At 37.8% G+C, this 144179-nt stretch overlaps 8 protein-coding genes across 10 annotated transcripts in view; 5 read left to right on the forward strand and 3 right to left on the reverse strand.

Annotated features, from left to right (window-relative positions):
- EMB2799 (NAD(P)-binding Rossmann-fold superfamily protein) overlaps positions 1-10173 on the reverse strand; it is a 12306-nt gene extending 2133 nt beyond the window's left edge. The window contains exons 1-6 of the mRNA XM_089161564.1: positions 9966-10173; positions 9748-9860; positions 6916-7088; positions 5833-5926; positions 5009-5120; positions 4821-4909 (exon numbers count right to left, since the gene is read on the reverse strand). Coding sequence (XP_089017690.1) covers positions 4821-4909; positions 5009-5120; positions 5833-5926; positions 6916-7088; positions 9748-9860; positions 9966-10161 — 777 coding nt within the window. The 5' untranslated portion in view covers positions 10162-10173. The remainder of the gene's footprint in view (positions 1-4820; positions 4910-5008; positions 5121-5832; positions 5927-6915; positions 7089-9747; positions 9861-9965) is intronic.
- Positions 10174-21298: 11125 nt separating this feature from the next.
- Positions 21299-21976, forward strand: LOC149010435 (agamous-like MADS-box protein AGL61). Its single transcript, XM_089162433.1, has one exon. The coding sequence runs from the start codon at positions 21299-21301 to the stop codon at positions 21974-21976; it is 678 nt and encodes a 225-aa protein (XP_089018559.1).
- Positions 21977-48886: 26910 nt separating this feature from the next.
- Positions 48887-72656, forward strand: LOC149010436 (putative serine/threonine-protein kinase At1g54610). Of its 2 annotated transcripts, none has more exons than XM_089162119.1 (8): positions 48887-49080; positions 49174-49818; positions 49920-50204; positions 50325-50642; positions 51761-51988; positions 56957-57057; positions 57912-58029; positions 72112-72656. In XM_089162119.1, exons 2-8 carry the CDS (start codon positions 49438-49440, stop codon positions 72427-72429), a joined length of 1749 nt encoding a protein of 582 aa, XP_089018245.1. In that variant the 5' UTR covers positions 48887-49080; positions 49174-49437; the 3' UTR covers positions 72430-72656. The 2 variants fall into 2 exon arrangements, with proteins under 2 accessions (XP_089018245.1, XP_089018246.1); XM_089162120.1 differs by having other exon boundaries at positions 49220-49818.
- Positions 72657-73981: 1325 nt separating this feature from the next.
- Positions 73982-78019, reverse strand: LOC149010437 (E3 ubiquitin-protein ligase MIEL1-like). The gene is made up of 12 exons (XM_089162121.1): positions 77725-78019; positions 77542-77629; positions 77397-77453; positions 77160-77192; positions 76983-77060; positions 76809-76852; positions 76656-76696; positions 75533-75615; positions 75358-75449; positions 75204-75273; positions 74913-74954; positions 73982-74550 (listed from the first exon to the last, which is right to left on the reverse strand). Exons 1-12 carry the CDS (start codon positions 77769-77771, stop codon positions 74425-74427), a joined length of 801 nt encoding a protein of 266 aa, XP_089018247.1. The 5' UTR covers positions 77772-78019; the 3' UTR covers positions 73982-74424.
- A 2827-nt stretch (positions 78020-80846) lies between these two features.
- LOC149010438 (lipase-like) lies at positions 80847-91531 on the reverse strand. 2 transcript variants are annotated; one of them, XM_089161883.1, is made up of 11 exons: positions 91305-91382; positions 90953-91037; positions 90239-90318; positions 89933-89998; positions 89770-89817; positions 89572-89639; positions 86971-87043; positions 86716-86877; positions 82820-83014; positions 81905-81993; positions 80847-81828 (listed from the first exon to the last, which is right to left on the reverse strand). In XM_089161883.1, exons 2-11 carry the CDS (start codon positions 91017-91019, stop codon positions 81627-81629), a joined length of 1050 nt encoding a protein of 349 aa, XP_089018009.1. In that variant the 5' UTR covers positions 91020-91037; positions 91305-91382; the 3' UTR covers positions 80847-81626. The 2 variants fall into 2 exon arrangements, with proteins under 2 accessions (XP_089018009.1, XP_089018008.1); XM_089161882.1 differs by having other exon boundaries at positions 80849-81828; positions 91378-91531.
- A 9988-nt stretch (positions 91532-101519) lies between these two features.
- Positions 101520-115683, forward strand: LOC149010439 (putative chromatin-remodeling complex ATPase chain). The gene is made up of 25 exons (XM_089161050.1): positions 101520-101948; positions 102561-102689; positions 102792-102895; positions 103691-103803; positions 108265-108362; positions 108658-108837; positions 108918-109139; positions 110994-111128; positions 111223-111505; positions 111591-111664; positions 111832-112052; positions 112133-112220; positions 112343-112436; positions 112545-112733; positions 112904-112935; positions 113076-113152; positions 113291-113380; positions 113546-113615; positions 113717-113774; positions 113861-113919; positions 114021-114186; positions 114377-114555; positions 114637-114852; positions 114950-115054; positions 115159-115683. The coding sequence occupies exons 1-25, from the start codon at positions 101715-101717 to the stop codon at positions 115174-115176; spliced, it is 3234 nt and encodes a 1077-aa protein (XP_089017176.1). The 5' UTR covers positions 101520-101714; the 3' UTR covers positions 115177-115683.
- Positions 115684-118994: 3311 nt separating this feature from the next.
- LOC149010440 (uncharacterized) lies at positions 118995-119875 on the forward strand. Its single transcript, XM_089164102.1, has one exon. It carries the CDS (start codon positions 119268-119270, stop codon positions 119652-119654), a length of 387 nt encoding a protein of 128 aa, XP_089020228.1. The 5' UTR covers positions 118995-119267; the 3' UTR covers positions 119655-119875.
- Positions 119876-125528: 5653 nt separating this feature from the next.
- On the forward strand, positions 125529-141096 carry LOC149010441 (polyphosphatidylinositol phosphatase). The gene is made up of 11 exons (XM_089161021.1): positions 125529-125607; positions 128807-128884; positions 128988-129110; positions 129243-129454; positions 131808-131951; positions 133162-133379; positions 133710-133968; positions 135847-136932; positions 137125-137237; positions 137332-137445; positions 139959-141096. Exons 2-8 carry the CDS (start codon positions 128809-128811, stop codon positions 135976-135978), a joined length of 1164 nt encoding a protein of 387 aa, XP_089017147.1. The 5' UTR covers positions 125529-125607; positions 128807-128808; the 3' UTR covers positions 135979-136932; positions 137125-137237; positions 137332-137445; positions 139959-141096.
- Positions 141097-144179: the final 3083 nt, after the last annotated feature.

Below are 144179 nucleotides of genomic sequence, written 5' to 3' on the forward strand. Positions count from 1 at the left end.
ACTCCCTATAAACCTTGGAGTGAGTCCAAGTTGGTGTGGACAAAGCCCTGGTGTAGGACAAAACATGAAGAAAAACAAGCTAAAACAATGTTCCCATGAACAGAGTGACAATTCCTTATTTCGCCTTCTTGTGATTGCTACATGAAGATCCTGTAGGGGCTAAGACCAGATCATGTGAAGACTTTTTGTAAGGGTCAATTTTGTCCATGCTTGGGATTTAGAAGTTCAGCTCAGTTTCTAATTTCAGATATAAAAAGTAGGCCATGTTTCTAATTAGACTTGGTTTTTACTATATGGTTTCTATTTTAGTGTCATCACTCGTAATCCAAGTCTCAGCCTTACAAGGAGTTTTTCTAACTTTTAGTTTCTATCTTTAAGACATAGCAAGCTTAGTTTATATTTTTACCATAACTTGAGGAGCCCAACCCTCCCCTTCTATCTCGCCTTCATCTGGGCCTGTATTCCCCTCCCTCTCTTCCGTCCAACCTGGGCATTTCTAACTTCTTAAAATCTCTTTATCTTATTGAGGGCTCCCACCTCTCTGGTTGTCCCAGTAATTGGTAACCATGAGTATCAATGTTTGGAGGTCACAGGGGGTGGTATCCCCTCAAGCAAGACCGTCAGTAATGCTGGTCCTTCTCCTCCCAATGAGGACTCCATCGATTGCAAGCAGGTTGCGCCTCTTGACACTGAGCTTGAGGGTTCCTTCAACACTAGCTCTCCCTCTCCCTTGCATACTTCAGATCGCGATGGTTGTAGGCGAGCAATCGTTTCACCAAAGGGCACTACTGCATTGACGGAGGCTTTATCATCGATTTTAAATCCACTAGAAAGAAAAAGAAGAAAATTAAAGGGAAAAAAAAATAGTGCTAGTCCAGTTTCTTGTTTTGGGCCTCCGTTTTTAGGCTCTTTTTGTGTTTAGCTCTTCCCTGCTTTGTTGATTTAGTTTGTGTCTTGCTGGCTTTGTAGGCACTGCATCTTTGTCTTTCTCTTGTATTCTCTCACCTCCCCCTTCTCTCCTTTGGTAATGAATTTTATTATTCATCATCCAAAAAAAGCATGGCTTTCTATTCACGTGTTAAAGCCATCAGAGGCCCACCATGATTTATTGAGTTGAATGAAATGGCATTGAGCAGTGTTATTTTATTTGCTAAGTGACAATGACAGGTTGAAAGGCCTGGCTGGTGCAAACCAAACCCCCCAGGGCTGAAGTAACCTGGCTGAGAGGCCCTAATCCATCTTATCTTTGTTTCTTTGTCTTATTCTTCTCCCAATCGACCCACACTTGTGCTGAGGATCTAAGGCTGCTGCATCTGTTGAAAGGACCACCAAAGGTTGCTGTTGGTGACTCCCTTCCATCAAGACTGCTGCAGCTACTCTGCATTCAAGTAAGTTTGCTGCTACCCTAGATCTTGGCAGCTTGCTGCAACGTATCTCCATTCTCCATCATCAAAACCTGATGGGGTTTGGAAAACACGATCAGGGGTTGATAGCCAAACCTCTTCTACACTAAGCACCCTTTTTCATAGGCTATTCCCTCTCTGTCCACCCAGCTGTTCAGCCCTTATTCCTTTCTCTTTGGGCCAATAGGACTACTTGGTGGTTTGATGTGGATTCGAAACTGGTTTCACCATCTTTTTACTGAAAAACTCAAGGAAATTTAGCATTCCCCTCTAACCTAAACTTGATTTATGCCAACTTTCATACCGCTCCCAGTTTTCCCCACTTTGGACTTAAAACTGTAGCCCCACAGACCGTTAGGATTCATCATTGTTAGCAAGGAGGCACTAAGGACAAAGTCCTTGGAGTTTGGTAGCAACTTAGCAATTGATCATTATCCCTCCAACTTGCAGGCCAACAAAGGAAGGTACTGACCTATTATATATTCTTCAATGGATTGTCATGAACCCTCTGAATTTTCTGCACTTGTATCTTAAAATTTCATCATTGTGGCAGTGCTAGACTTAATTTTCTGCATGTCTGTTGTGAATTTTGTGTTAAGTCAACCTGTCCTACACCAGATTTTGCATCAGAGCAGGTTCTAGTTGCAGCATCATCCTAAAAGCTTTTCAAGTACTGCACGTTGACCCATAATGAAATAAAATACTAACTGCACTCTCAGACAGGAAGAATGAATTCAGATATTCTGGATGAACAGTTAATTTACATAAATACCAGATTGGAGGAGATCCAAAACCAGTTTGAGACCAAAGACAGGCATGTGCAAGCTCTTACGACTGCAAAAGCAGTGCTGGAAGCATGCTTTTATAGATATGGCATTCAGCAGGATGATGTTGAAAAACAGGACAGAACTCGGGAGTGAAATCCTTAATGACCAGCCATGTCAATCTTCGTGTAGAGAGCCCTATAAAGGACATAGGTTTAGCTATCCACCCCTCGTCCTTATGATCAGGATGATGACAAATTAGAGGTGCTGGATAGCACGTTCATTATGCAAGATCAGATAAGCCCTGTGACATAACTAAAATGGATTGAAAGATACATGATGGAAGACTTGATCCAAAAGCCTCTGGGATTAAGTTGCAGACATGGACCATTATTCTAAGTCGTGACTCACATCAAAATGAGATCTACAGGGCAAGCCAAGCAGTATTAGATGAGCACGGGGTGCTGCCAACAAAGAGTAGATGGTTACTCTTAGGCAGCCAGCATGTGCATGTCTACTGCTGAGTATATGAGTAAGTTTGATGAATTAATGGTCCACTATAACACGAATGACAATCCCAAGGTGCCCCATTCTGAATTATGCAATGGCCATAAGCCTGAAACTAGAAAGGAGATGATTCTACACACAAAGATTCAGTCAGCAGGCCTCCCAATTAGCGTTAGAATTAGAAAAATATCTCAGGCAACATTCAAGAGGAAATACTGGTCTCACTAAGGAAAGTTTTTTTCTCAAGAAAATCCGATAACAAAAAGATGCTGTATTTGTCTCTGCTGCCCTGCACCTGAGGAAACAGTCTTTCCCGGTTCACACCTAAAGATCACAAGAAAAGGATCTGGCAATGGAGAGTTCAAAGGGCAGTCAAAAGTTTGAGTAATACCTAAATGGCACTAGGCATTATGCTTATCAATGCCCAACTTGTAACCTTTACATCAGAGCTAAGAAAAGTGAAATAGAATTTGAAAATGTCAAGGAAGTGAGTGATCCCTGGAAAGAGGCTAGTAATGAAGAAGTTCAAGAACCAGTAAAGTGACACCCAATTGAATATTGTGAGGTAAATATTGATAAACCAAAGTTTGAAAAGAATCAAGATTTTCAATACACAAGCGTGGGAATTAGAATTTTCTTTAAATACAACAAAAATTGTAGGAATGAGGTTCCTTCACTGTAGAACCAAGGTAGGCCTCAGCAATTTCACGCAGGTGACCTGATGCTGAAAATTATTGAAGTAGGCAGGGACTGTTACGGTGGCATTCTGTACAAATGTGGTTCCTAAAGCACCATTTCATGATTGGGCTTTAAGATAGACCTTCATCCGTATCTGTACAAAGTTGCTTTGGTAGATCAGACCACACTCTATTTAGTCAGCATTGTTTAGTAACCTTACAGTTTGTTGAGTATAGGGACATCTATTGGTGTGATGTACTACCCATGGATGATTAGGAAGGCTTGGTTATTTAACCCTGATGTGACAGATTTTGGAGGACCATAGACTTATACATATTTCCTACAGAGAGAAGAAATTCAAAATAAATCCATTCCAACCTCGAGCTTTGGACTGGAAGGCAGAAAATATGTTTGAACTTTGTGACATTTCTTTTCCCATTCTCTGCAGCATGATTGAACTGAAATCTTGGAATGAATCCAAGTTGGTTTGAAGCCTCTCTTTCCTACTTCTACTCTCATATGCCACTGCTGCCAGAATAGCACTGGTTCGTGGGTTGATGTGGATTGCAGACCTGTTCTGCCCAGGGTTGCCAAGCAGTCACATAGGCAGACTCCTTGATCACCTCAGCAGGCTCGTTGATCTCCATGGTAACCTAGGTGATTTTACCCAGCATCTGGGCTGCCTCCAGTGCCATGGGACCCCTACAAACTGTGATAACTGGTTTCACCATCTCTTATCTAGAAAAATCAGGAAATTTTAACTTTCCCAGCTAACCTAAATTTGATTTTACCCAATTGCCAGTCCCAGTTCTTCCCACTTTGGGCTTAATTACAGCCCCAAACACTATCAGGAATCATCATAACAGCAAGGAGACAATAAGGATGCATTCTTTGGACTTCAAAAATGATTTAGCATTTGATCACAGCACTCTAACCTGTGGGACAGAAAAGCAAGGTACTGTGACATGACATATCATGTATTATTTATTAAAATTTCCATCAATCCTCAAAATGAATTTTCTGCATCTTGTATTTGGAGATTTTTGACATTTATGGCTTCCAATGAACCTGATTTTTTGCACGTCTGTTGTTAATACTGTGTTAGCAGATGTTCCCAAACCCACATTTCTAAATATTAAGAGTTCCCAACCCTACCCTGCAGTTATAATATTATCAAATATAGTGACTAAATCTTCCAAATAGATTAGCCCTATTATATTTCCTACATGTCAAAGTAATTTGGTTGAGAAGTGAAGTAACCTTTTGATTACAAACTTCAAGTACACAAGAATTTCCGGAAAGGATTAAAAAATTCCTATTTTATTTTTCCTTTATTTTAATTCCATTTCCTTCTCTACTATATATTTCCAATCAGACAGAAGTGCACACTTGAAAAACAAGACGCTAAAAGTAACCAAAATCAACCACAACTGCAAGAACGAAAATGAATAACAGCAAAGAGAAATACCTCATAGTGTATAAGATTGAGGATATGATCTGGATGAGATTCAACAGTCCCTTTCCTCAACCAATAAACATGTGGACCTCTATCTGACTTGTATATATGGTTAAGGCAACACTATATAGTTAATGCTGTGACAGTTCTCATTAATATATTAATATAATAAAATATGTACACTACCACCAATAAGGATATATAAAGCCCTGCCAATCTAAGAACGCAACCATCAATGTCCAGCACTACTTTCTCTGCTTTTAAAAGGACATCCGACCTTGGGCTTCGTCCAATAGGCACCACTGGTGAATCCTGAGCGGTAACACCCAAAAGTAACCATTAGAACTACCTTGCAACTATCATGATTCATGATATAATTATAAAACAATATAACAAAGAACCTAACATTAAACTTCTAAAGGTCACTCTAGACATTAAAAAAAAAACACCTTATTAGGGTTTCAAGTTACAATTCCTTAATCCTTGGTAAGGTTTGAAAATATGACAAAGATTCTGTTGCATTATGAGGCATTATACAGCACATTAAGGATTAATTTATAATTTTCTGGCAAAACACCCCATTTTGAGCAATGTTACATATTTTCAGTGAAGAAACAAATTCCTTTGGTTTTTGTCATCATAAGCAAACAAAGATGCATTAACCTCTCCATTTTACTTTTTGTTTTTTAACACTTTCTGAAAATCAGCAACACACAATGGCTATTAAAACTTTAGATTCCCCCACCCAAAGAAGTGCATGGCCAAATAACTGCAGATCCTCTGAATCTGAGCATGCATGTAAAAGTATCTTATTTCCTACATGGCTTTGGTGGCCTTACATTTCTGAGAATCATAAGAATTGATGACCACAAGTATTGGTCTGTTCTCAGCTATTTGCAAAGAATGACAAAGTTTTCTTGCCATCAACATGCTTTGACCTTGACCATAACAAGAAACTACCTCTTTAAGAATAAGAAAATGTAATTTTTTGGCATCCAGTAGAAGAACGTAATAAATTAAATACCTCATCACATGGCCCATTATCATTGCAATCATATGGAGCAGAGCTTGATGTAAACAAGAAGGAGCCTTCACCATTCCAGTTTGATGAAGCCATCCTGTACATAATTCAACCATCAAATGCCAGCAAAGGTGCATTAAAGACAAATTGACCCTGTACATATTTATCTGCTGTCCATCTGTTTGGGGAGGGGTGTCATGGACCAATCATGCATTCACACCATTAAACAACCATGGAGTATTAAGAATGCCTAAATTTTTGTAAAGGTTTTATGAGTTGAGAATATAATTATACCACGTTTTAGGAGACAGAAAATTAGGCTGAGTACTGCAAAGTTCTGGTGTTAATCAAGGATGTCTTCAACATTCTTCATACCAAGTAATCAAATAACAGCAACAAGGATCAGCTTAAGCTCTCTAATCAAAGCTTTCATTAGAACTAGTGCTTCAAATTTAAGTTTCATAAGTTTGTTTGTGAAAGATAGCTAAGTAGAAAGAAGCAAGTGTTCCCCTGCCCACTTTCTCCTTCAAATGAGAACAATAGAAGTGCCATCTAACCTCTTACAAAAGTAATCAAACAAGCTTCAAATCTCTGAGAAGTGTATAGTGAGGCAAAAGCTTGAGAAAGCAAGACCATTTTAAGAGGCCAAATGGTAGATCCCTCTTACAAGCATTACTGTTCTGTGATTTGAAATTCAGTTATATAGCTTTAACGAGGAAGACAGACTGTTGGTGGAGGACCCTGTTTCTTCCTCTTATAGTGTATTTCTATTATGCCAGTGCCCTAAGTTACATAAGTTCAACCTGGAAAAGGGAGGAGGGAGTTCTTGCTACCTTGTTTCAGAAAATTCACTAATCAATCGAGAAAGAAGTAGTTAACTTTGGTTCATGTGACACAAAGAGAGACGCTACAACAATTCAAGCACATCTATTACCAAATTGAAGGTATCCCTCAATGGTGAACATATCTTTGTAAGTTGTAATATATGGGCACAAATTTGTCATAAGCGCATTAAAAAGAATCAGAATCGACGTACAATTCAATAAGCAAAGAGGTAGACATCGGTCAATCAAACCCTGTCCATACCTGACATCACCAGCATAATCTGCAGTCCGGGAAGGCGGAGCACAGAAAATAACATAAGGAAACTGGTGACTTGGTTTCACCTCCCTCAAGATTGGGTTGATCCCAATTTTAATCAATTTGTCATGATGATCTTTTGTCATTGTCTGTCCAAAAATTTGGCATCCTGGGTGTTCCTGTCCAAACAGTAGCATAGACTTCATGAGATTCACAAGTTTAGATTGGAGAAAATCACTATATAACCAAGATCAAGTCCAGAAAAAAACATTTAATCTGAGTTTCAAATCCTACCTCAGGCTTGGAATAACAAGAATGACACCACACATGTAATTCTAATTACAAGGGGTATAGAGGGACAAGGCATACATCTAGGATAGAGAGAGAATGCGTCAATTAGTTGTTAGATAATATTTCAATGGAGGAGGAATCTACACGATGACCATGTGTAGTGGCATCTCCTAAAATGAGCAAATGGGCCCATGGGAGGGAGTGCCTCATGAGAAGTATAAAGCCCAGATGGTAAGAGAGGAGATTGCAAGAGAGTGGTAAGGAAGAGAGAGACTTTAAGAAGGCCAGTACCAGTGGGTGTTTGTAATGTGATTCTGATATATACAGACCAGTACCAATAAAACAGGATCAATTACAGGGTAGGTAACTCCAGAATCAAGAGAAATTAGTTATATCAAATTAACAAGCTAGATCAACAGACCGTCCCATATGAGCACTCTATGCCTAGAATCGTCTAAAAATATCAGCCAGATCCAAGGGCTGGATCTGATGATATAGAAGTCCTTCTAGAACTAGGAAAATTTTTAAATCAGTCAAACAACAATTCATTTGGATGATCAGCTTACAGATCTAATTACAGACTATAGTAAATCATTCTATGTAGATTAAATAGATCAGTAAAATCTCAGTTCTTGAATAGCTTTCCATATCAGCAAGTATTTTATTTCATCACTAAATTGGGCCTGAATAAGTCTAAGGTTGGGTTATCTATATGTTGGGCTTTTGATCCCATGGGTTCTCTATTTAACATGCCATTTTATGGACCAAAAATAGGGTAATCAGGTTGTATACTGGAATTTTATTCTGAGTCTATTTCAGTTTCCTAGTAAGTAACCTCATAGGTTATTTGGTCCAAAGGCCAAGTCCCCCATTGCACTTTCATTGCTTGGACAACCTTAAACCTTTGCCTCCCCACCCAATCTCTTCTCCTACATCAAGATATCCCCATCTCACCCCCACTGCATTTTTTGTTGGACTGATATTGAGGATGTTGTAGCATGTGTTTTTGTCTTCCACTCGGACCATGGTCTTCAAGGAAACCATGGAGTTGCAGAGGGTCTTAAAAGTAAGGTGACACCAACAATATGGGAAGGCACCCACCTAGGCATCGAAGGTGGCCAAGATACTTGGACACCTAGGTGATGCTTTGCTAATTATGCAGTTGCCTCTTCTATTCGGAAGAAAGCTATTGCATCCATTTGGACCCACCAATAGATGTATCCTACCTTGTGCTCCAGAGTGGTTATGGCTATAGACAAATCCTTCTTAGATGATAGTCTCTATGACATTGCTACAGTTGGTTTCTGAAGCAGCAGTCTCTCCCATTTGGATTGGATGGATTCTTAGGAGATGGACCTCCAATCCTTCAACTATTGACCCAATTTGGAAGGCCCACCTACTATGATGTTAGCTCTAGACTTCATATGCTCCCTCATGGATCCATGTTAGACTCCCCAAGGAACATATACATTGTTGTTACCTAGGCTTTAATGTTTCTCTTCTTCAAATACCCAGCCGATTATAGACTTGTGCCAGAATCTATCTTTTGAGTCTTTTATATACTGTTGTCAAAGGGGCAAGTATTGAACGTAGAATTATTTTTTATTAAAAAAAGGTTTTTTTTTCCTGCTCATTTCTCATTCTCTAGCCAAGATATTTGTCTTGCATTCTGTCAAGGCTGGAGGGATTGGTGTCAATCCAATCAATTTCATGACAATGTGAACCCCATGGGTTTGAATAAGTTTTCTTTGAAGTTATTGAAGATCTCATGTAGGGGATGATGTTTGACAAAGAATTAAAATAGGATAGATAAAGGGGAGAGGTGCTTCCAAAGGCTGCGTGATTGATTTATTCCTTTAAATTTAAGATGCAACAGTATAGAATAATCATATAATCATTTGTGATGAATGGTGCAAGAATGCTAGGTAGTGAATTAAAACCATATGTATAAACTTGGTTGGGATGAGAATTGAGACCGAAATCAAAACTAGAAGGGATTAAGTAAGAAACAATTGAATAATGCTTGACTCATATGTATCATAAGCTACAGAAAAGTCAATGTGGCCATGCTCAATGGAAACTTTGAGATGCTATAACCCACAGTACAAACGAGTGATTTGGTTCAAATTAAAGCAGCCAGAAGCAGTCTAAAATGACTATCGAAGAAATGATGAAGAAAGGCATGCATAACTTAGGCATTTTATCAAATATGACCTCCAACTGAGCTGATTTGAGAGTCGGGATCCATTTAGATAGGATATACCGATGAACGACGAATTGAGTTGCAGTAAAAACATTCTAAAATACAAAATCCATCAAAGTTCCAACTATCAATTCAACTTCTTCTTTTTTTTCCTCTCTTGAAGTTTATCCCGGAGCGTCGCCCCAACATGCTCACACAGGCACACGGGATGGGGCGAAATGCAGGAACTTCCCCCTGTCGATGGTTCAGATGTGTTCCAATTGGCTCCGTACTAATGCAGGGGCACGGACAGAGTGCATTTCCGAACAAATCGGCATTTAAATACGATAAGAATTAAGAAATACCTTCTGCCATTGTTCTGCTACTAGACATCCAAGAACACCAGGGCCAACAATGAGTAAGTCATTCTCTCCCACCAAACCACCAGAAGAAACTTTCGATCCTTCATTTACGAGTCCTGAATTAATGAATTAACCAGTGTCTTGATTCATCACATTTACAGAAACTAAAAGTATCATACGCGACAAAACAATCAGAGCATCAAGAATTAAGAAATACCGACCAGAAGTAGATGTCGATGATGCAGAAACCGGCAGAGACGTCGCCATTGAGGAATTACTTCTCTTTATACTAGAAGAAGGGTTTCTGAAGAGCGGAATTGAGAGAATTGGGCGTACCCAGTAAACAGAAACTGATAGGCGAGCCTGCTTTGTGAAGTTACCTAAGTGAGGTTGGGAAAGCGTGATTGCGGTTCCCATTACTTCCAAAAAGATTTGGGCTCCCATAAAATAGAGTTATTCTCGGGGTTCGGTCTTTAAAGTTGATTTGGCTCCCAATGCGCTCAACTACTCACTGAAGTTTAAGCCGTCAATGGCGCATCTCAGTCGAGGTTTCGATCCCAGTCATTCGTTTTTCAAAGGTCGAGATCTCAAACCACTGCTCATTTATACCATAGTAGTCAAGGGTGTCAATCGGTACAGTTTCGGTAATTCGGTACAGTTTCAGTATGATTGGTTTGAATATTGAAAACCAGTACCTGTCTGTACCGAATTTACACGATACGGTATGATTTCGGTATTTACAAGAAACGATTTTGGTATAGTTTCGGTATTAAATCAGTATGAAAAAACGATTTAAACATAGTATCTAGTGTGATACACTTTTGGTACAAACAAACCCATGCCCTCATGCCACTTTTGTTATTAGTTTATTAAGATCCTAATGAAATTCCGACCAAACAATTGATAGAATTTGATATTAAGAGTGACAAAGCAAATAAATCTAAGAAGAGGAATGAAGAACGAAATGTAAAATTGAAATATGGAATTATAAATAGGGTAAATGTGAAGTGTTTTCATTATAAAATTACATTTATGTCCCTTAATTTGGTACGGTACCAATTCGGGTACATACCGACGGTATGAGTACCTAAAACTGAGAACCGTATCAAATAAATTCAGTTTCGGTATATACAGTACCAAATTTTGAATAGTACGGTACGGTGAGATTTTAGACGGCGCGATTCGGTACGAGCTAAAAGGTTTCGGTACGCAATTGACACCCTTAATATGTACTGAACCCAAGCAAAATCAATATTATGAGGGGTTTTACTTCTGAATTTTGACAAGAAAAATCCAAAGTATCACCAACGGATCTCTCTCTTAATATGTAATGAAGAAATGTGAAAGGAGCACTGATCTCTACTCATCACGATTAAAAATCTTGACTCATCAGTGGAAGCCCTTTGACACAGCCCAATTTATCATAGGCCCAATGGTATAATATTCATGCCCACATCTCCCACTTTAATAACACTAATGGCTCCTTCCCCATTCTAGAGGGGGAGATTCAAGGATCTCTCTTAAAGTATCTTGTCTCTAAAATATCCCTGAATATCTGACCCCTGATTTCCTACCATTGTTCTGCCTTGTCAATCCCCTTCTTGTATCCTCCTCCCTTATAGGGGGGGACTCTTTGTCGCTCACAGTGGCACCGTTCTCTCGGGTTCTCTTTGGCTCTGCTTTCTTCTCTCTCTCTGTTGGGTTTTGGCTGCTTGTGCGTGCTGTCCCCGGTTGGCTTGTCTCTGGCCGTGCTTTGTGGTATCGGCTTCGTTGGGTTGTCGCGTGTGGGCCGTGCGGCGGTCCGGCGTTCTGGTGCCGGGGCTCCGTGGGGGCCCCCCCCGGTGGCGCGGGCGGGTCTCTTGGTTGTGCCTTGGGCCCGTCTCGCGGGTGGGTTGGCGTGGCCGGGCGGGCCCTTGCGTTGGGGGCGGCCGTGGCTCGTGGCCGGTGGCGGCTCGGGTTCCTTTGGGTGCTCTCCCCTGGGCCCCCCGCTTGTGCTCTTCCCCGTGGTGGGGTCGCCGCGGTGGAGCTCGTGTGCTGGTTGAGTGGGTGCCGTGCGGGCCCGTTGGTGGGGTGTGTGGCGTGGCCCGGGTGGGGTGCCGCCTGGCTTCGGGGCGAGTGCTCGGGGGTTGACACTTCCTTGGCACATGGAGCGTATTTCGAGGCTATGTCGATGGAGGACGAGTCTACCAAGATCAAGACCGTGCAACTCTACCTCACCGAGACCGCAGCTCTATGGTGGAGACGAGGTACAACGACATGCAAGAGGTCGTGCACCATAGACACTGGGAAGACTTCAAGAAAGAGCTTAAAAACAATTTTATCCAGAGAATCGCATTCTTGGCCCGAAAGAACATCAAGAGGCTAAAGCACACGGGGTCGATTCGAGACTACGTGAAGGAGTTCTCAACACTCATGTTGGAGGTCCCAGTATGACCGAAGAGGAACTTCTCTTCGACTTCATGGATGGGCTCCATTGGGCCTCGCAAGAGCTACAACGTCGAGGTGTACAAGATCTTGCTACGGCTATAGCGGCGGCGAGTCCTTAATAGAGTTTAGAGGGACGAGTCTAAGGCCAAGAAGAGCAATAATGGCAAGGTGGGGGAGAGAAGGGGTCAAAGCCGACCACACAGGGAAGGCACAAACAAGTTATCTTCGAACAAGGAGGGTGGCAAGCAAGAAAAGAAGAAGAAATTCCAGCCCAAAGACAAGTGCTTCCTTTGTGATGGACCACATTGGGCTAGGGATTGCCCAAACGGAAGGCCCTAGTGCACTCCTCGAAGACACGGATGAAGAGGAGGTGCACATGGGATCTTGCCGCTTGGTGCTATCAAGGCCAAGGAAGACAAAGCCCCTACATCAACAAAGGGGTTGATGTCGTAGAGGTGCGTATCAACGGCAAAATGGCAAGGGCCATGTTGATACGGGGCAACCACAACTTTGTCTCACGGAGGAGGCAAAGCGTTTGGGGCTCAACGACAGGAAAGAGGGCCTTAGCGTCACTCGAGGCACGCCCTATCGGGGAGTTGCCGGGAGTCGGATGACATTGGGGCTTGGGCCCGTGGACTTGTCGGTCGTGACAATGGACGACTTCGACTTGGTGCTTGGCATGGAATTCTTGCACGGTCAGGTCGTACCCATGCCATTCTTAAACAAGGTGTGCATTATGGAGGAAGGAGCACCTTGTATGGTCCCAACGATACAAGGGACTAAGGAGGGCCGCTTCTTTCCCATGCCGAGAAGGGAGCCGGGGGCGTCCCTTTGCGCACTCTTGGAAGACAAGGAGGATGTCCCCAGGCCCGCCAAGGAGGTCGAGAACTCTAGAGGAGTTCGGCGTGATGCCCCCGGTTGCCCAAAATCCTACAACCAAGCCGAAGGTTGGCGTGGCTAGTCATCTTAGACAAAGCCACAAAGAAGATGAAGAAGTGGGCCGCAAGGATGCGCCCACAAACTTCCGGGGATATGGTCTGGTGAGTTCTCCCCAACAATTCAGTCCTTGCGAAGGTGCCAGGCGGTTTGGGCCCGTTCACGTGAGGTAGGTAGGTTTCCTCCAACTAGCCTCCCACCAAAGCTCAAGATCCATCCTGCTTCCATGCAGTTGTTGAGCCTTCCAGGAGATGCGAGGATCCTTCGTGGGACTTCTCAGGGCACCTACAAGCATAACAACATCCTATGACAAGGAGGCGGAACATATAATGGCGGATCGGTAATGCGCACGTGGGTGCCTCCGGTCGGTTTTGGTGAGTGGAGGGATTGCCGAGGCGGCGTTGGGACCGCGCATTGTGGCGGTTCCAGAACATATAGGAGGTTCCCGTGAAACCCGGGCGTCGCTGGTGGGGGAGAATGACCCCCAATTTATCATGGCCCAATGGTATAATATTCATGGGCCACCTGCTAGCCCAACTTTGTACACTTGGGCTACACTTGCCCACATTCTAGAGGGAGGAGATTCGGGATCACATCTATAAAGTATCTTGTCTCAGAAATATCCCTAGAAATATCTGACCCACTAGAATATTCCTACCATTAGATTCTGACACTTGTACAAATCACACCATTCTTGTTCCTACCTCACCTATAATGGGAGGGACTCTTTGTCAAAGCATCAACGTGGCACCGTTCTCTCGGGTTCTCTTTGGCTCTGCTTTCTTCTCTCTCTCGCGGGTTTGGGACTTAGTGCGAGTGCTGTGCCGCCGGTTGGCTGTCTCTGGCCGTGACCCTTGCTACCCTGTTCAAGAGATCCAAATTAGGCACTAGAATTGATACATTAACTCCTTCAATTTTTTTAGGCAAAATGAACCAGGTGTGCTTATTTCACTTCCCTCTCCTGAATCCCCCTTAAGTCATATTTTTGCATAGCTTTGTTCAAATTTTTTTTTGTAGTTCAATTTTCTCTATAGCGATGAAATCTTTTGTGGAAAGTTGACAGGCTTTTTACTGATTTTGTGTTTTCTTCTAATTTATGCATATGATTTTTAATCCATTCAATTGAATTCCATCTCTTTCATATAAAATTTAGCATTTAAGTGACCTTCTATAGATATTTGGTTTTGAACTTATAAATAAGCTTCCTCTTATTCGAGCTAGTGTTGAATGGTAATCACTAGCTTTCAAAGCTTTTGCTAATCTTGAAAGTGCAGGAGATTACTTGTAATGCTTTCTTATCTTTTGCATAATCAATGGCGGTCTTCTTTTGCACTTAGGAGAAAATTTAACATATTCTTCACCGTCTATTTCTTTCATGGATTCCCATCCATTTAAAAAATATTACAAAACTATTCACAGCTATTCACTTACAAATCCTAATCATTTCACGGCTTATTTTGGATAATAGTTACCAAAGTATCTCTTTTTTTTTTTTTTTTTTTTTTTTTTTTTTATTTTTTTTTTTTGTGGGGTTTTTTTTTTTTTTTTTTTTTTTTTCCTTTTTTTTTTTTTTTTTTTTTTTTTCGTATTGATTTATGTTAATAGAGGAAAAATGAGAATGAAAATTTGTATCCAACAAAGCATTATGTGCCCCAAAAAATATAATAGGCTTAAATACCATTGACTTTGATCTTGAACCTTCACAACTTGGAAGCAAAATTCGAAAAAAAAAAAAAAAAAAATTTGATCATGGCATCGACTAATCACACTAAGCATTGCAAAACAACCAAATCATTGTCTACACTAACGAGATTTGCTTAACCTCATCCTAAAAAAAATTCAAGAAAAAGGGAGCAAAACTAAAACTAAAAAATATAGTTCATAGGTATTTTTTTTTTTTTTTTTTTTTTATCTTTTACTTTTTAAAATCTATGGAGTACCTCAAAACAAGGCTACTACTTCTTGTTTGCAAAATCCGTTAAGAGCCTGTTTAGTTACATGAATCCAGAGATTTGAAATATCTAAATTCATGAAATCTAGAGATTCACTTTTTACACTAAAAATGTGAATCTGAGATGAATCTGTAGATTTATGGGTATAGGATGAAATCCAAAGATTTCAAAAAAACTATACATTTGGACATTCACAAAAATCACGTCGATCAATTAGCTTTTTAGGATGAATCTACAGATTTCATTCCACAACCAAACATTTAATTTTATAAATTATGACTCCATAGATTTGAAATCTCTAGATATATGAAATCTCAAAACTCATATAACCAAATATATGAAACGCTTGTAAAGTTATTTAATTGAAAATGCATAATTTGACAATTTGAATCTGGCAAACTCGAGATATGAGAAAATAGAAGACTTATGACTTGAATGTGAATGTCCATCACAAAGAATAGTGCATCCCACAAATTCTTGTATGGAACTTGCTAAGTTGGCATGTCAACATTGACTTACAAAAAATGTTACATTATAAATTATTATCAATGTTGGTGGAAGGTATGCATCCCCTGTACACTATCCTATAGTTTTTTTCAATAAGTTTATGAAATTTTTTTAATTAGTTAACCAAATAGTAAAATATGCTTCAAATGATACACATACCTAATAAATGAAAAAGAAAACATAAGAATAGTCCACCCACATAGCATATTACCAAATATATAATAAGATGTTGAAAAACAGAATATAATATCATGGGCAATCATATGAAAACATACAATCATAAGAATCGAAAACTTATCTTATTTTGAATAACATGAATGATCTCCTTGTTGAAAGCATCATAGTATACATCCAGGATTTTTATTTGTGGCAGCAGCAGCTGCCTGCTCGCCAATGGTGAGGATTAGGCCACGTCAGCATGTGTGAGTCCAACGATTGTGAACTAAAGGGGCATGGGTATGTATGTGAATACAAATTTTGCTTTTACATTTGAAGGTTTGAAAATTTTGAAATTTACAAAATTACACCCTACCTTTACCTTCGAGTTCTCAAGTGTGTGAATCACCGATGAATCCCAACTCTCCCTTCGAGTTCTCGAGTGTCTGAATCCCCAACTCTTCCTTCGAGTTCTCGAGAATCCCCAACTCTTCCTTCCAGTTCTCGAGTGTCTGAATCGCCCGATGAATCCCCAACTCTTCCGTCTATTTCTAGAGTGTTTGAATCGCAGGTGATTGAGAAAAAGAAGGAAAGCAAACGAAATCACTCGCGACCTGCGTGAGTTTCTACAAAACCCTAAGTAGATGTGTAATGTTATAATTGTTGGAAGAATCATCTCTGTAGAGGGCTGCAACTACTCCGTTTATTTCTCTCATTCTCGTGAGAAGATCACTTACCCATTTTATAGTTTTAGGGTTCATAAGGAGTGGAAGAATGGCAAATGGGTTTGTTCTTGTTCCCACCGGTGATAGCTTGGTTGGTATCTTTTTTTCTTCTTCAGTTTATTCTATAACTCTCAGGATGTAAGCCTGTGGAGTAAGCACTGTGATAAGGAGAATATTTAGTAGAGATTTCAGTGTTGCAAATCCTCTGCAACTATTTAGTGTTGTTTCCCTTTTTTCTTGACCTTTTGTCTCTTTTCTATTCGGGTTTTTTTCCTGCTCTCATGGTCTTGTCAGTGTCTTTAGTTACAAACTTGTAATGCAACAAATCTACAACTTTCTATATTACATCTTGTTCGTGTGTTAGCTTTATTATTTATTCTTAACTCAAATCTTGTAATCACAATGGGATTTAGTTTTCCTTGACGGAGGGAAGTGAAATGAGCAACCAACAAATGATGAAGAAACAAAATCTCTGATGGCTAAATTCATAAATATTCATCAATATTTTCTGTAATGTTTGTGTTAACGGGGTGTAGGCATTACAGATCGACTTAGGGTTGTGTTAACGATTCAGATACTTGAGAACTCGAAGGAAGAGTTGGGATTCATCGGTGAAGGTAGGGATGTAATTTGTAAATTTCAGAATTTTCAAACCTTCAAATGTAAAAGCAAAATCTGTATTTACATACATACCCATGCCCCTTTAGTTTACAATCATTGGATTCAAACATGTTGACTGTGGCCTAATATTCACCTCCTTCCGCGCAAATAAAAATCCTACATCCATCTAATGATGTACAAACAAAATTAGCGGAATAGTGCAAGGTATTTAAACGCACCGAATAGTGCACACGGGTTCTAAGTGCGTTTTCACCCCTAAGATCAAACAAGAAAATTCCAAGGCCGATCAGAGCAAGCCTGCTCTAGAAGCCGGAGCGCGTCAGTAGAATTATCCCCCACCCCACGATACATGGAGGAGTACTCTTTCCAGTTTCTCATTTCACCACCACCGATGACAAGACGCACCCCGGCTTCAAGATTACTCCTGCTAGTGGCGAGCAGGCGCACCCTTTCGGGTGCTAAGGGCATAATCACTCTGACGCGAGGGCTCAACAATTTGTCGCTTCCGACCCCTTCCGCGAGCTCCACCTTCTTGCTGATCCCTCTCTCCACCTTCACCCCGACCTGCCGCCGCACCAGAAGTGCCGCCACCTCCGGCAGGCTGATCATTGGAAGATCCGATGGCGTCTCCCCCGGAAGAGGAGGCGTCCCGACTGAGATCTGCTCCAACATCAGTCGCCGTTGGGGCAATGGGTATTTCAGCAGCTTCTCTTTCACCAATGGAAACCAGGTAGTTCCGAAAGGAATCAGCTTGCTTCATCTCCAACCTCCGCCCAAAGTACTGAACCTTACCCTGAGCAAACTGAACGACGGCAAGTCGTTCCTTCTCTCCAGCAACCAACTCAAGCAACATCTTCTCACGAACAATCCGACCAAACTGCTTCTTGGCAATCTCGAAACCCTCGGCACCTCTGCCAACATAATTCCGATTGTTCCGAATTGCCTCAGCAACATACAACTTATAAGCTTCAGAAGAGACAGTGAAATCTTCAGGTTCCTTCCACTGACTCAAAGGATAAAACATCTCAGAGATACGAGCCAACTCGCGATCCCTCTCAACCTCCAAGTTGCGAATCTGTGCACGGAGCGCATCCAACCTACCCTCAAAGTCAGAACGCGTCCGTTTGATAGTGCTGGACATGTCCTGACTCATCTGGGTAAGAATGGCAAGCATCGCAGACTCTTCCGGCAAGGAATGCGCCTGACCAGCCCTCTTCTGCAACTTCATCTGCTTCTGCGAAGCCTGCAACAAACGATTCCATTCCGAAGAAGAGAGCCACGAACACAGCTTCACGAACTCACCTGGACCCATCTTGTAGGAAAGGATGCCACCACCATGAGCCACGAAACCCTTTAGGGCTTGGTCCTTCAACTCATCAGTGGCAAGGCTCAAGAAAGCTTTAGCCTTCTTAGCGAAAGCCTTGGCAGTGAAGCCGAGTTCAAGGACCTCGTCCAGAGAGAAGCGGTTGACGGGGAAGCCAAAGTGCTGCAGGGGCGCAACAGTCTCAGCCAACAAAGCCTCCTCCTCCGCACGGCTCATCACACCGTACGGAACAGGATTCTGAACACCACTCGAACCAAGGCCACCATCAACACCATCAATGCGCTGAACGTTAGAGGTACCTGTAACCTGTGGATCCATGATGGTAAAAGACAGAAGAGATATCAGTAGCACAAGGTAATATTCATGGAACGAAATCTTTTCGGACGAGATCGCCTGGTTCGCCCAGGTAGTGTGAAATAAAAAAAGTGTAATTAAGAAACCTGCAACATGGGTAAGTGTGAAGTGAAAAAAACAAAATTTAAAAACATTTACTGATTTACGCATGATACTGACACCCATCATCTGAAATGCATTTAATGGACTTGAATAACAAATCAAATATAATAAATTAAATTACAAAACAAAGCTAGCTATTGACGTGTGTGAGTCGGTCTGACATTAACACAGTAACACATATTTAATGGACTTGAAATGGAATTCAAAAGTAACAAATTTACAAAACAAAAGCATTACGAAGAGTTGGTGGTTTCCGATTTCATCAGCAGAAGTGCAGAACACAATTGCAGACCGGGGGGCGAAGAGGGCTTCTTCTTCTTCAGTTTTTCTTCCCTTTTTCTTCCCTCGGTTGGTGTCTTGGTGGTTTCCGGTTTTATCAATCTGCAGAACACAATTGCAGACCGAGGGCGATCTTCTTCAAATTTTGCAGACTTGGTAATATGATAGAATGGTAAAAGCAACACGAGCCAGGAACGAGTGAAATAAAATCATACGCCCTGAATAGTTCACACGGGTTTCACCCCCAAGATCAAACAATCCATTCATCGCAGATGATGCACTCTATTACGATGAACTAATCCGTTGTTGACACGGTTTTAAAACAACTTAAAACAAAACCTCATCCAAATAAACAATTCCTTGCACCTTTATATAAGAAAGTAAAGGACACCATTAAAGGTTGTCTCCAAGAAACACATTTCTTGGCTTAAGGCTTGTTTGTTAGCTACCAAACTATTCTCTCAAGAGAAACACCTGGCAATTTAGGTGACAATTTAGGTGACCATTAAGAAAAGATACAATTGATTAATCAAAACAAAATTTTTGAATTTTTAAATAAATAAAATTACAACATAATACGGTAAGATGAGAGAATTCCAAACTGATGAAGTTTGCTTCCTTGAAAGTAATTAGCCTTAGCCCTCCAATATGTATAAAAGGTAATTCTAAAAACTTACCACCACTAAGATAAGTGCAGTGGATAATATTATTAAGAATATGAAGTGTTCTAGTGTCAAAATAGACACCAAACCATAAAATAACAAAAGAAGCTCTAGTGAGAGAGAAAGGGGATAGTACTTATAGTCTTTTTTTTGGTAATAGGGAATCACTTCTTTGAAGCTTTCATTTTCCTACTTCTGTTTTTCTTTCTATGAAAAATTTCTTTCTCGATTTGAAATTTCTATGATTTGAGTTTTGATTTTATACATTTAAAGAAAAAGTTATAACAAAAAAAGACTTCTATTAGTGGTTTATAATCCCCCTCCCCCTATAATATCAACTCGCGAGCTCCAAAAAAAAAAAAGAAAGTCATTTGAGATTTAAAATAATAGTATCTTTTACTTTGTTCTTAAGGAAAATTTTCTTTCTTATTTGGCTAAAAGCTTTAAGTCATGGTTTATATTTACCAAAAAAAAAAAAGTCATTGTTTATAGGGAATGTTGTTTGATATTGAAAAAATAAAAATAAAAAATAATTTTTTTATTTTTTTTATTTGATTTTAGATATATATCATCTTATCATACTATTATATAAAAGGATGTCTTCCTCATTTTGTACTAATCTTGTATTTGATTACTGTAGCCTTTGTTTTATTCATATGCCACATTATGTGTATTTAGTTTTCTTATCATTCATTTTTCTTCTAACAATTTGTTGGTACCTTTTATGTTTTTCTTTTTTCTTAAATTTGTAAAATAAAATTTGGAAAGACAATTTTCCCATGAATTTTACATAAATTACAATAACAAGTAAGACAATATAACAACCTAAAAAAATAGAATAAAATTGTACATTTCATACTTTTTTTTTTTTTTTTTTGCCAACCCGGTTTTATAAACCGGTGGTTCGACCCACGTCGCACACCAGGCTGTGGTGGGTGAGTCTCCCAGTGGGGATTTTTTGCATCCATAAATATTCAATACCAAAACTTTGCTTAAGTGAACCAATGCTTACCACTTGGACCAACCCCCGTTGGGTACATTTCATACTTTACACCGTACTTTCAAGAAGATATTCCTTTAATTTTTTTTTTTAAACATTAAATTCTATTTGTTTTTCCAAGATTTCCTTTCAAATAAGTTTTAAATAATAGAGAAAAAAAAATCCATACTCAACTTCTCTTTTTTCTTTTTGCTGTTAATTTTATCAAATTTATCTCTATACAAAATAGAAAATTTTATGAAATCTATGATACCTGTATTTCCATATTAAGTCTAATCATCATCCTTTAATTACTTCAATTAACTTATTCTAATTTAAACATATCTTCTAATTTAAGAAGTTTCATTAGCAGTTGACTCTTAATTTTTCTCAAATTTAGAAACTTTCATTTCATTCCAACCAAAGAAGATACTAAATCTATATTCATTATTACAAGAAGATCTAGCAACACTACATAAACCGTCTCAACCATTAAAACTTGGACAATCTTTGTAGTAGTTTTCATTATGATGGGGAAGAGCAGTAAGGGAAGACAGAAGATTGCTATCAAAAGAATTGAACATGAAGATCATAGACAAGTTACATTCTCAAAACGACGGAATGGGTTGTTCAAGAAGGCAGCTGAGCTTAGTATTTTATGTGGAGCAGAAGTTGCATTAATCGTCTTCTCTCCTGCTGGTAAAGTCTATTCTTTTAGTCATCCATCTGCTAATTCCCTATTCAATAGATTTATAGATGGAGAAGATTCTGGTGTTGTTCAGAACAAAGATGCTGCAACTACACTTGTTGATGCTCACCGTGGTAATTTTGTTAGAGAACTTAGTCGACAACTCACCCAAGTTACAGAAGAACTAGCAGTAGAGAAGAAGAAAGCTGAGATATTAAATGGGTTGAAGAAAGAACAAGAACAAGTTCAAGTGCCAGATTTCTGGTGGGAAAAGTGTGTTGATGAACATGATGTGGGTGAGTTAAAGAAGTTGATGGCGGCCATGGAAGAGTTTCAGAAGAATGTGATCAAACGTGTTGATGATTTGATGTCTATGGAAGCTGCTTCTTCATCTTCACCATTCTTGGCAATGAACCCGATTCCTCTTGGAGTTGTTCCTCCCTCAAAAGTGTGTGAGGGGAATACTTCAAGTGCTCCTCATCATGGATTTCAAATGGATTTTGGTCTTAATGACTTCTAAGAGAACCTGTCAGCATCTTAGTTTGGTTACTTTGATTCTTGTTATTGTTCCTCATATGAACGGCAGTTTGAAACTTTGAATGTTGCTAGTTTAATTTTTCTTTTAAATAATTAATCTGACTTGGTACAATTTTTATATATTGAATCTTGTTCCTTAATTAATTACTTCAATTATCTGATAGATACAATTTTCCCCTGCAATTCATCTTGATTACAGGGGCTAGTCTACCCCGGATTTAAAAAAATAATATTAATTCCCTTATTTTCTTTAGTTTTTTCAGTTTTTTTTTCCCACATGTAAAATATCACTATTTGCCCTCTCTCAATATTGCTCTCAATATTGAGAATAGTTTTTAAACGTGGATTAAGAAAATTTTTGAAAAAAATCTTATTAGATATTCAAAATTTCATTATTAATTAGAAAATAACTCCTCAATCCCTATTTATTTTCTCATCTTTTCTCTCTAAACTTTTTTTTTTTAATTTATTCTTTTCTCCTTTTATAACTGAGGGTTAAGGAAATTTTTGAAAAAATATCTTATTAGGTATTCAAAATTTCATTCTTATACTAACTCCTCAATCCTTATTTATTTTCTCCTCTCTCCTTTCTCCTTCCTTTCTTTTTATTTATTCTCTTCCCTTTCTATAATTTGGAAAAAAAATATACTCCATCGGCTGTACCCTTAGGTATTATTATTTTTTTTTTTGGATACATGTATCCTTAATTTTTTTTTTTTTGGGATAATTACTGTTGCCCCCTTGTACTTTGATTTTATTACTACTTTATCCCCTGCACTTTTTAAAATTGCTAATCCAACCTTTAACTTTGTCTACAATTACTAATGCCCCCCTACCGTTAAACTCCGTGAGTTTACTGATGATGTGGCATCTATATATTTATTCAAAATCCCAAAAATAACCCCGCAATTATCTTTTTATTTATTTACTCTTTTGTCAAGTTATAATACTACCCTTAATTAACAATGGGAAAAAATTAGCTTTAAATTAACTTTTCTTTTTTAAAAATAAACCACTGAATAAAGGAAATATGTGATATTTCTTCTCTAAAAAGAAATCACCAAATAAAAGAATGTAATTAAATAGGAAACTAAAATATTAAGAAACATCAAATTTAATTCAAAGTTGGTAATTTAAAATCACCTAATATATGATGACCAAAATATATATTACCAAATTTTCTATCAATTAGCATCTTATATGCTAATTTGTTTGTAAAATTTCTATCATGGTGATAATGAAAAATTTAAGTGGAATGTGAAAGTTTAAACAACCATAAGTATGTAGTCCCACCAAATCCAAAACTAATTCTAAAATATAAGATTTTAAGAATATAATTGACATTCAATATAGTTTCTATAATGAGGGTAATGCAATATTTTTGACTTCTTAATTCTAAGGGCAAAATAGACATTTCATATTTGATGTTAACAGCCACTTAACACCGTTAGAAATGAGGGGGGCAATAGTAATTTCACAAAGAAGACGGTTTGATTAGTAATAAAACCAAAGTATAAGGGGGCAATAGTAATTATCCCTTTTTTTTTTCATATTTGAGGTTCATCTGGGCTAGCTTGTGCGCACCTTGATTACATCCTCAGGGGATGCTTGTCGTCCGCAGGGTCGAACCTATGACCTCTCCATTGGATACATGTATCATTAATTTTATTTCATTCATGAGTGGGTTTTTTTTTTTTTGGGATTTCAAATTTAAATCTCTTTCAATAAATAATCTACCTCCGTCGATTCCATTGAAATCACAAATCAAGAAATTAGAAGAAATTCAATCCGTCAGATTTACTTTTAGAAAAATGAAAGGAGTAAACTATCTTCTTTGATCCTCCATGCATGGAAAGGGGGTAACCTACTTCCATGATTCCACAAATTATCAGGTGCTAAAAAATAAATTAGAAGAAAATCAATCCATCCAGATTTAATTATAAAATGACATGAATAAACTATCTTCTTTGGGTCTTCCATGTATAGAAAGAGTGTCCATCTTTCAGAGATTGAATGTCAAAGTTGATTGCATTTCTAAATCTATGAGGATCATAATATGGAATAAACCTCCTAGCTCGTCGGTATTGGCGTGTTGTGATGGGTCCCATTCATGGCGAATTTGTAGCAACTCTTAGCCAAGACTCTTAGGCTGCATTTGTTTACAAAGGTGGAATAGAAAAAATGAGTGGGAGAAAGAAGAAAAAAAAACATGTGGGCCCCATGTGTAGTGGGAGTCCAGATCAGCGACCCCAATGCTTCCTGACCACAAATATCAGTGGGGCCCACGGTGAAAAACACTTTTTGGAAAAAATAAAAATAAAAAAAAAAACTTTTTCTCTACCAGTGGGACCCACTAGTTTTTGTGGTCAGGAAGCCATGGGGGAGCAGAGAGACGGTGAGAAGATCCGGATTCGTGTAGTGGGGTGAGGGAGAAGGAGAGGAGAGGAAAGGGTTTTGGGAAAAAATGATAGTAGTGTGGTGGGTCTTACTTTTTACTTTTCCACAAAATATGTGGGATTTTTATTATTTTTTTGGTCTAACAGCTTTTTAATTGAAAGGTGGGCAAGAAAAACCCAAGACGTCTTGATTACAAGCTTCAAGAAGCCAAGCAATGGAAATAGGCCAAACAGTCCTACTTGCCATGGACCGGGCCATCCTAGCTAGGGAATCGGCTACAGAGTTAGCCCACCTAGAAATATGTGGGATTTTAAAATGGCTTGGAATGAGAAAGTTGGGCTACCACATCACCAAACAAGTCTCTCACTTTCTCATCCTAAGCAACCAAACATTCTACCATTTTAGGGATTTAAGAGAAAAGTAAGAAATCTACACTTTTTACTTAAAAATACAAAAAAAAAAAAAAAAAAAAACTTTTTTCAAGAATTTTCCCACCCTACCTTTATTCCTGCAAACAAACGCAGCCTTATGCGAAAGTTATGTTTTCCATTGCCGGTGCAAGACATGAAGAGAATATTATGTTTATGGTGCAACTTGCCATTAAGAACGGTCTTACTTGTGCACTTTAGTAGGGATCATTGTTGGTCGTGATGTTCTTAGATTTTTATGCTACGATCTCCATCATGGTTGGTAGGTTAAGAATCCCATGAGAGTAACCAAGATCTGTTGAGGAGTTTATTCAATATTGAGTTAGTGACCAATTTTGCAAACTATCCCATGGAGCATCACATCTAGGATCTCAACTTTTATACAAGTTTGAAGTTTCCCTCGGCAAGTTATTTTCAAATCCCTAATGTTGGAATTATTTGATTATGTGAGATAGTTTGGAGTGCTTAATACTATGTATTTGATGTCAATTCTGTATACAGGCAATGAGATTAATTATGTTGAGAATATAATTTGTTTGTCTTGGGGCCGTAAATAGTTTGTGAATGAATTAGGAGCTAGGTTCTGTGTTTTTTCATTACAAAAAAAATTACTTTTAGTGACGGTTTTTTCCTCCACCATTTGTTTAGTGGCGGTTTTTAGTCCACGGCTAAAATTGAGAAATTGTGAAAATCGGGTAGACTCAACACAAATGTTAATCTAAGAAACTGTATTGGTTTAGTCCCACATCACCTGATGAATGGGATAGCCAACGAAGGTAACTCTATAAATTTTGCTCCAAGAAATTTCAAGATTGTTAGGTTGGTGATAGCAGCGCACCGTGTGAGTAACGAATGTCGTTAAAGCTCGTTACTAGTATGGACGAGCCGTGCGTCTAGTTCCTTCCAAGCCAGATTTAGCTACTAGCAGATACTCCATTTAATAAATAACAACTGCCTAACAAGTTCACCATGAACTAATGAATATTAGAATAGGCTAGAACACAACATGTCTTCCAACATAAATAAGATAGGAGTAAGATTTTATAGCTGATCAAATTATCTATGAATAAGGTACTTACCAGCATTGATTTCATTCATTGTTGTTCAAATGCTCATCGGGCTTTATATCAACAATTAGAGTCTGAACAATCTCAAAGCCTTAGGCAAACATAGCTTGGGAATCACAGAGGAAGCTTGGGAGGAACAACTTCAGCTACACAAAGAAAGTATCACTTGACTCAACCTGTTGTAGAGGTTGTGAGGAAGATGAAGATGCAACTCATATCATGTTGGGCTGTAATTTTGCAAGAGCTGTATGGTTCAGAACCTTTTATTTGGTTACTCATGCAAACAAAGAAAAAGCTAGAAAATTTGTTAGTTTCTCCACTTTCATTCAAGGTTTAAAGTATCCCACGATACCATGCGATACTTAACGATTCGACCATATTTGACCTATGGTTCACGATACATCCGTCTTCTCTCCATTGGATTACACTAAAATACATTAGCAAGGCGACACAAACCGATACAAGCAACGTCTCTTAAAATCACATTCCGTTACGTTTCTGATACTTTAAACCTTGCTTTCATTTGCTGGTTTCTATGGATTGCAAGAAACGGGTGGGCTATTAAAGGAAAATCATGGACACCAATAGAAGTGGCCTTGAGAGCTAAAGCAGCCCATGAAGAATATTGGCAAGCAAACAGGCCCATTTCACCTATGTTTATGGAAAGTGAAAACCAAGTACAAGGCAGAAACGTTGCAACCAGCCCATCAGCTTCACAAAGGCCCACAGAGGAAATTGTTTGGCAAGATCCACCTCCAGGATGGTTTAAAATTTCCACAGATGCCACTTTTACCAACGGTGGGCCTAGGCTTCATTATTAGAGACAATGGGGGACATATTATCACTGCAGCATCTAAGAAAACAAATGGACATTCTGCTTTGGTAGGGGAGGCTCTAGCTGTACGATCAGGCATGCTTCTTGGATTGGGGGAAGATCTTCATAATGTTCATGTGGAACTCGATTGCAAGGAACTAGTCAATATACTTCTTCACCCTGACCGCCCTATACCCATGGCGATCGAGCCCATTATTGTGGATATTATGCGTCTTCAAGCATTCTATTCACAATGTATTTTTTTCTTTTATTCCTAGGAATGCCAACTATGTTGTAGACTTCCTAGCCCGGAAGGCCCAGTCCATTGAGGACATGATTGTTTGGCCTGCATCCACTCCTTGGTTGGTAGACAGTAGACTTATGTTCACCTTCCTCGGCTTCTCCTCTTGAATAATAAAATTTTCTTACCAAAAAAAAAAAAAAAAACTTCAAAACAAAAAGTCAAACTCACTTTTAGAATACAACATTGACTTATGGTGATTACTTCATATAGATGAAACAACATTGATAGATACATTATTGTGCACAATGATTCAGAGGAAGAAATATCAATTCACTAATGAATGCAAATCAAAATGATCTTTTAAGGCAGCTCCAACAGCAATAATATTATGGTAAAATTATGTAGATCTGTTCTGACACTACACACATCGAACTAATTAAAATAAAACAAACAAATCGATGTACCAAACCAAATAACTGGATATCTTCACCGAGTTTTGTATGCGAAAGGAAAAACAAATAATTACCAAGTTTTGTATGAGAGATATACAACGACCAAGCTTGAGAACGGATATATTCTCTTCAATCGCAAATGGAAGAAAATTGGATACAAATAAACTTTGAAAACAAGTCAATGTACCAAACCAAACAATTGGATCTTTGGCTTTTTGTAGAAGACTAAAAACTTGCTCCAGATTGGAAACAAAGAGAAAGGCGAAGAAATCAAATTGATGTTGCTCAGTTACCTCTCGATATCTGTACGAAATCAAATCGATGTTGAACAAAGAGAAAGCTGAAGAAATCTCTTTAATACCCAAATATCCTCCAGCAAACCAGGTCTAAAATCTCTTATACATCATTTAATTGAAATAAGTTTTTCAACAACAAGCAACTTACCAGTTTCTCAAATAAAGAAAGCAATGAGACGAAGAGGCGAGCTGAGAGGACAAGACGAAGACACATAGAAGAGGCAGATGGCAAAGTTTTTCAACTCTTCGTCTTCCGAAAATCGGAAGTGCAAAAAGGCTGGGTTGGGTTGGAGGAGTGAGGGAAGAGCCGGCAAGTAAACGGCGGGTTCACAGAATCGATCCTAGGGTTATTTGCAGCGGTTAATTCTGAAAACGTCACCCAAAATAAGGTTATTCCCAGCGGTTTTATCAAAACCGCTGCAAGTATCAGATATTCAGTGGCGGTTTCATCACAACCGCCACTAAACTCCTAAATTTACTAATTTTCGGGTAAGGGCATGTGTTTTTTTGTTAATTAGTGGTGGTTAAAAAAAATCGCCACTAAATTTATATCAATAGTGGCGATTTATCATAAACGGCCACTAATTAAACGTCACTAATTCTACTTTTTCTTGTAGTGTTTCTAGGCTTCTTTTGGATTTCTAATAGATGACATGTGGTCTAATGTCTTGGTAGATATGCTATATTACCTTTCCTGGTCTTGTTGAGTCCCAACTTTCTTTATTCAAACCTTTAGGATCTGCTACATTCTCCAAGTATTTATGTATTCTTTTGATTTGTTATCATTATGTTGTTTTGTAATTAATTTACATATTAGGTGTTGTGAGATTATTGATTCATTCACTTTCTTTACTTTTAATTTGATTATTGGTATGTGTTGCACATCGAAGTTTCATACTGTGAAGTTTCACTCCTTGTCCATGAGATTGCTGACTGAAATAGAGAGATTATTCACTCTTCTATTTTATCCTTTTGGATTTTATTTTCCTAACTTGAAATGCTCTACTAGAATTTTCTTTTTGATTTTCCACAATCTTTCTAATGATTAACAGAATAAGGATAAACAAAATCTATGGCCAATAATCATATACATCAGTTCTATTTATATTATGTGTAATCTCAACAAATAGAGGGAGGCAGTCAGTGAGATTGGGTAAATATGGCAAGCTTAACACAACACATTTCATCTTATTTTGAGAATTTTATATTATTGTACTAATAGTTATTTATTAGTGATTTTATAATTAAAAGGAAGCATTGATTTTTTTTTTTGAAGTAGAGATAGCTACTTGCAATTATAAGGATAAAAAAACATCTTGCTCGAGTTTTAATTTAAAACCTGTATATTTGTGATGCCTACTCATGGTGATGGTGGCGAAGAGACTGTAAATGATGATTTATTACTATGATGAGACATATCACCCTTAAGTTTGGACAGATGAGAGACTGCGTGACTCCTCTAAGATAGCAAAGTAACAATATCTCGACTTTGAGGATTTGGAAGATTATTTTGAGATCAATAGCTTCTTTATTAATGGCTAGGCCCGAACCACTTTTTTTGCAAGAGGGGGGAGGACAACCAAGGAGCTGAATGTTGCTCAATAGTCATGCACGAAATAGGTCGGGCATTCCTATCTAAGGAATCTATTATGCAATTGGACACCCTTGGTACATGATTATAATTAAACACAAATATCCAAGGGAAGATCACACAAAGTAACCGTTGTATATTTCATCTTCTTGTTCCTTGTGACAATGTCACCGAATAGGATATCATTTTAATTTGGCAATAGTTGTCTCATTACATTTGAACCCACATGCTATGAGATCTTGCACTGGAAATAGAAGAGTTTCTTAAAGTCCAAAACAATTTGTTCTTGTTACAATGTCTAGCTTCGACCATCAGACTCATTCAGGACTTCCATTGAGTAGTCGATGAACGGACTATATGTGTACAAGATTTTGATTTTAAAAGACCAAGCCATAAGAAAGAATGAGTAAAAAAGGTGGTGTCATGATAAAAGCCTAGGAATTAAACATTTATTAGGAAATCACAATTAGATGTTAGAAGGCGAGCGATGAGCTTTTCCACAGTAACAATGTCACTAGGCCATGTCAATGATGGAGGTGATGGCGCCTCCGAAGAGGTGTACCACGTAGTGGAGAATTTCTGATGGCGATGGCAAATAATACTTCTTTTCTTGGTAAACATGACCATGACAAATACTCATTGACCAATGAATCCATGTACGGCGGAAGAAAAAAAAAACGGTTTGACATTTGGGGATTAGTTATAAAAACGAATTCAAGAGTAGGTTCAGGGGCACAAATTCACAACCTTTTTTTTTTCGATTTTTGGATTTCAATAAGAACGTAGATCCTATGATGAAATAGTTAATGCTGTTATTGATCTTTACCCAAAAAAAAATGTTATTATTAATATTTTAAATAATTAATTCATCACAGTAACTAACCAAAATATTTTTTATACATTAAAAAATGATTAAATTTGTAACTATATTAATTGGAAGATGGGCAGTTAGGAAATAGAGGGGGAAATAGTAAATATAATGAGATAGTGAAGAGAATAACATATTTTTTTCAAGGGTTCAAAATTTTTAGGGGATTTTATTACTAATGCCTCGTATTTTGCAAAATTACTATTCCAGCCTTTAACTTTGTATTTTTACTAATGCCCCCTAATTAACCGTTAGTTTACAAATGAGTGACATCTCCTATTTTTTGGAAATTTCAAAATACCCTTGTTTATCTATTTGCTTATTGAAAAATGGTTAAATTTGTAACTATATTAATTAGAAGAATTTTTTTTTTAAAAAAAAAATAAGAATATATGGGATAGATTAAAAAGAAATAAGAGGGAATAGAAGTCTACTCAAATTTGGGAAGCAAAATGTAGCCATGGTTTTTGAGTTCATGCTTTTATAATAGTACTAGTAATCTAGTAATAACGTACGTGCAAATGGGCCTCCACGTGTGATGTGTTCAGAATGTATTGCTTTTTTCTTTAATTCACAATAAATAAGTTTAGTCCAATTTTTTTTAATACAAAATAAATGAAATTATGGTACCTTGCTTTAATGTTTTTGTTGGGGTGTATCTTGTTCTAATTAATGAAGGCAATGGACATAACTTTCAAAGCTTAACGGCTACTTCCCAATGTAATGTGAAGTTTTGACATTAGTAAAAGCCGTATTATATTCATTCAACCAAAATCAAAGTACCCGAACCGCATCCCTTTCCTCAAAAGTTCAAGATTTTTGGGGTTTGAAAATGGTTAAAACCGATCCAGTTTTTTTTTTTTTTTTAACGTTGTTTCAAATGGGTTTGAAAATGGTTAAAACATTGATTTTTTTTTTTTAGAGATAAATACCGTTGAGTTTCAAACTAGAGAATTTTACATTCTAGAAAATATGACCGGCCATTTGCATTGATCGTTTTTGTAACTACGATTAATGTCCTTGGGTAGTTAGGAAATAAAGGGAAGGAAGCTCCATTTTGGGGCCAAATGTAGTCATGGTTTTTGAGTTCAATGCGTTTATAATAAACCTAGTAAGAACGTCAAGCAAATGCATGTGTTACTCTCCCGAATATGCTTTTGTGTAAGTTACAAATTTCAATTTTGGTGCCCCAAAAAATGCAAATTATATACCTTGTTGTTTTTGTAGTTGTATCTCTGCCACAAGATCCCTAGAATACCAAGGACATCTGTGGGCACCTAAAATCATTTGGACCGCTTCTTTCGAGTCGGAGAAGAGACGGACTCTTCTAATCCCATGATGTTAGATATTCACAGAACATTTATTCCTCCTACGCTTAGAAGGGAAAATCATTTTATAATTGAAAACGTGACACAATAGTCACATCTTCCACATCTGACTGCAGCAGCAAGCAACTTGTTTGTTTGAGGCACACTTAACCAATTTTTAGGTGCTGTTAAAATATAAAAATTCAGACCAAAACTCTCATCATCCTCATCTGCACTGCCATCTGAATCAGAACCATCACTAGATTCATCTTTCTTCTCAGAAGCCACTGCATGGCAATTTATAGTCTTAGCAGCCGGCAACTCATTCACCTCTGCCTCAATTCCTAAGAAAATAATAAAATATCAACAGTCACAATGAAATCACTTAGCACGCTACATTCTAAATTGAAACTAAAACCATTGGAATTTAGAAATAAAAAAACAAAATGAATAAAAGATAAGGGAAAAGAACCAGATAGTATTAAATTTTATCTGCATATTTTGACTCATGGTGTCTTCAAAATGAGTTAAGAGAATACGATATGGAACTACGATAGATAAAACAAATAAAGGAAACAAAACAGGAAGAGATATTACAAAATCGAGATTAGAGGAACACTAGAATATACGACATTTTCGGATTTCGAAAAAATATCCTCTGAGCTAGTTGGGTCTTCCTTCTTTTTTGTCTTAACGTTTCTGTTCTTTCTTCAGAAGCACTTGCTCAGCTATTTTCTGTTTCTTGGCAATCACCAGTTTCTCCAAGCTTTCTTTATTTGATGACCATAAACACTTCAGGAACAATGAAACTACTTATTAAGTGTAAAAGCTAATACCTTTCTTTGCTGATTTTTTAGATTGATTAGAAGAGACAATTTTAGCAACTTGCAAGTAATAGTTACTTTAGAAATCAGTATTCACTAATCAACAAACGCAACCTCACGGAAGAGAAAAGAAACTCAAACTTGTTGAACTGCTTTTTTTCCCATTTCGAACAGTTGCAGTGACGTCCAAAAAGTTAGGTAGGCTGGAGCTGCCAAAACCCTAGTTGAATTTTTAGGGTTTTAGAAAGAGAGAAAATATCTAAGCCACTGCTGACACTTTTATATGCGAAGAGACTGATGGTAAATTTTTGCAGTTTCTTCCAAGCGGAGAGAGAGAAAGAGAGAGTCATAAAAAAACTGAGAGAGTCGTAGAATCCTCTTTTTTTCTTCTTTTTTTTCATAAAAGAGAAAGGTTGTATAGGGAATGACTTTGGAGAAGTTAGAGAGGGGAAGAGAGAAGATTAAAAGGATCATGGGTAGAATCTTGTTGTGGAGGTAGATCTTGGAGAGGGAGAAACGGAGAAAGAGGTTTAGGGGTATATGGAAGTCAGAGATTCTGGAATATAAATGGTTTCTTTTGTGAACGAATATTGGGAGAGTTAATGGATTTATCATTTAAGATGGCAGGTAATAGGTAATTAATATTACATTAATTATTAGAATACAAAAGATTAAGTTTAAAAGTTAGCCAAGACCCCAATTGGTAAGCAAGGTTCCGGTATCGAAACCTTGTGGATGCAAAAACTCCCCGTTGGGAGACTCACCCACCACAGCCAGGTGTGCGACCTGGGTCGAACACCGGATTAGTCAGGGCAAAGCCTTAGAACAGGGGTTGGCAACAAAAAAAAAAAAAATTAGCCAAGACCCCAATTCTCTTGGAATACGAACTTTTGAATTTCATTAAAGAATAATAATAATTATTCAGGGCAAAGCCTTGGAACCGGGGTTGGCAACAAAAAAAAAAAAAAAAAAAAAAATTAGCCAAGACCCCAATTCTCTTGGAATAAGAACTGTTGAATTTCATTAAAGAATAATAATAATTATATTATTATATGTCAAATTACAATTTTGGTCGTTCTTAATTAATGATTTTATGGTCAAAAGGATTGAATGAATAAGGACATTTAATAGGAGAGAAATGTAGTCATCTCTCTTTAGTTCATGCTTTTATAATAGTAGTATGATATATGATATATGATATGATAGTATGATATAATAATAATAATAACTTGTCAAATATTATTTATAAATGTTGTTCTCATTTAATATTATCTTGGGATAATTACTATTGCCCCCTCGTACTTCTAACGGTGTTAAGTGGTTGTTAACATCAAATATGTAATGTCTATTTTGCCCTTCATTAAAATTAAGAAATTAAAAAATATAACATTACCCTCATTTTTAGAAACTATATTAAATATCAATTATATCCTTAAAATCTTATATTTTACAATAAATTTTGGTTTTGGTGGGACCACACACTTTGTACAATGGTTAGCATATATTACGAGATTTTCAATTTTCAACTTTGAATTACATTTGATATTTTCTAATATTTTAGTTTATATTTTAAGTTTTATTTAATCACATATTCCTTTATTTGGCGAATTCTTTTTAGAGAAGAAAATTCAAGTCAAATTCAAGTCTTTTCTTTATTCGGTAGTTTCTTTTTAGAAAATAAAAATTAATTTAAAGATAAATTTTCTCCATAGTTAATTAAGGATAGTATTATAATTTGCAAAAGAGTAAATAAGTAAAGAGATAATTGTAGGGTTATTTTTGGGTTTTTAAAAAAATATATAGATGCCACATCATCTATAAACTAACTGAGCTTAACGGAAGGGGGCATTAGTAATTTTAGACAAAGTTAAAGGTTGGATTAACAATTTTAAAAAGTAGAGGGGATAAAGTGATAATAAAATCAAAGTAAAAAGGAGGAAGAGTAATTATCCCTATTATCTTTTCTCTCCAAAATTCTCCCAATTCATTATTTTGTCAATGAAAGAGGAAACATAAATAATTATTGCAATACAACTTTACTCCACAACAATTGCAAAATTATAATTTTAATTTACAATTAATTCTAAAAAAATTAATAAGAAGAATATGTCAAAAATCACTTAATATGTAAATTGAAATACATAAATACTAAAATTAAATTATTTAGGTAATCATTCCTGAAAAATAAACAATATAATTTAGTCCATATTGTTGTGAAATTAGAAGAATAATATTTACCTCAAACTTTCTTTTTAGTATATGTTATTAGCATCTCAATTGCCTTATTTTAGTCGTATTTCAATTGCCTCCAATATCTCAAGCTTGTTCTTTAAAGATAGATAAACAGTGAAATATATGACCATAAAGAATGACAATAGCCACAAATATTCTCCATTATTTATGCGGATTTTATATGGTTATTTATTTTTCTCAATCATGTGTAATGTGCTAATGAACAAAGTAGTTATAATTCACTAGAAAAAATGAAAATGAAATGAAATACTCTAAAAACACACACACAAAAAAACATGTAACCATAAAAAATAACAATAGTCACAAACATTCCCCATTATTTATGCAGATTTCGTACAGTTGTTTGTTATTCTCAATCATGCGTGATATGCTAATAAACAAAGTAGTTATAATTCACTAGAAAAAAATAAAAATGAAATGAAACACACACACACACACACACACACACACACACCCCCCCCCCCCCCCCCCCCCCCCCCCCCCCCCCCCCCCCCCCCCCCCCCCCCCCCCCCCCCCCCCCCCCCCCCCCCCCCCCCCCCCCCCCCCCCATTTATAAAATGTTATAGATATAAATGATAATTTTGTCTATAAATACTAGTTGAAAATAATAAACTAAACATTCTAAATAAACACTCTTTAACCATAGTGCTTTCAGCAATCTTGTGTTTAAACCCTAATCCTGTATTGAAATAGTTGAGAACGGTGCATCAGACATGGAGAATATCATCTCGTTAGATCAAATCATTATGAGTTTGGACTACCAATCCACTAGTAAAAAAGAATAACAACTCCACATAACATGATAATTGAAGATCTCATCTCGAAGGCCATGGATTCAAATCATTGTCTCCTCTGTTGTTGAGTGGTTGGGTTGGTTGGTATAGTTTTTATCTAGAAAGAAAATGTGGGTGGTTGTAGTTAGCTTGGAATTTGTTGGAGCATTGGACATGCTTTCTCATAAAACAAACACATATTGGTGTTGATTGGCTTGGACGTTACGAACAGTCCAAAAAGCCACAGACAAACAATTCCAATTTTTCAAAATAAAACATACTTTTAATAGCATCACCAAAAACTAAATGTATATGAAAAATGAGAAAGGTATTATAATAGTTAAGACCCACATATAATATATTGCACTAAAGGATCTAACATTAATTTGTGGTCCATTAAAATGACAAAAAAAAAAAAAAAAAGACAGTCGTGAGATGCTTTTGGGGGCTTTGCACGTTTTTCGTACAATCTTAGTTAAAAACTTTAAATAATAGCGTTTTTCAATTTGATTGAAGTACGACCCAAATTCTCATTGCAAGTTTTGAAACCCTCGTGAAGAAAAACTCTAGCCAGATACATGAACATAGAATTCATGTTTGATAATTTTTTCGTTCGAGGAGACTATATAGTTATTATGTAAAATAATTTTTACATATATTTATGTGTGAGAGACTATTGTTTCTTTGGGAATAAATGTTTGATAATCTTATTTTGAAAGTATTTAATAATTGTACATAATCTAAAAGATGAAAAAAAAAATTATATTTTCGAGTGAGAGCATGAGATAAAAAGGAAAACCAAAGGAAGTCTACAAACAAGATGGGGCGGGGTAATCTCGAGAAACATTAATTGTCAGAGATGATGAGGTCAAATTATGAAATTTATGTTCTCCCACATAATGCTTTTAGGGCCTGTTTGATTACATGAATCTGGAGATTTCAAATATTTAGAAATTTCAAATCTATGGAGTCATAATTTATAAATTAACTATTTGGTTAACCGGATATGTGGAATGAAATCTATGGATTCATATGTGATTTTTATGAATGTGAAAACGTTTAGTATTTTTATAGTAAAAATGAAATATCTGAATTTCATGAATCCCATGTCACTTTTTTAATTGCGATTGTATTAGCTAGTTCATTAGCTAGTTCGATCTTTAAAAGTAAAGAACAAATTATTTTAAGTAAAGAACAAATTATTTTAATAAACATCTACGATTCCTAATTCTATTATTCCAAAAGAAAAACCCTTAAAATTATTGCCAAAGACCGTTGTCAATGCATCTTTATAATTTATTGGGCTTCTGGAATACTTGTATGATGTATCATATAATTAATTTATAAAATATTTTTTTTTCTTCTACTGAGTAAAGTAGATTATCTTGTGTGTTTTTTTTTCATTATAATTTTATTATTTTCATACAATCAGACCATTAGGTTGACCAAAGAAGAAAATGTCACATGAGAAGAGCAAACCTTAAGCCACAGAGAGGAAAACGGCAAAGAAGTCCTACTCTAAATAGACCTACTTAGAGAATAGAGCAGTCTCCTGAAGGGTTCGGTCAAGTTGTGTCCTTGAAGTAGAATTTGAAGCCATTTGCCAAGATTTGGAGTTGGCGGTCAGTGGTCATCTCCTGCCGCCATGGAACGATGTTTCGCCCCATATCGCTGGTTCGTTGCCCAGCGAACCGGGCGATATGGAGATATCTCGCCGATACTTCGGCGAGATATGACATGCATAATTATATAAATATGTTTCAGCGGGGCCCATAACATTACTTAAATTCAGTAATTTTTGAGGTATCGTTCACGAGAAGAAATCAAGGAATGGGTGTGTCATGTGTGTGTCAAATTGTCAATGTCATTATCACTTCCTCACACACGTGTCTCGTTTTTCTTTATTTAATTTTCACTTCCCCAGTCCCCACCCAACTTTACTTCTTCTTCTACAAACGTCTACAGTTCTACTGTGTTCGCAGAGGGTTTCGACGCAGGGTTTTGAGTTTAGACGCAAGGATTCGATGCAACTGGATCCTGAAGCTAAGATCTCTCAGAGCAGACGAGGAATCGGAACTAACTTCGATTGGCTCCGGCGTGTCTTCTATTTTCAAAGGCGAAGACAACCCTATCACCACCAGCTCTACTGAAATTCCCGGTAGCAGAGATAGCGAGTTCCGGCGAGATTCCAGCTTCCATGGTTGAAATCGTGGAGTAAATAGGAGATTTTGGCTTCCGTGGTTCCTACATCTCTAGTCAAGTGACGTGGGGGTTCACTTCCATTACTGGTCAACCGTCGGAGATGGAGGACGCCGTCGCCATAATCCTTTCTGTCCAGGTCATGTGATCGTGAAAATTCGCTATTCTCGGTGAGATATCGCCGGTTAGGCGAGAAAAGGCGAGATATCGGTTTCGGGCACCATTTCAATTCGCCTATTATCGACATCACCGAAATTCGGCGATATTTCGCCAAATTTCAGCGATAAAAAGTTCCATGCCTGCCGCTACAGCTGGAGTCGGATTCCCGGAATGCAATAGAGCTTGAGCTTTTGGATTCATGTTGTGTGGATCGTGTGAGGTTTGGTCATTTAGTTAAGCGATTGGTGTTATGCTTGCATGAGATGACGAATACGCGATGCGTATATGTTGGACATGCTACTAATAAGGCTAATGTGGATGTCTAAGTTTCCACTTGATTCGGAGTGCTCTTGGATGTTCTTTCAGGATGTTCCCCACGGGTTGGAGGAGATCCTTCTGGTAGATTCTGATGCTGCTTCCTTTTAGTTTCTCTTTGAGTCTTTCACTCCGTTATTTTCTTATCGAAAAAAAAAATAAAAAATAAAAGAGCAAATTGCACTGGCACCCAAGATGGAAGCTTTAAAGCATTGACACCCCATTTTATGTTTGAAAAACACAAACACCCTATTCATTAAACACACTAGTCCATTCTGTTAGTAAAACCATTAATCCACTATTTATTTTTTTTAATTCCAAAAATGCCCTTGCCAATACTTCAACCCTAAGCTCCAATCTATTATGACTCCTCAGACGGCTCTCCTCTTGTTTCCACTCTTCGTCATCATCCTTCGGAGGATCAGCATCAGAGAACTTCGTGGACGAAGGCTCAAGTTCGGCTTCAACTTCTGCTTTCTCTCCCCATTCATCGGTGATGACAATTGCGGGCTCATCTTCATCTACATCATCTTCGGAAGATTTTTCTGACGGAATCTCATTTTGCTTTGGGGTTTTAACAGTGAATGAATCTGGGTCAGTGTCATCGTGGGAATACGAACAGTAGACTCATCTTCGTCTACATCATCTTTGGAAGATTTTTCAATAGATTTTTTGTCGGAATCTTCTTTTCTTTGGGGCTTTAGCAGTGAATGAATTTGGGTCACTATCATTGTGGGAAACGATCAGTATAGATAAACTTTAGATTCTGGTGAGTGGGTAGAAAATGAGAGAGAAGGGTTTACGGATCGAAGTGAGAGGAGATGAATGGGTTTAGACTTTTTGAAGTAGAGGAAATAGTGGATTTAATTTATCGATAGATGAAAATTTAGATTTTGGTGAGTGGGTAGAAAAGGAGAGAAAAGGGTTTATGGATTGAAATGAGAGGAGATGAATGGATTTAGACTTTTTGAAGCAGAGGAAATGGTGGATTAAATTTATCGGAGGCGGTAAATTTAGAAGAATTGGGAGGAAGGAAGACACAAGCAGAAGAGAAGTCGGGGAATAAAACGCAGCTAAGAATTCAGGAGGGTAGGTGCTTTACAGTTGACGGAGAAGAAAATTCAAGAAACCTTACTGCAACTGAGTTGACAATGGATGCAATCAAATAGACAGAGGTAGATTAACATAAATTGATGGGAGTTCCTTGGCATCTAGAAGAGAATGTAAATGGAAGATCAACTTTGTGACAAAATTTGCGCTTGTTTTTTTTCTTGGGTCACCGTTGTGTTGTTGTGGATGCATCAAAACGACGCTGCTGGAGCTGAAGGTGGAGACGGTGAAGCTGAGGAAAGCCGAATGAGGAGAGAGAATGGATTGGGGCTTGGGGTTTAAGTGTTGGTATGGGCATTTTTGGAATTAAAAAAAATTAAACAGTAGGTTAATGGTTTCACTAACAGAATGGACTAGTGTGTTTGATGAATGGGATGCCTGTGTTTTTCAAACATAAAGTGGGATGTCAGTACATTAAAGCCTCCATTTTAGGGTGCCAGTGCAATTTAATAGACCTAGTGAGAGAATCTGTCAAACCATTAGCTTATTTAGGAATAAGTTTTATTATATTTCTATCAATATAAGAGTGTCTCTCTTCTTGGTCACATACATTTTTATAAGGTATTTTTCAACTGGTTGAATAAAGAGGTCATAGGTTCAAGTGTGTTTAATGATACATGTAATAGTCTTCCATCCAACCATCAGGCCCATCCCTAATAAAAACTACTGATTTCAAAAAAAAATAAAATTCCAAAAAAAAAAAAAAAATCAACAAAAACTTTAACAGAAAATAATGATGTTGAGTAATTTCTAAAATTCGGCTAAACTAATAATATATTATATAAAATAATATTTTTAAATGCATAGGATCTAAATGTTGTTTTTCAAATAGGGATAAAAAACTATTATTTTTACCAAATTATGAAATAAAATATTATTTTAACCAAGTTATGGGAGTTAACTCTAATTTTTTTTCCCAAAATTTTGTAAAAATAATAGTTATATTTATATATGCAAATGGCCTCTTTGTCTTTAAGACTCAAATTTTTTATTTTTTTTTTGGGTAAGAAAAAAAAAAAACTTCATTCATTAAACTTGAAAAAAAAAAAAAGTACAAATAGATAGATGCATGGAAACACAAGGTTCGAACAAAAACATAAAAAACAAAGGGAGCATAATTCGACCAAACCTACATGCAATAGACAAGATCATCAAGGCTAAGCTATGAGTTAATCCCAATAAAATCTTAGAAAAAAAGCTATAAATACAACAGCAACTGTTTGTGAAATTTTAAAAGTAATTGCAAGCGCACGGTATCGTGTAGCTAATCGATCTCAAGGAGATATGCCACTTATAATTCAACTTCTTAATAGTAATGCAAGAGTGAAATGATTCAATTTTTGTTAACTAATTAACTAATTAATTAAACTAAACGATCCTAATCTATACGTCTAATGCAATCAAATAGAAACAACAAATAAATTAAACACAATCAATGCATAAATAAAAGACTTGAAAAAAAATGCGAACAATAAAAATAAAAAGGAAAAAAAAAAGTAAAACAAGTTAGTATGTTAAAGCAGTCAATAAAATTTAGTTCATAGCTAAAATGCAGATCCAACACCACCCGTCACCATAAGCAGAGGCACGATTGTAGGCATGCTCCGGTTATGTGGTCCGAGATGATGAATGAATAGGCAGAAAGTAAATAACAAAAAGTAAATAACAAAACAATAAAAGGAAAATGAAGCCTTAACCAAAGAGAGGCACGACTGTAGGCATCTCTGATCAATGATTCAGAAGAAGGGAGAACAATAAATAATGCTGAAAATAAATCCTAAATTAAGAATATGGAGGGGGTAGATAGAAGCGGGAATGGAGGGAGGAGAGAAGATTAATAAAGAAGGTTACTTACTTGCGAATTGAACAAACGATTCGAATCTCAACCAACCCTAACAACTAGATCTAGATATAGAATGATCTAAATCTGCAATTGCTAGATCCAGAGAAAAACTAATCTAAAAAAATTGAAACTTGAACTTGAAGCTTGAACTTGATTGCATTACATACAAAAAATTAAACCTAAACATTGAATCTAGAAATTTAAATCTCACTCATGCAAGCAAAGAAAACCAAAGAAAACCTAAATAAACTGAAGATAGAAGAAAGGATGCTTCTACTAAGCTCTAGAAAATTTTCTCCTTTCATGGAGTATGCTCTCTTTTTATAAAGTTTACATGAGATATGAAGCACGGTTGAATTTGAATAAAACTCAGGGTTTCTATCTGACTCAGCCAATTAGGGTTTTGACATAGTAATCGCGCCAACTTAGAGAGATCAGATGCATAATTCCACCGTTGGATTTGAGGTTTAAGTAGTCGTGAAGCTCTCCTCCAAAAATCAGCAAGATCGGACATCGGATGACCGTTCGATGAAGGGTTTGATCGAAACTGGACAGAGGCATTCAAAAACGGGATTTTTCCTCTTTTTCTTTCTGAATATAATTCTTTTCCCTCTTTTTCTTTCTTTAATTAAATCCAATATAGGAGATAAGATATTGAGGTATGCAAGGACTCTTTTCCATTTGGACTCTCTCAACAATATCTCTGTAGATTTGATTTAAAATTGTAGCCGTAGATCAAATTTCCCTTCTTTATCTCTTCAATATTTCGGAGTTGGCCCATAATCACACATCACTAGCCCATCATGCTCTAGATTAGGCCCATTTTCGCATTTGAGAATTTGAATGGACTTCTTGACATGTAAAATAGCATGATTCAAGCCCAAAATTCCAAATATTTGCTTAAATATTAAAAAGTTCTAAAATATACAAAAACAACATAAAACCCAAGGTAACTCCATTATAAGTGTATAAAATGCATGCTTTATGCCCTAAGATTTCACACATAAATGTGCTCATCAGCAACCAATAAGTTCAAAGATGTGAAATATGCATCCTCCATCACAAATGCCCAAATAAGTTAAAACACACCACAAAAGGAGAACGCTAACACCCCACGTGGGCAAAGAGATAACGTGCCACAAGGGCGGAGCAGCTACAGCTTGAACAACTACTAGATCGAGTGGGAAGTCAGACGTGCAGAGAAGTTTCGCTACTTGACTTCGTATTTTGACAATGATGACTTTTCCTTTGCCAGATTTGAGGCCAAATGATGTTGCGGAAGAGGTTATAGCTGAAGAGGTTACAAGGGTTGCGATGGTGGCAACAAACAGTAGAACAAAGGCTACATCATGAGCATGCAACATCAGAACTTCCAAATCCGAGGGAGTTGCTTCCAAATCTGGCATCTACAAGAAATAGGAAAAAATGAAAAGGAAAACAGTGAAAAAAGGAGAAATAGGAAGAAGGGAAAAAGAGAAAGAAACAAGAAAGATTTATGAGAATTGAAGAGGAGGTAGGAGAAAGGAGGAAGATGAAGAAGTAGAAGAAAAGGCGGAGAGAGGAGGCAAAGGAAGAAGAAGAAGAGGCGGAGAGAAGAGAGACCTCAAAACGTTGCTTGGGCCTTAGGGTTTCTCTGTTGTTCGAGGAAGAGAACCATGAACATGAGTCTTAAACTTGAGTCTCTCTTCTCTTTAAGACTCGAATTCACGTTCACTTCTTCAGGGTTGTTGTTGTTTATTTATTTATTTTCAATGGTTATAAGTTACAACACAAAAACTAAGAATACTAGGGTCATTGTGATGTTTAATTACATTGAATTAAGAGTAAATTACATATAGACCCGTAGATTTGCAATCAATTACATCTAATGGGCCTTTAAATCTTGACTGCCTCACTGAAGTGGATTAAATTGCACGGCACCCACTTTAATAAAGTTGAAAAATTGCAAGTTATCCACCATTGACCGTTAAATTCTTCTACCAAAAAAAAAAACCCGTTAAATTTGTTGGTCAAATGACTCATATATCCCCATACCTATAAAAATACTAAAATGCCCTATCGCCTACTTAGGTGATCCAACCCTTTCACCCATCTTCTTCCCATACCTAGCCAAAAACCCTACATCGCCGGCAATCACCACCCCTCCGCTGCCGGTGACAACCAACCCACCTTCCCCACCTCCATCGGGCCTTCTAATTCACTTCCCTCTCGTCGCTGTCTTCACTCGCAAGCCTCGCCAGAAACCTTGTATTTGAAGGAAAGTTGGTTCTCCATAAATGTAGTGTCTCAAATCGTCATCAACATCGGTTTTCAAATTCACAAAAGAATGCCTGACTGTGACTCATACGTGACTTTAAACTTGGTGCATGATAACATGGTAGGCGTAAGTTAGGCTGTATTACTGAAAGTGTTGAACTGTCGTTTTTTTTTAAAAAAAAAAAAAAAAATAAAAAAAAAAAAAATTTTTTTTTTTTCACAAATGTAGCTTCAAAAAAATCCCACTCCTTTTTTTTTTTGTACAAAGGCGCTTTTTATATATAGGGATAGGGATATTACATATGCTGCCGATAGGAGTTGAACCCATAACCTCTCCACTGAGAAGTCAGGTTCCTCCATCCTACTACTCCTCCATTGGCGAAATCCCAACTCTTTCTTTAGCAATTCGATGAAACATAGTATTTTAAGGTAAATCGCGAGCTTGTAACCCATTCACCCCTAAGTCAATTTAAGATTTCTGCTCTTGCAATTTCACTGTGTCGGGTTATGAAGAACCCACCGAATAGAACAATCAGCAAATAAGAAAAAACACAATAATAACAACTAAAAAAAAAACACAATAATATATGGGCAGACTCCCTATAAATAAAATATCCAAAGTTTTGGTTTGCTTCTTTTATGCCTCTTCCTCTCCTATTCCCCTCGTCGTGTGGGCTTGTTACTCTCCCCTTGGTTGTTGCCATCATCTCCCCCGTCTCTTCTTGCCCCCCTCTTGTCTTGTCTCTTCCCTCGTCTCCCTCTTTCTTTTTGCTTTTGTCTGCTCTGCTGTTCTCTTTCGTGTGGTTTTTCTTCCCCCTTCCGTCTTCCCCCTTCGCTTTTGTCTTCTTGTTTTTGTCCTGGTGGTGTTCCTTGTTGTCGGCCTCCTGTCCTCTCTTCTCTGTTTGTGCGTTCTTCCTGTCTTCTTATCCTTGCTTCTTTGCTTGTTGCTGCCTTCTCGCTTTGTGTTCTCCTTCTGTTTTGTCCCCTCTCCTCTCTTGTCCTCCGTTTTTCCTTTTATCGTCCCTCTCTCCATTCCTCGGTGTTCGTCCTCCATCTCCTCCGGTTCCTTTTGTTCTTGGTCCTCTTCCTTTCCTCTCTTGTCGTTCCTTCCTTCCTCCCCTCTGTCTTCGTCTTGTCTTCTGCTCGGCTTCCCCTTTGTCTCTCTCCTCTCCTCCTCTCTTCTTGCTGCCTCTTGGGTCTTGTTCTTTCTTCTCTTGCTTTGCGCCTTTCCTTGTCTCTTCGGTGCCTCTTCTGTTTTTCGTCTCGTGTTTGCATCCCTGTCTTGTTTGCGGTCCCGTCCTTCTTTCTTCCTGCTGGCCTTTTTCTCGTGTCTTTGTTGGGCTACACCAACATATCATCGACATACCGATAAAATGATAAATCATCATCACCAAACCTCTTGTAATACCCGGTCTAGCAGTCTGTTGTATCAAGGCTCACATCTCTTATACCAACATGTTCCTTTTTTAGCCGTATAGATTTTTCAACCCGCAAACCAAGTTCCCCTTTCGGTTCTTCAAAACCTTCGGTTGGAGCATATGATTTCTTCTTCAAGATCTCCATGAAGAAATGCGTTTTACATCTACGCTCAAGATGTAAATCAAGCGTAGCACAAGTGCCGAACTATCCGACGGTGTAAGTCGAACCGAGAAAAGATTTCGTAAATCAACACCTTCTTCGAGCATATCCTTTGATCACCATTCTTGCCGATACCGCTCTACTTGATCATCCTTTCGTTTGATCTTGTAAACCCATTTGTTACCAATGGGCTTCCTTCCGTGCGGTGTACAAACTCCCCGTCTTATTCTTATGAAGAGCTTCTAGTTCTTCTCTGTGCCATCCAGTGGCGCTTGCTATCAATCCTTCTCTGAATGTTGATGGCTCACCATCTTGTTAGAAGGCGGTATCATGTTGCTCTCCATAATATAATTCGCCGTTGGTGTATGTCTTTCCGGGTGCCGTCGAACTTCTACATTGTGACTCTGGTACTTGTTCCTCATTTTTTCTCGCTCCGGAAAATTTTCGATTGGACTTCTCTTCCTCCGAACTATTGTACTCTCCATTTCTTTTGCTACTCACATCTTCCTTTTGCGGCTTATCTTCCAAAATGCATCTCTGCGATGCGACCTTGTGGCGTGGATCCCCGTCGTGCCCCTTGACTCCATCCATTTCCCGATCGCTTTTCGTTTTGGATCCAACTTAAATTTCTTGGGATGATACATCACGTCCGGACTCCCATGTGTGCCGTGAATAATCCGCTTGCCGGTCCACATCTCCATCGTGTCTTCATCAATCATCTTGTTGGTGATCGATTAATCCTGCCGTGTTTCGCCCCCAAGGACTTACCATCTTGCTTCTCACATGCTCTCGTTCTTTCGGTAGAGTTCTATTCACCCTCTGCTCTCCATTCGTTGAGGGTGTGCCCCGTGTTGTCTCTTGATGCCTTCTTGATTACAAAACTCAGAAGTCATCCCTTATTCACCCCATTGTCGTCCGGGCCTTGTTTTCTTCTCGTTCTCGTTCAACTTCGCTTTGAATGTTTTGCGAAACACATCACTTCTTCTTGATAGGAAACCCCAACATCTTTTGGAATAATCATCAATGGATCTGTACCTTGCTCCTCCCGGAGATGTACCGGTGCTTCCATACATCGAGTGAACTAATTCCATACTTTTACTCCGGAATCGATCTTACTTCATCTATCTGCTTGCTTGTACCGTGCTCCAAAGGGTAATGAACCTTTGGGCCTTTTGGGGGCATTTTCGATGCCACACTTTTGTCATCTCTTCGCAATACCGGTTGATGCCTGTGCTTCGCCTCCGACATGTTTCTCCCATTACTTCTACAAATTTCCCCCCTTTCCTTTCTTACACTCCTCCTTTGCGATCCTCATCATTCCATTTTGGATCGTGTCTTCCCCAATTTCATCTAATTGTCCCAAAGACATGATTCTTCTTTGCCCTTCACATGCCGCACTTTTGTGTCGTATCATCCATCGTACATCTTCCTTGTGGTGCCACTCCAACAATCTCCAAGGCATGATCATTTCCCATGTCCGGCCCTGTGAGATGTTCTGTTTGAAACCAATCTCTGCGGGGTCATGTCCATGTTCTCCATCCAAGATCCAAGCATCACTTGTTCCAATCTATCCTTGGCCCATTCTGATTCTAGATATCTCCTTCCGCACCCTTGGTGTTTCCCTTATCTACATTTGTGGGTGGTGATTTTGCTTCTCACTTTGATGGGTGATCCCAACCTCCTTGGTTTTCTTCCTTCTTGCCCCTAAAATATCATCGATAATGCTGATGCAAATCGGGCTTGCTCTTTTGTTCCACTTTCGTTGTCGACTCCGCCGGAACCGTGGCTTCGGTTATCTTTATCAATAATGCCTTCATCTTCATTTCCATAATGATTTCGTGCCTCACTTCCTGTCTTTTTCGCCATTGCTTCTATCCCTTTGTTTGCGATAACTCCCACTATTTCCGTAACTTGTTTTCTCGGTTATCTCCCGTATTGGTTGACCAATCCGGAAATTTCCAAGCGGCCGCGGTCCGCTACCGCTCCTTGCTTTTCCTGCTGCCTTATCCCCAATCACCTTTCTGGATACCGAACCCGTGTTGCGACCTGCCCTCGTGGATGAAACAATTCTTACTTATTTTCGTGTGAGGATCCACCGTGGCATCCGACATACTATAAATATACTCCCCTAACCCAACAACCCCCCGTTTTCCTTTCGTGTGGGCTCACACCCCGGCTCTTCCTCCTCTCCCCTTCGGTTTGTCCCCATCATCCAATGAGCCTTCACTGAGCCTTTTCGGCTCCACTATAAATGAAATTCCGGTTTTGGATGTTGGAGCATTTTTTGCCTCTTCCTCTCCCTATTCCCCTCCTGTGGGCTGTTCAACCTTGAGAAAATGACGATCGGAGAGGTAGAGTTCAATGACGAGGACTATTTTGCTCATCAATTCCTTCTTTGTTTCTTATTTCTGGCTTTTGCAATTTCATTTTTCAGAGTTTTGGGTTTCCACCAGCAGAAGTAGGAAATGCAAAAAGTCCTCTTTTCATGTTGTCGATGAGCAACCCTCCCTTTTTTTACCTTTTTCCTTCCCCCATTTGCATTGCATTGATCTCTTCTGTATCCTTGAAAACCTAATTCTAAAATCTGTTTCCAATATCTCAGAATCCCGAATCAATCACCTCAGGTTGGGGATGATCTTTTAAATTCATGTGGCTTATCCCCAGAAACTGCTGCTTCTGCGGCCAAGAAAATCCATCACAGCTTCCACACTACACACAAAACCAAATTCTGTGCTCAGATCCTTTGAAAGTTTTGGTTTTCAAAAAATTCATATCAGAATCTCCTGACGAGTCTCGATCTGCGACCCGTCGAAGTGCTCCCCGACGAGCTTTTCCACCCCAAAGCACAGAGGGCCCAGGGGTGGGTGATGAGAGTTTTTTAATTTTTTTTTTTTTAAAATATTTTTCAACTATGGACCGATTTTGTGGTGGTAAAACCATCAGAGTGCTTCCCGACGGGGTGATGATCTGAATTTTCCCTTGACAGAGGTGGGGAAGTTAGGGTTGTTGTCAAGGATAGGGTGTAGAGTTTTTGGTAGGGTATGGAAAGAAATGGTCCCCCTTCACCAACGTAAAGGTTAAGTCATTTAACTCAGTAAAATGACATTTTAGTCTTTTTATGGGTAAAGGGTACTATTTTTTAAAAAAAAATTATTAAATATATTTTATATCTACTAATTATTTTTTTGGGTACAAGAACACCCAAAATTATATCAAATTAACAAAGATAACCAAAATATATATCTTAAATTTACGTAAGAGTATGTTTTGTTAGCAAATTATATTAAGTTATAATTAAATAATTTTATAATTTTTATAGTACGCTTTATCTTTTGTGATTTTATAAAGTCTGGAGAAGAATAATCATAGATTTTACTTTTTTTTTTCGCTTCTTTTCATGAGTTCCTTCTTATTTTATAGTTTATTATTTTATGTTATAAGTTATAAGATATAAAATAATGTGTTGAATAAAAAATATAAAATAATAAAAAAATTGTTATTTTATTTAATTAATAGTACTAATAAAAAAATAATTACCAGTTCAGCATAGTTTTAAAGTGTCTATTCTTTTGTCAATCCTCTTAAATGTTCTTCAAATTTTTTCATAAGAAAGTAAAACTATACATTGAAAAAAAAAAAAAAAAAGAAAGAAAGAAAGAAGAAGAAGAGAAAAGAAAGTGCACCCCTGTTTTGCATGGATAATCCTCACACTTATGTTTTTTCCATGAAAAGAACGCTCACTGTCAATTAAAAAATAAATTTTTACTGCAAATATGGAAAATTTGATAATGACAGCATTTATATCTCCATTTCAACCCAAAAAATAACAAAAACAGCATTTAAGTCTCTGCCATCATCACGCCTTACTCTATCGTCCCGTTTCTGGTGGGTCCCACGTGGTTCATATCTAGGGGTAAGCTAGATAAACCATGCCACCCATGATTTTACATTTTTACGCCAATGGGGCCACGTGGAAAGGCCCATTCGATGACGTGGCAAGGCCAAGTGGACTGTACAGGTTGGAGTAAGCGGAACATACCAGTGGTCAAGGGTTTTGATTTTGACTAAGATCTGGAGTTGAGGACAGAAATCATAATTTATCTTCATTACGTCGTCTTTTTCTCTCCTTGTGTCTGTGAGAGGGTCAAAAGAGCGAAGACCATCCAGAAAGAGATAGGTCCTACAGCTTGGATTTCTATCGAAACTACCTCATCAGCAAGATCCACTGCGACACTGAGATCGAACGAAGCAGCTCTCTCTCTCTCTCATCACTTGGTCTGCAGCTTTAATGGCGGATTGTGAATCACAAAAAAGTTAGTTTTTTTATTTATCGTTATTTCTAAATTACTGTTTCGTCTTTCATTCAGCTTTCGTACCTTTAATCCTTTTCCTTTATTTTGGTTTAGCCGGTTGCGGACTGCCAGTAATCTTGGCGACTTGAAATGATTACAGGTTTTGCTTTGTCGGAGAAAAATTTAGGGTTTATGTTTGGCGCTTTTTTAGCTTTTTAGCTCCAGAGTGATTTGGACGATCGGATTAGATCCATAGGGTTTCGAGTTGGACGAGGAAGTGGTTAGCTTTTAGTTGTTGAATTCTGGATGATTGAGTCGGAATGGAAGTGGGGGGCGAGAGTCGGATCTGTTGAAACATGAAGCTTTGGTATAGGAGACATGGGGTGTGTGTATGGAAAAGTGGCTTCGTCCGGGGCTGGTGCGAAGGCAAGGAGGGTGACGGAGAGGGAAGTTGAGAAGGAGAAAGAAGGTACCTTACCTGTTCCGTCGGGGAAGAAATTGCAAGTTTCGGTAGCAAAGGTCGAGACCACTGAGGTTCCGAATGCCGAGAACCAGAAAGCGGAGAACCAGGAAGGCAGTCAGCGACCACGTGGAGAAAGGAGAAGGTCGAAGCCGAATCCGAAACTTAGTAACCCACCAAACCATGTGCATGGTGAGCAGGTGGCTGCTGGGTGGCCATCTTGGCTCTCCGCCGTAGCTGGCGAGGCGATTAAGGGCTGGACTCCTCGTCGGGCTGACACATTCGAGAAATTGGATAAGGTAAGTCAGTTCCTTTCCCCAACCCTTCCCAAAAATGAAAACGAAACTAAATCATCTGGTCTTGTTTTTAATTGTTATGCCCTGATTCTCCTGTTTCTTAGATTGGGCAAGGAACTTATAGCAACGTGTACAAAGCTAGAGATATTATGACGGGTAAAATTGTAGCACTAAAGAAGGTTCGGTTTGACAATCTGGAGCCCGAAAGTGTGAAGTTTATGGCTAGAGAAATTCTGATCCTTCGGCGACTTGATCACCCTAACGTTGTGAAGTTGGAGGGTTTGGTGACATCACGGATGTCATGTAGTTTGTACCTTGTATTTGAATACATGGACCATGATTTAGCTGGTCTGGCTGCAAGCCAAGGAACCAAGTTCACTGAACCTCAGGTTTGCTTCTCAATTCTTGAAGTAGATACTAACATCCTGCATTCGCATTGATCCTCATTTATGATGTTTTGGTTGACCTTGTACTTTCCGTTTTCCTTACTTGTGTAATCGGAATGGCAGGTGAAATGTTATATGCATCAGCTATTGTCAGGACTTGAGCACTGTCACAACCGGGGTGTGTTACACCGTGATATTAAGGGGTCTAATCTCCTAATTGATGATGGTGGAGTACTTAAAATTGCCGATTTCGGGCTGGCATCTTTCTTTGATCCATACCACAAGCACCCCATGACTAGTCGGGTTGTCACACTGTGGTATCGACCACCTGAACTTCTTCTAGGGGCTACTGATTACGGTGTAGGTGTAGATCTCTGGAGTGCAGGCTGCATTCTAGCTGAGCTATTGGCAGGAAAGCCAATAATGCCAGGCCGTACAGAGGTAATTTGGCTGCTTGCACTACTTGTAATTCTGTATCCTATGTTCTCCGTAGTGTTCCACTCAATTCATGTTGGGCTTTGGGAATTAGCAGTCTATTTGATGTTGCTAACTCCATGTTTTGGAGACTTGTACAGCCAATGTATGAAGTATCGGTATTGAGTATCGTATCGGTCATATGATTTTAAGAGATGTATCTTCCCATATCGAGTATTGTATCATACTGTTTAATGTATTTTAGTGCAATTCAACAGAGTGATGTATCAATATGTATTGTATTGGTTGTGTCCGATATGGATATGTATCGGCTAGTATTGTATGGTATCGTGGGATACTTTAAACCTTGCTTGTAGCTGTATTGGTTGATGTTTTTGATATTGTAGGATATCCTCCCACCACTGACCACTCAATTTACTGACTTGAAAATGCATATCCCTGTTCTGCAAACTTAATCTCCGATTACCACCCTTTTTTGGGAAAAAAAAATTAAGAAAAGAGAGTGTCTGGTGCATTAGGCTCTTGCTACTGCATAGTCTTGGAAGGACAAAGGTACATAATGAGCTTGGAGGAGCAAATGCACAGAAGATAGATGCAAAGCGCAGCTTCCTAACCATATGTGGACCAGGTTCAGGCTGCAAACAACTAAAGCATGGGAAGAAGTCGAATTCTTTTGTTCCTACAAGATGGTTTATCGCACACAGCAGGAGCAAGGGCCATACCCTGCTGTGTAGGAAGACTATTTCCATGTTTACATTGCCTTCTTTATTTATGAAATTAGGCAAAAGATGAGCACCTTCCCATTGCCTAGTATTGCACATCACACACTAAACTTGGATAAATTTCTTCTTAACTTGAAGGAGACAAATTATTGGAAACTCATGCTGGATGTTGATATTTGAATAAAATAGCATGTCATTTGACAAAACCAGAGCCTTGTTTTCTTGTTTCAGTTGGATCTTACATATAAGATCCAATGTCATGAACTGTTGAAGCTCATGCCTTTGAAATCCAGCACTGGGTTTTTGTGTTGCTTGTAGCAAATATACTTCTTTCCTTAGCCTATAAGTATAGGAAAATTTGTATCTTAATTTCCATTGATATTTACCACTTCTGGTATTCAGGTTGAGCAGCTGCACAAAATTTTCAAGCTGTGTGGCTCTCCATCTGAGGAGTATTGGAAAAAGTCAAAGTTGCCCCATGCAACCATCTTTAAGCCACAACAGCCATATAAAAGATGTATAGCGGAAACTTTTAAGGACTTTCCTCCATCATCACTCCCGCTAATTGAAACTCTTCTTGCAGTTGACCCGGCTGAACGTTTAACTGCCACGGATGCATTGAAGAGTGAGGCAAGTTATCATTTTATTTATTTTTTATTTTACTTCTTGGTATTGCTTTTCTTTTGTGGTGATACTGCCTGCAGAACAGCATCTAGATGATTTTGTAGTATTTTCCTTTCTGTAAGCTTGGTTGTCAGTCAAATGTTTTTGGGTGTAATTGCATGTTTGAGTTTTCAGATAGTCAATTAAGAACATATTCTTTTCCAAATTTCTGTAGTGCATTTGTGTTTATCCTAATTCTCTACGTTGCAACGCAAGAAGGGATTTCCCCCCCTTTTGGTGTGTGTGTGTGTTTTTTTTGGGGTGGGGGGGGGGTGTTACCCAAGTGTGCTTGTATATATGTGTCCTGTGGAACTTAGTTGCCAAGGTGATGCTTAGGCATCTAGACTATTTGTTGGGTCCATGGGGCAGCATGTGTTGTTGACATGACTTAGATTTAACTGGGTTGATCAGTATGCTTCTATTATATTCTAAGGGCACGCATGTGTGTGTCTATATATGTATGTGTTTTGATATGGGTTCTATGTTGCATGTATGCATAATTGTTAGAGACTATCATAATTGTTAGAGATTATCTTTGGTATATCACATGTGGACATCGCATGCCTAGACTGACAGCTTATTGCTTGGTCGCCACTTGAATACCTGATACTGCCTGGTTGTGTGCGTGATGACAATGCTTTGGATTAGCATTCATAGCCAGCGTTCTCTCCTTTGCCCAGAGTGGAAGGGAGATATGGTGATTACTTCTTCTTCCATTGCATCCCCATCTTAAGGCTGTCTCATGCTGTCTATCGCTCATTAAAATTTCCAAGGAACTGCCACAGAATTTTTGGATTGGCTAGGCGAAGGTCAGCCACTAATGAAGGTTGTGAAAGCCAACAAATTCATCTTATTTATAGGTCAGGCTTGATGCTTGGAACTAGAATATCCTCAATGATGCATTTTAGGTCCCAGGTTCTGTAAATTGGTCCTGCAGTGAAACTGCTTGATATCCCACTCTGGTGTATATCTGAGAAACAGAGCACAGTACTCTATTGCAAAAAGATAGTTAGGAGGATCTTGTAGAAGTTTTCTCTCCCCTCGTATTTTCTCTTCTTGGTTGAGGAGTAAATTTATTGATTGAAATAGAATATTGTTCAGCAATAGCAAGGGATCAGAATCTACGGAGCAGTTCTTGGCCTAATAACATGTTGTAACAACATCAGCTGCAGAATTAGATGATCTTAGCCCCAATGAATTGAGTCTGAAATGGGAGAGATCAAATGACAAATCTGATGAGTCCATGCACCACGGCTTGGACACTGTATCATGAAGAGACATTTTTACCCAATGGAAAAGAAATTTCCACGGGCATATGCCATCTTTTCTTAACAAGTGAATCACATCACTAAATCCCCTTCTACCATGAAGTTATTTTCTGGTGGGAGATCAAGTGCAACAACATTGAGATAGGGACAAAGCAGTATTGATACTAAAATTTAACACACTTATTTTGCCGTTTGAATGACGAAATAAGAAGATATGATCAAGCTTCACAACCTAGCCCTTGGGAAACCATACAGAATTCACTATAACAGGGTTTCATTGCATCAGCCGAATGAGAAGTTCTCGATCACTACAGAACACTCAAAGGCTTAAGTCATTAACTCATTCTTTCCATTCCATTGCTGCAGTACAATGCTTAATAAAAGCAAAAGCAGAGTTGATCTGATCAAATGTAATCATATCTTCAGCTGAAGGAATATTGAAGCAACCAAGTCTTAATACATTTTATTGTCTCTATACAAATCACATGGGGACCATACTGTTAATCAGTGTTTAGACATATAGGCCATATTATAGGCAGAATATATACCTTTAGATGAACCATAATATGGGCCACATGAGCTTGGTTTTAACTTGAAAGGTGGAGCACTTGATTGGGCTGAGCCTACTTCTGCCTTCGTACTGCATCAGTTCTCCTTTGCCTAAAACATGTTCGAGTTTCCTATTGATGATATGTCAAACCTGCTTGTTCACCTCCCAATCAAAAGTGGAGGGGGCTTGATTGGGCTGAGCCTTCTTCTGCCTTTGAACTGCATCGGTACTCCTTTGCCTAAAACATGTTCAAGTTTCCTAACGATTATATATCAAACCAGCTTGTTCACCTCCCAATCAAAAGTAGGATTTAGCTGTTTTCACTTTTTCTCTGCCTTCTGTTAAAAAATGATACCAAATCATGGATCCAGTAAGGCTAGTGAGAGGTCATTCGTAATAGAACATAATAGGGACAATATATTGATAACAGAATTTCTAACACCTTCTTTTACATATGAAAGAAGAATAAAAGGGATAAAACCTAGAATCAACTCCATGCATGTGGGAAGGGCATCACTAACAACCCCAACTTGTTGCCTCAAGTGATCAATCAAGATAGACTGTTACACAAACTAATGTGTTGTATTACAAAATAAAAAACCAGCGATCCCCTTTTAGTGAGAATAAGGCTTGGTTGTATTCATTTTTTCACAAAATTATGACACTAAAATTTAGCAACCCTTCTAGGAAAAAGGTCTGATTATAATAGACTCTCAAACACAGCACAACAGAGAAAAATACAAATGAAAAACAACAAGAAACAGATCTGGATTACTGAGTCTAGTGTTCCTCGGCAGTAACCTGATACCAACAAGACCACTGAAGTCTTCCTTGTTCTCCCAAAACTCTCTCCCTGTCCATATCTAAGTTGCATAAACTAACCCCTTTGTTTGCCCAGTCAGTGCTTTCACCAGTCCTGCTTTATTCTCCTTATTCTCAAATGCAAAACTGCTAATTCGCCTTTTTTCTTTTTTTGATAATTTAGGTATATATTGAATTCAGAGGTTATAAAGGAGAAAGAGGTAAGGAGAACCAGACGAGGAGGGCATCCCCCAGTATCCTGAACAGGAAAAATAAGCCCAATTACAGTCTGTATTTGCCTCATTTATTTGTTATTAACTGCTGTGGCCTAACTGCCCAGCTGCTTGCCTCTTTCCACAAGTGTATACTCTGAATCCAGCTTTTTAGAGTGGCCTATCAAATTACTATTAGGATATTACACAAAAATAAAACCAACATCGCAAGCATTTAGAATTCTATTGACTTAGAGACAAATTTATTATCAAATAGAAACTAGAATGAAAAACGCTTAACAAGGAAAAAATTTCGATCGATATGGTAATTTTGACCTTGAAAAAGGTTGAAATTTCCATGTGAAACAGGATACTTTTTATGGGACTCTTGAAAAGTCAATTTCGAGCCTCAAATGCACTCAAATGGATTTGGATTTTTGTATACTACCTATTTCAAGCATAATAAACACTATAGAACTACTAGTTTACTAAAAAACTACTGAAAATGTAACATCCAAGTATCCAACATTCCAAGTATATAGTATATGAATCAGAGAAGAAGCGGGAATGTTATTACTTACAAGTTAGTGAGTTACAAGTCTATTCTACTCACAAACTATCTTAAAAATATCCACAACATGGTCTAAAAATTGCATACATGCTTCCACTAATACTCCGCTATTTTAAAATTTAAAACATAAATTAATTAGTTTTTTTTTAATATTTAAATATTTTTTAAATAATTTAAATATATATTAAATACAGTAAAATTACATAATTAACAGAAAAAAAAATTAACTCAACACCATCACAGCAATATGGTGTCTCAATTCTCACATACATTCATTTGAAGCTTATACGTGTACTATACATACATTTTTAGCAATATACATAATTTAGTAAATAATTTTTAATAACAGAAAAATAAAAAAATAGTAGGAAGAATAAAAAAATAATTTTGACACTACAAATTCATAGATCAACACTCTAAAGTAAACATACATAAATTTGGAAGCAATCTAACATGATTTAAGGCACAAATGAAACAAAAATAAAAAAATGAGGAAGTTGGTTACTCACCTTGCAAGACTTGAGAAAATGGACAAATGGAGGAGCAAATCAAGTGTTTGAAGGAAATGGAATACTAGAAATTAGGTGTAGAAGGGGATGAAAGCAAGAGAAATCAGCAAAATTTTCCAAAGGAGGTCGAAATGCAGAGGGCGATATTGCTCGGTAGGTCGAAATAGCATTGATAGGTCGAAATAGCATTGATAGGTCGAAAAGTGGCTCGGTTTGGACACTTTATAAGCTGCACAGGTAACATTTCGGCTCGACATGGTATCGGGCCGATATTTCGACTATCGGTCGATACAAAACGATATGGATACTTTCTGTTCCTACTACTACATTTCGTTTCGAATTCAAAAAATGCAGACATATCGATCGATATTTCAACCATATCGATCAATTTTTGTTCCATGACGCTTAATACTTGGGCTTACAGGATTGGCTGATTTCAATGGTAAATCTAATCCCACCATGGCCCATTTAACCTGTTGGGCATTCCAATTAGGTCTAATGTAACTAATCCAAACCCAACACCCCCCCCCCCCCCCCAAAAAAAAAATTAAAAAAAAAAAGATAAAGGAGAAATTGATTGGAAATTGGGTTAGCCTTTACTAAAAACCATATATATATATAACACACACACACAAACAATAGTATTTTTATTATTATGCTGTCCATGAATAATAAAGGTGAAAGTGAGTGAGAATACTGAATGTTTCAACTTGTTTTGTTATTTATCAATGGTTTGATAGAATCTGGTGTGGGTCATGTAGAGATTGGTCCTTAGCATATTTACCTGCTTTTCAAGGATATAAATTCAGTTGCTTTTTTATTTAGTGGAATTTTGTGCCTAGTCTGAAATAGCATAAAATAATGTAAACAAATCTGGTTTTGAATTACATTCTGCTTCAACTGGTATATGAAACACATTTATTCTTGAAATCTTATGAAACTGATAATTTGAACTTCAATCCCATTCTGCCCTGTTTTTTGTAAATAGTCCCTTCAGTGAACCACTTATTTTTTTGTTTTGTAGTTCTTCACAACTAAACCTTATGCATGTGACCCTTCAAGCCTTCCAAAATATCCTCCAAGCAAGGAGATGGATGCTAAACTGCGGGATGAAGAAGCTAGAAGGTAAGCAGTGTACAAAACCCCAAAGAGGAATAAAAAGGAAAATCCGGAAGAGGAAATGCCCTAGAAGTCATGGGCTTAAACTTATTGTATGGGGCTCTAAAGTTACTTTTTTTCTTCTTCATATATAATGATAGTGTGTTGGATCAAGCTTCCCCTTGCATCTAAGTGACTAGCTGCTTTCTGATTCATCTGTGATATCTGTATGATAGAATTAGCTTATCCAATACTGCTGCTATATCATTTTCTTTGGCACTTTGTTGCACTCCAAGTCATCAAATCCTGTTAGGTTATCTTTGTCTGCATTCTTTCTAGTTTGTGCATTACCTTCTAGATTTCTTTCCCCTCTTAGATAGTGCACCTTAAAAAAAGGGGGTGGGAGAGGAAAAAAATCTCTTTCCTTATACCAGTGTATAAAATTAAAAAAATCAAAAGAAACCCTTTTCTTAGACCAATGTATACTCGTGATTGGAAATTTAACACTTTTTTTTTAATTAATTCCATTCTATTTCTGAATGTAGAGTTTTTATTTTTATTTTGAAACAATCAAATAAGTAAATGGAAATCGTTAGTTGTATATCATGGAGATGATTTTCTTTTTCATGGGATTAGTCATTCTGTTCCATTTGTTCTAGATGTTCATATGTGGAAATATGGGCAGTTACTGGGCCTGTCATTACATATAGGGCATGAAGAGCATCATGACATGTATCTGTGGAAATGAAGTAGGGACCCATAATGGGTGCTGCTTGCTAGCGTTTCATTCTCCATGCTTTTGCAGGATTGCAGGAATTGATTCATACATGTGATTGTTTTTAATGAATGGTTGACCTGATTCTAGGATCATTATTGTTTAGGTTGAGAGCTGCTGCCAAAGGCCATGGCGATGGTGTGAAGAAAACCCGTCCACGGGATAGACCTGTAAGAGCATATCCTGCTCCAGAAGCCAATGCTGAGCTTCAATCCAATCTTGATGTATGTTTGCTTTACTGTTTTTTCCAACTGTCATTTCTTTATTATGATATTGTTTGATAAATATATCTGGATTTATTAAGGATGGCACACTGTAAGCTTTATCGTTTTGCTTTTTCTAAAAGTAATGACCGGAAGATAGTTTTAACTAATAATGATTCTTGAGGAAATGAGCAGTGGTGTACATTTAAACTACTAAAGCCACACATTCAGTTCTTGGTGCAATTCTGGTGTACCCAATTACAGGGTTAGGGTTTCTAGAATGGATTCCCTAAAATTTAAGGGTTTGCCCAGGATGATCTTCTTTGAACCAGCAGTTAAGTATCAAGTCTAGATGAGATGGGTAATATTGTTAAATAAAGATGGGGATCTAAATAGATGGGGTTTGGGTAAGATTTGGTTTGCAAAATTAACAAAACCTAAGATGAGATGGTTTATGTGATAATAAGATATATGGGATCTAACAAAGAGATATGGGGTGTATCAAAACTTCTAAGGAAGCCTGCGGTTGGGTGTGGGGAGGTTTTAGGGATGATTTTGGGATGGTTTGGGTTGTGGGATTTGGGTAATGGAAAGTGAAAGGATTGTTTGGGAAATTTTAGGGTTTTAACAAAGCCCGAATGGGGGAAAACTGTACAAATGAAGATCTTGGGCAATCTTTCTTTTCTTCTTTCTTTTTTTTTTCTTTCTGTTTTTGTCCTTTCTTTTTTCTGCTTCAAGTCAGTAGGGAGGGAGGGGGGTGTCGTAGGTTAGGGGAGAGGTGGGGGAGGGGAGGGACTGAATCGCAAGGGGTTGGGGGAGGGGTGAGGGGTGTTGCAGGGCCCTTGGGGGGGGGTTGCTGCCAAGGTGCGACAGTAGGGGGGGTTCTAGGGTGCGCTGAACAGAGGAGGACAGGGGAGGGTCTTGCATGGACTGGGAAGGTGGGGGAGGAGGCTGAAGTTGCTGTGATTGAAGGGGAAGGGGAGGGGAGGGCCTGCAATGGTTGGGGAGAGGGGAGAAGGGGGCTGGGGGTTGTTTACTTACTTCTAGATCTGTTGTATTTCTGGAAGAAGACGGAGTGCTAGACAAAAGAAAATAGATACTGATCTTTGCAGAAAAATCTCAACTTTTGATTCAACTGTGGCCCCCTCAACAAGAACCACGATCCTCAACTCAATTGATCTTGTTCAAATAATCAGACTTGAGAAAATACAAAGAAAGAATAGGCTTATTTATAGCCTACTAGAAGACCCCAATCCTCAATGGGTTTCCTTTATAGATTAGGATCCCCTTACAAATAATCTCAACCGTCCAAATAAATAATTAAAGATCTAATGGAATCTCCTTGAAAATAGATTCCCCCTAAGACTAAATACTGAGGAACTCTTCTTGTAAATAAAGACTTAGCAAGTGTCTATCTTTGAAGAAGAATCCCAAGGACTCAAGAAGTTATCTTTATCTCAAACTAGACACCTAACTATCCAAGACTCCTAAAATCAGCAACTAACTAGTGCTGGGATGGACCAAACTACCCCTCTTGGAGGGTTCTGCCAGCCCTAGGTTTGCCACTTTGGGGCCCACTCCAGGGGTTCCGCCAGGGGCTGAATTCTGGTTGACATCAAATTCTGGTGGGTTTCAAAACTTTTCTGGTTTACTGAGGGCCCATTAGCATTATAGGAACTCAGTTTAAGCATATAGTGGCAAACACTAAAGAACAACCTTCCCACAATGTCACATATGAAACTTCCTGTGTAGGTCGTGTTAATCGAGAGCCACCACTCCTTAGAGTAGGGAAGAATTCTTCTATGATGGGGCCAAAAATTATCCAACCTAAACCATATTCAGGCAAGAGAGAGGGAAGAAAAAAGGTGGTCAATTTCCTTTAGACCATCCAACATAGGGTGAGGAGGCAACGAGTTAGGGCTTTCCAAAAGCTATGTCGAGGGATGTGACCGTTGAACAAAACATGTTACCGAAGGGTCGGGAGGCAATTACTTGAACAAGGTCCCGGTTTGAGTAGGAGTGAAAGAGATCATTGGAGGAAAAAGGTAACCAAGAGTTGGGGTGGGGTGCGGTGGGGTGGGGGAGGGGGCCAAATTGAGGACTGGGCCGAGGGACCTTTGGAGCTAAAAGGCAATAGGGGAATACTTATCAGTATGAGGGTATGCAATTCTTACAAATATCAGAATGAAAACACCCATAGAATGATAGTGGTTGAGCCAAAGAGATGTAGAGGTTTCATCAGGTATCCTAGAGACATCTTGGAGAAGAAGGATATTGTGCCAACCCTAGAAGCTTTTGAGGATTGGTAGAGTGTCCACAAATAGTTGTTTGAGAACTTTAGTTGGCCTATTTGTCCCAAATATAGTTGTGTTCGGACAGAATTTTCCAAATCAAACTGATAATGCCTGCAGTATTGGAGTCCCTGGTCCTTCCGAAGCCAAGCCTATCTCTCACATGATGTTTGGAAGCCTTCTATGGTAGATTTATGCAGCCCGAACTACCTGTACCAGTAAATGTTGGAGGATTCGAAAGCAGATATGGTTAACTCTAAGTTCTCAGTGTGCAAGAGGAGTTTGCCATTCCAAAGTTAGAATCTCAAGCATAGGGTGCAGTGATGACCAATTAGCCTGGCAGCTCTCTAGAGGAGAGCCCCGGTATTTTACAAGAAGATTGCAAGGGGTGAAACCAATCGTCCAAGAAGAGTTTAACTTGGGAGACAGAGAGAAAAAATAAAGATGAGATTTGAGGAGAACAGGAGACTGATGTGAAGGCCAAAAATACTCTCAAAGATATGTAACAAGGATGTGATGATCAAGATAGAGGAGAGGGTAGCCTTGGAGAAGATAATGAGGCTTGCTGATGCAAAGTGGGTAAGCTTGAGAGGTTTGCATTTGGGGACTGGGGAGATCAGATGCTGGTGGTTTTTGGAGTGGATATTGCGAGATTGGACTTAATGCCTAAGAGAAGAGTTGGGGGGAGTGATGTGAAATTCTAGGACCACCCTGTGGAGGCCCCAAGAGTCAAATGAGGGCTTTGGGTTGCTGCCCAGCACGCTACGGCCTAGCCCAGCTGTATGGAGTATTTGGCAGCAACAGGGGCATTTAGGTCATTTTGAATGCCTTAGTCCAGCCCACTTTGGTCCAATTAGAATCAGAGTTTTATTGGGACTTTGGTCCTAACTTTATTTTGTTAATTTAGTCCGTCCTTGTTAAGTAAGAGTTCGAATCTAGTTAGGAGTATAGTTGTCAAGGCATCGCTTAAGCATCCGGTGGTCCCTACCCCTCAAAGCGATCGTCGCTTTTTTTAAAGTCAATAAAGCAGTCAGTTTGTCGCTTAAGAGTCTGAGCTTTGGACAATTTGGTCCCCAGCCACTGGTTTATTGACGCTTTTTGTTTTCTTCTTTGAGAGTCTAAAACAATACTTCTATGGTGAACCCAATATCAGTACATCACATCTTTGGTTACCAACAATAAACCCAATATCACATCTTTGTGATTATGAAATAGCATTTCTTCTCTAAGATTTTGATATTGGGTTTTTTTTCCCCCCTTCTTTTTTCTTTCTTTCTCTTCCCCCTTCTCTAATGTTACTTTTCTTGGTTATCAACTAGAAGTGAATGCAAATTGCCTAAGTTATTTATTCAGCAGGTGTCTGAGTACTTTCTGTCTCTCAGTAGCGTTGTTTAGTTGTTTTGAAAATTTGGTTGTTAAACTTTGAAGGTTGATTTGTGACTTTGATGTTGTTATATTTGAAGTTAATGACTGTCACATTTTCCAATCTTATATTCTGATTATATGAATGAACTTTTCATTATGTTTGCAAAATGTTTCATACTAAAATGCTAGGAATTTTATGTAACTTATGATATTTGGATCAAATATAAAAAAAAAAAGTAACACTAGAATGCTTTGACCACTTAGTCTTTGCTTTATTTGCACTTTATCGCTTTAGTACCTTGGAAACCCTCCATCTCTTTGGTCGCTTTGTCACTTTATGTCACTTTAACAACCTTGGTTAAGAGTTCTATTTAAAGTAGGATTCCTTTAGTTGTTGTCCAAATTTCACTAGGAGTCTGGTCCTACTCTTATTGTGTAACTTGAATCAATCAGACTCCTAATTGGAGTAGAATTTAAGAAGTTCTTGTTTGTTTTACTTTCAAAATTGAGTCCAACTATGAGTCCTTCAATGTAGGCTATAAATACAGCCTTATGCATGTATGATGTAACGAAGACAGTGTATGTTGAATAAAGTTTGATTGAAGGAGTGGAGTTTTAAGGATTAACAAGTGCAGGAACCCTGCGGCAGGCTGGTGTTTAGAGTTCATTAATGCAATCATTTTTCCCCAAGCTGGTAAGTCATCACCCCCCACCCTTCCCTCTTTCTTCTTCCCCATTGCACCTAACCTAATTCACCTTCCCATCCCTGCAGCATCTCTCTTCTTCCCCCAAAACCCTAACCTTCTAATCTCCCGAACCCCTCCACCAAAGTCCCTTCCTTTTAGGATTATCTTCCCTCCCTCCCCCTTACACTCGATCCCTAGTAGCAACCCTGATTACATCTAATAACCCTAAAATCTGAAACCCTAATTTCCACACTTCTAAAACCCTAGAAATTGAATCTGAATTTGAAAATAATTAGGTTCAGATTTAGGTTTCATCAGTTCTAAGCCCCCATATCATAGCCAAACCCTATTCACCCCCCTCTCAAATCTTTAAAACTGTAAGCAGACCCTATAACCCCAACTGCAGGGTTTTGAGAACACCCTAATTTGCCTGTTGATTTCAATTGATTGATCCTGTAACTGGCCCTCAATCTTGAGGCTACATCAGGGAGAGGGGCAACCTGATATGAACAAGAAGAGGAGGCCCACCATGAGCCGCAAGTGGGCTTAGTCCTCCCTGGTCAATGCACAACCCTCTAAGGGTAAATTTGTCTTTTCTGAGTTTTTTCTTAGGATTCTAAACTGATTTAAGAGTCCCAACTGAAGTGTTTTAATTAGTTGGATAAGTTCTTATCTGGATAGGGTTACTTGGATAAGGTTCTTAGTTAGATGAGGAACCTAAGTTAGAGTCAATTAGGATTAGAGTTGGATTGTGTTTCAAAGTTTGTAAAGGCTATAGATTCTCAAGCCTCCCACAGAATTCTTCGGTTTTGAATGAATTAAGAAGTCTGAGAGTTTACAACCAAGGAGGAAGCAGGGTTCCTTTTAGGGGGACCCTGCGGTTGTCTATTTTAGTGCATTCTGATTTTGCAAATTCAGTTCTACTTCCAAGCATTCAGGCATCGATCTCAGAAAGGGATCTCAACTTCAGTCTGCAGAATTTCAGATCAGGTGTTTCCAAGTAAGTTCAACTCTCTTTTTCCCCATCGCAGATCCTCCCTTTCTTCCCCTGCTCCTGCACAACCCAGGAAACCTAATCCCTGGCCCTCACCGCCCCTCTTGAGCCCCTTTCCTTCTCTGTTCATGTCTGGATCCCTCCCCTAACCCCTTGCAACTCCTCTGGGTAAATGTCCCCCCTCCCCACCCCCCCATGCCCCCTAAACTCCCTCTTCTCTCTCTTGGCACTCTGTTTCTGGCGGAAAAACAGAAAAAGCAAAGAGCAGGAAAAAAAAAGAAAAAAAGAGAAAAAGCAGAAGAGAAAGAATGAGAGGAATATAGAGTGGTAAAAAGAAAGAAAAGAGAGAGTTTTGGAGAAGTTCCCAATCCTTTCCAAAAATCTGAAACAACCCTTCAACTATTTCCTTCTCATCCTATAGGAATTTTGAACCCTTCCCACATATCCCTGGATCCTTTACATCAAATTCTTACCCCTTTGAATTCCCATGGCTTACCAAAAGTACCCAATCCAAGCCCAAAACCCTAGAAATTACCCAAAATAAGGAAATTCTGAAGTTTCATGGATCCCCTCCTCCTTGGTGTACATCACAACCCTTACAAATCCTGTGGAGGATGTGCAGTAACTAACTAGGTGCTGTTAACAAGAAGAAACAAGGGCAAGAAAGAGTGTATCCTATGGATGATGATTTTTTCTTTTCTTTGGGGAACAACTTAATCAGGATGTCAAATTCCCCATGGAGAGAATCTCAGTCTATGAGTTTTGATTTTCATGCGGACCATGAGGTAGTTGGATTTTCTATCAAACCTGTGGAGAATTTCAGAATACATGAGTGTGAATTCTGAGGTGCTTCTACTAGAAACAAAGGCTGATAGGTTGGGGAGATGAAATATTTGTAGAAAATGAATCAAAAAATGATGCAAAGCAGAATGGGAAACACAAACACCACTCTCACAATGAGCACAAGGTTTATGTTGTTCAGCAATATTGCTTATGTCTACAGTGTGAGGAGATCTGTTTCAGTATCAATGTAGAAACAGATTATGTTCATACATCTCTCATAAATTGTGTTGCAGAGGAAGATTCCTCACTACAGATTTATAGCCAAAAGAAGCCTACATAGGAATTTAACAAAATACCCTTCAGCTTCTTAATGGCCCCTCTAAGTCAACAACAGACCGAGTGACAAGGTACAAGATACTGTATGCCTAACAAGAATCAATAGCTAACTAAAGACGATTAGCCAGGATTTTGGCAATGATCTTTCAGAGAATATTGCATTAGGAGTTGTACGTGAAATCAGACATGGAGGAGTTTCCTCACATTTTGGGGATAAGACAAGAAAGGTATGGTTAACTCTTTTCCCCTTTCTTTTTTTTTTTTTTTTTGTGGGTGGGGGTGTGAAGGGTGTGAAGGGTGTGAAGGGTGGGAAGTCTAAGAAACAATGTTTTAAGTCCCTTAATGAGGTCCTCTTTGATGATGTCCTAACAAGAGAAAATCCCATATGTAATCCATAGGCACTGGGGGCTTTTTTGGATTTGTAGGAGAGAACAAATTTCTGGATTTCATCATCTAAAATGACATCATTGGAAAGAAGAGTAGAGCTTGATGGGCTTATTTAGAATAGGAGGACAGGATAGGCTAGAGAATGTTGCATGGAGGACCACGTAAACCGACTAGCATAAGGATAGTACTTGTGTTGGTTTGGGCTTTCTAGGAATGATGTATGTTGAGAAAGTCAATTGTGGTAGAATGGCTTGAATAGATCAAATGTGATCCCAAGCCCTTTATTTATAATGAATGGAAAATAACATTATTACATAAATATCCTTACTTGGGCAACAAGAACTAACAAATTAAATAAATAAACCAAACCTACTAATAGAACCGAACCAACCAACACTCCCCCTCAAGTTGAGGTATAGATGTTAGTCATGCCCGACTTGCCTACAATAGGAAGGAAATCTCCTTCCGAAATCTCATTCCTTCAAACCCTTAGTGAAAATATCATCCACTTGGTCTCTAGAGATCACAAAAGGCATGTAGATCAGCCCATGTTCCAACATTCCTTTGACAAAAAATCTGTAAATTTCAATGTGATTAGTTTGATCATGTTGCACAAAATTATTGGCAATACTAATGGCAGCCTTGTTGTCACAATACAACATCATAGGGTTAGGAACTTGAACTCCAATATCTTCTAGCAGACCTTTTAGCTACAATAGCTCACAAACTCCATGAACTATAGCTTTATATTCAACTTTTGTACTTGATAAAGCTACCACATTTTGTTTCTTACTCCTCCAAGTAACCAGAGGTAATTGATTTCTTGTCAGAGGACCCAACCCAGTCTGCATCAGTATATGCTTCCACCTTTAGATTATCGGTGTGTGAGAAAAGTATGCCTTTTTGAGGAGTTCCCTTCAAATATTGCAGTATTTTGGTAACAACCTTTTTAAAAGTTGAATATGAATCATGTATGAACTAGCTCACCAGCCCCACGGCATAAGCAATGTCAGGTCTGATGTGGGACAAGTAGATAAGCTTCCTTACCAGCATTTGATGTCTTCCTTTGTCCATTGGTTTTCCCTATTTCTCCTTGAGTTTAACTCTTGCCTCAATAAGGATATCAACTGCTTTACACCCCAACATTCCCACTTCAAATAATAAATTCATAACATACTTCCTCTGGGATAAGTATATACCCTTCTTTGATTGGGCCACCTTTATTCCTAGGAGGTAACGTAGCTTCACTAAATCTTTAATCTTAAACTCTTTGCCAAGAAAGTCTTCCAGCCTCTGTATTTCTCCCCACCATCATTTTGTGTGATGACAATGTCGTCTACATAAACAATGAGAAGAGTGATCTTGGTATTTGACTTCTTGAGTTTTGCATTACTTTTGCTTGTACTGTCATTGCCTTCCTGAGATGTCCAAACCAACATCTAAGAGACTGCTTCAAACTATAAATTGACCTCTTCAATTGATGAACTTTTCTTGCAGTATTGTCACGTGTAAGAAGGTATTATTTACATCTAGTTGGTGTAAGTTCCAATCTTTGTTTATAGTTACAGACGACAGAATTCTGACAGTGTTCAGTTTTGCAACAAGGGTAAAAGTCTTCTAATATTCAATCCCATAGGACCTGGGTAAACCCCTTTGCAACCAATCTAGCCTTCAACCTATTGATTGATACATTCATGTTTTGTTTAACCATAACAGCCACTTACAACCCATGGGTTTTTTTTTCTCCTAGAGGAAGTGTAACCAATTCCCAAGTATCATTTTTCTTTATTGCTTGGATTTCCTCTACCATAGCTGCCTTCCATCTTTTATCAACATGTGCTTCTTGCCAACTCTTAGGAACAAAAACATATGATAGAAAAGATATAAAAGCATGGTAGGATTTAGACAAAGAGTCATAAGAAACATACTTAGCTATGGGATGCTGAGTACAAGATCTAACTTCTTTTCTAATAGCAATAGGAAGATCAGAAAAAGATACCTCAGGGGGAACAATAAACTAATTCTAGAGCAAGAGATTGAAGTGGTAACATGTCAACTTTCTCCACCTGCTTTGTCCGATTGTATTTCTTCCTCTGATAAGTCTGCACCTCCTTATTCTAGTCAATCTTGTTTTAAAAGACCTTAATAGTGTGCCTCACATGAGTGGTCTCCCCCTAGGCAGGAATCTCTTCCTGAACTGCTAACTTGTGTTGTGGTGGTGTGTGTGAGTCTATGTGTGTGGTAGAGTTGGAAAGAACACCTCTAAGGTGTATAATAAGGGCAAGAGTCATTAAAAATGATATCCATAGGCACATTAGTTCTCCTGGAAGGAGGATGATAACATTTTAATGGTATTGAAGTATGTTCTGATGCTTTTCATGCCAAACACCATTGAAGTAAATGTTTTCATAATATTCATAAGCAAGATATTATGAATCAATAGACAAATACCTCTATTTGAATCCAATAAAAATAATTAAAAAGGTCAACTTCCATAAGGATAAAAATCAATCCTACAGTGCTTGAACAAAAATTATATATTTATTTTTAATGGTTGGTGAACGTTTCAATTTTCTAATGTTAGAGGTTTCTCTAATTTAAAATTTCTGGAATGATAAAACAAAAATTATATATTTATTTTTAATGGTCGGTGCACGTTTCAATTTTCTAATGTTAGAGGTTTCTCTAATCTAAAAATTCTGGAATGATAAAACATTGTTAAAAACTAAAAGTACTAATGTTCATTTGTCTTGATATCTAAACAAATATTTTCTTTCTATGAGTAATTCTGACAGCATTTGTGCAAATGTAATTAGGTTTGAGGGAAATGTAACTCCTTCGATATAAATCAGACCTAAGCAATCGTTGATTTGCTCACGTAAAAGTAGTTATTTGTTCAATCAAATTTTTAGAAGACCAGAAAGTTCCTCGAAATCAAAAGCAATTAAGTACTTATTGATAAGATTATACTTTCTAATAACCATATAAACCAAATGTTTGACTAGATGCTTCTGAATGACCAGTCCAATAACATATAAATTGATATATGTATTTTGATTGTTTCTAACTTCCAATAACAGGTTTCTCCAGTTCTGCTATCTTCTTTATGATGAAATTTGATGACTTGATGTGGCTGAATACTGATTTTTGGTGACCGGATGTAACTTACTGTTGATTTTTGACGACTTAATGAGGCTTAATGTTGATTTTTAATTAGTTACCAGTTCACTTGGGCACCATTAAGGTGCTGTCTAGAATGGACCTCACACACCTTGGATTGCCTAGGATCTTGTGACTTCCCTAACTTGATTACAAACCTTGAAGTTAATTTGAAATGATTCTATTTTCTTTCTTGACATAATCTAGTCCCTAGCAAAAGAAAATGAAATGAAAATTATAAGATAAATTCCAACCCTTATCAGACCAAAATCCCAAATTGGCTCAGTCCAGTTGTATGTGGGTTTCCAAAGCTAGTGGTATTGGTCCAACCACTTGAGCCACTGCATGTTCTGGTTCTGAGATGTGTATATGAATGGTATCCTTTTGAAGTCATTATTTCTTCCTGCTGCTGTGCAGTTCTATTCCTAAATAGATCATCTCTACAGTATTGTCATCTCTTTCGTGTTGTGGTTTGCCAGTTCTGCCTGTAAGAGGTCCAGTTGCATTTCTTTGTAAAGGAAATGCGTATTTGACATAAAAATAAAAAGTGAAATTTTCTCACTTGCATTTAAGGCTGCAACAGGGCTGGGCTGGGTCGGGCTTTTGCAATCCCAAGCCCAGCCCTATATGTTTTAATCTGAACCCATTCCCGCCCTGACCCTAGTTCAGGGCCAAAGATTATTGTCCCTAGGCCTAAGCCCTACAGCGCCAAGCCAAGCCCATTCTCGCCCTAATTGGGTCGGATTGGGATGGATTAGCCCTGATTGACCCTATCTTCGCCTTGATTGGCCTTGTCCCTAGCCTTAATCCTTGGACCTAAAATATCAAATGTAAATTCATTAAAAAAAAAGTATCAAAAGTAAACTAAAAATAAAATTCATAGAAATATAAGTTGATTAAAGCTCCTACAAAATATGATAAAATAGTCAATAAGTTGATAGTGTTGCTCTAAACATAAATAAATTCACACTTCATAATTATATTGAGCTCTGAAAGTCTCCCATTGCTTTGGTGATGGAAATTGAAAACCTCTCCCATTGATATCCTTATTCAACAAAAAAATCCATATCCAAAACCTTGTTAACAAGTAAATCAATGATAATTTAGTATTGGTATTTTTTTCGTAGTTAAAGAAAATGATATTTTAGTTACAAACACAGCTATCTGTCCTTAATAAGTTTTTCTGAAATATCACATTGGAGGCAAAAGAAAGATGTCAATATTCATGATGAGAAGTTGGGATGTAGATTTGTTAGATATTAGTTCTCTATATACTAGTCTTTATTATTTATAATATATTATCTCGCCTTAGTCCAAAGAAAAAAGTCAATGTTTTTTGGGAACTAAAAATGTCTTAGTTCGAAAAATAAAAATTACCTTAAAAATAATATGAAAAGCAAACTCATAGTCTAATATGATCAAAATGACTGAAGGTCAAAATCGAGACTTATAGTTATATCAATGTTAATATAAAGATTAGGGTAAAAATCTAGTACATGATCGAGGTCAAATTAACATTAAGACTAGAGCCAAAAGTAGGGTTAGGATCAGCGCAGATGGATGCTTACTACATTGGTAATGAGGATATAATTTATTTTTATTAATTTTCTACAAAACATGATCATGTTTTTAAAATTTGACATGTGTCAAGTATTCACCCATGTGGATTAGAATTAAGTCCTCTCCATATGGATGGAGGGTCCAAACTCAAATCGGGTCAGGGCCAAAATCAAGGGTCAATATCAGGGCCTGGGTCAGGGTATAAAATCAGGGATGGGCGGGGATAGGCTGGGCAGGCCAGAGAGTAATCTCAGGCCTGCCCTTGGCCCTAGTTCAAGGCTAGAATATTTTGGCCTTAACCTGCCCTTAGGGCCAAAATCTTTCGCCCAAGCCCTATTCGGACTCAAGGCGGGTTAGGGCTGCGAGGGCCAAACTTGCACCCCTACTTGCATTTGGTTGGCACAGAAATAAATGTCTTAAAAAAAATTTCTCCAATTTTCACTCAAATCTTATGGCTTTAATGAGAACATTTTGAGCAAAGAACATTACCAAAATCCTAGACAAGAATATCTTTTCTTTTGTCTCCGAGACCATTGTAACATTTTGTTTTATGACAAACCAACCAGAATCAACCTTTAATTTTCTTTCATTCAACTCCTGCTCTGGACCACTCTAGGCTGTCGTTGCACTCCTGAGGCAACCTAGAGAGGTTATTTAATTGAGTGTGCAACTTTGATTGGCTAGGGATTTGAATGTCTCAGTAGTAATTTACATCAAGATTCACAATTTCTGCACTAGAAGGATGAATTAGTAAGCTTGTATAAGCCAGTTTATGTAACAGTAAAGTTCCATAAAAATATGTGGGAAGACTGAAATGCAGTTGGCAGCTCTAAATTATCACTTGATTAAGTCGTGTTTATTAGACTCTAGTGGGTTCTATTATAAGGCAAGAGAAACTAGGAACTTTCTGGAAAATATTGTGTGGGATTGGGTTTAGGTGCACAAGGCTAGAGCTGATTAAGCTTTAATGATCCAGCTTAGCAAGTGGATGTGGTGGTGGTTTATGATGGGAAAAAGGGGGGAGAAATGGGCTGGCCTTGGGTTTGAACACATTTCCTGGGAATGTAAGCAGAAACTAGAAAGAAATAAGGAGAAGTTACAACTTACAATGATGACAAACTCAGCCTTATCCCAAATTCAATGGGGCTGGCCACTTGGACCTCTTAAAATTGAGGTCGGGATGGCAATAGAAGTCTAGAGAATTATACTAGATATGAACTATGAGCAATAGAGAGAAAAATGAGGGCTGAGAAGTAAAAGTAAGACGAAAGAGGAATAGTCCAGCAAATCGGGAGAACCTCAGATAAATGTGGTCTGCTACATGGATCCTTGCCCTCCAATAGGCTCTATCCGAGGTCAAATTAGGAACAAAATGAATTTGCAGATGGCTTACATGGCTTTAATACCAACCAAATAATTGCCATTTGATGAATGTGTGAAGTAGTAGAACAGATGGCAGCATGTTGAATTTTAATCCAACGGAACAGAAATTGATCATTTTGACGTTCTACTTGGGAGTGCCAATTATATAAAGTTTATCCATTAAGCACTGAGGAAAGGAATATGGTGATTGGTTATCCCAAGGTCTAGATAGTATGCAGTAAGTAAACTGGGAAAAACCGTTAGGGTCATATATCAGCAAAAATAAAGAAAAAATTGGACAGTCAAAAAGTCTTGTTTTTAAGATGGCAAAATGCTAGTTAAGAAGGATATCAGAAAGTATTAAATTGTAGAAACACAAGTTGAGAAAGCTGTGATTGGGATCGTATGGTGTTCATTGAAGCTGTTTTCAGAGGTTGAAGTTTTAAGGAGGATGAAAAGAGGTAAAAGATCGTTCCAGATGGCCAGTGAGATAGGATAAGTTTCACCTATTAGTATGGGGTCAAATTATGTTCTGCTTTACCCATAATAAATAAATAAATAAATAATGTGCTGTTGTTTTTAAGTATGGGATGAGTGATCAGTGGGAAATCTAAACACAAATTGGGTGCAAGAAAATAGGTTCAATTTGTGCTAGAAAGATTCACGACTGAAGCTGTTAACTTGGGTGGGTGATTTTTGTTAGTTCACCAATTAATAAGATTGGAAAACCGTCTACTATGGTAATTGGATTTGGTGGATGATCATCATTTTCTAAGTACATAATGTTGCAATACTAGGAATATTATACAAGCAGGGTGGTCACATTTAGGAACGTGAGATCTTGTGTATCAAACACCAACTTGTTGGGATATGTTTGGTGAGTTGAGCTGACCTTGGTGGCTGGCAGAATTTATGAGGCTTTTAGAAGCATTCGTTTAGAACATCCCTACGTCTTACTGTTGCAATTCTGATAATTTTGCTGGTCCTTGCGAATAGATCTTTGAATTATGCTCATTATGCAATCTATACTTGGTATATATTGAGATTCTTTTGATGCTTATGGTCTAGTTTCAGAATAGTTTGGTATGATTGTTTCCGGTGATTAAAATTTTTAATGATCTGATCATCAGTGCAAATGCAGACAGTTCATTAATTAAATTTCTTTTCGATTTCCAAACAGAGGAGGCGGCTCATTTCACATGGAAATGCCAAGAGTAAGAGCGAGAAGTTTCCTCCACCTCACCAGGATGGAGCCCTTGGTTTTCCGTTGGGTTCATCACATCAGATTGATTCTTCCTTTGACCCCTCTGATGTTCCATTCAGTTCCACAGCACTATCATATCCCAAAGGGCAAGGACAGACTATGTCTGGTCCATTGATGGATCGTGCTGCTGTTGGTGCTCCTAGGCGTAAAAAGCAGACTGCTAATGATCGCCGTGCACCAGTTCATTCTTCAAAATCACTGAAAGATAAGAGTCGTCTTCATGTCAAAGGGTAGCAAGGCATTGCTTTGAGATCAGAAAGTCTTTACCCAAAAAAGAAAAGAAAAAAGGAGATCTCAGAAAGTCCATGCAGTGGAGACTGATTCATTTTGGAGTTGGTGTAGATCCCAAGGAGGCTCGTACATTCCGACGCATCACAAACCAGCCGTCGAACCTTGTCAAAGAACTGTATGGGGGGGAGGGGAAAGCTCCTTTTTGTCCCCCTTTCATTACCATTTTTCTGCTCTCTTTTTTTTTTTCTTTTTTGGTTGGGGGGGGGGGGGGTGGAAGGGGGAGTGACAGGTCTTATTATAGGTCAAAAAGGATAAGCTTCCTCTACTATGTATATTTTTTATTGTTTCATACTTTATGTTGAAAACAGATTCAGTGAACCTTGTTGTCAGGTTAGCAAAAATACAATAATGTCATCAGCTCAAATTTTGTGTTTCAATCGTCTTTTTAATACTTGTAAGTTGCATTGCTCTGGGAAAAGGATTATTCATCACAGCGGATCATGCATATAAATCAGGCCAAGAATGTGAACCGTTTAAATTTTCCCGTGACCTTGGTTTTAACCCTAACTAGGGTTTTCTTTCAGGTTTGGTTGTTGGAGGGTCATTGATTTCCTTTAAAGATATACGTGAGCATTACGCTTATCCAGAAGCAGCCGCATTAGTTTGGCTTCCAGATTTGTGGACTGCACGAAAATGACCTGTTTGTTATCCGTTGCCAAGACAAGCTTTGCCGGAACCACACCAGAAGATATAAAAAAGAAGGGGTGAGGAACGGATAATCTTGGACCCATTCGATCTTTCAAATGATGTTTAGCTTGACACGTACATAAGGACAAAGATATCCAGAAGGATCAAAGAAACATCTAGTCCAGTTGACCAGGAGAGCTTCTTGTTCTGCTCATTGCTTATCTGATTCATTTCACTGGGCCTCCTGGTCTATTTGAACTTTTGATTCCTTCTGAAAAAAGGGAGTTAAAATTTGTAACACAGAATGTTGAGTTTGATCAGTTAGTCTTGTAACCAAGTGGGTCCTGGTAATATTACGTTTGAATGAATTAGGTTTAACATAAAAGGAATCGTGTTCTCTGTCCAGAAACTGTGCCCTGGTGCTAGAACCAAGGGTGCAAAATTACAGTTTCCCTCTTATCAGATGCACGCATCCACTCTCTTATCTAGGGGTGTCAATTTGCTATTGACAAGATTGAATCTGATTCTCTTAAATTTTCCTAATCCCACAAAATTGTAAACTCATCAAATGCATTGCTACATAGTTTAGGATATACACTTCTTCTATTTCTCATCTACATAGCAGCCCACCCTCGTTTGAATCCTGATTCTAACAGTGCATACTATGCCTCATCTTGTTAGTGAAGAGAGCAGACATTTTTCAGCATTAGTATCCTCTGCTGCAGGGTGCCCCACAGCCACCATCAGACCGGCGATTCTCCTCCTAGTGTCCGGTGCCGTGCCAGAGTAATCCTGCCGGAACCCATGCTGCAGAGGATCCAGCAGCACCCATTCAAGTTTCATTTTTCACCATGTTCGAACCAAATACCAAGCTAAAGAGTCACATTTTAACATTTAATTTCTTTTGAGGTGCTATAGCTAGATCAACTGATATAGAATCTCTCGCTTGTGATAGAAATTAGAGACCTGATATTAACACAAATAATTCTTAGCAAACCTTTAACAATAGTTGTAGTATAGAAGTACTTGTAGAGTACAGAAAATAACTACGGTGGGGGTATATCACTAGTTACACTTCTCAGTAGATAGTCCCCTGAGTAATGGTATGATAGTACAGAATCAAATAATGATAGTACAGAATCAATGACAGTATCTGTAAGAGGGGAAACACTAGGCAAATACCCTCATAACACATTTAGATGACTAGGACAACCGATCATGCAAAGACCCAATCTTGACCTCTGGCTAGCAAATAACAAGTATGTCCACTGAAAAGCATTCACAAATGGATCTTGCACTGCAAATGATCCATCACCGAGGGAGAACTGGAGGGGATATGGTGCGAGTATTGTAGGAATTGCAGTGGCAGCACTTATGCCCAACTATGTGAAAGAAGACTTCAGTGGTGTCATTGCAATCATTACAGAGGATCCACACCTGAAATGGAAAATTTCTTCTCAATGCATTATAACTCGACAAATCTAGTCAGAAGCAACAAGGGTATCTTAGGGAAGAACAAAACAAAGATAAAGCTGCACTCAGTTACTACTGCATACCAATCATCTGATTTTTGCACAATGTACGGCCGGTAATATTAACATCACAAAGCTATTTTGCCTATAATAAGCAGTGCATCACTATAGAATGCAGCAATATCATAACTTTATATTGCTGATAGTGAATTCCAGATCTGATGAATTAAATGACCACAACAGAACATAGTATGCATGCTTTCTCCACTAGCATGCAAATTAAGAGGAAAAAAAGAAAGAAAAGAAAGTAAAGCATGGAGTAAGCACCTTTTTGTGCCGGTAATCTTCAGGCATGACTGTTGCCTCAACCTGAAAAGTGACAAATTTAATGGAGTTAATACAGATATTAGATGCACATCAGTCGTAGAGATGAAGAACACCAAGAGAAATTTAACCATAAGTGAATTAAAGACGTCCAGCTACTAGTTGAGGACAGCATGAACGTTTTACATTGTATTATATCACCACTGATTCATTAATTAATGCGCAAGCAGCTGAAACCATCTATTGATAAGCAAGTTCTGTGTATCAATTGAGCGCAAGTTCTACAAACTATACCTCCTCATCAATTTTCCTCCAGGCAATGGACATGTCAATGACTGATTTTGAGCATATGGGGCAACAATACCTGGTCAACAAATCACAAAAATACTTAGGGTCTAACTTCCAAACAGGAAATATGAAACTGATTCAAGGTATCAAAGGCACTTACTGGTCATGCTTCATCATCTCATGATAACATTCCGCGTGCATTGTATGCCCACATTTCATGACTGTTGTCTCTTTCAGAGAATCAAAAAGATACTGCCATGTGACAGACCAATGTTGAACGTAAAAATCAACTAAAAGAGTTTCTAGAAAGAAATATGAACAATTAGAACTCAGACCTCATAGCAGATAGGACAGTGGTGTCGCATAGAGTCCTCCACACACAAGTGATTATCGCGTAGACCAACTGAATAGCATGAACCTGTACCCTTACAAAGCATTAACAGGGGAACCTAAAACTTGCATTTGTCTTAAAGGGGTATGCATTTTGAGTGGTGGCAGGCATAGCCACATATTTCTTTTCATTTCCTTTTTTTTAATGAAAATAAAACTGAAACTGCACCAAAGGACATCTCTCTAAGTCATATACATGTACTGCAGAATGCAATGAACTGAGACATATCAGTTGTGACACCAACCAAAACAAAACCAAGGGATAATATTGGTCCAAGTTTCAACAGGTTGAACCATATATATAATTCACAAACTTGTTATACTTTGATAGGTTTGGAATGACACCTCTTTGTTTCACAGGTTTCGACATTGCTTCTCAGAAACTTGAACAAATAGCAGATTTTGGCTAATCGCTTGACTTCTTCCCACTCTTTTTCATTCTTCTACTGCTCATTCAACACTACTATTCTTAACAATGGGCACAACCATATATCATGAAATAAGTATGTACTGCATTTGCAGTGTTAATGAGATCTTAAGTCAAGCTAGGCTTTGAGTTATTTTTCATGTAAAACTAAACCAAGAAACAGTTGTGAAATGGAAACAATAGGCAACACACAAAAAATGGCTAAGAAAACCATCCTCTGTGCCTCATAGCTGGGTTTCAGTTTTGGCCTAGAAAATCCCAGGTTTCAGTCAAACTACAAACCTGAAGCCTAGAACCTTGGCAATGACTGTTACTGTTCCCCAGCTATAATGATGTTAAATTTAAGTGAAGCTCATGTACATTAAGAAGTAACTGAGCAAGAAATGATAGGCTTATTTTAGTATTCAACAGAGAACAAATAGATGTGCTAGAGGCACATTGAAACATCTCAACTTTGCCTAAGACCTGAAAGCAGGAAAAAGGGGGGAAAAGCATAAAACATGACACGCTGCTTCCTCAATAACATGTGACAAAGGTTTTAGGACAAACAATGAAATTCTTCCAGCATGCTAACAGTCCACCTACAGTAACCGACTGTGCTAGGGAAAACATTCAAGTTAGGGAAGCTAAGTAGGGCGTACCACACTTCTTGCAGTGAAAGAATTTCTCACGGCCACCAATTCTGATCCAAACATCAAAATGCAAAGATTGTTATATAACTTCACCATGGTGTAACAGTAACAAAAGAATAACAATAAAAACCTACAATAACTGGTCATGGAATAGTTGCCCACCTGCAAATGCCACAGTCATCACAATGAAAATGCTCTTTGCTAGTCTGCAATAAGAAGAAACATAGAAAAATATCAGAATATATAACTAGCAGGGGTTCTGAACTAGTAATGTAAGGCTAGTCATTATGGGCAAAGAAACAATAGAAAGCAGGTAGCGAGAATTAAATATCTCACATCATCATCGTAGAACTTGCAGACTTCACAGAAGTATTCACCCATATTGACACCACAGTTGGAACAGAGCTTAGAAACCTGAGATGTTAGAATATCCAAGAAACCAACTTGATGTCACGGAAAAACAGAATAAAAACAGAGAAACGAAATACAAGCCTAAATGCACCAGCAGCTCACCTCGTGCTCAGTATCACAAACTGCACAAACAACCTGAAACGTCAATTCAAGCACCATTCTCCGTCAGTTCTAGCTCAAATTCAATATGATTTTCAGTTTAAGAAATAAAAAAATTATAAAAAAATTAAAACTTTACAAAAAAACTTTTAAAAAAAATTAATAAAAATAAAAAAGAAAGAAAGACAGACAAGAAAACCAAGGAATTAGGGACAGGAAGATTTGAATAAAAAAAATTACTTGCTTAACGTTGCGCCTAACAAGTTCGTGCCGATCATGGGGGTTGCGGAGGGTGCTCTGGTGCAACCAAGAAAAAGCACATAGATGATGAATTTGAAGAAGAAAATTTAACAAATTCACCATCAAAAGAATATTCTCGTCATACCAATGCCTCGTTGTGGCAGTGACGGCAAGAGAAGATCTCGTTGCAGCATGGAGCTCGAATTTTGCATCTTCTACGATAATGCTTGCAACTGAATGAACAATGAACGAACAAACACCCAATAAATTAGATCAAGAAAACAATTCAAAGAAGAAGCAATGAGGAGCTAAAATTATAGAGAAAAACCCGTATCCCATTTTCCCGAAATCGAGACGATCAACAGCGCCTTCCATTTGCAGAGGAAAATTAGGGCAATGAAGGGGAATCCAAAGTTGCTTGATTTGGAAACTTTGGGAATGACGGAAGTTACCCAAAAAAGAAAGCTGAGAATAGAAATGAAAGATACAATTATGAGCAGACAACCTGCATTTATATACATGCTTCTATCCTTTACGGATAAAAACTATATAAAACTAAATTTGCAGGTGAAGAGAGAGAAAGAGAGAGAAAGAGAGAGACAAGAGGGCATGGGAGTTGGGAGAGAAAGGAAGAGTGATTGGATGAGAGCAGTCAAGCTGGGGTTTGCCGTTATCCATTGAAATTTTTTGTCAGACCAGATAAAAATCTTTTTAAAAATCTGGAACACCACAGTGAAGCTCCGTACTCTGCGCCGCCGTGAAATGTGGATATCGACGATACCAAATCAACGGTCCACGATCAACAACTAAAACCAACCAAATAGCTTTCATGATCATCAGATGTCTTACCTGTCCATATGATGATCACTGGGTCCCACCCTTGCTTCCTTATTGGACCCTCAGGATTCTTCTCCAACTTTCACGCTAAAACGTCAGATCCATCCCCCAAGCTGTCCATGTGATGTTCATTGGGCCCACCCCTTGACACTTCTGGCTCACTCACTCATTCGGTGTGACTCATTCCTGACACGGTTAGTAATGTCGGCATGGGAATCAATCATATCGGTAAATGTCTAAATTTGAATCCCATTTGACCCTTTTACCCCCTACTTTTTCTTTATTTATCATTTATCCCCAATCTTTACAAGAGCATTGAATCAAAATAGTATTAACTTCAGATCCACAATTGGTTTATCCGTTTCATGACAAAGCTAAATTCCATTGGTTAAGAGCTACTTCTCCACTGCATGGCAAATATATGAGGAGTCAAAACTTCAGCCACAAATAGTTCTGTAGAGTTTGGACGAAAAAAAAAAAAGTTCTGTAGAGATTTGACACAAATTTGACATGTAGTAATAGTAGTTACAAATGGTAAAAGAATACAAAGACGAATCAAAAATAGCAGTTTTCATTGAAGGGCATTTCTGTTTAACTTGCTTATATTAACATTTAACTGATGGAAAGTGTCATTAATATATATCTTTTCCTTTAGGTTGCGTTTGTTTGTAAAGGTGGGGTGGGAAAAAAGGGGTGAGAAAAAAAAAGCATGTGAGCCCCATGTGTAATGGGGTGAGGGAGAAAGAAAGAAAATGATTTTGTAAAAAAGTGATAGGGTGGGTCCCACTTTTTACTTTCCCAACTTTCCCTCAAAGTCCCACTAAATATATGAGGTTTTAAAATGGCATGGGGTAAAAAAATTTGGCTGCCACATCAGTAGACAAGTTACCTTGAATCAAAGAAACTTGTCTCCCATTTTTCCACCCTAAAACACCGTTTGTTTGCAGGATATAAAGGGGTGAGAAACTTGTACTTTTGGGTCCCACATGTTGGTGGGGTGAGAGACAAGAAAAGGAAAAGATAGTAAAGTATAGAAAAGTAACTTTTCCCACTCCATACTTGTTTGGTTGGCATGGGAAAAAACATTTTTCTACCCCCAATACTTGTTTGGTTAGATGGGGTGGTAAAATTGTCAAAACCATGTAAAAAAATCTCTTCAAGTTCATTCCATTTTAATTTTGTTCATTCCATTTGAGAATCTCTTCGATCAAATTCAATCTCTTCAAAAAAAATCGAAATTTCTTTTGCTAGTGTTCTTTCTTAAATCAAACACAAATTAAGGAGAAAAGTTTAGACTTTCTTCATTGTTGGAGTCTTACCACTTCAGCCGAGAAAGGTGGAGGATTTCAGAGGTGAGGTTCCGGCGAAGGAGATGCCAGTATGTTCCATAAGGAGAAGAGCTGATGGCTCTTTGCTTACTTGTGGCAGATTGATTAAGTGTTTGAGGGCGATCGGCAAAGACAACTCCATTTTGATCGAGGGCTTGATGAGCAAGGGAAGGGCTTTTAATGAAAATGTTGACTTGAGAACCAACTGGAAGACTGATGACAAGGCCGTGCTTGGCATGTAGTTTGCAGAGTATTGGCTCAAGATCTAACAAGTTCATATAAAGCCACAGGAAGTTGCCAATGATGGGTACCGTCCAAGGTCCCGTTGGGCATTAGGGGTTTGTGTTGTGTGCAAGGAAATCAAGCAGAAACCTGATGGCAGCACCGAGGATTAGAGTAGTGAGGAAGACGACCCAGATTTCCATCTATGATCCTGAGAGAGAGAGAGAGAGAGAGAGAGAGAGAGAGAGAGAGAGAGAGAGAGAGAGAGAGAGAGAGAGAGAGAGAGGCTGATAAATCACTTAATCTTTCACCCAGGTTCTTCTTCCAATTCATTTCGGTTTCCAGCAACATTTCTTCACCAAACTCCTAAACCCTAGTTTCCTCACCTGAGAACTGTAGCCATGGAAGCCTCTACACTATCACGTATTGGACTTGCAGGGTTAGCAGTGATGGGTCAGAATCTTGCCCTTATGTTTCAGAGAAAGGTTTTCCAATCTCAGTCTACAACCAAAGTACTCATTTCAGAATGTCGACTCAGTAGATAGAAGAGATAGAAGATGAAAAATAGAGAAGAGATAGGAGAGAAGAAGGCTGGCCGTTAGAAAAAATGAAGTGGAAGAAGAAGAAGACTCACCGTTAGAACTCCCGCGAAGTGCTTCGCTTCAGCTGCTACAACCTTCGTTCGTTCCCAACTTTCCCTCATTTCCCCCTCAAAACCCCATCTAAATCGTGGGATTTTGAGAGGAGATGGGGTGGGAAAAAACAGTCCCGACAAGAATTCCACGGTGACAAATATGGTCTGCTACTTTCCCACCCCAGGTATCCAAACATACCACACTTTAGAATTTTATGGGAAAAAGGTACAAGTTTCCCACCCTTATTTGTCCACCCCACTTTAACCCTGCAAACAAACGCAGCCTTAACAACTAAACAATCTACCATTTTGGGATTTAAAGGAAAAATAAAAAATCTACACTTTTTTCAAGAATTTTCCCACCCCTTTTCTCCCACCCCACCTTTATTCCAGCAAACAAACGCAGCCTTAAGGAGTCTAACTGATAAATTCGATAACTTAGGAGATAGTGTCGAAAACATTCCAAAAAATCCGAATTCCAAAGAATTAATTAATGATTCTAAAGCACAATCTAGTAATTCCCAACATTTTTCTAGGTGTTTATCCCATATGAATTTTTTCCCCCCGATTGATGGTGATGGTAGCCTGGTGGGCTCCATTTTTTGAGCACTGCACCTAGAATACACTCCCAAGTCCAACGGCATCCTTTGCTTTGCTTATACGCAGATGCGTTCTTCTGCTTATGTTATACTCGAAATCATGCGATGTACAGTAAAGATCTCCAGTTGGGGTGTCAAAGTGAAGCCTGAACTAGCATTCCCTTGTTTCAAGGAGAAAGAGATCCATATCCATGAGAGTATAAATATCAATGTGGATACCAATATAAATGTCCATCATGATTGATACACAGATTATTCCAACATATCATTTCCCATGGTCAATCTTCCAGCCTCCAGCACCAATTTACAAGTCATTAACTGTACACGTTGTATAAATCAATTTGCAGTCATCCAAAAAGAATATGAACAATAAAATAGATCTTGTGATCTTGAAAATTGAACTGACATTTCCAGTGAGACACCTATGACATCATCATAATGGAACTCCATGAATATGTACTACATCTTAGTAGGTAAAGATGTACATGACTATATACAAAACCCACAAACAGCAAGGGTTCACCACTTCCCATTCTCCCTGTGAGGAAATCCAAGCCTGAGAGGTCTCACAGACATTGTTGAAGGGAAATCATCTCTAATCCAAAATAAGCTATAAAACAGCTCCTTGTATATTTGGTTTTAACACCAACATGCCAGGACTCTTTGACAAGATTATGTTTCCATTGAGATCTGTTTTACCATAGCTCAATAAATCAGAACCAGATACCATTTTGCATGAACCCCAAGTTTCAGCCCGTAGTTCAACACCGAAGTATGCCAAGTGATCTAAGATGCTGTTGCCGGACACAGATCTGAACATAACCAACAAAGTTCAGAGATGGTATAAGGTTTTCTGGCAAAATTAGGTGCATTAAAAAGAAATCATACCTGCTACAATTTGGATCTTCACCAGAACCATCACAGACCTTCTCAGCTGTGTAAACCAGACTACCAAGTCTAACTTTGTAGATCCACACCTGGAATTACAGAAAGGAAACATTGGAAATTGAATTAGTTTCATGATGGTCCCAAAGAATTGTATGCTTCTCCATCTTATGTTAGACACATATAAATCTATTTGACTTCCACCACAGTTGTGACAATTTCTCAAGCAAGCACTAGATTAAACTGAAATCCTAGAGAATGTGCCAGATGTCAATCAAATCAAAGCTGTGTCAACGTTCTTTGGGGGAAGCAAATGGGACTGTATGCAGGACCTCAGAACCCATTATTCAGTGTGGGGCCCATCTAGCCATTATACATGAAAGACATTGTAATCCTAGTATCCTACCTTGTCATCATGTCAACCATGTTCGGTAAGATCTCAATGAGAAAAAGGGGGTGGGACAGATTTACCAAGCTTCAAGTAGTAATTGAAGTAAGATTTGATGACAAAAATAATTATCAGAAAACTAAGATCTGACTATAGCAATAAATATCAGAGCAGTTAGATTACCAATGGACCTACAAGATTTTTTTTTATGAGAAGAAAAAACTTTCATTTAAATATTTCAAATATAAAACTTTCATGGATCTACAAGATTCATCCACCATAAGAAGTTGATTGTGATTTTCCAGGATCTAGGCAATAATTTTCTTTCTATATTGTACCTCTGTTCTAAAAGAGCTAAGGGTAGACCAAAGATAACCTTAAGAGAAGTGGTGAGAAAGGATATGCATAGCTTAGGCATTGTATCTAGTATGGCCTCAAACAAAACTGATTGGAAAGCAAGAATCCATGTAGCCCGACTCCATTTAGTTGGAACAAGGCTTATTGTTGTTGTTGTTGTTATTGTACTGTACCTCTGTTGGGAAGTGTGTATATGTCTTCTTTGGAAAATAAGAATAGTGTGGAGGCAAATGCGGCACAATATCATGATCATTTGTGATACGAATTGCGTTTGGTACTTGTTCACTAAAGTAAGACACAAAAACTGAATTGCCAATACGTGGCTGTCCAAATGTCATAAGCTGGATACTGCGGGCTCCATGATTTACCTGGCACACAATAGAAGGAGAAAAAAATCTTTCAGTGCAACCTACAAAAACTGGAAAAGGAAAGCTAAATGACGAATGTCACTACTTAAAGTGAAACTTTTTTTGGTCAATATGAAACTCAAGATGCAACTGGTAGCAAATTAAACTGCACCAACAAAACAGACAGGAGCACTAACGATGCCGTCAGCACTTGGATCTCCCTGTATATGTCATGCTCAAATCACAATTTTGCCTACAAAAGCATGGATCATTTCATCCACTTCTGAATTTCAATTTTATTTTTACCACAAATTAAGTCCTGCAAGTTTGGGATGGCATAATTTTTACTTGACCGGAGTCAAAAGAGATGATGCAAATAAAAGCAGCAGCATAATAAAGATCAAAATCAGTATTGTACAGCTTTGACGGTCAAAACCACTTGACACACAAAGTGATCATTTAGGGACACCTGTTCTCAGAATTCATTGAGTCTATCAAGAAAATTGCAAAGCACAAATGTGATATGGAATTTTTTTGGTGGGGTGGAGGGAGGTGGTTTTTCAGCACAATTTCGATAATGCTCCAAAACCAAAAATAAGCAATCAACAACTCCAAGGTAGTGATGTAACCTCGAATCTAGGGCTAGGGGTAATTTGGTAATTTCCTCGGATTCTTAGGGTGGCTAGGATTTTCCAGCAAAAGGGGGAAGGAGGTTCAGAGGTTGTAGGGTCTTCTAGGGCTTCTGTAACAGGTAATTAGGTCTGACAATTGCTGCAATTTGAAATTCAAATTGAAGCTCAAACTAGGTTTAGGGTGAGTTTCAACCAGGGTAGTTTAGGGGTCTGCAACGCTGGTTCTACAAGTTCAGAATTAGAGTCAGGGGTTTTAAAAGGGTTTAAGGAGTCTAGTTCTACTAAAATAGGGTTTCAGAGGCTCTAAAAATTTCTGCAGATTCACCCAAGGTAGAAGATGAAGTGCAGAAAATTTTTAGGTTAGGGAAATAGGGCTGTTTGGGGAAAGAAACTGTAGGGGAAGGTCCTAAAGCTCGGTGCAATCCTAGGAGAAAGGGAATGGGGTCTAAAGAGGCTGGGGAAGTAGGTCTAACAGAGGGGGAGGTGTGCTGATATCGCAGGAAGAGCATGGGAAGGGGGAGAAGGCCACGGTCGTATGGGGGTATAGGTAGGGGCTGTACTTGGGAAAACCTGATTTAACTTGCTGCTGATGTTGAAGAGGAAGATGAAGAACTCAAAATAGCTGAAGCTTTAGCAAATACCCAGCGCAGGTCCCCCCTAGGGGTCCCATGACTCTCACAGTCTATTTCTAAAATCAAATTTTACTCATCAAATCAAGCTGAATTGCTTACAAGACTCGATTGGTATTTATAGAAAGGACTAGACTCCTACTTGACTCTTCTAAGAAAACCAACTAACTCCAATTACTTGCTAAACAAGGACTCAAACAACTAATTCCAAAAAAGAACAAACTCTAAAAGATAAGAATCCCTTTGGATAAGGGACTTATCACAACCAACTTCCACTCAAACTAAAACTCTCAAATAACTTTCAAACTGAGTCTTCAAATAACTAAGAAAACATAGAAAAGGACTCCAGAAAAATAATTGGATTTATTCCAGCCAATAAGGGGTGGAAAATGACCAAATTACCCTTTTTGTTGGTTCGGTCCTCCGAGCTTGACTCAAAACGTGAGTGGGTCTAGGCCACCCTTTGGCACTTCTTGGGCTGTCCTGGGCTGGTTACATCAGGTAGACAAGGAGACTTGATATCTTGACCTCTTAAGTCTTGACTTAAACCTGATATATAAATGGGAACAGTCATAGTTCAATCCCCAATTGTAATAATTGACCATTCATATTTCCTTTCTCTCCATTTAATTTCAGCTGATATATAAGGTAGGCATAGGCTGCAGAAAATGTGGAGCTCAGAGGTTATATGACAGCTTCATTTCTACTGCAAGCATCTGATTTAAGCGAATCTCACACACCCCCACCTCCCCGGAAAAAAAAATTAGAAGACACTCTATATAACTCTATCTTCTTAAATCTCTCTCTCCAAAGCTTCCTTCAGTGCATGAATTTGATTACCATATTTGATGTGATTAGATCTTCTATTCTGGGACAGTTTTGACAGCATATGGTTATGGAATTTTGCTTTGTCTCAATTTGTAACAGGCTCAATTATAAAGCCAAATTCAAGGTTCAAAGAAAGCAGACGAAATTAGTCTTTTAATGAAATAGTAATTAGTAATGGGTCCCACTAACTATTATTTTAGAAATTACCCTGTTAGATAAAGTTATCCTGTTAGAGGGACTCAGTATGGAGGAGACAATATTAGTTTCTGAGTTAGCTAGAGACTACTTTTTAAAGAGTTTGCCTATACAAGGGGTTCTTTATCAATTTAAGTTGTTATTTCTTTTATTTTTTAAGTGTTTCAGTCAAGTAAGATGCTTCAATTATTTGAACATCTATCTAATGTTTTTTTTTTCTTTTCAATGAAAGCATGTAAGAGATGAAACCTCATCCATGTTTTGGAATCAAGGAGTAAAAGTTGTTTTGTTGGTGAAAAGTAATTTGTGTCCTCTCTCCTTGGCAACTTACACTTACTTTCTTCTGCCCCTTCTCTCTATTATTTCTTTCCCACCACGAGCAGATCCTCCTAATGGTTTGCAACACTTCATCTTATATCATGTCAAACTGTACTGAAAGGACCTCCTCAACAACTTATATTTAATTTCTACTGCCCCCTCTCACTTCTTTCTTTTCCACCACGAGCAGATCCTCCTAACTATTTGCAACACTTATTCTTATATCATGTCAAACTGTACTGAGAGGACCAAATTTATCTGAACCCTCTTTACTCATCAATATTAACTTTTCTCTTCTTTCTATCCTATACATTTGGAAGTTCTCAAAACATCATTCACTGTTCCTAGGTATAACTCCATGTATGCAATTCCTTTTCTCTTACTTACAAACTGTTCTCTAAAATCGTTTCACTCTTCTGCAAGTTTATTGATCTTTCCTGATTCAGGACTGCCAATTTTCTCCCCTCCAGTTTATGACCTCCAACATCACGTTGTTTTCTTAATGTCATTTTTTTTTAATCTTGTATGGTTTATCCATGTAAGTATGTATCACATACATATAGACCATCTAAAATTCCCAATTCTGATTGAAAGAGCTAGAGACCATTGTTGAGGTAATGAAGAATGACATGCATAGTCTGGGTTCATGCCAAGTTTATCTTAGATAAGAATCTATTGGAGGGTGAGGATCCATGCTGTTGACAATACGTAGCTGTGAGTTTCCTATTTCCCGGGTTTCCTTTTGTCTTACTTCCTTTTTCCCTTATTTTCTGTTCCTCATTTTCCCATCTCATTGCTTCACTTTCATTTTCCATTGTTCGTACTTGCATTTCCCTTTGTGTGGTGCACTGGTGCTCAACTCTCCCTGCTTTATTTTTTGAAAGGACCCATGTAGCGGATGGCATTTAGTTGGATAAGGCTGACTAGTTGTTTTCAAATGTTTTATGCATTTTAAGAATATATAGGCATCTTTTGAAACTAAAAATAGAAGAAAATAAAGTTGGAAAAAATATTCCATGTTGGCACGTTAGGCAGAAAGAAAGCCATAAAATATGTAAGTACATTTCTAAAATAATTTCTGCTGAGCATGAACACCAAATAAAAGCTAAATTATACTTACAGCAAGATCAAGTGCACAGAAGGAAGCCATAGCCCCTCCCATGGAATGCCCTGTTACGATGATTCCCATGTCACCATACAACTGCTTGGCCTTTTCAATGGCACCAAGAACCCCTGGGCGCAAAGTTGTGTTATGATATGCAGAATAAAATCCATGGTGCACCTGGATCCAAAAATTATAGCACGTTTAAAAAGACTTTATCTTAAATATGTCTTGCTGTCTGTAGAAATCCTAAACAGTCTTCACATTATGTACCATTGCATCAGGCATTCCTGGATAGTTTAGATCAAGCTGCTTCCAAAAAAGATCCTCAACCCAATTCTGCAAGCTGTAAAAACAAAGCACTCAAAAATGATGTCAGTCCATCAAATACTTCAGTTTGGGCAAAAGGTTAGAAAGGAAATAGCATTGGAAAAGCTTTCATAATAAACCCAAGTGGAGTGACTTCTTAACCATCCAGTTTTAAGCAAAACCAATACACCCTCCCCTCACTTACCCCATCCCAAACGGGAAAAAGGAATGCAATTTCTGTCTTGTACATAACACCCAGACCTCAGCTAAGCCTTAGCCAAACTTCTTGGATCCTGTTTCTCAATTCAACTCTATTGAAACCCACACTTACTGTCAACCTCAATTCCATGCATATCTTTCCCCATGACTTTTCTAAAACTAATGGATAACAAATGACATTAAATAAAAGCTCTGATCCCAAACTGGTAGACCATTTTTATAAGCAGCATCTTGAACCAATTGCTATACACATTTCATTTATTATAATGCTAAAAAAGTTGTCAGTCACAGAAGTCCCTTGTGACAAGAGATCAAGGTAGTGTCAAACCATTGCTTATAACAAGCTCATACAAAAGACTTTTTACGTGTTTTTTTAATTAATTTTTTCCCAGCGGTTGGTTTTTCACACACAAAAGAAGGATCTTATGTAAATGTGTATAAAAATAAATACACATCCAAATAATACTTCATATACTATTATATAAAGTCAAAATACAACCCAGTGACGGCAAATCTTATAGACGACCAATATATCCTCCTACAAAAACAACCTATCCCCCTCCACATGTAATGCACCTGTTCACAACAATGCACACGAAAACCTCCACCAAGAGCTACACAACTGACCACAGCAAAACACACCCCATAAGGGTGGCACGACAAAATGCATCCCTCCAACCCCTGGATACCGTTTCCCCCCCCCCCCAAAAAAAAAAAAAAAAACTAACCAGAATACAGCAGGGACAAACATCATTAATAGCCAGATCCCAAATCCCAATTTATTAAATTATAAATGAAATGAAATAATCATCATACAATACTACTATATAAAGTAAGACTTCGATTTAGTTATGGTATGTTTTTTCAGTTGACCAAAATACCCCCCCCCCCAAACAAAGCAATGTACCTTTTCCACAAACTCAAACGTGGTTTCATATCATACCCTTCCAATAGAACAAACCCACACCCCACTTAAATTACAGATAGCTACCCCCAGCCAAATGTTACCTCCATTAAAACCCAGCAATGACAACACAAAAAAACAATGGCAACGAATTAATTCAAACTCTAACATACACTTCTACCAAAATACACAGCAAAATCCTCCAAGTGACACCTACGCCTCACCCAAACAACGCCTCTGCCAAAGCCATACCGCCCCTACAGAACCATTAATATCAATTATGAATACCTGCCCTCAACTGACATGACCTCAGCACCAAACATTGCCTCCCAAAAAAACCATTCTGACCCTCATGCCTGCGGCCAGCATTCCATTCGCTTTCTTTTGCATCCGAAGCCTTTTCAGAGCAAAGCCTTATGAATCCCATGGGAGTCCAGTGGCAGCTTTGAAAAGGTGCATTATTTTCACTTTCGATCATCGTCATAATGAATGGGGGAGTGGCTTTATTGTTCCCAATGGATGTGCAGCCAAGGAAAATGGAATCAGCAGTCGCCACTGACAGCTATTATGACAAGGAAGCCTCAACTGGTGGATATGTTCAGTTATCATCTATTATCTCTACCATGGCTACTTTTGAGTTCACGTTTCCATAGCCTATCTTTAAATTCTATAATTCAGTCTGTTTGTCTGATGCTATTCTCCCACCCACAAGATGTCCCCCCTCTTATTGGTTTGGTAATGTCATCTTCTCTTTGACCCATCTCCTCCGTCTTCAGTAAGACAAGACCTAGGGCCATGGAACATTCAAGACTGTGTATCCTCTACATGACATTGTTGTAATTGTTCTGTTATACATTGAGAATTTTGCAGTGGAGGATGCTGCCTAAAGATTCTACAAAGGTTTCTTAATCCCTTCTCATAGATACAAGGCATTTGATGAAGTGGATGGAATAGAAGTACCATGGAACCAAATGAAGATTGATGATATGTTGCAGCCACCAGAAAACCTGGAGATATTATATTTAGAAGTTCATCTTTTGAAATCATTGAAACACGATAAAGTTGTCAAATTCTTTAATTCATGGGTGGATGATAAGAAGAAGACTGTTTATATGATCACTGTCTTTTTCACCTCTGGTAGTCTGAGCCAGTAATATCTCTCTCTCTCTCTTAATGGGTTTGTCTTCTATATGCACTTATCGCATACTTAGCTCCAACGAAATAAAAAATGCTACAAGAAGCAATGCTAATCCTTCTTCCCAAATACTTAGCTCCAATTCAAATGAGAGAAGGAACAAGTAAACAATATCTAATCCATTAAATATTTTTATCACATTCGTGCCTCCTAATTATACAGGCATCAGGTACATTGGATTGATATGTGCCAGGAAAAATAATCATTCAGAATTAACAAACATAAGTCAGTCAGACACTAACAATACCTGTGTTCCTGTGTGCCCCTAAATGCAATTACAATGGCATCAAGATCCTTTGCCACCCCAACAAATGCCTGCATAAAAGCTTCACCTTGATATCAGAGCTTACAGGGAACACAAGCAAATCCTTCCTACAACATAGCACTGTAACAAAGAGATACTTTTTACTACCTATAAAAAAGTATGTGTCATACGTGAACTCACCTGTAAACAGTGTTGGACATCTACAATCAGCTCTATCATTTCAAATCCCTGCATCAATTTAAAATAAGACTTAAACTTTACCCCAGCAGTGAAGACAGTACCTCTAAAGTTTCGTAAAAATCTAACTAGGAAAACAAATTAGTCTCTCAATAGTTGTTGGTACCTTTGTCATATCATTACATCTTGAACATGTCCAAGTGAAAAGTTCCGTCAAGTCTGACATGTATGCCTACAAAATAACACATACAACTATCAACTTCTACAAGTTACAGAATGTCCTGAATTCCTTATGCAAGTGATGTCTTGAACCAATTACGTTTACAAACAAAGTCACAAGCAGCAATATAGGTAACCAAATAAACTAATGCATCTCACAAGTCAAATAACTACTCTTATTCAACAGGGAGAATCAAGTACAACTAGAAGTGGAAACCAGTACAAAATGGTTAAGCGTGACTCAAAAGCTTACCGCAGAGGCATACTCCACTAATATCTTTGCCTGAGTATGATTGTAGATAGGTAAATGGTCCTTATGATTAGATGTAAGTTCTGTAATAAGAAAAATAATCAGAAGATATTCCCCCAAAAAAAAGGAAAAAAATAAAACAGCTGAGTTCTTTCTTTTCATGACTATCCAATCCTTGTCAGTAAGAGATTTTGAACATTTAAAATAAGCATGAAATATTGTAATGGCTTGGGAAGAGGATGCTAACCTACTTCCTGCCCACTACACAGTCTAATAACTACTGGCTAGAGGCCCAATTAATATTTTTTTGGGCCAATAAGCAATGTTGCAATTCTTTTTGAATGACTATAAAGTGAGCACACAGTCCTTCCTGGCAAGAAATATAATTTCCAGAAACATGCTGAAGTGGAAGGTATAGGAGCTCAAGAAGAGTCTAAAATCAATCAGTTGATAAGGACAAGCTCCAAACTAGGGGCTGGAGGAAGCATTTAATGAAAAGGCATAATTTTGCAAACCAAGACACTATAATTCATTACACTGAAAGAATGAAACTTAATCATGATCACAGGCTCAGCAAGAAAACTACAAGATGAAATTTAGGATTTTAAAATTCTGGATGTTATCCATCTAGCTGTATACTCGTTAGACATTTTATAATCTTTCGGTAAAGATCCGCGAAAAATAAGGTCAAACTTGGGTGCAAAGCGTGGACGTTACCTCGTCCTCCAGAAACTACGAGAAGGGACAATACAGTTGCTGCCGTTAGCCACTGGAAATGCCCCATGACCTGCAACAGTAGCCCCTAAACAAGAAAATAAAAATAAATAAAACTGAATTAAGCCTTTAGAGTTAAAACATCTCTTGTTCTTCACTCTCTGCAAATTCTTTTCTTCCATTATGTTCACTTAATTCAGAAAACGAACATCAAACCTCCATGCTAAACCAAGAGCAAAAACGATTTAGGGTGAAAAACATTCTAGATCAAAATTGAGAACCCAACACATCAAACCGATGAATTAACTGAATTTCAACAGAAATTTCATCAGCCACAAAAGCATTAACAAATTACCTACGTCAATTTAAGGGAAAGAAATCGAAGTAATCAAATAGCAAAAGAAATAACTGTGAAATAAGTAGCATACAGGCACAGATCAAAATCACGAACTCCCCCGTGTGAAATGTTGCTTAATTTCCTCCGGGTCTCTCCTTCCCGTGGCGTGTGAAGGGAGAGATTTTCTTTTTTAGCCAATAAGGAAGGAGTTACGGTCAAGGCTCAAGACGAAAGGCAGAGAAACCTGTAGACGAATTATTTAGTTTACGCATCAAGCTCAAATGACGAAATTACCCAGAATGGACGTAGTATGGAATACGTATTATGGAATATATCTAGGGATTCGACTCAGATTGCCACGTAATAATTTTTAGTTGACAGTGCAAGAAAGTAATCCCACTCTGTTGGAGTTGGATCAAATCCAATTACCCACTCCAGGGCGCCTTTGTCCTAAGGGACAAATCACTCATAATATCTTTTTGGCCCATGAAATTTTCCATTACATGAATAGAACCAAGGACAATATTGGTTTTGTTGCTTTGAAACTTGATATGTCTAAAGCCTATGATAGGGTTGAGTAGTCGGTCATTCGCCACCTCTTCTCCTTCTTGGGGTTTGACCAGCACTGGTGCAATCTTGTGGACAGATTAGTTTCTTCCTCCTCTTTCTCTATTAAAGTCAATGGTAGCCCTTATCTTAATTTTTCTAGGACAAGAGAGCTGAGACAGGGATGCCCCCTTGGCCCTTACATTTTTCTTCTCATAATGGAAATCATTTCCAAACTACTTAATGAGTATAGAATTTTGAACATTTTCAAGGGAATCAAAATTGCGAGAAAAACACCGGAAATATCACACTTATTTTTTGCAGATGATACGTTCCTATTTTGTAGAGCGGAGAAGGAGGACGTTCTTGCTATTAAATGTGTTCTGGAACTTTTCTCTAATATCACGAGACAAGAAATTGATTCGAAAAAAGTGAGGTTTTCTTTAGCAGAAATGTGGGGTCACAGGTTCGGACCCAAATTCTGACTATGTTGAGAATTTTTGAATTTAAAAAAGGATGTTGTATATCTGGGAACCAACCTTTTGCAAGGGAGGAGGAAGGCTAAAAATCTAGCCTTCTTGATTAGGAAATTCAAGGCAAGATTTGCATCATGGAAAGAAAACACTCTTTCTTTGAGACATTTGCTATAGCCTAAGCGAAATGAATAGGAACTGATTCAAGCAAAGCTTAAGCATTCCGGTTATTACTAACAATATAGTCTGTGACCTTAGTAGAAGAGCTAAAATGTGTAGAGCAACTCACAATAAGGGGTTAGGTAACCTAGTAGCCCAAGGCTCCATCTATAAAAAGGATTAAGACTTCAACCAATTTTTATTTGGACCAAAAGACTTTAAAGATTCGGACACATAAACAATACCATTCCGTACCCTAGAACCCTTTTGTTTTGGACTTTAAGATCAAAGAAATAAGAGTTGGGAAAATTTTATTGTTAAGGACCTTAACCCAATTGCTATCGAGTTCCAAAAAAAGCCTCGCCTCCATGCTTGTTTAGTTTGAAAGGCCGAATTAGTGGAAATTTTTCCAAAACACGCACCTCCATTTTTTTTTTGGCCAAACACAGAAAAAGAAATGCATTCAAAGAAACAAGTCTGAGGAAATCCTCCCAGCAGAAACATAGTACAAAGGATCAAGACCTCTATGTGGTTGCATCCACCAAACTTTCTACATGCCTAAACTACGAGCCCCCCTAGCCAAGAAATCAGCCTCAGACCTGGTGTTTTTTTTGTTGTTTTTTGTTTTTTTTGGCCAACACCTCCATGTTTTAGAGACAAACAAACCTTGTATTGACAAATAAGGGAAGGGTTTGATTTATTTCCAAAATTCCAATTCCAACATTTACTAATAATTGAGTTTAGTTTAGAACATGCCTGCTTGTTACTTTGAAAATGCATGTATAAGATGAAGGATTGTAACTAAAACTAAGTTCGTTAATACTTTATTAATTTCATGTAAAACTTCATCAGATAATCTTTTACTACTTCAATGTCTAGGAGACCCTATCAACAAGGAAGCCAAAGTCCTTAATCCGCGGAGAGGAACTATAAAAAATAAAGAAATTAAAATAAAATAAAATAAAAAAGGACGAAGAAGAAGGAATAAAAGAGCGTAATTATGGTGCTAATAATAAATGAAGTATATTTTAAAGTTGACTCCTAAGGGTTGGGCGTGAGATGGTTTAAATGGGAGTAGATTGATCATTATACCATAATGAGGACAATATAAACGTTTCACTATTAATTTAACAGGATCTTTGATGGAAAGTGATGAGCATGCAACTCGTAATTTTTAGGGCACTAAAGCGTGTAACCTAGAGTTTAAGCCTCACTAAAGCATGCAATCAATCATTTACTCAAATAAAGAATTACAACAACGGAAATAAGAAGAGAGGTGGCCTCACTACAAGAAAAATGGCCTACGGCGGCGTATTGAATATGCCACCGTAAGTCTAAAAGTGCCGCTATAAACCTTTCTCGGCATTTCAAAAAACGCCAGTAAAAGCACTGCCGTATTGTTACCGCAGCACTAAATGCAAACGCCGGTAATGGTGACTTACGACGAAACATTTATCAGCTTTTCTAAAAATGTTGTTAAAAGTGACTTATTGCAGCGTTTAGGATATTTTTGCCGGCATTTTCTAAAAACACCATTAAAAGTAATTTATTGCCCGTAGGCTATTTTTGCTAGTGTTTTTAAAAAACGCCGTTAACAGCTATTTATTGTGGCATTTAGGAAATGCCACCGTAGACTTTATGGTTTTTAACTTTATTACCAGCGTTTTTAATAAACACCGTCATATGTTACCTATGCCGGCATTTTACAAACGACCATGATAAGTTTTTTTAATTAAAAAAAAAAATGGTTCAAAAAAAGCAAATTCACGCTACTTTCCATTATACATATACCAACAATCCAAAACGTACAATCCAAAATGTACAAATTAACCATTAGAAGGAGGTAATAGGATAGCAACAAGCTTCAATCACTCCTCAATCAGTAATCCAACTGCTTCTCTCTTTTGGTCTTCATCACTTAAATTGTATAGTTCTGTTGAATTGTGTCAATGTCAATTCCCTTCAGCTTCACCACAAACTCAACGTTACAGCTTCATGTGCAGGTTGCAAGTTTAGTGTTTCTGATAAGTTTTATGTCTGCAAGCCTTGTAATCACTTCCTTCATATTGCATGCTCTAACATGGCTCAGTTCATACATCATCTTGTTGACCCAAACCACGCACTAACTCTCCTCCTTGTTACTGCATACCCAGATGGGTTTTTCAACTGTGATGCCTGTGGTAGATCAGGAAATGGATTATGTTACCATTGTCAGGTCTGCAACATAGATATACATGCTCTGAAGGGGCTCTGAAGGGATTAACATTAGAATCATAAGTATGTAATATCGCGTGTATTGTCTAATATGAACAATACAATACCAATCAAACCATTCAGGCAATCTTGTATCCTTCCTTCCCTCACCCAAAATTCAGAATTACAGATACAAGTAAATTGTTATTAAAGAAGATTGCCACAAAAATTTACATTTCCTTAAAGATACAAGTAAAATGTTCTTGCAGAAGATCGCCACAAAAATTTACATTTCCTTTTTTTTATTTTTATATTTTACAGATGATCTGTTTCACTATATTAGACTGATTCGTGCATTTTTCTGAATAATCCATTTCAACTTGCATAACCACTTCTTACATACCTTTCAATTTGAGAGATGTCCACAATACTATCCACACCACTATCCAACAAGAACCTGAAGAAATAAATATCAATACAAAGTCAAGATTACAGAAATTAAGCTTCTGTGTTGAATGTAAAACTACCATACGGAATAGAACGGATTGATGGTGCATACTTATCAAGCAATATTCTTGAGATCAGTAAGCATCCTCCTTTAATTGATGATTGCATTACAGCAATATATGGATTATGGATACTCTGCATAATGTGTACCCAACCATGCTCTCCATGTTCTTCATCTTAAGCTTTAGCCCTAAAAAGTCACAACTTGAATTTTTAGGGTTTTCCACTTTGAATGATGAATATGGAGCTAAATTAGAACAGTAGTGATGAAACTATATGTAAAGTTTACATTTTTACCTGTACATTTGAGCATCAATGGATGCTGGTGTGTCATTTGAATCTACAAGGCACCCCTCACTTACCCAACAGTCTCCATAGGAATCTAGCTCCCATCCTTTGAGCCTTGCTTCCTGCATATTAATAGGGGTTACATTATTTGAGCCAGCTTTCCTTACTCTTAATGTAATGAATTGGGTAGTGAAGGGCAATGTTCTATAACATTTTCTCTTATCTATTAATATAGATGCAGGAATGCAACACCTTTGTTCATTTTTTTCATTCACATATTGGGTTTACTGGTTTCACATTATAAGTTTGATGAAGGGTTTTTTCTCTTTAGCATGAACTTAGTTAACTAGCAAGAAACAGAACGAGTGATCAACACCTCTACATAATTCTTGAATTTCTCGATTGCTTCAGCTCCCTTTTCCTATGCATATCTTGGCTCTGAAATTACGTTCATCCTAAATAGTACAGAGTCAGTTGGATCTTCAAGTTCTTTTATAAGAATACCAATTCCTTCTTCTGAACTGGCAAGCTTCATACGTACCATTTCAATTATGATCACGCCAAGAAGCATCGTCGTATATTTAACTTACATATTGAGAAGGCAGACATGAACTCTTTAGCTTCCCCATCCACCTAATATTTGGGCAATTCAACCCATTCATTGGCCACCAAATCATTTAAGATATAGCTAATAAGATCACTGGAATTCACACAGATCAATATCTGATCTTTGCATCCCACACAGTTTATACCAGCTTTCTTACCATCACACCCTACCAAGACCTGTCCCAAAATTCATAGAAGTCATGACAATGAAACAGTTAGTTAAAGTCTTAAATAACATATTATATATAAAGCCTAGAACCAAAGGCTACTAAAGTAACAAAGACCCTTTCTTCTTATGAGGCTATATAAAGCAGAAAACCAAAAAAATATCTTTTGGGTTCATGTTGTATAAACTGGGAGAATAAATCAACAGACGAGTCATATATTACCAATCCTTAAGCTAGATATATGTAAATTACAGCTTTGTGTTACTATTAAATAGAGCTGAGATGAAGAGCCCTTCAACTGAGAATCTTTGCATTCATATCCATTTGTTAATTTGTTATATCTTCAAACTGAAGGAATGCAATGAAGTGAGAAACTTCTATCAATATTTCAGTTGTAACAATTGAAGGGCGCAAATACCCATCAAAGACCAAAACAACTTTAACTAATTCTATGAATCAAATGCAGCAAAGGATGCCCAAAAGATTAGAACATATTATGATGGTCAGTAGTCACTCAAGGTAATTTACAAAATGGCCTTCCTATGCATACATTTAATGGATGGTGGTGATAATCTCTTTCTTCCCTTTTGCTGCTTCAAGTGTCGGTCTTCTCTGATAAATGGAAAAGACTAGTCTCTAGCAAAGCAAGGCTCTCTTCCCTCTGCCCCCCCCCCCTGCGCCCTACCCTCTCACACTCAAACTCTTTGCTCATGCTAACTAGGTTCTACATGACAATGTTAAATACATTTTCCATACTCATATTACTGGAAGATTCACACACCATATGTTTTTCTTCTCGTGCTTCTTCTTTTCCTGAATTTGGAAGAACTACAGCCTACTTAATTTCAGAAACTGCCCTTCAGAAATCATTTTCACCTCCTCCACAACTTTGATATCTTCCTTGATCCACTAAGCAAAGTTACAAATCCCATTGCAACTCCAGTCAAATGAATACATGGGTCTATGTCTGCAGCGGATCGAAGGAGTTCCCATGAGCCTCTTATTGATATGACTGATTCAAATAGAAGAGATGGGGTGTGATCATACTTACCCTGTAAAAATTACCCAAGGAGTTCTTGATCGATTGATTGAAAACAAGTCATTTTTTATCCATTCATACTGTTGCAGTTTTGATGTTTTTGTTATATGACAGGAAATATTCGAGGCTTGAAAGGATAAGTGATCAATCAACAAGATAATTCTTACTTGTTTATAACCATAGTTGAAGTTATGCTCAGTTGAAACTATAGTTATATGAAGCAGGTCCTTGCTGTATGGAATACCACGACTTGTCCTTTCTGGTTGTGGGCATTGGAAAGTAAGTCTCATACGGAACTCCACATTCTCCACCTGAGTCCCAGAGACCATCAACTGATTCAGAATCTAGATAATCTTTGCAAAATTCCATGCAAAATGCCTTGCTTCAAACATTATAAAATGTGACATTGTAGATCATGAGAAATGGAAGTACCTCTCATGGGTTCCAATTGCAGTCACGTAAGGAACATGAGATGCAACAGGGGAGATATGCTGAAGAAAATAGTCCCATTCCACTAAGAAGCCAGTGGCGTAGCTAATGTCTCAGATGTGAAAGATCGAGTAAATTTTTCCTACTGCTACTTCCTTCGATATAGCTGCCATCACTGCTATTGAACCTGGCTGTACATTTCATTGATCAACCAATTTCAGTTTAATATCCCTTCCACTAATTTTGTTTCTTGTAGATATGGATGCATGACTTAAATCTTTTACTATCAAGTTCTATAGATTGATGTAACCCCTTTGCTCTAAATAACCTTTCATGTACATGAAAACCTAAGTTCTCTACCATCCAAAAACATGTGTTTCGAGGTTATCACCTGAATGTAGTGCTCAGCTGATGGATTGAGGGGTGCCTTTCCCATGTCGCCATATGCGATAAATTTTAGTTTATTCGATCCTCCAGTAGGGGGAGTTCAAAATGTGGTTATGTTGCTCCAACCAGTTGACCAACTGCATGTAATGAGTTAGAGATATATGAGACAATCAAGCATTAATAGCTTTACTGCTCTAGTACCTTATATAAGCAAAGCAACTCTATATCGTGGAAACGTATATTTGGTCCAAGGTTGAAAAGGTTTACCCTCCATCACATCAGAATGAATGAAGCCGTTGCAGTAAAGCTGTTTTGAATTGTTGTACACCACGACTGCTCGAGCTGGGATCCAACCTATGAGCTTTCTCAAATGCATAGAATCGACCTTGAACGGAAAATTGGGGAAACAGAAAGGTAAGTTACAACCTTCACGATAATATGCATGGCAAATCTCTCACATAGTTTTTTAAAAGAAAAAATAAATAGGTTGTTAATTTCCGTTGCAAACAAAAAGTGCAACCAAACATGATGCATGCATCTCTTTTCACAATCTGAGAAGAAACTTTTTTCATAAAGGAACAATATGGACATGTTAATGATGATTTTTGTCATCAGTATTACCAAACTACCCCCCAGTTAGCTCGTAATGCCACAAATACCCCTACAACGCGTTTTTTTACAAATGCCGTTATAGACCTATATACAACGGCGTTTCTTAGAAACGCCGTTAAAAAATGTTATATATACCTCAAAAAGTGATGAAAAGAGTGTTAAAACCTTAACATACAATGGTGTTTTATAGAAACGCCGTAATAAATAATATACAACGGCATTTTTTGGGAAATACCGCTATAATAAGTTAACATAGAGCAGCGATATCCTTACCTAAAGTGCCGCCATAGGCCTTTTTTTTGTAGTGTGGCTAATATAGTTTACTGCATTATTCAAAACATAAGGAACTGGAACGTGAGATTGAATCCTTTGAATAACTGGTTGACAATCACTCTGTGCCATCCATTGATCTATCCCTTCAACATTTGCCACTAACAAGCATTCCATGAGGGCCAAGCCTCACCATCCAAAGGAAAAGCGAAAGAATAAGGGGATGAAATAACAACTGCAGGTCTCCGGAGCAGCTTCTCAAAATTATGCCCAAACCTCCCTTTGCATCCTATATAACATTTGTGTTAAACTTATATAGAAGCTTTTAAGGGGGAAGCAATGAGAGTAAACCCTGATCTTAACTTCATGAACTTTAGAAAATAGAGAATGTTGAACAGCAAGAAGAAATTCCTCCAAACTCTTAACTACCTCAGTCAAATACCTTTATCTTTAAGGGTTGTTAACCATATACGTATTTGGGTGTGTGTTGTTTTTTTTTGGGAAAGGAAGGAAAGAAAGAAAGGGGGGGACAACCAACCCCCCCCCCCCCCCCCCCAACCCCCAGGGCCTTCACAAATAAGTCAGTTTCTAGCTTGTCATAAACTCCAACAAATATATGAAGCTAGACTATCTCTACTTCATAGATCTGACTTCCCCAAACTTACTCTAATCAATAACAAAACTAACAAAACCAGGAGGAGAAATACAATCATGAGGAGCACCAAAACCCAACTCCAAATGAAACCAAACAACTCGGACACAAAAACAACAATCTAATAGAATATGTTAAGCATCATCTGCAACAACACCACACATTTGACTACAAGTGTATAAAGGGATTATCCTCTTCTTTATAGCATCAGCTGCATCCAACCCATATGAGAGAGCTTTCCATGGAAAATTTAGCATTTCCAGAACAAATCCATTTCTCCAACAGCTCCCACAATTCCTTTTAGGGATCTACAAATCAAGAAAAAAGTTAGTCAACAAGTAATAAGCTAACGTAATTGAATAGATATAAACCAATAGAAGCAACCCAAATGTTCATTGATCATCTTAGGTAAGAGGGATAAATATTTTCTTGCCTTCTGGTGGAAGATATTGGCATGTCTGGTAGGACAATAATATTTTGAAGAGTACGAGATCGAACCAGGCTTGAGTGAAAATTGCAAGACTATAAAGGGTGGTTCGGTTGAAAAGAAAGTATAAAAGGATATTAAAATAAATAAACAACTACCGAGGAGATGTGGTAACCTAGGCAATACAATAAAATAAAAAAGAACGGATAAGGAAATGAAAAAAACTGTTTTTTACCATATAACAGATTTTAGATAAATGAAAATAAATCCACAATTTATAACAACTTTAGGGCATGTTTGGTTACATGAATCTAAAGATTTCAAATATCTTGATTCATAAATGGAAGATTTATACCCGTTTGGTTGTATGAATCTCTAGATTCTTGAAATCTAGAGATTCACCTTTTTACACTAAAAACGTGAATCTGTAGATTTATGGGTATGAGGTGAAATTTAGAGATGTCACTAATACTATAAAAATGTTAAACATTTGAACCATTACTCCATAGATATTTTTTCAGAATAAATTTACAGATTTCATTCCAAAGATTCAAGCTAACCAAGCAATTAATTTGGTAAAATAAACCATGGACTCCAAACCTGGCCAGATTTGAAATTTAATACGGTTTTGGTGAAATGGGCTCCATACTCAAGTAACAAACAGGAAACGTTTTAGAGCAACCAGAGGAAAAACTCAAGAGAAATAGTAAAGCTGTTATAAATTGTAGATTTATTTTCATTTATCTAAAAACTATTATATGGTATTGTGATTAGTCCTCCAAATAAAAATGGGACATACAAAAGTTTGAAAATTTTTGTTTTTGTTTTACAGGGTTCCTATTAGAGAGTTGGGACTGTTAAATATATCATTGGATAGAGTTGAATGCATGATCTCTTCATTGTTTGCCTGCCATAAAGGCCAGGTGCAATCGTTGGATTGGCCAAATAACGGCGTTATCCTCGGTATTTTAAAATTGTCAGCTGCCTTTTTCCTTTATTAGATTTAACTATATCAACAGATTTTTAAACGCTCAGGCAAACTTTTGCTAGGGGCTCTAACTTCTAAGGTCTTTCAATTCAGTAGGCCTTGGTGCTTATCATTACCCATTTGCATTGCAAAATCCTCTTTGATTGTATAGGATATTCGACTTGAGAATTTAATATATATTGAGCAAAAAAAAAAAAAAAACCCCTCATTGGAAAGGGTTGATAATTTTTTTCCTGTTTTTTGTTTTCCGTATCCTTTTATTTTTTTTCGCAAGCCAAACACTCCGAAAGTCGACAATGAGAATGTGTGCTGTTTGGCTGAACGACCCATAATGGATTATGGATCAGATGGCTGTGGAGTCTGGAGAAATCTCAAACGGTTCAACCCACTGGTCGGAGCGGGAAAATTTTCACGATCGTCGAATAAATGGCGGGAAGTCCACTCCAAAAAACCCCTTAAATTGCATTAAAATTATATAAATTATAAAGGGCAAACCCCTCTCTCGAGTCTCACTTAACCGACTATTTCGTCATATTCTCTAAAATCTGGGAAAAGTGGTCTCGTAGGTTTCTCTCGGTCGCTCTTCGTCTTCGTCTCGTCTCCAATCTATTTTCTTTGTGATTCCATTTTTCCCCCTTCGATTCCTGTCTCTCTGCTGTCTACGCAAACCTAGATCCAAGTATTCATGGCTAGGATTTCCAACTCTGAGGTTTCTTCAGAGGAAGATCCTTCGAACGGTTCCATTTACTCGGAGGAAGATCAGAAGAATGAAGAGCTAAACGACGAGGAAGATGAAGAAGAGATTGAAGCTGTCGCGAGAGTTGCTTCCGACGACGAGGAAGCAGGTGAGGAGAATTTACAGTCTACGGACGATGATGCAGTTGCCGAAGGTAAAAGCGATGACGAAGAGGATGAGGAGGTAAGGATGCGGACTTGATTGGTGCTTAAATTTTTAGGTTTTTGTTGTTCGAACTTTACATGTTTTCGTGGAGGCATCAGTTAGGCTTTGTACGTCACTCTTTTAACTGTTCATAGGCACAGGGGTCTAGGGTTTTCATTGTTGCATTGAAGGAAACGATCGATTTGTAGCAAAATTGCGATGTACTAGTCGCTTGTCGATTTGATTCAATTTATAATTATAAGGTGATTTAAGTATTAGATTAATGTCTCCCTAAAAAGTTTGCAACCATACTGTGGTTTCATGATATCGTCTTCTACAACCCCTTGGTTCCTCAAATCTGTTATTTCATGCTGTTCTCGTTTTTGGCTTATAAGTGTAGGCTTTTTTTTTTGTGTTCTTTGTGTTTTCTTTTCTTTTTCCCATCATAGAGCACTGAATGGACTTTTCGTGGTCGAGTTATTCACTTGCATTCATTTTTATCCAACTTATTATTATTGTAGTGTTTTCAAGAAATAAGAGTTTTTGTAATGGTCTCATAACTGGTAGTTACTATTTATAAGTTCATTCCGTGCTAAAATCTTCCAACATGATTCTAGTTCTCAACTCAGCTTCATGCTTCTCTTATTGCAGGCAGGAGATTCAGGGAATGCTGAAATTGGAAAGCGTGAAAAGGCTAGATTGAAAGAAATGCAGAGGATAAAGAGACAGAAGATCCAAGAAATTTTAGATGTCCAAAATGCTTCTATAGATGCTGATATGGTTTGTGATTATAATGACTCACACTGTTTGAAACAATTTATAATTTTTATTGATGTCTATTGATTACGGAAATGCAATTTTTAATTGAAAATTTTTCCCCAGAACAACAAGGGGAAGGGGCGGCTGAAGTATCTCCTGCAGCAGACAGAGATATTTGCACATTTTGCCAAAGGCCAGTCCACGCCCCAGAAGAAGCCAAAAGGAAGGTAAGATTATGTGCTCATTGAATCATCACAGCTGGTATGGATTTTCCCGTGTATGATTAATAATGTTATTACTCAAGGTGACACAAGAGAGGTGATGCTTTAGTAATATGATGTGTGATCTGCTTATATTTTCCTGCTGTGATATAGTGCATGCAGAATGTAGCCTGAGATTTTCTGTCATTGCAGTTGGAAATGAAATATGGAAATGAAATGGCATATTCAATTTTCGGTAGCTAAATTGTGAATGTAAAGTTGATCACTCTAAGAACTTAAAGCAAATACAAATGATGTGCAGTAGAACTTTTGAAACCGTTTTTTGTTCTACTGATTTTTGGTTATGAGATATGATTCACTTCAATCAGCATTCTGAACCAATGTAGGAACTTGATATGATTCACTTAAATTTTCAGTCTGATCCTGTTTGTGAGTGTTGGGTCGGTGGATTCTTGGATTACAGGGCAAACAGGATATTTTGTTTTTTGGTTTAATGATATTGTTAGTTGATGAGGCTAGGCATTGAATTGAGTCACTAGGGGAATTTTGTGTCACATAGGGTCTTTTACTGTAGTTAGGAAGAAAAAAGTTGAAAACTTGATTAGAAGCCTTTGTAGGGTTAGTTGATTCAGTTAGAAAATCTTACTCTATTTTCAATAATATCATGAATTCTTGAAGTACTAATTAGGAAGTATAGAATGTATTTTTGTACTGTTTAGTCTCATATGAAACATTTAGTCCTGTACACTGCACTGCTCAATTTCTGACTTAGATGGCTGGTTTATTGCTTGATGATTGCAGAGGTCGTCATGCATCTAAAGTAACAGAGGAAGAAGAAGATGAAGAATGCCTTAAGGAGGAAGAGGATCATCTTTCTGGTGCAGGAAATACGCGATTGGTGACACAACCTTCTTGTAAGATATATATTTCTTGAAAAAATTCTTTTCCTCTTCTATAATATGCAAAAGTTTTAATTCACTGAGATATAATAATCTTGCTACTAGGAAAAAATCTAGAAAGAACTATAGTTGTACTAAGAATTGTGTTGAATCAATAGGGTGAAAACAGAAATTTATTTGACAATAAGTTGGATAATTTAGATGATTCTCTGACAAACTGCCTGCCTGGCCTGAAAGTTTAGCTGTGTATGCAGATTGCCTGGTCATTAATGAAGGACCTTAAAAATGACATAAAGATCTACAGTTGATTCCTAGGGTGCTTAAGTTTCAACCTAAATTCAAGAACTGGGAATCTCAGCAAAGTCATATGATTAGGGTTGAAACATGGTTGAAACATAGAGTTCAATGCCCTAGTAACCAGATTTGATATACAGCAATTGTTTTTTAGTAGGTATATAAGCTGAAGATGGTTTCCGTGTATATAGTAGAGTACACCTGCTGAAGTAATGTACCAGTTAAAAGACAGCAGGAATGACTGGCGAGATGATGTAGCACTGGATTAAAAGGATCAATTAAGGGTTAATTACACCAAATTATTATATCAACAGGTAAGTGTTAGGTCAAAGTTTGGGTTTAATGATATGGTTAGACTAAATGAGTGAATCTAATAGTGAAGCCTTGAGGTTTCATGGAAGTTGTTCACGAATTTGAAATTTAAGCAAATTAGGCTTAATGAAATGGTTAGTCTAAGTGAGTGAATCTAATAGTGAAGCCTTGAGGTTTCATGGAAGTTGTTCACGAATTTGAAATTTAAGCAAATTAGGCTTAATGAAATGGTTAGACTAAGTGAGTGAATCTAATAGTGAAGCCTAGAGGTTTCATGGAAGTTGTTCATGAATTTGAAATTTAAGCAAATTAGGCTCGGTTTTAGATTATGAAAAAGGATGAAAATTGGGGACCTAGGGTTGGAATTTGGTGAAAGGGCTTGATTCAATTTCTAACCATGTAAGAGGGTTGTAAAATTCAATGTGGGCTAAAATTGATGGTTATATTGTGAATTATGAAAACATTGTTTTCCATAAAACCAGGGGCGGAACTAGGATTCAACATTTGGGGGGTGCGAAGAATAAAAGTCCAGATAACCTTCCCGTTGGGGAAGCACTAATGCCTTTTTCCTACACATATTGTGTGGGCCTTTATAAGATCCATTGGGGGTACCACCTCTAAATTAATATATTATATTAAGGAATAGGCCCACATATTTTGTGGGGTCCACACATATTTGAAAAAAAGGTAAATTATTGATAATGATATTTTTTCCGACAAAATATAGGTAAATTAAAACAACAATACAAAAATAAAAATACATATGACTTCAACCCTAAAAAGTTAGATGCAAACCAAAATTTTCTTTGGTAGGAGATGCAAATTAAATTTTGTTTTTTTTAAGGTAAGAGATGCAAACTAATGGTAGTTAGTTACCCTACTAACTATAGACATTTTATTCACAATATAAAATAAAATAACATAAATTGTAGAAGAAATAAATAAATAAATAGAGAATATAAAATCAAATAAAAAGAATAACAAAAAAAAAGAAAAAAAAGAGAAACGATAGATAAAGTGAGAAAGAGAAAGAGTACCTAATTGTGGAGAATATATTTTTCCAAATTTTCCTTAACCCACGCTTATAGAAAGGGAAGAGAATAAATAGGAATAAAAGAAGAGAGAGGATATAGGAGAGAATAAATAGGGATTGAGGAGTTAGTTTCTAATTAGGAATGACATTTTGAATACCTAATAAGGTTTTTTTTTTCCAAATATTTTCTTTAACCCACGTTTATAGAAAGAGAATAGAATAAATAGGAATAAAAGACAAGAGAGAAGAGGGGAGAATAAATAGGGATTAAGAGAATTAATATAAAAATTGAAAAAAATAAGGGAACTAATGTGATATTTTTAAAAATGGGGGGGGGGGGGATGCCCCCCTGGCCCCATTGTGGTTCCGCCCTTGGATTAAACATTGGTAATGTGCAATTCTAGAGTTTGGATGGGGGTGAAGCTTGGATTGAGTAAGATGGCCCGTGCAGTGACGTTTTCATTCATGGTCTTGATCATGTAAAATAATTGAAAGATTATAGAATTATAAACTTAAGAAAGATGTAAGAAATCAGGGTTTATGGTGACTGGATCGGACAGCAAAAGTATTCAAGTATAGGGAATTATATGCGGGGACTGTAGGTTGATGTTGGATGAATATTATTGGTGGATTTGGACCGTTGAGGGGTTCTAGGGATATGGTAAAAATCAAATGTGGATGGATATGCATATCAATCCAGCTTGCGTTTGGTTCATACTCTAAATTGAGATCTCTAAATGGAAGAAGAAGTACGAAGGAAGTTGCAAATTAAGTTTATTAATCAAATTTGTGTTTAATACTTCCCTCTATTGCAACTTTATCAAAGATTGAAAAATTTACTTTATTCCAAAATGGAAGCCTAACCCAGTCCTTGGGATTTTTATTTCTGGCAGCAGCTGCTTGCTGCTGCCAATGGTTTGGATTAGGCCACATCAGCAAAAATCAATCGGACGGCTGTAAATTAATGAGAGGGAGTATATATGTAAATATAAAAAGTTATTTTTACATGTAAAGTATTTAAATTTTTTAAATTACCAAAATCACATCCCTTGCCTCTACTGACGAATCCCCAAATTCCCAACGTTTCTTCATCTTCTCAAAAATGTCTTCCTTCGAGTTCTCAAGTGTCCGAACCTAGATGACAAAGTAAAAACGTTGCAATCGGGAAAGGTTGGTTTGGACACTTGAGAACTCGAAGGAAGTCATTTTGAGAAGATGAAGAAACGTTGGGAATTTGGGGATTCGTCGGCAGAGGCAGGGATGTGATTTTGTAAATTTAAAAAATTTAAGTACTTTAAATGTAAAATATTACCTTTTGTATTTACATATATACTCCCTCTTTAATTTACAGCCGTCCGATTGATTTTTGCTGATGTGGCCTAATTCAAACCATTGGCAGCAGCAGGCAGCTGCTGCCACAAATAAAAATCCCAGACCTTGAACCTATTAGGTAACCTGATTTGACTGAAAAACTAAAAGAGACCTAAAATGAGACTGGATTTGTGATGTCGTAGTACAGGGCCACAAGAACATTTTCCAGCAATTAATTGCGACTTAAACTGAACCACAGAGAGCAAGTTAATGGAAGCTCAATCTGATGATGAAGTTGCATTGCAGGTCTCTAAAGTGCTTCAATGCTATATCTAATAAGTGGGAGGAGAGATACATTCCTTACTTACTTCTACCAAATTAGTTGTGGGGTTGAGTATACTGCTGGTGTACCCAACATTTTCAAGGTTGGGTGGTTCTCCTAACGGGTCCTTAACTAGATTTTTTACAAGTTAAACAGTAAATACAAGTATATGAAGTTATTAACATCAGGGATAAGGCTACAATTAATCTATAATCAGGGAATCCTAGTGGGAGATTAGCTTGTGACAAGATCACAAGGAAGAAACACCATCAAGAGCCTGCCTGGGTATGTGAGTAATTAGAATAGAGATGAGCGAATGACCAGTTGATATAAAGTTTTTAATATTTATAGAGAAGAGATTTAGAGGAAAACAGAGAATAAGAATTAGTTTAAGAAAAAACTTGTTTAAGCCCATTGGACTGCCATCTGCCTTTTATGAGCCTCCCAATCTAATGCAAGGTGTCCATGTCGGATAATATTGATCCAATCAATCCAATGCAATTGCACCTTATCTGAGGTGTATGTAGTTACAGTGTAAGTTGGTTGTAACCCCTCTATGAAGTTGCAAATTTTGAGAAACATGTTAGGCCTGGTTGCCCTGGGCTTGAGTTGGGTACCACCTGCCCAATCCTGGTATGTTGGTCTGTGTATAGCTAAGTATTTGGAAATTGTTTTGAATCAGTCAGATTCTAGGTCATTGCAATATGTTTTAAACAACATAGGAACATAATTCTATAAAATTATCATTGCTTTATTATATTTTTCATGTACTGTATGCCTCGGTGGGTGCTTTGTGGCCTGGGGCCCCTCCAGTGCCTTAGGTCACCTAGTTGCTATGACAATGTTCATCAGAAAAGGGTACATGATCTTTTACCATTCAATGTTGATTCACTGTCACTATAAAGCTGTCACTGACAAATAATGGATTTAGGCATGCTCTGAAGTGTCATTGGAAGGATTCTCACCATGCTGAGTAGGTGCAAATATATAGACAAACAAGCATATGGGTGGGAATATTTCCCCCTGGGGAGTCTTGGGGTTTCTTCTCCCTTTTCTGTTGAGTTTTAACTTCCATCTGCTTACTATAGTTAATTGATTTTGTTGAGGAGTCTTAACTTGAGTTCCGAATCAATTGGAAATTTTATTATTATTTTATGCTTTAAGGTTCTTGATGACCTGTTGGGTGATGTTGCTCTTTTTGCAGGTATCCAAGGGAAGATGAGGGATTACCAGCTGGCTGGATTGAACTGGCTCATAAGGCTTTATGAGAATGGCATTAACGGGATTCTTGCTGATGAAATGGTATCCTGAAATGCTTGAGCTTTCTAGTTTTGGTTTGTAGATGTTTCTTTTTGGTCATCCTCATCTTTGTCAGTTGGCTAAATCTTTTAAAGTTCTTTCCAGTCATGTGCATCTTTGGCAGTGCACAAGACTTTGAGAGTTATTTTAGAATGGATATTTTTATCTAAGTTTCCCCAACTTCCCAATCTTCAATTCATTTGTGTGTATCATTGAGATAACTTGCCTGATTTGGTATTGTGGATCGCTTTTGCTTCTTATGCCATATTGATGAATGCTTGTTGCAACTTTTGTTTAGGGTCTGGGCAAAACACTGCAAACTATCTCATTGCTGGGTTATTTGCATGAGTTCAGAGGAATAACTGGTCCTCATATGGTTGTTGCCCCAAAATCTACACTTGGCAATTGGATGAAGGAGATTCGACGTTTTTGTCCAGTTCTGCGTGCGGTGAAATTTCTCGGAAATCCAGATGAAAGGGTAATTAGGCTTTGGCTCTGTGAATTATTTTTCATGATTAACTATATTACCTCATTATTATTTTTTTGTACTTCTAACAGAAGCACATTAGAGAGAAACTACTCGTTGCTGGGAAATTTGACGTCTGTGTGACTAGTTTTGAAATGGCAATCAAAGAAAAGACTACATTACGCCGTTTTAGCTGGCGGTATGTTATCATTGATGAGGCTCATCGAATCAAGAATGAGAACTCGCTTCTTTCAAAGACAATGAGGCTTTACAACACTAATTACCGACTGCTTATTACAGGGACGCCACTTCAGGTAGCTATTGCTATCATGCATTCACACTTTGTACTCTATTTTTTTTGGTTGCTTCTTTATGAATGCATCCTCTTTTGAATTCTCATTTATAAAGGGCCAACACTAGTACCTAATTTTTGATGTTTAAGATCGTAGTTTTCATGGGAATGAGGAGCTTTAATCTAGTTTCCCAACCCTTCTGCCCCTTCTCTCCCTCTCCCTTCATTTCTTTCCGAATCTTGCGTGGTATTGGAGAGTTCTTTTTAATAACCTGTTCTGATGAACTTATTGGGGGTGTTTCACCAACTTTTATCCATATGGATAGCTAGTGGTGCCTAAAAACTGCATGACTTCTTGTACACCTTTCAGATTAATCATTGTTGTCTGTCGAAAGCTTCAATGGTTTTTATATGCAAACTGCTGAAGCAGAAGATGGGCAGAACAAAACTAGATTCAACTGGAGGAGGTCAAATTAGCCCAGCTTGTCTTCTTGAAGGGTTTAAAAGGAAACTGAATGAGTTTCAAATTTACCTACTGGATCAGGTCAAATCAGCTCAGCTGGTCTTTTAGAAGGGCCAAAAAAGGGCTAAGACTGTTCATGCAAATGGTATCAGTGTGTCACCACCCTTATTTGCCTGTGTAAATTATAATATAGCTTCTAGTTTTTGTTGAACAAACCTTTGCTTTATACATAGGTGGTTGGCTATTCAGCCCATATAATGATTCATGAAACTGATGAATAGAGTTGCCTTTGAGCATGAAGAATCTCTTCTCTACTGTGAGGGATAATGGGCTAGGGCCTTGTTGGTAGAGCTAAACACCTAGTGTTGACTGTTAAATGGTGGGGCTGAAGAAGCCTTGCTGTTGAGAGCTAAATTCACCTATCTCTTACTTTCTTCTCTTGTTTGAAATCTGCTGTTACTGTTCCTAAGTTGCTGCTGCTGCTGCTGTCAAACTGAGTTTATTTTACCCCCAAGCTACAGTTATAGGCCTGCTGCTGCTACGTTAACTGAGCCAGGTTGGTCACTGAATTTAGTTGTTGAAAATACCCATCTTCCATCCATTCCATCACTTGAATTCCTCTGTAAACCACCAAGTTTCTAATTTTAGTCCTCTGTAACTGAAGTTCCAGCCATTGGAATAATCTCAAATGTCTAGCATGATCTGATATAATATAGACACCATTTTCTCCAAATTTGAGCTCATTTTATTGGATATTTTGGCTTACTGCCCACCTAGGTGTCTGGGTCTTTTTTTTTGGGTTGGGGGGTGGGGGGTTAATATGGGTCATATTTAACAATCAAGTCGTGAATCTAATGAAACTTTCAGCAAGTAATTCACCTATAACACGCTTCATTTAAGCCAAAGCTGACCATAATTTTGGCGGCTGGTTTGGTTCAGTCTCTAAGTTTCTAATTTCTGTCCCTATTCCTATTTCTCTGATTCGTGGGTTTCTTGGGGCCAACTGTTCCTAACCTTAGCTTTACATAGCTGTGCTTGTTACCTGTTGATTTTTGCTTTGGGCAGAAACTCAGCATGTAGGTAGGGATTCCTATTTTGGGTCTTCCCATCCACAAAACTTGAACACCTTCTAATTGGCCATATGGTGATAATTTTGGGCTGTCATGAAGATTGTCAAGTTAGTGATCCTAAAAGTATTTATTTATTTATAAAGTGAATGGGTATTTATTTTATTTTATCTTTTATATGTTTAACTGTTATGGATGATTCTTTTATCTCGACTGTTTGCATCTTTCTACTGTTGGGGAGTAATGTTTAGAGTATTTGGATATCAAGCATGAAGATAGTTGGGTGCTTGTTGCAAAACCTTCTTTAAAGTGGATATAATATTCTTTGTATCTCTTTTCTCTGCAGAACAATCTCCATGAGCTTTGGTCCCTTCTGAACTTTTTACTCCCTGAGATATTTAGTTCTGCTGAAACATTTGATGAGTGGTTCCAAATATCTGGTGACAATGATCAGCAGGAGGTGGTACAACAGCTTCACAAGGTATGAGTTTCAGTGTTGTCTTTGAGCACTATTTTAGTTGATGTATTTTGATGGAATAACATGTATGTATGATGTATGTTTCTGTGTCTTGAAGGTCCTCCGTCCTTTCTTGTTAAGAAGATTGAAGTCCGATGTTGAGAAAGGTTTGCCTCCTAAGAAGGAAACCATACTTAAAGTAGGGATGTCTCAGATGCAGAAGCAGTACTACCGGGCTTTATTGCAGAAAGATCTAGAGGTTGTTAATGCTGGTGGAGAGCGTAAACGACTTCTGAATATAGCGATGCAGCTGCGTAAATGTTGTAACCATCCCTACCTTTTTCAAGGAGCTGAACCTGGCCCTCCTTATACAACTGGAGATCATCTAATAACAAATGCAGGTAGGCTCTTTCTTTCTGTGGTCCTTTTGATTTCGTTGGTGCTTATTGGTTGGTTGATTATAATAGCATCTTCCCTGACTTGCAGGTAAAATGGTTCTCCTTGATAAATTGCTCCCAAAGCTAAAAGAGCGTGACTCTCGGGTTCTCATATTCTCTCAGGTTAATGTGATAGCCTGTTATGCTTGGATAAATTAAGATTCTTGGATTATTTAACTTCACTCTGGATCACTTATTGAATTTCTTCTTGAGGGTGGTCAGTTTTTCTGTATTATATTAATTTGGTTTGGGAGTGATTTTAGCTGTCCTTTTTCTGCTGTAATTTGTAGATGACTAGACTGCTGGACATTCTGGAAGACTACTTAATGTTCTGTGGATATTTGTACTGTCGAATTGATGGGAATACTGGTGGAGAAGACCGTGATGCTTCCATTGATGCCTTCAACCATCCTGATAGTGAAAAGTTCATCTTTTTACTATCAACCAGAGCAGGAGGGCTTGGTATTAATCTTGCCACAGCAGATGTTGTCATCCTTTATGATAGTGATTGGTATGTTCTTTTTCCCTTGGGTTTTGCTACTGCAATTCAATCAGTAAAAGTTCTTATGTATATGGGTTACTGTGCTGCAGGAACCCACAGGTGGATTTGCAAGCACAGGACCGTGCTCATAGGATTGGTCAGAAGAAAGAAGTTCAAGTGTTCCGGTTTTGTACAGAGGTTCAGTTTTGTGCTCCCCTCTCCTTTCCTCTCCATTTTTTGAGTTGCACAAATGGCGGTATCTGCCATCAAAACTATTTATCACTTGCCTAACAGAAGTTATTTATTCCATGCTGATTCAGTACACGATAGAGGAGAAAGTGATTGAAAGGGCCTACAAGAAACTTGCACTTGATGCCCTAGTAATTCAACAAGGACGATTGGCGGAACAGAAAAGTAAAAAATATCTACTTTTTCCTTGCTCCCCCACCCCAAACCCAAAGTTAAACCTGAGCTGTGATGCAGAAACCTCTATTGACACTTCGATTGTGATCTGTGATGCAGCTGTTAATAAGGATGAGCTGCTACAAATGGTGAGGTTTGGTGCTGAAATGGTTTTCAGTTCCAAGGACAGCACCATCACAGATGAGGATATTGATAGAATCATAGCAAAAGGAGAAGAAGCAACAAGAGAGCTTGATGCAAAAATGAAGAAATTTACTGAAGATGCTATCAAATTTAAGATGGATGACAGTATGTCTTGATTCACTTGGAGTACTTATTCACATTTCTTTCCTACCTCTCTACTTAATCCCAAAGTTGCCCCTCCCCTGACCACCTCATCCTACCAAAAAGAAGAAAAAATAAAAAATATGTGATTCTATATATATTTTTTAATCTTTTATTTGGTTTGTTCTCTGCAGCTGCTGAACTGTATGATTTTGATGATGAAAAGGTACATATTTTCTTTTTCCTTTTGCTTTTTTCGTGTTCTTACATCTTGTAGCCAAATTCAAGCATGCTAGTTATGCTTGGAAATGCTTCCTATTAGACTGGTGTATGGTGTAATTAATGTTCAATTTTAATTTAATGAAGGATGAGAACAAGCTTGATTTCAAGAAACTTGTCAGTGATAACTGGATTGAGCCTCCAAAGAGGGAGCGCAAGCGCAAGTAAGGATAATATTCATAAGGCACCTTCTGCATGTTTTGCCTTATGGTTCTCCCTCACTTTTTGAGTCCCCAGCTCCCAGGTATATCTTTTTTTGGCTCATGTTATTCTATCTAGATCTGATCATGTCCTTTCTGTAGCTATTCTGAATCTGAGTACTTCAAGCAAGCAATGCGTCAAGGTGGGCCAGCAAAACCGAGAGAGCCACGCATCCCTCGCATGCCTCAACTGTATGTACCTGTTGTTTTTTTTATGCTTTTACAATTTAGTTTTGTCCTTCATATCCTTTTTTGAATGAGTGATCTGATACTTTTCAAAGCATTTATTAGCTATTAGGATGCTTTGAAGATTTTAGTTGGTATGATTCTCATCTGTGCGTTGTGTTTCATCTTCAGGCATGATTTCCAGTTCTTTAATACACAGAGACTCAATGAACTATATGAAAAAGAAGTGCGCTACCTCATGGTGGGTTTAATGTGTTCTCCCCCCTCTTTTGTTGTTTCCTGTGCTTTTACCCATGGTTTTTTGAGTTTTAACTAATCTGCTCTGTCCAAATTGCTTCTCAGCAAGCAAATCAAAAAAATCAGTTGAAAGACACGATTGGAGATGGAGATGAACCTGAAGGTTTTAATCTTTTACACATGATTCTGCTTTTCAGTGGCACATTCTCCATTTAAACTGTGCATACTAATATTTATATCTTTTTATAGACGTAGGGGAGCCCTTGACAGCAGAAGAAAGAGAAGAGAGAGAGCAGTTGTTAGAAGAGGTGTGTTGTTTATTGGTTGTTAATGTGAGTTCCTTACAGTCTTCTGTGATAATATATTAAAAGAATAAGTTTTTTTCCTCTCTTGTTCTGGCCTCCAATAGGGCTTTTCTTCATGGACTAGGAGAGACTTCAACACATTCATCCGAGCTTGTGAAAAATATGGTCGTAATGACATTAAAAGTATTGCTTCAGAAATGGAGGGCAAAACAGAAGAGGAAGTTGAACGGTATGCCAAGGTCTTCAAGGAAAGATACAAGGAGTTAAATGGTAATTGATACTTCAATTTAATTCGTTAATAAATTTGTGCATTATGGTTGTAGCAAAAAAATTTTTTTTTTGGGGGGAGTAAGGGTTGTAACAAATATTTCAAGGGTTACATATATTAAAACATTAGACTGGATTTAATGGGTGACCAATACTTACATGCAATATGTTTCTGTATTCTGTATCCGTCCAGATTATGATCGTATCATCAAGAATATTGAAAGGGGGGAGGCCAGAATCTCTCGTAAGGATGAGATCATGAAAGCAATCGGAAAGAAGTTGGATCGCTACAAGAATCCTTGGTTGGAACTGAAAATCCAATATGGCCAGAACAAAGGGAAGCTGTACAATGAAGAATGTGATCGCTTCATGGTATGTTCCTAAATTTCTTGAGAGCATGGTTTTATGGATATGCTACTTGTTTCTGTCTGATATGCATGGCACTTTTTCCAGTTATGTATGGTTCACAAGCTTGGATATGGGAATTGGGATGAGCTCAAGGCTGCTTTTCGTACATCGCCATTGTTTCGCTTTGATTGGTTTGTAAAATCTCGCACCACTCAGGAGCTTGCAAGACGCTGTGATACCCTCATTCGTTTGGTAGAGAGAGAAAATCAAGAATTTGATGAGAGAGAAAGACAAGCGAGGAAAGATAAGAAGCTTGCAAAGGTTGATTTCCACTCCCCAGTAAAATTTCATTGCATGGATGTTCAATTATTTCCTATTTTCTCAGATGCTTGATAATAAAAATAAATTGTTTTCACAGAATATGACACCTTCAAAGCGTGCAATGGGTAGAGTGCCTTCTGAAAGCCCTACATCAAATTTAAAGAAAAGGAAACAGACAGTGATGGATGACTACGTTAGCTCAGTGAGTATCTGACCAAATTTTCATATTTTTAGTTGGAATAATCGACTTGGTGTTTTTGACTTTGCTAGTTACCATATCTGATGGTTGTTGAATTATTTGTACAGGGAAGGAGAAGGAAATGAATTTATCATGTGTATAAAGGACTTCCTACTTCCACTATATCTAGTAACTAAAACTGCAGGATTACTGATTAGGTTTTTACCCCTAAAGTCATGTGGGTTTACTTTCACATATTAACCTTTCTTAGATCCCTGGGGTATATTTTTGTAGAATGTTGGTTATCCTTGCCATCCTCAAGGTGGAAGAAGTTTGGGGCTGATAAGTCGTATTAAAATTTTCTTTGTAGTGTACGAAACGCGCGTTACACTAATTTTCTAATGTATTGTAATAAATTTTATTCCCAGCCCCTATGTTGCTGTACTGGAGTGAGCTATACCAAGTTATTATTGATGTAGTCATTGGGGTCTGGGTTTGCATGTTTAAGTATTCTATATTAGGGTGTTCTAACGTGAAAATTACAGAGCTCTCTGCCTTTTTTTTTCACGAGTTCTATAATGTTTTTATGATAGAATGATATTGCTCCATCCTTAGTAATTGCTTTTGGCAAGGCATCGTTGTAGAAGTGGGGTGAGAAAAATAAACATCAGGGACTCAGTGGGGGTGGTGGGGGTGGGAGAATAAAAAAGATAAAGAATGTTGGGGAAGAGTTTTAAATGTGGGCTTCATTTTTATTGGATTTTACACTTTCTCTTACAGTTTTCATAAGTTTTTTTAATGTTTGTTTGCTTTTCTACTCTATTTAATTTGGCAACATACTTTAGGATTTTATTGAATTTTAATTTTTTTTATCCCAATTTTGATTCAGCAAACAAACAGTGGTGAATTGGTCTTGTAATTTTTATTGAGAAGGAAGTTGTGCATTTCAATTATTATTTTCTTCCGGTTTTTTCTGTGCGGATGGAGGTGTTTGGAGTGGAGCTGATGTGCACGCAATCTGTAACCAGCTCTGCACTAGCCATGTCCATTTTCGAACAAATTTGCAGATCCCAATTGATGAATTTGTTTGGAGGATCGTGCTATCGTGTTCCTCATTTCTTAGTTTATGTAAATCGTAAAATGTGCATCAGCTATGAGACGATGATGGATTCTCATTCCAGAAGTTAACTGGGAGATGAATAATGTATGCTGACTATTCTTTCTAGTTCGGAATGTGAGATGTACCTAGGAATAGTAAGGGATGAGGATCTAACAGCAAGTTTAGTTGAGAATTGTCCATCAGTAGACGGGAGGAATTTCCATTGATCTTCCTAGTAATGTAAAGGGATTTGAGAAATCCTGTGTACAATATCTGTGGAAGATCAGATACAATACAACCCACCTATCATTTCTGATGATAAAGGTCTCAAGCCAGAGAAGTTTTTTGATGTCCTAAATTTTGAAGGAAGAAATTTGGTTCCTAAACCTACATTTAAAGATCAAACCAGAAGAAGGAATGTCTCTTCCAGGCCAAGAATTCTTACCGACCTTTTCTCTGGCATCGGAGATGCTGAAACCAAACTATTCCAAAATTAGACAAGCACCTATCCTTATCTTGTAATGAAGGGGCATTATTTGCTCTCTTTTCTTTTCAGGAACGTGAGGAGAACTTCAATTAATAGATTTAATTGATTAAAGAGTTTTTTACGTGTGGATTTTCTTAGTGGACTACAAACTAATGTTGGATTTTCCTAATGTAATATATAATGTGTGGGTCCTAACCAAACTAAAACTGATAGTTGCCGTTAAGTATATTCAAAATTTAAACGTGGAGGAACCAAAATAGCCCTCGTATTATTTAATATATTGTGTTATTATATTTTCCCTCTTTTTTTGGATATATATGCTTTTAAATCATATAATTAATGGGGCCTAGGGACCGATATGATGATTGGTTTAGGTAGGGTGGCCAGCCTACTACGGGCACCTGTAAGGATTAGTGCGTGAGTCCGTGATCCACAAAAACATGGGACTCACCCTTGACTTAATGACTAATTATCTCTTTTTAAAACCATATATTGACACAATGTATTAGATAACTTGAGCGGAACTTTCGTCCCTTCACGTTTGAAATTTGAATAGGCTTTAATAGTGGCTAATGGTGTTATTTTGGTTGGGACATACGTGTAATTATTACACCAAGGGGACTCAACATTAGTTTATGGTCCACTAAAGATACCGAAACGTAAAAAATTATAGATTAAAAGGATTTAAAACTTGCAATATTTTCCCTGGAAGATCATTGGTATTTAAAATATCCTCTTGCAGCACATCTGAACTAGATGCTCCTCAATTGCCTAAAATGATATCCTCAAGCAACCTACCCTGAACCCATGAGACATCCAATAAGCTCCACAAGAGAAAACTTCTTGAGGTATTTCAGTCATTTTAGGGAGGGGGTATTTGGTAATGACTGAAAAATCTTTCACAAGTCGGATATACCTTTTAAAGGGTAGCTCGATCAGGGGTTATTTGGGTGAAACATGGGTGGGGTTGGGTTTGGGATTTTAAGATCCTAACTAGATTTAGTTCTCTTAACTCAATCCATGCCCAACCTATTCAAGTCAATTTGGGACCTATTTTGTTGGGTCAGCCTAGGCTAGCTTTGATTGACCTGAAGAACACCTAAGTGGCAACTTCGGCTGGGAATTTCTCAGATGCAATTGAGGTTTGATGTTGGTCCTAATGTAGCATTTATTTGACCTGGAAGTTATAGTCTCACATACAATCAGGTTAATCTTGTTCGTACACGTGTTCATTCTAGAAGATTCTCAAGCCACATTACTCATGGGAGTTTGCACAGCTGTCATTAGGATGTCCAACATACATGTCATTCACTATTTTTAATTTATTATTATTATTATTTTTTTTTTTGTAACTGATAGATTTTTATATATTAGAGATGGGGATTACGTAATATGCCATCAAGTATAATCAAGCCCACAACCTCTTCACTAAGAAGAGGTGTTGGTCTTACCATGTCATTTACTTTATCACATCCCTATAGTGTTGACTTATGTTTGATCCGCTTTGATTGATTATTCTTTGTTATTTCATTTTTATCGTTCAATGCATTGTAAAAAACAATAAAATGATAAAAGAGAGATGTAAGGGGTGTGAGGAGAACACAATTCTCTACCCATAAAAATATAAAAATAGAAGATTAGACACCTGAGAGAGGGAGAGATGAGAAATAGAACGGTCGAGAGCCTGCCAAGTCCTTATCAGGGACAAAACAATTTTGTCTTAAATATATGCTAACGGGGAAGATCGGGAAGAGCCCTTCCGCCCGCGCGCGGCGGGGGGCCGCTTGAAAAGAGAACTTGATTAGGCTTATCAGGAAGTGGATTATATGGTTGGGATCCATTTATAAATCACATCAAAGAGTTGATTGATGTGAATGATAAATGAATTTAATCATCAATTTCCTTGTCAGAAATGGACCGACATTGGTCCCCTAAATTAGTCCAAACTTGGCCAAGGTTTTTAGAAATCGAAAAAATTGGACCAATCTAAGGGCACCTAATTGTCATATGCACCTTTTCCTAATAATTTTTAAAACCTAATTACATATCACCTCCAAGGTTTGTATCAAAGACTGCCCAAATCCGAGTTTCGAAACATTAACTCGCCAACTCGGCGGACTCAGCCGGCCAGGTTTTCTCTTCAACAGAAACATTCCAACCGCGCTTTTATTTTATTGTACGACCGTCTGACCACTTCCATGTTCTAAACTCGACCTGCCAAAAAAAACAATCAAACTTAATGACCAAGTCATTAAAATAAAACGAAATTTACGAAACGAAAATCACTTTTAAAAATTAAAACTTCCAAAATTGTCAATTACATAATCCTTCTAAGCAAGTTGGTCTTAAAAGAAAAATAAAAATTTGGTCTAAAAAAGCTGTGTAGTTGTCATCTAAACAAGGTGCACCTGTTCATCACGCCTCTCTCTCCTTGGCTGCCAAGAAATTTAAACAAACCGTGTAAGAATTATGACTTCGAGATTTCGTTTCCTTCCAATCTTCTACTTCATCTATAAAACCCAGAAATCCAGTTGTCTGTTTCTTTAAAAATTAGTTAAAAGCTTCAAGAATTTTTTTTTCTTTCTAATCTTCAACTTCATCTATAAAACCCAGAAACCCAGTTGTCTGTTTCTCTAGAACTTGTCTAAAAAATGGGATTTCAAGACTGGCTACCATTGGATCGTTTAAAGAGAGCTGTGAAGAAGGTGAGGATTCTACTGAGCTTTGATGTTAATCGATGGCGGATTGCTTCATTAATTGGGAGATCGAGCCAGCGGAGATTGAGCAGCTTCAATGATCGGCTTGGTTTGCAGTCTATAAACGATGATGAATCTGATAAAGAAGTGATTGGCATTTCTCCAAGAAAGCCACTTCAAAGGACAATGAGCTCACCCAGATCGTGTGATGAAGATATTGATATGAAGGCAGAGATGTTTATAAACAATTTTTATAATCAACTTCGAATGGAAAGACAGATCTCGTTGAATCTTCGATATTGCAGAGATGATAGCTTTGAAAGCGAAAGATCATCCAATTAAAGGATGGGTTTTTGTTCAAACATGGAGGAAGCCTGTGTTTTTGAAGGGACTCTCCATGGAAGAAATAAAGATCATTCTTTAATTCTTTCCATCTTTTTTTTTCTTAGATGTTGGTGAAGTTCTTTTTTCTTTTTGATTTTCAATTTGTTTGGTGGTTTTGGGAGAGATCCAACCACAATCCCACATGAAAAAAGGTATGATTTTATGTATTTCTGAATATAGTCGAGCAGTTCTTGTTTCAGAAATGTCAAGAGGAAAGCTGCAACCTCTTTAATTTTGTAATTGAAGTAATGGAATGGATATAGAGAGATTGTGTAAATATTAAAATTGATTATGTGAGATGAAAATTTGTTTTGCCAGCAATTAAATTCACTTTAAAATAGAATTGACTCAGATTTTGATCATGGGATATTCAAGGGAGTCTAACTCTGTGCCCCCCCCCCCCCCCCCCCCCCAAAAATACAGTGGGGCCTAGGTGAAAAATATTAGTGTTTTTTTTTCTTTTCTTTTCTTTTCAAAATGTATTTTTCACCTATAGGCCCCACTATTTTTGTGGTTGGAAAACTATGGGGAAGTTGATCCCGACTCGAATGATACTACCCTGACAGGCAGCTCAATCATCATTCATTAACCGGATCCACCTTTGTCAGTATTTGGTGGAGGACCCATCTCCTCTATGTCTGATGTAAGGACATGTGTCAAGGAGTAGCCCACGTGTCACTGTTTCAGTGGATGTCATCTTCTTTGTAAACCTTATGTAATCCATTGTCTATTTTAATGAAATCATTAATTCACATGGTATCAATTTGATTCTGACTCACGCTTTGATCTAGTTCTTTGAGAGTTTAATTGAAGTGTTTTGTTGGTTTTTTGTAAATCTTGCATTTCTTGATTTTCAAGTTTTTCTTGTTCCTCACGCTTCACTTCTTGTTTCTCGAACCCTAGCTTTTCTTTGCTCATTATTTTGGTTTTCCATGGTGGCGTTGAGTGCTTTTATTGTTTTCAACTCCACCTTTGTCACTTTGAGTTTTCGCCCACTTTTTCCCTTGAGGATCAATGCCTCTTAACTACATGGGAGGTCGTAATCTGTTTGGCTTCGTTGATGGGTCTTTTCTGCGGCGAATTTTGGTTTTTGCTTCACTAGTTTCCTCAAAAGATTCAACTTCTGCTCCTTCGGATGACTTGGGGGATGTATGACAACGATCTTGGCACACTTATTATGTGACATTTGCCCATTTTGACACAGAAGTCACAAAAAACTTGTATGGTAAACCGGTCGGAAATTATTGTGCCGGTTTAGCAAAAGTGTGCCAAACCAGGCATTTGGCACACAAATTGGTTGTGTTAGAGAAGCTCCAAATAGAAGCACTTCTCTTCAAAAATGCGGGGCACAATACCACCGTTTACGGAAGTGAAGATTATCAATGTAATTTCTGCTCAAAACTCTCTCGCAGCCCTAATATGCTATTCTACTCATCTCTCTTGTCTATCTCAACTCTCTCAACTCTCTCGACTCTCTTTGCTCTCTCGTCTCGCTCAACTCTGTCGAAGTGTTGCTGGCCTCTCTTGACTCTCTCTGCCTACTTTGTATTGGAGGTTTAAGAAGAACATCAAGTCGGAAAAGTTTCGCCTTTTTGAAGCCCTTGCATTTGTGATTGCCCTCCTCCTTTGTCTCTCAACAATATTGCCCCTGGTATGTTTTTCTCTCATTTAGAAAAAAAGGAATGAGTTCAACAGACATATAACCTGCATAATATTCTAATAGAAATAGACATATAAAAAGAAATGAGTTCAACAGAACTCAATGCGGTCAACTCAACATTGTATCATGCATTCATTCACAAGATTCACATCATGTCATGTATTTAGTTCACAAGATTCCACACCATACATATAGCATGAATATCGATAATGTAATTAATAATAATGATAGGATATATGAATGATTATGATGTTATGCTCCTAACTCTATCATGAAGTCTCTATGGTAGACACGCATTAAGTTTAAACACCAATCTCCTTTGGGCAATCTTAGTCAATCTCCCTTAACAAGAGACGTCTATTGGGTTCTCCGCGGTTGTTGGGTAAAGTCCTATCAAGCCATGGTTGGGGTATAGGTCATTACTCTCTCACATCACCGTTTGGTATGAGATTGGCGTGTGTCAAGGATAATCTTAACCCAGTGCAAAGTCATACGGTCTTGTACTACATATGGTCCGGATATCTCCCCTCATGCCTAGTGCCCTTTTGGTTTGATACCTTCCTACCTATGAATGGAATCCTTAACGGGAGGCATTTGTTGAATCCCATTCCTTAACCCAGTGATCATCCACATACAATGGACATGATACTCTTCATATCCTCTCACAGATCATTTCACCGGTCTTGAGCGCCTAGGAGCCCTTATCTATTATATGTAACCCAACCTCTCTATGATGATAGTGGGCCTACTTGACACTCAAGACCCAACCATTAACATCATGAGTTAACCGGCTTCAATACCCCTATCTAAAGGGTAGTAATACTCAAAGGGATTCCTAGCCCAACACTTCTAAACACCTATCATTTATGCAATTTAAATATATATACCATCACATGAGGTCACTAGGGTAATGGGCGAACCCACAACCCCAATTGACAAGATCAATTAAGAAGAATAATTACATTGTACATCATCCATCACATATGCTCTCATATCGTATAGACATCATCAATATAAAGTTTCGAATAAAAAATAATATTCAACATCAAGCTTACCTTTCGTTCGCGCAAAGTCACACACAAGCATATATTGGTAGATAACAATTTAGAGAGATTCGTATCACCAATAAAATCCAAAATAATGACATTTAATAATACACAAAATGGTTAGTCAATCCTCACCTTTTGATTCGGTTTCCTTCTTAAATTCACAAATTTCGGTTCACAAGAGTCGGCGATTAACTCACAAAAATTCCTAATCACACAAGAAGATTAATAGACACATACTAGAAATCATATGGGTTTCAAAAGAGTCCCTAAGATTACCCAACAAAACCCAGTCTGAAGATTATGTTCAAACCCGCCATTTTAGACATAGTTTCGGCGAAAATTCAATATTTTGTTATCGGTTCGAAGTTGAATCGAAACGAAACTTTGGGAATGCCTAATTGGCAGTAATAGGATTCTAATGGTACCTTCAATTTGATCTAATTTCATTTCAATCAAAAAGCCCCAAATTTTGGCTCTCGCGAGTGCTCTCGGGTGAGTCTGAGAGCTAAAATGCAAAATCGTTTGCAACGATTCGCACAAACCACTCACAAAAAAAAGGGAAACATAAATGAATCTATTTGCAAGCATTCAAAACACCTATCATATTACAACTACTCAAATCCAACATTTATTACAAAGAACTACTCCTAAAACTAAGCCCAAAGAAGAAAGTTTGATGATTCTTACCTTTCTTAACGATTCCTCAATGATTCGGGTGCCGGCATGCTTCCGAATGGTTAGGAACCTTCCTCTCCCTTGGTTTCTCCTCCACCTTGAGCCTCAGCCTCGTACTAGCAACATAAAATGCGAGTATGAGTGAAAGAGAGCTTAAAAATAGGGTTTTAAAGGGTAAAACCCGATTCTGCCCCGAACTGGGCTGGGGGCGCTCGACCGGCCCTGGTTGATGGGTCAAATGAAGTCCAAATTGGGAGATCTTTGGCTTGTTAGAAAGTTCTTTCAAAGACCTAATCATGGGTGAAATTACCTCGTCATTGGATTTTTCATCATCATTTTACGGACGTTCCCAATGTCACCTTTTAAAACATTCATGACCAAACTTCTCTCTCCTCTTAAATTCTATAAGAGGTGTCAAGTTATCACTAGGGTCATCCACTTGCATTGGGTCCACTTCCGAACCTTCAGGCTCGACTTGGATGACCCACAATTGTCGTTGACTTGAGGCCCGAGTTCGCGGTCCTCAAAACATGCATGGGTTAACGGGTTAGAAATCCGGGGGATTTCACAATTAATGGGTTTGAAAATGTTCATTGTACTAGGTAATGGTGCGAATATACACATATATAAAGACCCTTGGATCTCATCATTGTCTTTCAAGTGTATTGGCAACAACCCCCCCCCCTCTCAAAGTCACAACCCAACTTGGCTTTATAACTTGATTAACTAGCAGGAATCAAAATAGAATCTTCCTCTTCTTTAATCTGTCTTTTCCCCATCTAAGGTTGAGGCCATCCTCACCATTCCAATCCTTGCTATTCCTTGCTATTGATACAATTGATTCTTGGATTTGGCGTAACACTAAAATTTGTACGTTCATTGTTAGGTCGGCATATTTTCAATGCCTCTCTATGGCTGATGCACAAGGTCGAATTGCTTCATCATCTTCTACACGTGTGTTTTGGAGTAAAATTTGGTATATTCCCACATTACAAAAAATTAACATTTCTTATGGAAATCCTCTCTTGAGGCCCTAGCTATAGGTAATGCTCTCTTTACTAGAAGAGCAACTTTGACACCCCCCCCCCTTTGTTTGGTGTGTGGAAATGGAATTGAAGATGTGAGACGATGCCTTGTTTTTTGCTTTCATGCACATGAATGCTATAAACTTTCTCCTTACGTCTTGATGTCTCAAAGTTTCATGGTATCAATCTACATGATTGGATAGAGCTTTTTCAAATTAAATTCAAAGGGTATGATGATAAATATAGGGTTGATCAGTTATGAAGTGCCCTTCTTTGGTGCATTTGGAAAATTAGGAATGTAGCTTTATACGGTGGTCTTGATGCTTGTGTTGACTAACTACTCTTTCTTATGTGCAAATATTTTTAACTATGTGATTAATGTGGAGCATAGGAGAGATGTTATCCCACCATCTTCTACTGCCCATATTGAGGATGGATCTTTTTCAAGTTTTTGTTGATGGGGTCATGGGATGATAACTCGAACAAGGGGGGAATAAGTTGTATTGTTTGGGATGCAAGTGGTTCCTTTATTATAGCTCAATGTCATCCTGGATTAGCAACAAATTCTTCAGTCATGGAGCTTGAGGTCATTAGAAACGCTCTCCTTATTTTTTGGTAGAAGCAAGGTGGAGGTTATAAGGAGATAAAGAAATTATTTTGTAACTTTATCATTTTAACCTTTAAGTGGTAATTCTACAAATTGTTCATTAATGGTACTTGTATTAACAAAACAAATAGTTTATGACAATCAATCATACACAGCTCTCGATCTATTTATGAATTTATGTTTACATTAATTTATTTAATGAAAAAAGGGATCATGAATCATACCAAACACATCTATTTATGTTTATATGTTGAATAATCATAAAAAAGAAAGAAAGTTTGTCTCTCATTTTTCCACCCCAAGCAACAAAACAATCTACAATTTTAGCATTTAAGGGAAAACTAAGAAATCTACAATTTTTTCAAGAATTTTCCCACCCCACCTTTATTCCAACAAACGCAGCTTAAAAGAATTTGCCAGCCTTTTCCTCATGGAAGGACCAGACCAACCAAGAGATTGAATCAGATGAAGGGGGAGATGTAACTACTTTTATTGTATTGAGAGCAATGTTTAAAGTATCCCGTGATACCATACGAAACTAGCCGATACGTATCCATATTTGTCTCAACTGATACGATACATCTCGATATGTCTCTCTATTGAATTACATTAAAATACATTAATCAAAGCGATACAAGACTCGATACAAGACGATACGTCTCTTAAAATCATCTGACCGATACGATAATCGATATCGATACTTTAAACTTGATTGAGAGAAGGCTCCGCTTAGATGGAAGCCGGGCCGGGTTTACCGAGTCTCACTCACTAATAGCACATAGCCTAGCATTAGGCGAACAAACCAGGAAGGCTCGGTTTGTGAATCACGGGTCCATAAATCCTCCATCAATAGCAAGAACTCTTTACAGCAATCAACAATATCGTTCTGGTCAAGGTTAGTTGTTGCCATCTTCCCATTCTCCTTCTTCCTTTGAATTCTGTTCTATCCTTCGGACGGAAGCTTTGCTTTTATCTCCTTTAGATTTATTTCTCAGCCTCGTTGATGAATGAGCAAGCAGTAGTAGCTTTGAATGTAGTGGATGGTGGATTTTGCTGTCCATTTTTTTTGTGTGTGTTAATCTCTCGCAACTCCCTTGATTTGGGGAAAGTACGGGGAAGAAGAGAAGAAGAAATCTGGGTATGTTTGGATTTCTCAGATTTTGTAGTCTTTTCTCTGCTTTAGTCGTTACAAATTCACCTAGTTTCCCATTTACTATTGCCTTCGTTAGGTTATCTCACTCAAGATCCATGTGCAATTATAATAAGAACCATTGTTTTTTTAGTGTGTGTGGCAACACTTGAACTACTGATCGTTCCAAGAAAAACACTTGCGCAACTTAGAATTGTGAATCAATTTTAGATTTTTGTAAGCCTTCTTTTTAACGGGACAACATTGTTAAAGTACAAGTGATGAATCCACCGAGTGGTCAGTGTGCTCATGCAAACAGAAGAGAAATACCAGGTAGAAGAATCTTCTGTCATCCACTTAGCTTGTTATTATGAAGGACATTAATTTCCATTAGACCATCTTAGCTTCAAGATTTCTTTGTTGGATAGCAGATCTTGCAGGCCATGGTTCGGGTGTGAGCCTTACACAAACATGTTTATGAGATGCGTAGTGAAAATTTGAAGATACTCATTTATTTATTTTTCCTGATGAAATCAGACAAAAATTAAAACCTGTCTTACAACCCCTGCAGTTAGAGAGCTGCTAAAGTTCTACTCAAAACAAAAGCAAGTTCTGGTGAATTAGACTTAAGTACTAGATCAACAGAACCTGATCCCTGCTTCAGATCTGACAAAATGGTCTACATGATAAGCAGGCCGAGGGCACTTAGGACCTGGAAACAGCAAGGCAAGTTTATCTAATCAGTCCAAACAGAGAAATTCAAAACATTTTGGGATTTTGACACTCTTCACCCCTTCTTTCAAGCCTCTAAAATCACATCAATATGATCAGCTGAATGCAAGACTCCCTCCTCACAAGCTATCTTCCTTTCTTCCCATGCTATGCATTAGGCCCAACCTTTTCTTTCCCTTTTAGACTCTTCAGTGCCTGCAATTAGAAGACAAGGATTCATAAAGTTAGTCCAATCAGGTTTAGAAAATAGTCCTGCTGTAACTCAGCTGCTGTACTTATTAGGCTGGACATCTAAGAGCTCTTTTGAGCATTGATATGACCACAAAGATCAGATCGTTGAAAGTTCAGGGAGATGGCTTAGGCTTACCATGATACAGTAATGGCAAATGTGGAGAAAAATCTAACTTGATAGATCTTATCTCTCTTGAGAAGTTCAGTTCTCCAATGCAAAGGACCACCAAATCAGAGGCACTTAGCCCATGTGCATCCAGGGAAAAGATGCCATTCATCTTCCACAGCTTTCTCACAAAACAAACATGGATTATTTCCAGAATTGAACAATGAAGTAAAAGATATAATAGGCCAGTCTGTATTTAGAATTCTTCACAAGAAATTTTAACCTTAGGGAAAACTTTGAGATTTTCAATCATTTATTAATATAATTGAAGATAGTGTAGATAGTGTAGACATCTCAATCATATTTTTTCCCTATATCTGTTTTTCCCAGGTATTGGGATTGAAACTCAATTGGCATTGAGGGCTTTTTTCCCCATTGAAAGGACAACACCTTTAGCTTGCTTCCCTTCTGTATCATATGTGACTGCTTGTGTAATGAGACTTCTCACTGACCTTAACTGTTGTTAACTGTTTAATTATTTAATTAGGAATATTCTGAAAATGAATCTCTACTGAATGGGCATATCGATATTGTTCTAATGTAGAAGAAGTTCGAGTGAGAACCATTCTACAGTAGATCAATCATAGGCTGTAGAGGAACACCCAACACCAAATTTATCGGAAAATAAAAGAATTATAAGGTATAAGACAATGGTAGATAGAAGAGGGTATAGACATAGTAGACTATGTCAGCCTTGAGCAGTGGGTTTAGCTGTTGAAACAATTATGTTGGCTGTCTCAGCCTGGGCATCTCACCCATCTCATCCTCTCTTGGACAATGCATTGCCAAACAGCAACATAATTTCGTTTGATAAATTGTGTGGAGGCCTCGAAGGAAGGGGTTGAGCCTAAAATAGAAACAGTCTTTGGAAGAGCTGATACTTGAGTTACAACTTACTAGTGATTGAACTTTGCTAAGAAACAAAATTAAAAGGTAAGTAAAGGAGACTTTAACTCAGCTAGGCAACTAAAATGGAAGCTGATTTAGAATTAAATAATCAAGAAAATAAAAAGTATGCCTATGCCAAAATAGAAAGTAGATTAGCAGCAGGTTCTAATAAAATGTTCCACCACCATTCAGGTCTAATATCAAAGAGCTCTTGATATTAGCCCCCAAGTCACTATTCACATGAACTGTAACTCAGGTATGTGAACATTCTCTTTTTGAATAATTTTTTTGTCTCGATCTATTTCTTCATGCTTCTATTTGAAGTGGTCTGCCTCATATGATGCTCCATCAAACCAACAATCCTGCCACATCATCAAACTTGGCTGCCTCCCATGACAGTTGAATCCCATGTTGCTTGTTTATACTGGAACACATGGACTTGTGATCTACATAATGTTCTCATCTCTGTATTTAAGATAAACTAAAGTTGGTTGGCTTTGTTTTAGTACAGTAAGAATGAAAAAGAAACAGAATGAAGTTATCTTGGTTGTTCAAGGCACTACGAGATGCATATGAATAGGGATGACATAATTATCTATAATGATAGGTCACTGCTATAGGATAAATATGTGCCGTTTGACTTTGCCGTTTGGAATGATTGGGCTAGAGGGGAAATCCCTACTTAGAATACAATTTCCTCTGCAAAATATTTTGGTGCCTTAATGTTTTAATCTGAAGACTAATTAGATCATTCAAAGGTAATGCATGCATTTGACTAGGAGATTATGCTTGTGATGTTTGTATGAGATTGTCCAAAATTTTTCCTTCTTATTTTGGCTCCAAGGTTCAGCATAGCAGTTACAGGTGCATCCTGCATTTGACATGTTACTTGCCCTTTGGTCGTGTTGATGATTTCCTAGGTAATAACATTTTGGAAGAGTTTTGCAGGTATGAAAATTTATAGTGGATGGCGTCGGCTTCTGTTCTGTCTGCCCCTTCTTTTTCTTATCCCTCACTTACTCTCAGGTGATTGTTTCCTTCATGCATTTTCTTAACCATTCAAATCTTCTTGATTTCTTATTAGCTGAGACTGAAAGGATGTCTTTGCTGTGTTTGCTATCTTTCTCAGTTTTGGAACTGCATCAAAACACAACTGCTGAAGTTCTGCCCAAAAAACCTAACAAGAAATTTGATCATCTAGTTCTGGGACCTGCTGCTGGTCAAGGTTTATCTGATCGATTGCAATGTCAAGGTAAGTGTTAATTTTGTCTCCACCATGTAAACTTTTAGTTGTGGAGCCTTCAACGTGGCAATCCTATAGCTTCCCCCTGCCCCCTTTTGGAATCTATTTGCTTACATTTCTTATATTTTCCTTGTATTGCAGGTCTCAAAGCTTTGAATAAGACCCACTTGTCGTCCCCATCTGCAACTTCCAGAGACACCATTTCTTTTGTCACTGTTTTTGCGGTGTACAACTTCTCTTCGCATTTGTACGACGATGATAAATCATCAAACTTGGTTATTGTTGGGAACTCTTCATATAGTAAAACAGAAAGGTCAATGGCTATTTTGCATGTCTTCATTAATTTCATCCAGGTAATGGCAACTTTGGTAATATAATGTTTTATGGAGTAGAGAAGAAGAGTAAAGAGTTCATTCACGCACAATACACAGTAATGCCTGGTGCTTACATTCTGATATCAAAATAATAGGTTATGCAATCTAAATTAAACCTAGTTGTAGGTTTAGTTGCAGACCAGAAGTTTAGTGGTGGAAATGATATCTCTTGATTGGCGACTCATATCTCCTTGAAATTCTCTTCAAGTTTAGTGTTCAAATGAAGGAACAAGTCCCAGAATTTCATTATTCTCCCATGGCTGAATATGAGGTTATGACTCCATCACAAAATTACAAACTGAGATCTTCTTGTTTAGAAGATTGAACAGATCTTCAGATGAGAGCTCCAGATCTGTTATAGCATAATTATCATGGCAGTATGGTGTATCATGGGATTGTATTAAGTTTTAATACGTCATCAGAATAGGTCTTTTAGGCTTTTCTGTTTCCGACCATAGTTTATCGTGAAAAGGTGGAGCTGACAGCTGGTATACTGTGAGGTAGCATCCATTGTGTCTAGATCTCTCTTCACCTTTTAAAATTGACTCCCATCCCCGCCGTCCCACGTCCCCATCCATGATAGCGGTATTCACACGTGTGTGGGTACATACTGGTGCAGATTTCCTGCTCTCACATGGTACCATTTTATCTTTAGTTTGATACTCTCTTAGAAATGGGGATTGACCCATCTACCCATAAAGTGTTTTGATGATAACAAATGCATTTTACCATGTGCTAACCATCTACTTGTGTGATTATAAGATAGGAATAATCATGCATATATATACAAACCAAGTAGAATTTGTACACTGCACGTCTGCACGGAAGCTGTCTTGAAACTACAAAGTAATGTTCTAAAAGCACCAAAGGCATTGAAGACCAAGAAATGGACTTCACAACATGCAAGCACACCTTGAAGACTCAAGACTGACGTAGAAACTTCCTTGAAATTCCATGTCAATGTATTGAAAGTGGTACATGTAAAATCATGGAAAAATGAAGTTAGGCATCTTAGGGACTAATCATACAGGCAAAAAGGAAATTTATTTCAGTCCTTGGGGGTATAAATCATTTTCCCCAAATGCCCTTGGAAACCCTAGATTTGGCATCCGGACTATGTACTGGTCGACCGGCTTGTCCCTAAGCCTGTGCAACCAGGGCCATCACAGTGAGCCCCAGGGAATGTACTGGATACCTGTCATAGACTATCTTATAGCTTAAGCCTAACCGGTTGCATGACACGGTTGATCGGTTATAGATCGGATCTGATAGCTGGTTTATAACGGCTAGTCTCCAACAGCTCTATTGAGCTGGTCAACCAGATGTTAAAAAATATGACCATTTCATAGCTGGTTTATAACGGCTAGTCTCCAACAGCTCTTTTGGCTTTAAATAGAGGTCTTTCTAACACTCTACACATTCATGTAGCCTTTTAGCCTCCCTTTGACCCAAATCCCTTTTTGAAGATCCTGTCCTTCTTTCATAAGAAGTTTGAGAGTAGATCTCAAGGTAGACTTGGACCGGTAGAGGCTCATTCACGCTTGCATTCATTATAAAGGGAAGTGCCACCCCTCCATGCGGTTGTAAGTGTTTGATTTTTTTTTTTTTTCATTTACATTTATAATTGGGTGCTCTTGCCTGGAAACAAGGATTCCATTGGGTGCTCTTGTCCAGAATTAAGGATTCGATTGGGTTCTCTTGGCCAGAAGCAATGCATCTGTAAAAAGGTGTTGTCCGCACTGACTATCTTGAAAGTGGACGTGCTAGTGATATCTCTCTAGAGGTGCTAGAAAGAAGTGGATGTAGATTCAGTTGAATCGAACCACTATAAATCCCGTGTCTTGTATGCTGGCTTTATTTTCCGCGCTTAAAATTTTCAACAACAACAAAAAACAAAACCCCCTTTCCCCCCTCTATTGGGGTCGGCTATCAATGATTTCGCCCTCCAATCAGTTCAGATTAAAATTTTCAGTTATCAATTATTTGCAAGTACAAACACGTTCCCTAGTATCAACCTCTTCACCTCCCTCTAGGTTGACTTCCAAATTGGTTTCAACAACTTGTGCTGCTGCAGATACCATATGAGACTCTAGCTACTGCTGATAAACTACTGGAATATCCATATACAACTTGCAACTAGTTCTCAGGGAGCTATTTATCATCTAGGATTAGGACCTAGAATTGGTTGCGACAACCTGTGCTGTTGTGGATATTATATGAAACTCTAATTAGTGATGATACAAACTAGTGAGATATCCATATATAGCTTGTAACTGGGATTTCATGGGGGTTAGGACGATCTCACACTGGTGGCACTCTTGTAATTTTGCAGGTTTCTATGCCTCAAAGCAATGTAGTCATTCTTACTGATCCAGCTTCTGCACTCTCAGTGGGCAGAAATAGTGTCACTGTATTACCAATTCAAGGTGAATATTCAAGGGACAAATTGATGCTTCAAAGAATCAAGTCATACATTGTAAGGGCACCTCTCTTGATGCATTATTTTTATTATTTGTGTTGCAGTTGGTAACCTTTGTTGTTCACTCAATCTTAAGATATTTTCTGTCATTTTGCTCCATCTTCAATACATTTGGATTAGAAAACTTGTTTCCAACTTGAGTCTAGTAGCATTATGTAGTTAGACCAACACTGTTTCTCTGGGCAAGGCTGAGGAGTAGTTGTTGTAGCATTACTTACCTAACCTTTCTTCTTTCTTTGTCCCACTTTCTGGGATTTTTACGAAGAAGGTTTACTCAATAAAAATCTGAATTGCACAAGTGCTAAAAGATCATCTCATACTTTGGATGGGTGGTGTGCCATGTAGGGGGAGAATAAATTGTGATGACTCCGTTATAGCTGAAAGTTGGCTGTACCATTTTACTAATTTAGGTTTCCAAGCAAAGAAGAAATTCAACCTTGACGCCTATGCTTCGGTTCCCTAATTGAATTAGCCAATTTCCTTATTGGTGAATTTGCCTGCAATCTCCAAATCTCTGAATCCTCAATGAGGTTACATATCTGGGGCCCTCAGTTCAGAGATAATGGTGTTCAGCTCACCAAGAATGACACGTCCAGTAACCGAAGAATTTCTCCAGAAGGTTTCTTGGTTCCTAGAAAGTAGCCATGAATTTTTTAGTACCCCCATGCATAATGATGATTGATGGCATGTAACTGGTGAAATCTTTTCTTCACAGAATGACAGAATCACTTTTTCTTTTCTGCTTCTTGCAAGTAGCTTGTGATACGATTGCTGAATAAGTACATTTACAGTGAGAAGTAATGAGTTGGTGCATAATCACAACACAACCCTCAACAGAATAGCACTGACCATGTATTGCTCTGGTTGTGATATATGTTGCAATTGCAATTGATTCCCAAGGGTGTTTACTAACTGTGAGTCATGACTAGGGTCATGGAATTCTTTCCTTTTGTTGTATGTTTTCATGTGTCTGAGAATTAAAATGGACAAGAAGGGTCTTACCTGATTCATCATTTTCTTCCTTGGTGCTGATTTCTATGCTTATTGATCACCTCAGGATAATCTTAATGTATCAGTCAAGGAGTTAACCACTTTAGGTGCATTTTAATCTGAGTCATAATATATGAAACTTTAATCGCATTATTATTATGACTGGTTATATGATCATACATTATTATTATGACTGGTTATATGATCATATTGACAGGCTTTTTTAGAAAGCAGGCTCAACAAGAACTCAGATTGGCAGGACCCTGTTAATCATTACATCTTTACGGATTCTGATGTGGCAGTGGTTGATGATCTTGGACCAGTATTTCAGAAATATTCAGATTTTCATCTGGCTCTAACTTTTCGGAATAACAAAAATCAACCCTTGAATTCAGGATTCATTGCAGTGAGGGGTACAAATGATGGAATCCGAAGGTCAGCGATTCAAATCCCATTTGGCATTATCTCAGGCTGTTTTTGGCTAGATGTCAAGTGAAAATGATAGAGAGTTGAAGTGGATGTGTTTCTTTCATTGTGTTTAATTGGGAGACAAAAAAAAATGGCATGCCACGTTTTCACTAATTGCCAACATTTTTCTCAACTAAACTCCCCCTCCCCCATACTTCTTTCTTTGGTTATTTTGAAGTGACATGTGAATGTAACTCAGTTCCCACCAAATACTTCGTTTAGAGTTGTTGCTTTCTTCTCTTCATGACTTCACTTTCAAAACTAGTCATAAGTGGATGATTGTTTCATTACCTGCAGGGCAAAGCTCTTTCTGGAAATTGTGCTAGAAGTTTACCGTTCCAAATTCATGAAAGCTTCACGAATGCTCGGAGACCAGTTTGCACTAGCTTGGGTTGTAAAGTCCCAGCCTTCATTCGATTTGAAGAGATTTACTAGGCCTCAAGCCTTTATGGATGAGATTCATGGAGCATCAGTGCTGTTTCTACCATGTGCCTTGTACAATTGGACACCACCTGAGGGTGCAGGGCAATTTCATGGCATGCCCTTGGATGTTAAGGTAAAGTGGAATCAAGTTTTGCATGCAGTATACTACTCAATTACCCCCCAAAACAAGTGTTTTGCATGTACTGTTGTTGGCAGCTTTCTTGTCATGGTGTCTAGGCAAGTCAAGGCATTGGAGGGGGCCAGGATGCAATTTGACTACGTTGACCAGAATGCCTGCCTGAGCGACCAAGGTGACTCTAGTTTCAAGGCGGGTGGTTGCCAAGGCAGTCACCTAGGTGGCTCCACGACAAATTTTGTTAGCAATTCCTAAATTCGTGAGCCACTTATCAGGAGCTTTATTCTTTAATTGCCACTTGGGTTAAAGGGTGTTGGGCTTTGGGTGCCAATTTCCCCCCTCTTATGCTGGCTGTTGTTCCTATGTTATGAAAAGATCTAAAGTTCTCTTTTCTTATGATAATTGCCTCCTGTTGAAGAAAAGCCATGCCATCTCCTATACAATTTTGATTATAGAAAAAACAAGCATTGATGTGTGTAAATCAAATGCTAGAGAAACTCAAAGACCAAGGAGCTTGAAGGACAAAGGAAAACTTGAAGATCAAGCTTTAAGGATTGAAAGTCCTCTAAGATTGATTGAGGCACCATGGGACACAGTACACATTATATTGCACACTCATGCATACTACTTAGATAAACCCTAGCATAGGTTTAGAACATGGCCATAGGGACAAAAAGGCAATTAGAAATGCTTACAAGCTTGTCAGTCCAAATGGATCTGGATTTGCCCAATCCAGCGACACCATTTGTGAAACTGAATAAGTCCCTTTTGATAAAATAAAATCAGATACATTCGTTAGGGCGGAGAGATAAAAATGAATGAAGTCGTTTGGGAAACAGCAATGCTGTTTTATCCGGTGGCTTTGGATCATGAAACAGTGCCATCGTTTGAAGGAACAACGGCAGCGATGCCAGTTGGTCATAATGTGACTGTTTTATTTCTGTTGGAAGCCATTTGTCGCTCACACTTAAGCCTAAATATAGCACTGAATTGATGTCCAAAAGTAACAAGGCCATACCAGGTCAATTGAGACTAAGAAAAATCCCATCGCCGTCAAGGTTCAAGTGTTATTCAAACCTTCCACCTAATGTTGCACTACTCTAAGTATTCTCTCCAAACTTTAAGGTTGCATGGGTGATTGAGGCTGAGGTGCACTGAGTCCACATTGAAGTGTACTGGTGGGAAATTGAGAAGGATTACTTGTGGTGCATTTGTTTCTTCTCTTGCATATCACCTTTCATCACTCACTTCGCTTAAGATGTGAAGTGTCACCCCTCTTGATAGCTAACTCTATTTATATTTTTAAACCCAGTTGTATCTTTTCTAGATTGGAATTAGGATTGATACAAGGAGCTCCTCATCCTAAAAGAGAGGGTACTCTTGCCCTTTGAACCAAGATTGTAAAGGGTCACCTAATCCTTAAAAGATTTATAAGGGTTTGTTTCTGTACCCATTGTATTGAAAGAGAAATTGTAGTGGAATGCTGTTTTAATACCAATAGAGGAGTGGATGTAGACTTGGATAAGTCAAAACCACTATAGAAGTGCTTGTGTCTTGGTTCTTATTGATTGGCATCTTACTTACTTTTTTTTTTTTACATTTTTATTAATTTTAAAAAGAAAAGGGAAAATCCACTAGGTGTAACCTATTCACCTCCCCCCTCTAGGTTACATTTACACCACCGTTGGATCATGCAACATATGTTACTTAGGAGATCTCTCTAGAGCAAAGGCCTATGGCAATGCCATCCAATCCTCATCCAGCATCAATATCTTATGGCTATATAAGAAAGCAAAAATTCATGCAATGTGTATTTCTCTTTCATGTTGAACATCAATACAGCTTCTTCACATTTATTTTGTTTAATTAATACAGGTGGTTCATTTTAAGGGATCAAGGAAGCGATTGATGCTGGAGTCATGGAATTTCTTCAATTCCTCTGATTCAAACATTTCAGACATGTTGTGCCTTGTCTTGAAGAGTGGAAGGGCAAAGTATGATTTTTAATCAATAGCTCAGCCAGGATATTATAAATTCTTGTCGGAGTTCATTATACTTTTGGAGGATCACCAGCATAGTCATAAGTATCCCCAGCGCATTTCAGGCTGGAGAGGATCAGGTGATGATACTTCAAGGATCCCTTCTGATGCCATTGTAAACCAGAATCAGCTCTCACTCAATTTTTGTGAAAATTTTCTATTGTGAAGTGAAATTCAAGAAAAGTGACTAATGCTTGCATTTTGATAAAAGGTACTGTTACCTGTTTGCAGAACTCAGTTAACAGGCTTGTCTGCAAGACAGTCAAGTCCCAACACTTTGATAAAACAAAGGTTCATGGGCTGAGTTGAGCACTAGGGTATTGTGTTTCTAGCAACCAACATAAATCCCAACATCATTTATGAGTGGGGTTGGGAATGATGTGGTACACAAAACTTTCAAAATGGTGGATACTTATGCAGGGACCGGCTGAGCATTACTGACCCTGAACTCATTTCATTTATTAATTAATTCTTTCCTCCCTGATAAGTTTGGTATTGTGATTGAAATTACAAAATAAATTGTTCTTGCATTGGGGCTTGGCAAGCTTGGAAAAGCTCAACGGGATTCTGGGCTCAGGCTTGTGCTTCACTTTGTTAGCTCCTCATGGTTTATGAATGAGAGTAGATTACACCTGAGACGACTATAGGAAGGGCAGCAGTAGCTTGTACCCAATATTTCTGAGTAATGCTGTAGGTGATAATGTGCCCAATCTCCCATAGAATCTGATACTGAGATTGCTTCAAATTGTTGATAATCTAGAAGATTATCCCCTTCCCCAACAGTGTCTAGGCTTTTCAGAGCTGGGTTAATGTTCTTTACAAGATTATATGGTTTCTTAGTGGGACGAAAAAATTGGCACCACTATTTCAGCTAACCATTCAAAGGAGATGACAGTGGCCATAGTTCGCTCCCTGCATTTAGGTATGTTCAATTCTCTCTCATCTCTCCAATGGAACAGAGAGTTATTTAATGAATGCTATGATGCTTTCAATTATATCAAGCATGATTCTTCTCTTGGCTTTTGTTACTATTTTCTCCTGAATAATTTTTTAGAATTGGATATCAATTTTCTTACAATGGATGATGATTTGATTGTTATATGCAACGAAGCAGCAATGGGAAACAAAATCATGGCTTACATGGTGATGAAGTCTACCATCTAGCCTGGTTTGGAGGCTGCACATGAGTGGGATCACCCTTTCTCTTAAGAACATCATGAATCTCAAGTATGGTTCTCTTTCTTTTCCTTTCTTGTGTGCTCTCATACCCATAGGTTTCTATTCTAATTTTTGTTCTGGCATGCTATTGGGATCATTTCAGTATGCGTGGATCTAGTTCTTGGTGCCAGTGATAAGCAGCTGAGAGTTATAAGGGCCAGTGAGCATGCCAGCAAGGTTCTCTACATCACTATCAGGAAATTGTTCTGTGGTGAAGGTATTCACTAAACATTATTGTTTTGATGGTCTTATGTTTAATTTTTAGAGTTGCATTCTCCATCTATTTTCAGGGTTTTTTGAGTTGGGGAAGTGAGGCCACCTTTTCAATGATCAATGTATTTATGCCTGTTTGATTAATATCCTAATACCTCCGCACCCTATCAATCCATGAGGCTCAGATGATTCTTCACATGTCATCCATAGGGCTAGAGAGTTGCAAATGCTGTTCCACACTTGCAACAAGCACTGGCCCCTAAACTCCTATTGTAACATATGTAGAATATGGAAGTGGGTTGATTAGTCAGGCCGAGAGGTTCTCCCTCTTTGTTGTTGCCTGTTTTCTCTACCACTTCCATCTTAATTCCCACATAATTCCTGGGGTTTAAATTAATAGAAGCAAATCTGATGATCAGATGACCACCAAACTCCAATCAAGTTCAGTAATCAATGTAATGATCAATTGCTGAAATTCAGAAATCAATTCAAAGACTAGATCTTAGAGTATTGAGTCAGTCCTCCTTGCACCAGGACAAGGTGTATCAGCAGTTTCACCGATCGGATTGAAACGAAATAACTGAAATAAAAAGATCATCCAACTCGAAACTTATACCATATATCCCAGTAAGAATAGATTAGTAAGACCGGAAATAGATGCACTCTTCAGAGAAAAAAGGGTGAACCCAGGGCTGAAGGCTTCAACAGAAGCAGAGTCCGGGGCACCGGGGTTTGGGCAGGGAGCAAACAGTTTTTGCTGAGAGGCTGTTTTGATACCTTTACCTCAGTCCACAACTGTGGTCCACCAATCAATGCGCCAAGGTCCACCCCTTGTTCATATTTAAGGAAACATTTTTCAATTTAAGAAATAAAGGCAGAATAGGAGTCTTGAATTGAATCCAGATCAGCAGGGTTTATCTGCCTAAAAAAAAAGTCTGGTTTTGTTTCTCTTTCAGGATTTAAATAAATCCCTAAAATTTGAAGATCCAATGAACGGGATCCCACGAAATAACTTTGTTGTCTTCCTGTTGAATTAAATCCAGATTGGCAAGGTCCGGTCGGCTTAGAAATCTGTTTTCGAGTTCCTCTTTCTGGGTTTATCTACTCAAATTTTGAGGATGATCCAATTGATGAATTCCCTCAAAATAGATTTGTGTTGCAAAAAAAACTCTTTTGTATGAATTCCAGATTTCAAAATACTAAATTGCAGTAAACCTGGACATTACTTGTTTATGTAAGGGTAGGTAGACGAAGGTGAAGAGAATAATTAGCAAAACATCCAAGCTTCACATGCACCGGTATTGCAAGGATTGAACATGAACGAGCCAGATCAAACACAAGTTTCTCAATTAGATGAAATAAATTATTGTAAATTAATCTTTTCTGTTTAGGAATCATTTACTAGTGAGATGCCTCTTCGGCAGCCCTGTTCTTTTCTCTTTCTCATTTAATTTAATTTAATTGTTTTTAACATTGTAACTTCTTGCCTTCTAGTAGACATATTCATGGATTGAGGATGCCTATAATAGACAATTTGCTAAATAGGATGAATGACACGAGTGAGGTGCAAACCCATAATCCAGTGATTTCCTGAAGGCAATCAAGAAGAATTCAGTCTGTTTTTCTGCTTTTACATGAACTATTAGTTTTAACAAAATTTATACTGAAATTTAGACTCCGAATACATTGACCTTCCTTCCCAGGGGTACAATCACTACTTTTCTGTCTTGTTTTCCTGCTGATGCTCTGTTGTTGTCTTAATGTGAAATATGCTTGAGGTCCTACACATGGATTTTACATATGAACCAAGAAAATGTTTACCTATAGTTCTCAAGTCATGTATATTAGTTGTACTTCTGACTATGTGCTCACCTTCTCATGGTTATCTTTTGTAGTTTCTATTTTGGGTTACATCTAAGGATGACAGTCCTGCATAAGTTTACCCGACTCTTCCCTAAATTGAAGAGCAACTAAAAACTACATCCAATATCATTAAATAATTATGAGTTGGAGTGATCTTCCACCACCACTTTCTCTACCGCACAATCAGGTGCTTGTCTCTGAAGACTAATAAAGTGGGACCCCTTCTTAAATGTGTGGTGGAGAAGGTAGTGGTATACATTACCCTCAATGGGACCAGAACTGGACTCAATAATTATGGGTTTCGTATTGTTTGGATGACTCAATAAGTTGGAAGAATGTTTCTAGCAGTTTTTTGGAATTAGGAAGTATATGCCTAAAACTTTGGGATTTTGCTTCTGTGACAGCTTATTTAAACTGTGAACCAACGACTTGTTCTTTACAAAATGTATGCATTTGGATTTTGATACTCGCATTATGCAGAAAGATATAAATTGGCAGAATGATTTTCAGCATATCTGAGTTAAGCATAAACAGTCCATTGCACGCTAGTGCATATGCTTCTTTTTAGATTGACAAATGAGGAATATGTTGATGTGATTATTAAAAGCGATCAACTGACACTAATTTTTCAGATTTTTCCTTTTTTATTTTCAGGTACCAACACTGCAATGCATGGATAGATCTGAGCTCCATGTACACAACTGAGTCATTGATCTTGTGTTAGCCCATTTGAAGTCGTGAAGCAAATTACCCACATCGCCATTGAACCTAATATGGAGGTTGAAATTACAATCACAAACCATTATTGTATGTTTGTCATCTTCTTAATTCATTTTTGCTGATGTTCAGGTTGTCAAATGTAGAGATCTCCTTTTGTTATATCCTTCAGATGATATGATTCTGAACGGGTTCTTGATTGTTCTAGTTGAGCTTTATTGCAAAATATGGTCTACCATTATTCTTGTTTATCCTGCTAGGCCAAAACCCATGGCAGAAATGCTGGTACAATCAATCCTGCGTTGCCATGAGACCTGCCCCTGCGATTGTTACTGGATCATCTACACAGCTAAGATCTGTAGAGCTGCTAGGTAGATGAGGTTCCTACAGTTTGGGTTTGGGAGTGGCAACCCTAACTCTGTTGCACAAGAAATTGTTTCGGAGTTTCTAACCCACAACCAATGAAAAGAAAAGGAAACTAAAATGGGTAATTTTCGTTTGGACCCTAGGTTCGGTGTAAGTCATTTTTAGTCCAAATAAATTGAAATTTTGCATATGCTTCCCCTGAGAGATATCTGTAAAGATAAATTATCATTTTTAATATTCAAAATGTCCTTACATCTATTTTACCGTTAGATTGTATCATGTCATCACAATTACTTTTAACGGCAGAAATCAAAATATATGTCTAATTACATATTTTTAAATTTACATTTAAATGTTTAATAATTTATAAATACAAAATAGAATTCTTCAATATAGCCTTTTTTTAATTATACATTGATCTATTGGCTAGACCCTACAAATGAGGTGAAATCCCCTCCATTTTCATCCATCAAGTCCTAAAGTGCTCACAAGAATTCTTTATAAAGAGGAAAGAAACCTGTGGTCCATGTTTGGCTTTGGCATCAGAAGGTTACCTCCTGGTGTAGTGCAAGTGCAACACCTCTGACATGTCTTCTTCTTGTGCAAGTTGGGCTAGTGGATCTTTTATTAGCTTGGATTGTTTCGCCAAAGTTGTGAAAGGATTAAAGTATGAACTCAAAACCTTCTTGAAGTTATCACTTATGGCCTCTATATTAAAGACTGCCACTGTTGTTATAAAGATTGGCATACCAAGACTACTCAAATCCCTACGGTTGACCCTATGTAGACATGGGGAGTGCGTCTCATTTGAATAGAAAGGCTTTGCCTCTCTTGTTGGAGGAGGACTCTTTTAATGTACTCGTGTGATTTGGGGAGCTGCAAGCATCAAGCAAGGGATTTCGCTGGGGTGTTGGGTAATTAATACGTGGTACCTGCAACGAACGGTCGAGATCTCAACCATATATTTTTGAAATGGACAATTGAGATCTCGACTGTTCGCAACACAATGTTGCACATAATTTGCATAACAATGAAGTGGCAGAGAGTCCCAGATTTTCATTTCATACATGGTTGGCGATAGAAGGCCGCCTTCCTACTCGTGTCGATCTTCATCGATGGGAGTGGCAAAGTTCCACTTGCCCAATTTGCAACAATTCTCTTGAGACAGAATCCCATTTTTCTTCGGTTGCGATTTCTCTGCTGAGATTTGGACTGCAATATTAAGCATCAATGGCTTCCATAGAGAACCGCTTGCAAATCTTTAGGAAGAACTTGGCTGGCTACAAACGCATTTCTTAGGCAATTCTCTAATGTCTCAGGTGCGTCATTTCAATCTGAATGCCACCATTTATCGCAACTGGGAAGCTCGGAACTGTGTCGTTTTTAGTAATGATGTGATTCGTGCCCCGTTACTTTGAGACGTATCATAGTCGACACTCGGAATCGTTATCGTCGAGAAACCCACCAGGTCATGGACACGGCAAAGCACCGTCACTTTTTTGATTCATGGAATATAAACATGGCTTATTTTCACCCTCAAGAACGTTCACTTGTTTGGGAAAGACCTCAGGAGGTCTGGATTGCCATCAACTGCGATGGTTCAGTGCGTGCTAATCAAGGTGGCTATGGCTCGATCGGCCGTGATTCGGATGGGAAAGTACTCTTTGTGGAAGCAAGCAGGAGGCTGTCACAACAATAACGTTCTTAGGATGGAACTTCAAGCTATTATTCGTGGTTTACAAACTGCAATCTATAAAAGTTTCCAATCCATCGAGGTTCAGAGTGATTCTTCATAGGCTATAACCCAAGCTACAACTCTAGATGTTGTGCTCTGGTGTGTTCGTAATCTTCGGAAACCATCTTGGATCTACAAGGAGATTTTACCAATTGCTCATTTGTCCACAATTTACGTGGAGGTAATGGAGCTGCAAACTTCTTGGCTAACCATGTCCAAGGAGTTGGCAAGATATCTATGAATGTAACTAACTTGCCAAACCGTCTAAGTGACATTGTCCACTCAGACCGGTGCGGCCATATCTATTACCGTCTGTAATTTCTTCTTTTATCTATTAATATAATACTTCATGCCTTTATTCCAAAAAAAACAATTAAGTCGAGCCCTTAAGCAAGAGATCCTTGAGTTTCATCTTCTCCTCCTTTTTTTCTTTCCTCAAATTGGGTTTCATCTTTTCAATATCCAATTTTTGGAATCCATGATAAGAATACAAGTGTAAAATTAATAATTCCTATATATATATATATATATATATGTGTGTGTGTGTGTGTGTGTATGTGTGTGAAAACTGTAAGTCAATTAATTGACAATCAATAAGAAATATAAAATCTTATACACGCTTTGAAAATCATTAGAGTTTGTCTCGACCGTCTGCGCATTAAATGCATAGCATGCAAGTCACACTAGAGATCAAATAGTCTATTCAACATGATGAATAACTAAATTAGAAATAAGAAGGATAAAAAATAAATTTAAGTAGTCTAAAAACTAAACATAGGGAATTAGGAATGGAACCAAAAATCCAATCTAGTGCAAGAAATCTATTCAATCAATAACACCAACAGAAAAAAAGACTTGCAAGAATAATAAGTTGGATCTTCTTTATCCAACCAAATAGAAAAGCATACAATCACAATAAGTTTTTTTACATCTTTTCCGTGATTCGATCATTTTAAATTAACCATATTGAAAAGAAATGATGGAATTCTCGGTTAAAATATTAATACCAATGATTAGAACTCAAAACAAAATTCACAAAGAGAGAAAAGTGCCTCGATAGTATGCTGTTCAAAAATAGAATCCTTGTTCACCGGCATCAACTAAATGCGAGTGAAATTACTGACAATGTACCTGTATTCGTTTTCATGATGCTGCACTAGTACAAATATTATAATTGCTCCTTTAGGACGATTATGCAGGATTTTGAAGAACTAATTAGTCTGCAATGGAAAGGCTTCATTAGAAGAGTAGATGTTAAAATAAATGTAAAAATGAACTGAAAAAATAATAGAAACCAATTCCAAGGGGTAATGCCACAAATACTAAATCAATGACTGTTAAACTATGGACAACTTGAAAGGGATGGTCAAAACTACACACTCAAGGATTCAATGCTTTCCTAAACTGATCTTCTTCACCATCTTCATTTTTATACTAGAATATCAATAAATGCTAAAAAAAATCCTCTTATCAGATAACAATTCTAATACAATTTTATTCAACAATTACAAAACTGTAACTTTATTCAACTAATTCTAATATAACAATACTTCAAAATCACAAGTCAAAAACCACCTAATGTATTGAAACATATGAAATTTAGTAATTGAAGGTTTTAGATAATTATTCAACTCATTAAAAATAAATGGTCTAACTTAGTTTATATTGTTATGAAATTAAAAATAAAAATTTACCTGAGTTTTTTAGCCTATAGGTTAGTGTATTTCAATTGCCTCCAGTATATCAAGTTTATTATTCAAAAAGAGATAAATTGAGAATCATTGTGTTAAAGTATAATTAGATACATAGATTAGATACAATAGCCATAAACATTCCGATTATCCATGTTAATTTTGTATGAGTATTTATTATTTTCAATCATGTATAATGTATTTTTAAATAAAAAAAAAGAACAAATCTCAGAGACACTCGAAGGCAATTGACAAAAAGCACACACCCCAAAAATATATCAAATTGGCACAAACACCCTAAAATGTGCCAATACTGGTTAGGTGATGTTGGAAAATAACCCCCCAATGTGTTTATCCCATTAGGTT

This window comes from Hakea prostrata, chromosome 7, assembly GCF_041222555.1.
Source record: "Hakea prostrata isolate BN-2017 chromosome 7, UWA_Hpros_2, whole genome shotgun sequence".
Lineage (NCBI taxonomy): Eukaryota > Viridiplantae > Streptophyta > Magnoliopsida > Proteales > Proteaceae > Hakea > Hakea prostrata.

Coding starts and splice junctions, on each gene's coding strand:
- LOC149010435 (XM_089162433.1), top strand. CDS start 21,299: ATGGGGAAGAGCAGTAAGGGAAGACAGAAGATTGCTATCAAAAGAATT.
- LOC149010436 (XM_089162119.1), top strand. CDS start 49,438: ATGGGGTGTGTGTATGGAAAAGTGGCTTCGTCCGGGGCTGGTGCGAAG. Junction 49,819..49,919: donor CATTCGAGAAATTGGATAAG/GTAAGTCAGTTC, acceptor CCTGTTTCTTAG/ATTGGGCAAGGAACTTATAG. Junction 57,058..57,911: donor CGGGATGAAGAAGCTAGAAG/GTAAGCAGTGTA, acceptor ATTATTGTTTAG/GTTGAGAGCTGCTGCCAAAG.
- LOC149010437 (XM_089162121.1), bottom strand. CDS start 77,771: ATGGAAGGCGCTGTTGATCGTCTCGATTTCGGGAAAATGGGATACGG. Junction 75,616..76,655: donor CTTTCACTGCAAGAAGTGTG/GTACGCCCTACT, acceptor GTAAGGGTACAG/GTTCATGCTATTCAGTTGGT. Junction 75,450..75,532: donor ACTGTCCTATCTGCTATGAG/GTCTGAGTTCTA, acceptor GTCACATGGCAG/TATCTTTTTGATTCTCTGAA.
- LOC149010438 (XM_089161883.1), bottom strand. CDS start 91,019: ATGGGGCATTTCCAGTGGCTAACGGCAGCAACTGTATTGTCCCTTCTC. Junction 89,818..89,932: donor GATGTAATGATATGACAAAG/GTACCAACAACT, acceptor AAATTGATGCAG/GGATTTGAAATGATAGAGCT. Junction 89,640..89,769: donor ATGTCCAACACTGTTTACAG/GTGAGTTCACGT, acceptor GCTTTTATGCAG/GCATTTGTTGGGGTGGCAAA.
- LOC149010439 (XM_089161050.1), top strand. CDS start 101,715: ATGGCTAGGATTTCCAACTCTGAGGTTTCTTCAGAGGAAGATCCTTCG. Junction 108,838..108,917: donor TCGGAAATCCAGATGAAAGG/GTAATTAGGCTT, acceptor TACTTCTAACAG/AAGCACATTAGAGAGAAACT. Junction 109,140..110,993: donor TTACAGGGACGCCACTTCAG/GTAGCTATTGCT, acceptor TTTTCTCTGCAG/AACAATCTCCATGAGCTTTG.
- LOC149010440 (XM_089164102.1), top strand. CDS start 119,268: ATGGGATTTCAAGACTGGCTACCATTGGATCGTTTAAAGAGAGCTGTG.
- LOC149010441 (XM_089161021.1), top strand. CDS start 128,809: ATGAAAATTTATAGTGGATGGCGTCGGCTTCTGTTCTGTCTGCCCCTT. Junction 128,885..128,987: donor TATCCCTCACTTACTCTCAG/GTGATTGTTTCC, acceptor TATCTTTCTCAG/TTTTGGAACTGCATCAAAAC. Junction 133,969..135,846: donor GCATGCCCTTGGATGTTAAG/GTAAAGTGGAAT, acceptor TAATTAATACAG/GTGGTTCATTTTAAGGGATC.